General features: G+C 50.6%; 1 protein-coding gene across 1 annotated transcript; it reads left to right on the top strand.

Annotated features, from left to right (window-relative positions):
- Positions 1–60,665: 60,665 nt before the first annotated feature.
- Positions 60,666–141,046, top strand: TP63 (tumor protein p63). Its single transcript, XM_063306238.1, has 12 exons — positions 60,666–60,858; positions 81,511–81,765; positions 114,503–114,689; positions 115,891–116,006; positions 117,254–117,363; positions 117,905–118,041; positions 121,036–121,118; positions 122,291–122,436; positions 135,623–135,780; positions 137,896–138,040; positions 139,513–139,606; positions 140,328–141,046. Exons 1-12 carry the CDS (start codon positions 60,817–60,819, stop codon positions 140,622–140,624), a joined length of 1,770 nt encoding a protein of 589 aa, XP_063162308.1. The 5' UTR covers positions 60,666–60,816; the 3' UTR covers positions 140,625–141,046.
- Positions 141,047–141,570: the final 524 nt, after the last annotated feature.

Genomic DNA, 141,570 nt, shown 5'->3' with positions numbered 1-141,570 from the left:
TATTCAACGCTGCCACATTCGGCTAGTGCGCCTTGCAAAACGATTTGCTTGGTGCTGTGTGGCACTTGGCAGCAGCATCGCCTCGTGCCCAAAAGGCTTTCAACAGCAGCTGCGTTCCCACTTCCTGCTTTAGCAGGGCACGAAAGCACAACACGCAAACCTTGTGTTATGTTAACGTTCAACAGGGGTTGTTAAGGGCTCTGCAAAACATCCTTTGCATGGACTTTTCCACGCATGGACAAACCGACGTGTCCATATTTGGGGCGTTTTGTTCGGTGTAGAGAACTCAGTGGGGCTCCCCTGGTCCCTTGTGCAGATTTTGTGCCATCTGCAACACAGAACAACTGAAACAGTTTGGCAGAAGCTCCCAAAAGCCCAAGGGGTTCTTTGGCCTTGAGACAAAACATTTTTTCCCATTTCATGCCCAGTGTTAGTTTGATGTTGTGGTGTGACCCAGAAACTGGGTTAATTTAGTAACCAAGTTAAACATGTGAGCACAACTGATCTTTTGTCAGCAGAAATACATGGATCCAACAGGTAGGAATCTTCTGGGAAAAGGCACTCCTTCTCTTTGGAGGTGGTTGCAAAAGTCTTTCTGGAAAACATCGACCTTGGAGAGTTATTCAAAGCCAATGTGTTTGGGTGTCTGGCTGCCTCTGTTAGATCCTGTGAGCCCAGCTCATCAGCTCAGTTTTGATTTCTACTTAGAGCACAAAGACGGAAGATGGATCACTTCCGGAGCTGGGTTGTGCGAATGGAGCCCTAAAAGAAAATGCAAAGGTGTTCTAGCCAGGAGAGAAATAATGGCAAGTCAGTGAACAATTTCCAAAGGCAGAATTCTGAAAATAGGGACACCCCTCAGAATATGCAAGGGGTAACTAAACCAGTCAAGATTTCTTCTCTTTTTAGAACTAAAATACGGCAGCCGGAAGTAAGGGTTGGTCTTCTGGTTAGCTGTCTCTTCTTTTCTTTGACGTATATTATTTTTACATTTTACTTCGTTGTAAGCTACCCAGAGTTGTTGTGGGATCAGGCGGCCTTGAAATTGAAATATTTAATTAATTAAATCACTTCCTTTTCATTTTCCTCGATTGATATGGTGCATTTGCATGAACACAAATTATACTGTATATCCAATACCGTCTTTAGAAAGGAATGTATACTGTAACTATATGTACAATCTAAGAGTTATCCATGTAGGACACTAAGACTGATTCCTTGAAGGAATTGATGCTGCCTTGAATTGGACTGGCACAGAGTTCTAAGCCATAGCTTAACTTCTTGAAAGCAAAACCTTAGCCGGCTGGTCCTGCTTCAGAACCAAGAACCTTGGGAAAGACCGTCGCTCAAAGGTTTGTCACCACAGGCAAGGTCTTCTCAATATTCGGTGTTACTTCCAGCAGAAATTCAAAACATTAAATAGAAAAGAGTTTGTTGAGTCCAAGGAAATACCAGCTAATAGGCAATGTATGTGTGTGTGAGAAATGCAAGGGGACTTATTGCATTTAACAGCCCATGAAAGAGGCATAAAACTGGCCTGCAAGAGGTATGGACCATGAGATCGTTGCTCGGTGCCCAACCCCAGATGTCCAGGAAATGGAGTTCAGCAACCTCTGGAGTTCAGCAGCCTCTGGGGGCTACCCCAAAACACCAGTTAAATCCCAGAATCTGGAGCATTGCACCGACTTCATCGCAGCAGGCTCTGCAGTCAAGCTCCCTTGCAGTCGGAACCCCCCCCCCGGCCCCCAGCCTTCAAAGATGTAGGCTCCCCCTCTGGGCTGTGTGGGCTGGGAAACCTTTGCTTTCCCTTGGACAAGTGTGTGGCGGGTGTAGGTGTCTGCTAGAGGCTATGATGAGGAGAGAAATACTTTTGCAAGGTGAGGCTGGGTGTACTTGGGTGGGGCAAAGAGGAAGTCAGTGCGCGGGGGACTCCAGCGCATGTGTGTGTGTGTAGATGTGCACTGGAGAGAATGCTCTCCTCGTTTTAATTATACTCTGGTTGGTAACTCGCTTTGTTTTGTTGTGATGATTACTCACCGCCAGCATCTTCGTTCTTGGCTAAGCAAGGGAAGATTTCATCTGCCATCTTGCAGCCTTGATGATGCACCCGCCATTCCAAGCCGAGGGACAAGTGCCAGGAAGGGGCGTTGATGCTGCGGACAAGCAGCTGGAGCCGTAATGGCAAGATGCAAATGCTGAAAGCTGGGAGCAACTTGGCACCGAGAGGGAGGAATCTTTTATCTCGTGGAAATCAAGGGCCGTGTTGTTTTAAAGAAATACAGTTGGGGCTGTGCAAGAGGCTTGGAGAGATTTGGAGATCTAGACAGATTGGTTGGAGAGAAATTAAATTTGTTCCTCTGGGCCAGGAACGCTTAGTGAAAATGATTCCCCCCTCCAGCACTGGGGGAATATTAGATTAGTTACTCGTCAGGGAGGCCCACGGGGGAGGGTTCAAAACAGTCAAGATGGGACGTGTGAAAAAGGAAGTGGGGGCTCAGTCGCACAGTCCCGGCTGCCCCCTTGACATTTTGGACAGTCCGGCGGTGACCCCCTGCTTACACTCTTCGAACTCTGGAGGTGATGGTGCCTGTTAATGTTACACACACAGTCCTTAAGGGAGGGCTTAGTTGGGAAAAAGTGATCTCACAGACCTTCCTACCTTAACCGTGTTGGAAACATGCAAAATTATTCTGATTTGGGCATTTGTGGGATGTGTGGGAGGGATGGATTTCAAAATACAGAATGGGGAAATACTGATTTTGGCTGAATTTAGCTGAGATGTAGAATTGTTTTTCCCCTCTTTCCATCCCTTAAGTGAAACCTGAATTTCGCTGGGAGGTGTTTATCCAAATGGAACACAACGCTCACTTCAGCCCATCAGACATACAACTTTGGCTACTGTAGTCAAATTCAGCTTTCGTTTTGCGTTTTCAAATGGCAAACTTTAAAACTTGATTTTTTTCAGGGTTGGGCTTTGAAAATTTTGCCAAAGCTCACATTTGGTTACACTCATTTTCTTTGGGGTATGAACAAAAGTTAGGGTTGGTCAGAGCTGAATCAGCTCAACTCCTCTTTTTTCTTTTTTCACTTTATATCTTGCAGCGTAAAGAATCCTTCGCCTCCCAGTCTCTTACCTTTTGCAAACAATGCTTAAGACAACATAGACAGTGGTGACAGGTAATATAAACCACAGAAAGACACTAAAACGGTTAACTTAAGCCCTGCTTTAAACTAACTTTATTCAGAGGGAATGATTCATAAGATGCACATTACTGACTGACAAGATGCCCTTTGTCCATTTCCTTCCTTCCTTCCTTCCTTCCTTCCTTCCTTCCTTCCTTCCTTCCTTCCTTTTTTCTTTCTTTCTTTCTTTCCTTTTCTTTCTTTCCTCTCCTTCCTTCCTTCCTTTTTTCTTTCTTTCTTTCTTTCTTTCCCTTTCTTTCTTTCCTCTCCTTCCTTCCTTCCTTTTTTCTTTCTTTCTTTCTTTCTTTCTTTCTTTCCTTTTCTTTCTTTCCTCTCCTTCCTTCCTTCCTTCCTTCCTTCCTTCCTTCCTTCCTTTTTTCTTTCTTTCTTTCTTTCTTTCTTTCCTTTTCTTTCTTTCCTCTCCTTCCTTCCTTCCTTTTTTCTTTCTTTCTTTCTTTCTTTCTTTCTTTCTTTCTTTCTTTCTTTCTTTCCTCTCCTTCCTTCTTTTTCTTTCTTTCTTTCTTTCTTTCTTTCTTCCCCTTTCTTTCTTTCCTCTCCTTCCTTCCTTCCTTTTTTCTTTCTTTCTTTCTTTCTTTCCTTTCTTTCCTCTCCTTCCTTCCTTCCTTCCTTCCTTCCTTTTTTCTTTCTTTCTTTCTTTCTTTCTTTCCTTTTCTTTCTTTCCTCTCCTTCCTTCCTTCCTTTTTTCTTTCTTTCTTTCTTTCCCTTTCTTTCTTTCTTTCCTCTCCTTCCTTCCTTCCTTCCTTTTTTCTTTCTTTCTTTCTTTCCTTTTCTTTCTTTCCTCTCCTTCCTTCTTTTTCTTTCTTTCTTTCTTTCTCTTTCTTTCTTTCTTTCTTTCCTTTTCTTTCTTTCCTCTCCTTCCTTCCTTCCTTTTTTCTCTTTCTTTCTTTCTTTCTTTCTTTCTTTCTTTCTTTCTTTCTTTCTTTCCTTTCTTTCCTCTCCTTCCTTCCTTCCTTCCTTCCTTCCCTCCCTCCCTCCCTCCCTCTTTCTTTTTCTCTCTCTCTCTCTCTTTCCTCTCCTTCTTTCCTTCCTGCTTCCAGGACAACTGACCAACTTGGACTAAAGACATCCAAGTAACCGCTCTGTCCTACCTCTAACAGCAGTTGCAAGAGATTGCTAAATAGCAGAAGCCAGCGAGGCACCCACACTTCATTGCTTTAATATGTCCCTACTTTTATGGGACATATAACTATCCACAATGCAAAATAACATGCCTATTCCAGCACATCGCGCCCTACAAACAAAAAATGCCCCATGGGCCTCTAGGATGGTCATACACATGGCGACACTTGGAACCCTGTTTTCGTATGTTTCTTGATTGTTTTCTTCATTTGCCTAAAGCCACCCCAGGATGAAATGTAAGGAAGATGCACAAATATCCTGGAAAACATTGCAGACATCTCTAACTGGAGCGTATTTATTGGCCTCTTGAGTGAAGGAATTCCAGTCTTGGGGATTAGTTATAAGAATTCCCTTGCACAAAACACGAACAACAACGATGACAACAACAGCCATGCTTTTAACCATTTGAGTGCAACGATTCTGGTCGCCAATCTCCGCACTAGCTTCTGAGAGCCGTCTGCAGGGGAGATGTTAATCAAGTCAAGTCAAGACGAGAGCCACAAGTGCACAAGGGAAGCCCCCACCCCTTTGATATTCACTGCGATGTGCATAAAATGGGAAAGGGAAGGGGGGCTTCGATCGTGCAGCTGTGCCTGCCATCTTGACTTTTTTTTAAACTTCCCCTGTGATTTCAGTGGGAACATCGGTGGAAAGAGAATTCTGTTGGGAACAGTCTTACTTTCGATGAGGGCCTGTTATCATCAGTTTTATATCTGTGGTTTGATTCATAGGTCAGTTTGTGTGTTTGGGCATTATTTGGAGGGTCTTGGTTGAGTGATGGAATAATTAATGCTTGTCAGTTGTAAAAGTCTTACACACTGGGTGTGCTTGGATGACACACCTTTCCACCCCAGCTAAAGGCTAGCAGCTGCATTCACACAATACCCTGAGCTAGGTTAAGATTCTGGGGGCTGAGCCTATTGTGTGAACTCAGACCACTTGGTTCATTTATGGTTCAGCGCCTTCTGCAATCCCAGAAAATGGCTTCGTTCAGTAATCAAGCCTGAGGGAGGAACACAAATGGCTGCATTTTGTTCTCCTGCTGAAAAATGGCTGGAAATAGCATCGCCGTTTCTCGAGGATTTACTGCTGAAAGCGAGTGGCCTCCAGAAGAGATTGGGATACCCCAATTTAGCATGGAGTCGACTTATAGTGGTGTCTCCGGGGGGGTCCAAAAAGTCAAGATGGTGGCCACAGTCATGCCACCAACCCCCCCCCGCCCCATTTTACTTTGCACTGGTGACTTTGATGGACCTTTGGAGACTTTTTTTTCAGTGCTAAGTTTGGCAATGATTTCTTAGCAGGGTGGAATGGGATTTGCTCAGAAGTGCAAAAACTGGAAACAGCAGGGTTTGATTATCCCTGGCTGAGGCACAGAGTCAACTCAGAATATTCCCCTGCTTGATCGTGCCTTGGCGGGACCCTTGCTGCCTTCAGAACTAGAACTGAGGGTGCCGGAGGGAAGGGAGAGGCTGAGGAACCCAGAGCATTAAGCTCCACCTCTCTCTAAGAGACCCCGCCCCTTATTTGCTTTAAGCTCCACCCCTCATGTCACCCTCAAGACATCATGTCCACTCTACCACCTTGCCACTTCTTCCATGGTCTTTTAACCAGAGCGTCTCCACCTCAGCAACTTTAAGGTGTGTGGACTTCAACTCCCAGAATTCCCCAGCCAGCATGCTTGGGAAGTTGAAGTCCAGGCATGCTGGCTGGGGAATTCTGGGAATTGAAGTCCACACACCTTAAAGTTGCTGAGGTGGAGACGCTATGGTTTAAACCAAACTGAATATGCTTTCCTTGAAGAACTGCTGGGGGCTTGAAACACCCAGGGCTGAATCAACGTATTTTGGGCTGGATTTCCTTTTTCTCACACTACTTCGACCTTCTTTAGGTTTGTTTGTTTCTCCCATAAGGCGTCTCCATAGTACCTTTTGAGGGAGGACAGGCACCCTGCTTTAGACCTGCCACCAAGCAAGGAGAAAAAGAGACAATAGGTAGGAACCATTCTTATTTTTAAAATACAGCACTTGAGTTTGCTCTCTCCATGAGTCATGGAGGCTTCCAGATTTGGGTGGAGAAGTCCAGCCTTTGAGATGAAGCCAAAAGCTGCAAGTCTTAACCTGCTTCCCTACGGGACAGAGTCAGGTTTGCTAGCCAGGAACTCACCTTAGCAGGTGAGGGTCAACCTGGGCACAGGGGCTGGGGGGGGGGGAGGGTGTTAAAGAAACTCCAGATGTGGCTGTGACCGGCTGATCGAAGCCCCGCCCTCTTTTACACGCATTGCAAGTGGAGGAGTCATAAAAAGGGGGAAAGGCTTTGCTGGTGCAATCACGGCTTTTTAATCTTCCCATGGGTGTTCCTTCCTGAAGGGGAACAGGAAAGTGAATCCTTTTTCATCCCCCTCCTCCGCCCCCAGTTCTGGAGGCTGACGTGGTGAGCCAGTTCTCTGATATGCCTTTATTTATTCATTTATTTATCAAATTTCTAATGCCGCCCATCTCAAATGCAGGACTCTGGGCGGCTAACCATTAAAAACAGAATTTAAAAAAAAATAAACTAAAACTATAAATAACATAAAAGAGCAGCCAGGCTATTTTAGAACTGTATCACTGCTCCCACAGCTGCGTTTTTACAAAACACATGCCTTCTTTACTGAATTAACCTTTTTTTTTTTTTTGCATTCCCAAAGCTCGCTGGGCCATAATTCAGCAAACAGGCTGAGTTCACACAACACACTAAGCCTAAAATACCGAATTTTGGTTAATCCTAAGCAAGCTTAACAAGTTGTCCCGAAGCAATGATTAGTTCAACACCTCACCTGGTTAAATCTGTTGGGTAAGCACAAAATATGTATGTCCCATCTCAAAATGATCACAGAATTTTAGCAGCTGCTGTCAGAATTTGTCCCAAAGACTGCAAAAAAGTGGCTAGGAAGTTGCCTGTAGCCCTGAAGCTTAAATTCAAGTTGTCCATCCTTCACACAATATGCTAGACCAGGTTAAAATGGGATTGGGTAGTTTGCGGTTTAGCTTTTTAGGTGACCAGGTCATCACATTAAGCCACAATATGGCATTTTGGGTTGACATAACATGTTAAGTGAAAATAGAAATGGTGGCTTGTTCATCAGTTTTGAGTCCTTTAAATGTACATTCTGCTCATTTCAACAGGATTCATTTATTCCTTTGTCTGATTTAGACCTCACCTTTCCACTCTGACAAGACAGCAAATAACATGTAAAACAAAGTTGGAATACAAAAAGTGAAGACCATAGATGAAAACTGGTGATCAACATCATCTCCCAGTTCAAATCATCTCCGCCAGACAAAAGAGAGGTAAACTTTAGGAGTGCTGGGTGAGGAATGGATGGTGTCGAATCCTGAGGGAGTGGGCTCCCTAATCTGGGAGCAATGGTCTTTCCCTCACACCAGAGGAGTGGCCCTCTTACTCTGGGGACATCTTCAGAATGGCTTTCCTGCCAATGTTAATAGCCAGCTGGGTATAACAAGAGGGGCTCTCCTTGAGCTTGTCCAAGCTCAACAATTCAACACCAGCACCTGAGATTGTGCCTGGCAACCTACTAAATTCTTCTAGAACAAGTATCAAATGTTCCCAGGTGTTGCACTGTGAGTGGGACCACCCTTTAGAAGCCGGTGGAAGTTCCAGTCAGTGCAAAATGCAATGTGCAGACAGCTGATCCATGCATGGTATGGGGTTCATACAATGCCTCTCCATCCATCCATCCATCCATCCATCCATTCAGGGACTGCTAGGATTCCAGAAAAAACCTTTTTCTTCCTCCACGTCAGAGAGATGATTAATTTCACTCTGGTAAGCTGCAGAATCTTACCCTTAGTTGCCCCAGGGACAAACTTCATCTGACAACGGCAGATTTAATGCATCCGTGCTGTGAATTATTTCTTTGGAATCCATCTAAAGTCGGTCACTGAGGTCACGGTGTGCAAAGCCTTCCGCTCTCTCTCCTCCACTCACATCCCGGTGTCGAGCGACTCACACCGACTGCCTAATCTCTGCCTTTCTTTGCTTAAGACGTTTTCTAAGACAGATAAAGGCTTGGTTTGTCATCCCTGGAGTCTTAAATCCTGACATTCTCTAAAGGCAGGTGCTGAAATAAGTCCCAGGGTGGAGTCGCTAACTTTAATTTTATTTTATCAGCAGTTACTACTGCAAGGAGCAGTTGCTCACCGTTTTGGATCAGGCCTTTGAAGCAACATGGCGCTGGTCGGGATCAGCTGGGAATGTTTGCAATGCAAAGTCAAGATCAAAAGAGAGTTGAAGGCTGTGGATTCTGGGGTGCAGGGCAGGTTTAAAAAACCATGAAAGTGCCATCACAAGGATAGTAGCCCTGCATGAAACCGGGCTAGAAAATGACACAAAAACACGTAGAGCCGCAGGAGTCTAGGGGCAAAGGTGTCAGATTGGATCAGGGTCCAAGTCTTCACTTGAGCACAATGTTCACATGATAACTCTGGGGTGCCTCTCAGGCCAACCGCTTCACAGGCTTATTTTGGGGTGACACCCCTCAATTCAGGTCACCTTCTCCATGAAAAAAAGAGGGGGGCACTGATCACACAACTTGATTTTTTTGACCACCCTGGCAGATGTCCCTGTGTCCTTGGTAAATTTAGGCAGTCATCCCATATCCATCCACTTACCCAGCAGGAAGGAAGCCTCTTAAATGTGCTGGGGACTTATTTCTGATTAGACACAGGGCTGCAGAGATAAAGGGTACCTCTTTCTCCTGGTGTTGGGGAGAAATTCTTGCAGAGTTTGGCCCAAATCCATATTTTTCCCCACTGAACACAGTAATGCTGTTTACAGCTCAAACAATGCAAATGAAGACATGTGTATTAAAGTGGGAAAATGTAGAAAAGAGTAGACATTGCAAAAAAAGAAATCTGACATAAATCTGTATGTAATAAGAAACCACACAGAGAGATGTCGATCTTAGGGACCATTGCGATGAAAACATACAAACTGGGGGATGTGCATACAAAAAGTGACTGTGATCTTTGTGTGGTATTAAAAGCAAGCCATCTGGAACAGAAATGGTTGAAGCGAACGTCCCATTAGAAAAATGGGAAACTGAGTCAAACAGAAACTGAGAGATCACCCATCTCTAGAAGCCCAACGGAACTCAGAAAAAAATATTCTAATTTGCCACACCCTATAAATAAAAGTGAAGATTAATGCTTGTAACGCAGTGAATTGGACTAATGATTGTTGATCTCAAATCTTTTCAAGTAGTTTATTTCCTCCTTGATCTTTTATTGTCCTTTTCTGATTTAGAGGAAAATCTTGCTAACACAAAGATACATTATATTTTATTTTTCAAAAAAGAATAAAGAAGTCAAGTCTCCTTCAAGTCATACCTAGGAGCTCAATCTTCAGTTTTTCCTGAATTTTTAGGTGGATGCCTCTGCCTGAGGATGCATTTTTGTAGAGAGGGTGGGAGAAGAAAATGAAAGCGACAGAAATTCAGATTCCCAGCATGAGTTTTATTGTTCTCCCAGTGCTGGGAAAGGGCTGTTCACCGTCCAAACACAAGCCTTAGCCTGCAAAGCTGCGAGGGATAAACCCAGCGGTGAATCAGAAATGATCGCTCTTCTTCTGCCTTCCTCGCACTTTGGAATGGCCTGCAGGACACAGTTAGAGACGGGGAAACTTGGTTCACTGGTTCACCCTTCCTGCTCCTTGATTATAATGGGCTCGGCCTTTTCCAGATTATGTTCTGAGAAATCTTCAGAGCTCTTCTGGATCATCTCTCCAAATCTCCTAAACATGGGGCCCTTTCCAAATGCTTCTGGGCGCACCTTCCAGGAACTGGCTTCCTTCTTCTAACCCTGACCCTAACCCTCCTTCTCCTTGGATGGGGAGAAAGGGAGATTATGCATCAAAAACACCCTCCTTGTGAAGTCCTCACCCCACTGCTTTCCTTGACAAGCCCTGGAAGACAACCCAACGCCCACCCTCTTCCAAGACCCTCTACTTCTTGGGACTTGCAGCCACACATCTGCAGGCACCACCTTGCGAGGCCTCTTCTGGAGGTTTATTTGGAAGAAATGTGTGGTTCCCATAAGACACTTACCTAGATCATATGAAGACATACCATCCACATAGGCTAAGCATGTTTTTTTTTTGCCATAAAACCCAACCCACATCTGGTGGTGTCTCCAGATGTGTGGCTGCAAGTCCCAAGAAGTAGAGGGTCTTGGAAGAGGGTGGGCATTGGGTTGTCTTCCAGGGCTTGTCAAGGAAAGCAGTGGGGTAAGGACTTCACAAGGAGGGTGTTTTTGATGTATAACCCTTTGGTTAATTTAAGCTTCAAATATATTGTGCAAACCTGGAACTGGAGCCAATTCAGAAACCTGGGTAAGTGTGTTGTGTGAACGCAACCAATCCACAATCCAGTTCTGAAACATGGCCAATCCAACCCTGATTTACAGGCCACAGTCTATAGCATCATCCACTCCTCCATCTGAAATGATTCTTCCTTCCAAGTCCAGACCCAGTTCCTGAGAAAGTAATTCCACCCTGGTAAAACCTGTCAGAACAGGAGAAAGAGATTACAACACACCAGACATCATCTGAGTGGAGAAAAAGAGAAAAACCTAAATCAGCAATTCTGAGTAACAGCTGGAGAGGGGGAGACACAGAGTCAACCAAATTTCTAAGATGGCTTAGAAATGGAATGGTCCTCCGCTCTCCAAGTCTTCTACAAGTATTTCCATCCACTTAGGAAAGAAACATGGGCCAGTCATGTTTTGGCTTGAAATCTGATAGGGAGGGAGGGTGGATGGGAAGGAACACAAAGGCCTGGACTTCCAGTAATTTGGAGGTCAACCTTAGACGCATCTCCTTAACTTGATGGGCCTTTCTTTGTGTTTGGCAGTAGATTTAATTTATCTTACCATGGAGACCTCCCTCTCCTGAAAGTTCTTGATTTCCCTCTCCCCACCCGCACCTCGTGCAATGGGATGGCATGCTATCAGGCCAGATATCGGCCTGAAGGAATTAACATTATGGGAGTGGGGAGAAGAGATTGAATTAAGCAATCAGGTTAAGTGTCTATGCAACAAAGTTCACCCAGTGAAGTAGATACGGAGTCTGGTAGCGCCTTCCTTTTAGAGCATGCTAAGGCAGCACTTTCCACGTGGAGATAATCTATCAATGTGGTCATTAAGAGCTGACACTGACTTGATGGCACATCATCCATAATCCATCAATGAATCAAAGCAACACTCCCAAAAATGTACGCTGTAATAACGTTGGTTAGTCCTGAAGGTGCTACCAGACTTCGTGTCCACTTAAGAAGAAGAGGGCACCATTAAATAAGAAGCAGTTCAAAACTTGAACAAAATCGAGTTTTTCCTGAGTTACAAAAAATAATCTCTTGGAAATAAAGAGGGGAGGAGGAGGAGGAGGAGGAGGAGGAGGAGGAGGAGGAGGAGGAGGAGATAGAAGAAGAGGAGGAGGAGGAAGGGGAAGGGGAAGGGGGGAAGAAGAAGTAGTTATTGTAGCTGCCCGCTCCCATAAACTCTGGGTGGCTGACAAATACAAATACAAATTTCTCTCTGTCTTCTGAAAAAAAAGGCAGAGTTTTCATCTTTCAAACTTCCCTCTAACCAGGGATTTCTTAAACCATGGCTACAGCTCCTGGGAATGCTGAACTCCTCCTTGAGAAGAATTTGAAGAGAAGGAGAGAGAGAAAACTCAATGGTTGCAATTATCACCGCCGCCACCAGTAACAGTCCTATGGCACACACGCTGACTGGCCCTTCTTTCTACAGCTAGCATAATCTCAGCGCATGTAAAAATAACACCGGGTGATCTGGATTTCCCCTGCTTAGCTGAAGAGCAGGTGGTCAGCGGGAAATTCCAGTGCTCGCTCCTTGTCCACAGTTGCTGCGCCTCGGTCTCCAAACCAGGCCCTGCAGAGGCCGTCTCATTTGGGGACATGCCTGGAAACAGCAGATGTTTTTGTTGTTTTACGGATGGGGGGGGGGCGGTTCAGCAGAAAGCCTCTGGATACCTTCTTTGCACTCCTGTGGAACCCCAGCCTAATGGGCCTATCAAAGGAGGGAGGTGGACTCCCATTAGGACAATCAGCATGGAAAGCACAGCTTCAGGTGGGGAAGGAGCAACGATGCTATCGTGATGCAGAGGATATAAACTTTTGTTTTTTCTCTCTCTCTCCATTTCTTTGTCTGTGTTCAGACAACTGGCTTGGTTATTGAAATTCCTGTGCAGCCAGGGAACCTTTACAAACGTGGAGGTGGAGAAAAGATTCACACAGAGTTGAAAATAAAGCAAAGACCGTTCTAGGCTGCACCAACAGAAGTGAAGTGTCCAGGTCTTGAGACCCCATGGCTCTTCTTATCCTTCATTGGTCAGAGCACATCTAGAACATCGCACCACTTCTGGGCACCACATTTGAGGCAGATGCTGTCAGTGTGGATCATGCCCAGAGGAGAGCAACTAAGACAATAAGGGACCTAGACGGACATCTTATAAGAGGGAGGTGTTGGGTATGTTTAGCCTGGGAAGAGAAGACTATGGGGAACTTGATGGCTGTCTTCAAATACCTGGAGGGCCATCTTGGAGAAGATGGGGCAGAATTGTTCAGAGTTGTCCAGAAGACAGGAAAAAAGCTAGTTATTTGGTGGGGGGGGCATCATTCTCTCATTGTTTTTGCCCATTCTGTAAGATCTGACAGCGTGGGTCTGCTGTCCTTCAAGGGAGCCTTGAAGCCTTGGCTTTTTCCCCAGGCCTTGGACTAGGGCAGGACATGCAGCCAATATGGGAAAGATTTTGTATACAACCATCTTTTATTTCGTATGGTGTTATGTCATTGTTTTTTTAACTTTGTATGCCACCCAGAGTCAGCAAGGAGCTGGGCAGCCCTAGAAATCAACATTATTTGTAAACAAAGAAATAGTTGGTTTAAATTACAAAGAAGCCAATTTTGGCTGAACAGCAAGAAGAATTTCCTAACCGGAAGAGCTGATCTATAATGGAAAAGACTTCCTTGGCAGGTGGTGGACTCTGTGGGTGCTCCATTGCTGGAGGTTTTCAAGAAAAGATTGGACAACCTTTTTTCTGAGTTGATATGAGGACTCCTGCCTTGGGCAGGGGTTGGGCTACAAGACCTCCAAGGTCCCTTCCAACCCTATGATTCTGTGACTCTATGACTCTATGGATGTGAGGATCGTGGGTTCAGATATCCTGATAGCAAGAAATCTCTCTGGAAGCCGTTCAGCTCTCAGTAAAAATCTCTTTATTTTAAGATACAGTCCCCCGTATGGATAGGGGACTGTAGAGCAAAGACTCAAGCGAATAAGATTCCCCAGTTCCCTCCTTTTACTTGCCCTGTTCTCCTGCCTTTCTTTTGAAACTGATTATTTACAACTGCTTCTGGTTTTACAATGTAATTCCCAGCTGCATTCCTCAATGTCCGTTTTCTGATAAGGCGCCGGCCATAACAGCTTGGCCCAATCTCGCTGGGCCATTCAGTGACGTCTCTGTTTCCCAAGCAGTAATTAACTACCCCCTCCTTTACAACCCATGACAGAGGAGAAGACCCAGAAGTGATTTTACGGCTTCTGGGGCAAACCTCTGACAATGGATGGCCCTCTGTCAAGGAGGCTGCAGTGTTGGGTTCCTCCAAGGTGAATGCCAAGGTCTCTCCCAGCCACATTCAGTAAAAGGTGGAGTCAATTGTGGTGCACCCAAGAAGGTGATCTTGAGTAAGGAGCTCTGGTATCCGTGGTGGCATCGGGAAAGAGGTCTGGTGTCTTGGCAGAGATGCAACTGATGCCCTACTTGGAAGAGGTCTGCTGTGATAAGAAGGCAGACCAGTCACTGACTTGCCTTGGCCAACTCAATTTGATCCTCCACCTTCCCTTGCTCTTTGGCTCTGATCCTGCATCTCACCTCAACTTGGGGTCTCCTCCAGCAAAGCAATCAGAGGGGCCTTGTCCCCTTCCCTAGGGCTTATCCACTCAGAAGTGCAAAAGCCTACCCCTCTGGACCAGCAGATCTTACCTTGGGAACTGCAAAACTAGAAAGAAACTTTCCCACCTGGTCTCATCCCTCATAGGAAGAATGAAGGGGTGGGCTGATCATATTGAGAGGACAGAGCTGGAAATGTGGAGAATGGAGCCTCTGAGATGGAGGAGGCTGGGAGGACGTTTAGCCCAGTGGACCTAAGAAGACAAACCTCTTTCGCTGCCAAAGCTCTTCTAGCATCTTCCACACATGGGACCGAAGGACCAACATCCATCCTCAAAGCTGTAATGGTGATCCAGAGCAGGCCTGTCCATCATTCAGCTGCTCCCTCCAACCCACATTTTCACTGTCGGGCAAAACAAATCTGTGCTGCTTTGCTGATTGCCTTACTTCTTGTTTGCAAACCATCTTCCGCAGGTCCTCAGAGTGCTGCATTGCTTCTGAGCTCCCAGAAGGTCCATGGGAGGTGAGCCATTTCATGGTGGAGAGCCACAGAATTACGCTGAATAGGATCAGGGCTCCATCATTTGTCATGTTCCTCCCCACTACCCCCCAGTGTGTAAATCTTTGATGGAAGGAGGAAGGAATGAACAGCATAAAGCACCAGGCAGTCCAGGGACCAGGCAAGGCACAGCTGGTGCTCCTGTAACTGGGCTCCCATCCGCCGAGCCCATGAGAGCGTTGCTGCTGCATCTAAAACCAAGGACGGAGGGCCAGAGGAGTGCCAAGTGGCATGGGGAGGCAACTTGGAAGGGGTGTTGTATTCAGGAATAGGTTGTCCTATCCCTGCCTATTCTCAAGGAATCTGTAGCATTCTGGATGTACTTCTGCGTGCAGTAACAAATAACTGGCTCTCCAGGCAGGGAATTCCACAGGCAGGAACAGCAGAACCTTCACAAACTCAGGTGCAACAGTTGTGTTGTTGCAGACAAGAAATACAGTAAGTCATATTTATGCCGACGATCGGATAGGCTCTGCCATCTCGCGTGGTGCGTGAGGAGGGGTAGCCAGCCCTGAGGGTGGTTGGCACCCTGAAGATGCTCCTGTACGTTAAGAACTTTTAACCTTCTATGTTTCGGATTATATTTTTCATTTAAGAATATTGTTTTCTTGTATTTTCATGACTATTCTTGTTTTACTGTAAGCCGCCCAGAGTCACTCTTTGAGTGAGATGGGCAGTGACTAAATTTGAGATGCAAATAAATAAATAAAATGCCAAGCCAAGGATTTCCTCCCACCCTTTTGAGTCAACAGACTCTGGGCCGTTCTTTCCCCGGCTTGACATCTGTTCCATGTTTACAAATGTTTCTCTCTGGCCAGAGATTTTAAGCTGTTCTGCTCTGTACAGGTGGAGACCTGGAGTTCTAGCGTAACAGGCTCTGTCTGAAAACAGACCAGTGTCAGAGCAAATTTGGAGATGGCTGGTTTTGTGGATCTCTGTGTCCTGCTTCCGGGCTGTGTCTCACTTTAAGGAAATCTTCACCTTTTTCTTGGACTTCACCAGGCTTTCTGCTCTGCCAGCAGAATTTTGCTGATAAGGCGTTAAGAGCATCTGAAATCTTGGGCTAGACCAGAAGCAAGGCTTCTCCTAATATGCGGGGGCCGGGTTTGAACGACCGGATTAAAATGGGGTTGGGCAGTGGGCGGACCAGTCTGTTGTGGAAATCCAGACGTTTTCCTGGCATTCTGTGATCCAAGCCATTGCACTGAATCACAACATGGCTTACATCTTTGGGCCTCACACGCCATGTGAATGCAGCACCTGTTTTCTTAACTGGGTTTAAGATTTAGTCCTACTAGCAAATGGGTCTACTAATTCTGGCCTCAGACGGATAATGATTTTGCTGAAGCCTTCAAACAAGCAGGACAGCCTTTCGCAAGGCCTATTCTTGCTTCTAATCTGAGTAAAAGCCAAATGCAGGGGAGGATCTGGAAAGGCTGGGTCAGAAGGACCTTTGAAATCCAGTCAGGAGGTGAGAGAAGCATGTCCTTTGGGCTTCAAATCTGCATCATCTTCGCCTTGGATTTGGAAGCTAATTGATTAGTTGTCGTAAGCTGTTTCGTACAAGTGTTCCACTTTACCTGCTTAAGATTTGCACATCGAACACAGGTTCTGCTGGTTTTACACCACACGCTTAAGAGTCACTTGCCACACAGGTAGCTGCTGTTCTGCATTTGCAGAGCTCTTTGCATTTAAGAATGTGTTGCTAACCTCATTAGCTTCAGTTAAAATGCCATAGATTTATTTTTCGGCTCGGCGCCAGAATCTGCACATTGCGGGCGAGTGGGCTGAGGCCCGCGGTGGGTGTGACTAAAGTCAAAACTGGGTGGACCACCCTTCTCTGTCTCTGGCACGGCTTTCAGTTTCTTGTGGGCTGCGCTCACACAACATACTGATCCGGCTATTGAATTAGTCCCACGCTCTAGAACAGTGTTTCTCAATCCCAGCCACTTTAAGACGCATGCTGGCTGGGGAATTCTGGGAGTTGAAGTCCACGGACCCTAAAGTGGCTGAGGTTGAGAATCACTGATCTAGATGTTCACAAATATGCAGAACCAAGAACTAATCCGGTGATTTCTGGGGAGCGGCAAGAGGCCTAAAATGGGCATCGTGATGTTGCAATGGAAACCCTGGGATTTAAGTACTCACAACCAGCTTCGGAACACAAACAGAAAGGGGTGGGGTTTGCCCTGTGATGTCATGATGCAGGCTTTATTATTTTTTTGTGATCGTGGTTAGCAATGGACTCATCCCTGCAGGGGGCTTTGTGTGCGTTTATTTGTTCGGTCGCTTCCGATTCTTCGTGGCTTCACGGACCAGCCCACGCCAGAGCTTCCTGTCGGTCGTCAACACCCCCAGCTCCCCCAGGGACGAGTCCATCACCTCTAGAATGTCATCCATCCACCTTGCCCTTGGTCGGCCCCTCTTCTTTTTGCCCTCCACTCTCCCTAGCAGGGGGCTTTAGAACTAGGCTAAAGGCACAACCCCCCATATTTGTGCTTATAAACTGGCTGTGTCCAGAGAAGGACAACCCAGAGAACGAGGGATCTGGAAGGAAAAACGAGCAGCTGAAGGTGCTGGGTCTGTTTAGTCTGGTGAAAAGAAGACTGCAGGGAGACCCAAAAGCTGCCTTCATGGGTTTATAGAAGGTGAGGACAAGAAATAAGGGGGTCAAAGCACAGGAAAATAGATCTCACCTTCTCCCTCGAGGCACAAATGACCAGGCTCAAGTTATCCTCCTTCGGACGCATTATGCGAAGGCCCAGCTCCCTGGAGAAGGCTCGGATGCTGGGAAAGGCGGAAGGAAAGAGAAGAAGAGGAGGACCAGCAGAGGCAAGGTGGGGGGACTCAGTTACGATGGCGGGGGGGCACCATTGGGAGACCAGGCTGGACACACATCATCCTGAAGAAGGTCCACCTCTGTGGTTGCTAAGAGTCAAAACTGACTTGATAGAACGTAATCCATCAGTCAGTGCCAAGACCCAGCCCCCTTGAGAAGTCCATCATGCTGGGAAGGGTGGAAGGAAAGAGAAGAGGAGGACGGCCAGAGGCAAGGGGGATGGACTCAGTGACAGCAGCGATGGGGGCATTATTAGAAGACCTGAGGGACCAGGCTGGGGACAGACCCTCCTGGAGAAAATCTATCTATGTGGTCTCTAAGAGTCAACAGCAACTTGATGGCACATAATCAACCAATGTGGCAAGCTGACTAATTTCCACACTTTCAGGCTTATGACAGGACATTTAGGTGGCATGTGGGGAGAACCTAATCCGGATAGATAATGAACAGAAGATTCAGTCGCAGTTGCTTGTTTAAGCCCCAAAGCCAACTGGGTATTAGTTTCTCCCCTCTTTTTCCATTTTTACTGTCTGGTCCAATGTAATAAAATTTCTGTTTCAGAAATACTTCAGATTTGACTCTGAAAAGTTGCTTTGGAGTGCACAGGACACCAACCCAGGACCTGCTGGCAATACATTAAAGCCGTTACATCTTTTTCCAACTGCCTTCAATCCTGAAATTAGACACGGCTGCTTTAATGAGCCATCAGTAGGTGCTGGGCTTCTACTTCTGCATACAGGTCATCCTTGCTTAACAACTATTCGTTTAGTGACAGTTTGGACTTACAATGGTGCTGAAAAAAACAACTCATGACCGGTCCTCCCACTTACGACCATCACAGCATCCCTGCAGTCACGTGATCACAATTTGGGCACTTGGCAACTGGGTCACATTTATGACTGTTGGAGCGTCCCGTGGTCACGCGATCGCCATTTTCAACCTTCCTGGCTGGTTTCTGGCAAGCAAAATCAATGGCGAACCATGTGATTCGCTTAACAACGGCCTCAAAAAAGGTCATAAAATCAGGTCGGATTCACTTAATGACCGCTTCGCTTAGCGACTGAAACTCCGGTCCCAATTGTGGTCATTAAGTGAGGACTACCTGTACTCCAAAGCAACATTTGGAAAGCAAACCGGAAGCACTGGGGCCTGATCCCTGGCTTTCACGCCAGGTCTCCATTTCTTCTTCAGTGCCTTTGGAAGCAAGAGGGGGCGAGGCAGGCCACATTCCACTTTGCACCTGAGGTTACGCAAGAGGAACCCCAGCCTCTCGCAAAGAACAGATGGGGGCCTGGCGTGGCATCTTTCTTCAACACAGACAGTAGGACAGCCTGATCAGCGGCGTCTGCAAGGTATGGCCCAAGGAGCCAAGATGGCGGCCACAACGGTGCAGTTGAAGCCTTGCCCGTTTTTACGTGCACCACACGTCACAGGGTGTGCCTAAAACCAAAGTGGAGCTTCAGTCGCTACGTTGTGGCCACCATCTTTCTTGACCATATCCTGCAGACACCCCTGGTTGTCCCCAGCTTGGAGGCCCCAGGGGGGCTTAAGGGGCTGGCCTTGTGGCGACCCAGCTGCGTTCTCCTGCTCGCTCAGTTGTTGCCACTTCTGATCTCCTGCGGCCCAGGGCAGCCGCCTCATTTGCCCCAAAGATAGGACCGGCCTTGCCTGGATACGCACAAAACCTTGTTTTCTTTGGGGACAGATTGAGCAGATGCAGCAGCTTTGGCAGGTTTTTGTGGCTTATCATGCTGTGTGACCCCCATCTGTTGAGTTAGCTTGTGGTTCTATGTGTGGTGCAAAAGGAGGACACATTTTAATTCAACGAGGAGGTTTAAAGGTGATGGGCAAACACAAAGTCCTGCCCTCTCTTCTTCATCCTAACTTTCTGTATCTGATTGGCATGAGAACTGGGGGGGGGGGGGGACATTGTCCTGAACTTCTTTGAGGAGGGGTTGGGATTTGAAAACCCCAAATCTGGGGGTGGGAACAGATTTTCCTGGACACTCAGAAGGCTTCATCCAGGGCCATCCACTCTGGAGGTCAAAAAAGTCAAAATGTTGGTTGTGTCCAAGGGGTTGAAACCTTTCTCCTCTTTTACCTGCGTTATCCCTGTTTTTGTTGCTTGTTTTAATATTTATTGCTACATAACCAAACTAATTTGTTCCCACTGCTTCATAAGGGTTCTCCTTACCTATCGGCCTGGCCAAGGTATGATGCAAAGCCTGAAAATGGATCATTTCAGTCACCAAGTCAGCCAGCTTATGAATGGAGCCATTTGGGGACTGAGAAATCCGAAGGCAAGATGCGGCTTGAATCCCAACCCACGTAGTCAAGGATGCCCCTAAAATCCTACTTACGGAAAATGGGTTTTGGGTAAGTGCAGCGAGACTGTTATATGCCACGAAGCTGGAAAAATACCGAAATACCCACAATGGAGGAGTGGATTGTGAAGATGATGGAACTCACAGAGATGGCAACATTGATTTGTTTGATCGGGGATGAGACAACAAGTGCTTTTATTAAAGACTGGAAACCTTTTATGGACTTTTTGCTGAAAATGGGGGGAAAAATGAACTGGTGATTTATGGGTTTGTGGATTAAAAAGAGTGGAATACGGGAAGAAGGGAACTACGGTGCAGTTTTAACGAGGAAGGAGGTAAGTTTGCTTGCAACTGCTGTAAAGAAGGTTGGAAGTCAGTTCTTTATATATCTTTTCTTTTTTTCTATCTGTATCTCTTTTTACCCTTTTCGTATCTTTTTTCTTTTTCTTTTCTTCAATCTTATTCTGTTATTTCACGTTTTCTTTTACTTTTGTGAAAATCTTTAATAAAAAAATATTTTTTTGAAAAAGGATGCCCCTAAAATCCGTTCTCATGCTTGAAATTACCTTATCGTTACCACTCAGTGAAAACTGTGCCTTAGAAATCCCCTGTTCTGTTTCCGTTCTGAATCATGCACAGGAAATGGTGCACCGCTTTCCATTCCTTCATTCCTATTGCCTTAGACTGGTGTTTCTCAACCTAGGCAGCTTTCAGAGGTGTGGACTCCAACTCCCAGAATTCCCCAGCCAGCTGCCTAGGTTGAGAAATGCTGCTTTAGACAACAACTGGTTGGGCTGAATTCTAAAAACCCACTTCTGATAATCACCTTCAACTGGAAAGCTTTGCCAAAAAAATGTAAAACACCATTCAGTTCTGCTATGAATAAATATTCACAGTGACAGGGGATGGCAAAGGGTGGGAAGGGGTGAACAACAATTTTCCAGCGGATTCTTTTGAGTCCCCCACCCCCGGCTTAAAAACAGCAACAACGGGTGACTCACTGCATTTCAGACCCACCTACACACATTCCCCAGACTGTTTCTGGAGCCACCTGAATAGGGAAGCCCTCAGTTTAAAATCTGTTTGCCAACCCACCACGGGTCGCCCTCCAGCAGCAGACACAACCTTCTTGGCTTTGATGGGGAGATCTCCTGGCCAGAAAGCTGGAATTCCATCATCTCAGCTTCCCAGGCAGAGCCTTCATCCAAGACGGGGTTCACCAAAGGAAAGAAGGGCGTCCGGTGTCATGGCAGTGACTCTAGAATGGCTTGATGTAACCACTGGGAAATCTGATCCTCTCTGGATGCCTCTTGTTCTCCAGTTTCTCTTTCACAGGGGCAGAGAAAGCCCTAAATGTACTGAATTGCTCCGGATAAGAGAGCTTGCCAAGTTGCCAAATACAACCGAGTCACATCATGCTGCATTCACACATGCCCCCTTTTGTGAACATTGGGTCCTCAGTGCCAGTGGTGGATCCCGTTTTCTACGCTGATGGTAGAAATGCCATGCAAAGTTATTGTCAAGTGAAAATTGACACTGCCTTTCTGAGGAGGTAGGCAGGGCAGAAATGCCCAGTGGCACAGAGGGTCCAGCTCACCATCCTGCCTGCCAGTTGCAAATGCTGTGGTTCAAGTGGGCTCTACAGCTTCCATTCAGTTAAGGGCACCTCTGTGGGGCAGCATTGGCTTTGCTATGTGCCTCTGGGCAGGGCTGGACCAGAGGCTATCAAGACAGGAACAGAGATTCCAGGGAAGGAAAAGGCTCCCAAGCAGGAGATAAAGTTACCTAGGCTCGCAAGCTGCAGAGAAAAGAACGGACTGGGGGTACCACAATTCCTACTGGTTGAGAAACTATGGAGGGTAACCTCATGTAAGAGCTCCTAGAATCAGTTATATATCCACACAATTATCAGGCCATCTAGCCCATATTCAACTAGCTAGCAAATCAACTTGTCATTGGATACTTTGTCAAATGCATTGCTAAAGTCAAGCTATATTATGTTCACAGCATTCCCACAATCTATTACTCATTTTACTTAACCAAAAAATGAGATCAGATGCGTTTGGCAAGATTTGGTCTCTTGAAAAATCCCTTCCAACTTCTGCTAATTGCTGCACTGCTTCCCAGGTGCTTACAAATGGATTTTGTGATGATCTGCTTTACCAGTTTCTTGGGTATTGACGTCCAGCAGGTTTGTGGTTGGCCGGATCTTCCAGCTAGCAGATCTCCACTGAAGAAGATGAAGGCACCATAGACAACAACACACTTTGGTGGGCAACCTGGCCCTGAGTATTGAATTTAAAGAACTCCTAAGGCAGACTTTTGGTCGTCCCCTTCAGGTACGATCAGTGTCTGGTGGACTTCCAGCCAGTTAAGCCAGAGCTCAACCCCTGAGACTGCACAGCTCTAGAGTAGCCCAGTGCCCACAACTGTGGGCACCAGCAGTCTTGGGACTCAATCCTGGATGGAACCAGTGCCTGCCGGCTGCCAAGGTCTGAAAGGCAAGGATGGAACCACTTCAAAAGCAGTCCATCTTCCTCAGTAGAAGCCGGGAACTTGCCTCCCCCAGCCTGCCTGGTGCCTGGTCCCCAATTCCTGTGACCCTTTGCAGGGGCTGTTAGGAGCTGTAGTCCATCTATGGGGGGCAAAGCCTACTCAGACATTATTGCTAGACTTTTGGCTGGTAGAAAGCAAAACTGAATATTAGTTTTTTTTTTCCTGAATGTGGATTCCTCCAGGTCCTTCAGCAGAAAGCTGGGGTTTCCCCTCTGCCTCCCATTCCTGCCAGCTGTGAGAACATCCTGACACCAGCAGCCAGTTGGTTGCAGAAGTGCTTCAAAAGCCTCTCTACATGGGGGGGGGGGCAGCCCCTCTGCTCCGACCCTCTGGGGGAACACCCTGTCCCTTGGTGGTTACTTTGCTTTTTGGAGTTCCCCTTCTTGATAGCCAAGTCCCTTCGGGGGTGGGGGGAAGGTTGGAACTTGAGTCTCCCCATCTATCATGGGGCTGATTTCTACCTTACTCCCACATAAACACAGCGGTGGTGTTCACCCCACATTTCACTAGGTCCCCAGGTGCCGTCATGGCCACCATCTTGATTTTTGGACCCCCCCCCCTCTCCCACAGATGGCCCTACAGGACTTACTGAGTCTGCACAGAACCTTGAGCCACGAACGAGGTAAATAGGCTGGGTCTTTGCTCATACTGTGAAGCTTTAAATAGCTTTCCTCCTGCCTCTTGGGCATACGTGGCAAATACATTTTATGCCGGGGACGCTCAAGGGCCCTGCTAAGTTGCCAAGGAGGGGAGTAAGGCAAACGGAGGCCCTGGCTTCCATTCAGGGTCACCCTGGGTGCAAGCTCTGGCAAAGCGCCAGGCGCCGCTTTCCTGCAGAGTGCAATTTCCACGCAATGTAGATGCCAGGGCAGAGCGTTTTCCTCCTCATGGGAATCCATCTGAATTTAGCTCCTGATGAATCCCTCATTCATTCTCCAAAACCACAAAAACAGTTTAGGCTTACAGCCCGTCCTTTCGGGCAGAGACGAACGTACCGAAGGTGTTGTGATCAGGCTGCAGAGCAGGCCCTTCGAAAGCTGTTTCCTTCTGGATGTTTGATCGGATATATTTATAACTCCAGTTTATCATTGGAGAACTTGTTGATGTCTCTCGGCTGCCCCCCCCCCTTTTTTTTCCTCTCTCTCTTTTTTAAACGGAGTCTGAGATGCCCGGTAGACTGGTCCTTCTTCACACTTTTCTTCCTTTGGAATTATGTTAAAATAGCCAGAGATGCCAAGTATTTGTCAGGGGTGAAATTCAGATTTTGAAGCCTGGGAGTGAAAGATGGAACGGGATGCTTCTTGCCACTTTCATGCCCTGCACTGACAGCTGGATCTTTATGGGAGAGTGGCAGGCTGCTCCCCTTGGGCCAGTGGGCAGCAGGGGAGCTGAGCAGGCACAAAGCAGAGGCCTGGCTCTGTCCCCAACACACGGCCACAAATTCCTCACTGCTCCACTTGGTACCTGCTTCTGCCGGCTCCAGGAGATTCTGCAGAGCCTCAGCCAGGCACCTCGCTGCATGGCGTCAGCAGAGCCTGAGGCGAACCCTCCGACCCTGGACTGCCTAGGGAGCGCCAATCCAGGCGTCTGAACTGAGGACAGCCACCAGAGACAAGCTGTTGCCGGTGGCCATGGCTGCCCGGGACATCTGCCCCCCCCCCCCCGAGAGGGCCGGCTGGGCCACCGAACACCTCTCTGGAAGATGAACGGCGGAGGCTTCAGAAGCACCCGGAGAGCAAGTACCTGCGCTGATCTGGACAGAACGCAGAAACGGCTGGCACCGGTTGATTGTAAATCTTACCCGAGGGATTCCCCTAAGTTTTGATGCTCGCTTTTAAAACCACCGGACCTAACGGCAAATCACGCCAGAGGGCTGAAGAGGGACAAGAAGCCCGGAGCTTCCCCGCAGGCCCCGCGGATGAGCAACCCTGCCCCGGCCGACCGCCGGCCCGCCCGAGAGGCCAGGTCCGAGCTGCGAGCGGCTGGCACTCGGCGTCGAGGCAACCCGGCGGGGGGCACCGACGGGCGGGAGGTCCGGAGCCGCCCGTCCGAGCCGCGGGGCCGCCGGCTCCGGAGGTCGCCCAGCGCGGGGCAGCGGCGCGGCCGGGGAGCGCGGCCGGAGGATGCTCGCGGCTCGCTTTGCGACGCCGGGGGCTCCCCGCAGGACTCCCATTGGCCGGGCCCCGGGGAAGCTCCGCCCACCGGCGAGTGGAACAGATCAAGGCTCAAAAGTTGATCCCGCCGGGCCAGCTGACCCTTCCGCGGGCGGCCGGCCGGCTGCCCTTCGATGCCGGCGGAGGGGCTGCTCCAGACCGCGCCGGGGAGGGCGATGAGTCGGGACCCCGCGCGCTGCCCGGCCCTGCCATGCTGCCCCCCCGAGGCTTACCTCCAGAGGTGAGTGGCCCTGCCAGGGGCTCCCCTTCCGCGAGCGGGGCGCGCCCCTCCGCCCCCCGATGCCCCCCGAGAGGGGTGTCCGGGCAAGACCCGCGGGCGGGTCCTTCTCCCTCTTCCTTCGTCTGTGGCGAACGCGCTCCGCATTTGGCAAGTCGGGCATGCTCGAGATTCCCGGCTGTTGAAGGAGAAAGTTGCTGGAGGCTGGCTGCCGAGGCTAAGGAAGGCGCTCGCTTCCTTGGTTCCCTCCCTTGCCCCCCGGATCCTGACACCTGTTGTGTTCAGGCAACACCCCGAGCCAGGTGGCGTAAGGATCGAGCCGCGGCGTTCACACGACGTGCTAAACCGAGTAAGGATCAAACTTGGTTAGCGCCGCGGGGGAGGGGGTTGGTTGGCTGTGTATTGCAGTGTTTCTCAAGCTTGGCAACTTGAAGACGAGTGGACTTCAACTCCCAGAAGTCCACCCGTCTTCAAGTTGCCAAGCTTGAGAAACACTGGTGTATTGTGTGAACTGAACCTGTTAAGTTCATGATGGTCCAGAGGCTTTTGTGAACCCCAAATGGTTAATCCAGCATGTGGTATGAAGAGAATCTACTTGGAGCTCGGTTGCTCGACCCTGGAATAGTGCCCAGGACTGGGATACAGGGGGCTGTTCAGCACACACAGCCTTGGATCCAAGGGTTGTCTTCCTAGAACAGACTCACAAAAATCCATGCGGATTGTGTCTGCTCAGGTTTCAGCGCTGAGCAATGCCCACGGTTGAGGGCTAGCTTAGCTCCGTGGACTTCTGTGGGACTCCCAGGAGTATTATTAAGGTCAGGTCCAATCGACTGCCGGGTCACTTGTGGAGAGAAGCGATTCCTTGCCCATAGGTGATTGTGCCCACATCAGAACAAGCATGGAAGTCACTCCGTTGAGGTTCTGAATATCCAAAATCGATGTTCAGGATTCGGGGAGTGCCTGGTAAGATCAGGCCGATCAAGGATGCCTCATTGACAAGGCTGTGATGGTCCTCCTCCCTTGTTATTCAAAGGTACGTTGCTCTTGAATATGGAGGTTCTGCTTTGTTTTGTAGACCATGGGCTACAATCCGCAACTTCTTCGTCATTTTGCCTTTTTAATGTAAGCATTAAATTAAATCGTCATTTCAAACTGTCATTCACAACGTAGTCAAATTTGGGTGGTTGTTTTAATTATGTGAGCCTCCCGGAGTCACAGATGTGAGATGGGTGGCTATACAGATTGGATAGCAATAAATAAGTAAAATTGAATAGCAAATAAACAAACAAACAAACAAACAAATCTAAGACATGTGATGGCTGGATCCATGCCATATGATGAATCTTTTTATGGAATTAATCCACCTCTTAGGTTTCTACAATATACCAATTTCTAAGTTAACCCAATGGCCCAGAACTACACACTAACACAGTGTATTCCCCAAACCCAAACCAAGGTTAAGAGTCACCTGGTTTAGCCACCCCTTCCTTCTCTGAACTGGCGCAGGGTTTTGTGTGGAGGCATCCGGTGTGGGATGGAATGTTTCCTCGGCTCTATTCAAATAGTTCGCAAGGCTAAAACTTCAGGTCTCAACTTCTGAGAAGAAGTAAGGGTCTGGCTGGTGAAAAAGCCAAAAAGTGAAAAAGTCGCATGCCCAGCTTGGCACCGTTGAGATATGTTGGGAGTTGAATTCATTGTGGGTCCGCTCAGCTGGGCAACTGGAGCCCCAGTGCAAAGGGAGTGCCCACAGCTTTGCTGGCTGGGCCTTTCCCTGGTGATGGGGGGGACTCGGCATGTGATCCGGAGCAGATCTTTTGTTTTCAGCGTGATCCAGGCGTAAAGCTGGCCTTCGAGCGAGCCTCAAAGCAAGATGCCCATCTTCCCCTTGAAAGTGTCTGGGTTTCTTGGCGTGCTCCTTGCTGTTGTCATTTTTGGGGCCTCCTTGGGAGTTCCAAGGAATAAAATGAATTTTGGGGGTTCAGGCCTGCCTGGAGCATGGAGAAAATGAAGATGAAGGCCTTGGAGGCTGCATTTCCAGAACCTGCTTTCTGGATTTACACATTACGTTGAACTGTCGAGTAACCAAACAAGCCAAGTTTCGTTAACATCGCCACAAAGCAAACCGAGGTATCCATGTGAGAATTTTTGTCAAAGCCTGAAAGATGGCAGGGGCGGCCTGGCAATCTTTGGTGTGTGCCCTCCCCTGGCAGATCTTGATGCCTGTGAAAACAAAAGAAAAACAGCCGGCAAAGCGAACTAAGTCAACCTGACCTGGTTAAGGCCGTTGTGTGAATATTTAGGAACGCTGTTCTTCCCACCGGGAGTTGAAGCGTGGAGATTCTGGCTGTATGTTTTCACGGCAGCGCAAATACAGAGTGCACATTTTGGGATGACTGATCTGGGCTTCAGAATAGCTTCCCTGCTGATCACGGGGCCTGCTGCAAAACATCTAGATGTGACCCCTGGATGTGGTTTTCTTTTTCGGGCTGAGATCCCCACTAGTGATGAGGGCGTTTCTCTACTTGCATGTAACCCTGGTCTGAATCTGCCCTGGGCCACCTCTGTCTTCTGCCAAGCCCTCTCCGCATTGTCTTCCTCTCGTCCCCAGCCCAGGAACGAGAGAGGTTAATTGTACTGATGATAAAGTTGAGTTTTCCCACCTATTCCAACACCATCCAGGAGCAGAGTCAGGGTGTGCAAACTCTGATATGCTTTACCAGCCATTTCCTGGGAGGCGGAGTCAAGGGAATTCAGGGAAGAGGAGGATTGGCAACAAGGACCAAAACTCTCATGCCAATCGGTCCTTCTTGCATCTTCTGGAGACTTCCAGCCCCATTAAGCTGAAAGGGCAGAGCTCAGGCAGATTTCCTATCACCCAACAATGGCTGGAGGATGCTAGAAGATGCTAGAAGTCAAGAGTTGGGACATGGCCTTAGAGAGACTGGTAGAATCCGAATTTGGCCATCCAGGATGGACATCTAGAAAGGGAGCGGAGAAGGTCAGAAGGAACTTGGGAGGTAGACACGTCTTCTCAATGGTGGCTCCCCCACCATTTAATATCCTCCTCCTGGAAGTACAGAAGGTCCCAATCCTCCTTTCTTTTTGCAAGCAAGTGACCATGGGACCTTTTCAGCATGTTCTCAGCCATGTTCAGACATCCATCGTAGCTACCTTGTTATTATTTCTATCTGCCTTTACTTTATGGTATATTGGAATGGCTGTTCACTGCTCAGGGTCCCTATGGATTGGAGCAACCTCTACATTCTGTTAATCAACAAATTAAATAAATCAATTTGCTGGGCTGGGCGGTGTCTAGGTTGGAATCCAAAATCAATGGTGGGACTTTGCCCCAGGGGCAACTGCGGGGGCCAGACAAAAAGGTCAAGATGGTGGCTGCACCCAAGCCTTGCCTCGTTTTTGACACGCGCCTTGATGCCTCACATTGCTTAAAAGATCAGTAAATACAGGATCGCAGGCCTCGTGTGGGTATTTTAAGGCCGCCTGTGTTGCGGGTTAGCTAGGAAGGCCCCAAATCCTGCACTGGAGTCTCTGAAGCCCCCTTGGCTGTGGTGGTCCTTCTTCAGCCTGCTCACCTCTCTTTGCTGGGTGCCTTGTCATGTTCCCATTTTGCAAGCCTGTGCAAAATCCTGAAGGCTGACATCCAACGGGGAAAGGGCTGATGTCCAACAGGGAACGGGCTGACGTCCAACAGGGAACAGGCAGTGTGAAATTGCAGGCGGGCTCAGCAGCTCAGCTCCTTGGGCCAGCGGAATGTGGAACAGGGCCAAGAGAGGGGAGGCTGAAAGGCAGGGTCATTCTTGCAAGTCCCCAACATCGTCAAAGGCTGCCTCGGATTGCAAAGGCATTTGGCTCCCCTTGCAATCGGCAGCAGCAGCTTTCAGACCCCTGAAGGGAAGCTGAGAAGGGGCCGCCATGAGAAAGAAAAAAGAAAGGAAACAGAACCGTCGCACCCATTCCTGACCCGCTACAGCAGGATGCCAGCAAGTATCTGATGCCCCGGCTGGAAAGAAAGGAGAGGATGGCTGTGCCTGAATGGGATGACGATGCTTGTGTTGAGCAAGTCTGCGAGCCCCCAGTTGCCAGCAAGGCCACGCCGTGACTGACTTTCTGACGGATGTGAAAAACAGTCCGAATTAAAGTTGTCATGAGAAAAAGAAGGCTCAGTTGGTACCCGATGGTCATCAGAATGCAATCGGCGCCGATGCCTCAGAGACGAAGATGGTCCGAGCGAAGGGGCAGAATCTCTGGAAATCCAGAACGTGGAGATCTGGCCCGGTATTTGTTGGTCTGGCAGAAAAAGTAAACTTTCCTCAGTCAGACTCAGATCCCGGTGGCATTCAGTTTTTTTTATCAGAAGGTGGTGGTGGTTTGCCAGGATCTCCTTCTAGGGTGGTATTTTCTGTGAAATTAGATTAGATAAACCTTGAAAGAGTTTGATCTGTGTGTATGTATGCACCCATCTGTCTGTCTGTCTGTCTGTCTATCTATCTCCTTTGTATTAATCATCTCTCATCTATCGCTATCTCTATCCCCTATCTATCTATCTATCTATCTATCTATCTATCTATCTATCTATCTATCTATCTATCTAGTCTTTGGTTAAAACTAAAATATATAACAACTAATGCTAGACTTGCTCTAAGTTAAGCCAAACAACTGAACTCAATGTCCTTCCCTGGCCAAAGGTTGCCCTTTTGGCTCCGAGGTTGAAAGCTTCTTTCGTTTTGCAGAAAACAGGTAATTGGGATCCTGAGATTAGAATTAGATCTTAGCATCTGCAGCCCACAAGGACAGGGCTCAAGAACCATGTCAATAGCACAGACAGTCACACTGATTCAGCCACGATGATGCGACCCCATCGTTGTCATCCAGATTCTCGGCAGAGGCCCACCAGCATTTGCCATCCAAGCTCCCTTCCAGGGCTAAACCAAGCGGCTCAGGGGAATTTTGTGAGCACCCCAACAATTAAGGCGGGGCAGAAGTCCACTCTGTCTTCCTGCTACGTCAGTTTCCTCTCTCCGTTCCTTTTCCCCTTTCTCAAAAAACAAGCAAACAAACCTCTAGGTGGCTAAAACAAAATGTAGCATGCAAACAGATTTAGTGGAGTTTACAGGACATGTTTAGCAATACGTACCTGAAATGAAAATCCTACATCCTGAGATGGGTAATACTTTTATGATTTTTCTCCCAATGGATCAACACAGCTGCCATTGCTTTTTATATTCCTAAATAATAAGGAATTGCTATTAACCCATGACAAACTAGCAAAGAAATGATTGGATGTTTTGGAGAGCTGAAGTCCAACTGTTTAAACCAGAGCTTCTCCACCTTAGCAACTTTAGGATGTGTGGACTTCAACTCCCAGAATTCCCCAGTCAGCCATGCTATTGGATCAGTCCCGTGTTTTTCAAACTTGGCAAGTTTGAGATGTGTGGATTGCAACTCCCATGCTGGCTGGGGAATTCTGGGAGTTGAAGTCCACACTTCCTAAACTTGCCTAGGTTGAGAAACACTGGTTTAGACAGCAGAAATTGGGAAAAAGCTGTCCTTTCCTTTTCTATTGTCACACGAGTGAACAACTTTGGAATAATTTTTCTTGGCTCTAAAGGAGAAAAAAAAAATTTTTTTTAAACATTAGAAGGCTTTTCTAGACATGTGATTGCCAAATTGTTGGTTAGTTCTTAGCCCCTATAATCTCATTACTGTGTTGTTCTGATTTTTACAGTATTGATTTTTTTAAAAAATGCATTTTGAACTTTGAACCTTATTAAGTTATATGGGGCATTGTAAAGGGAGGGGCAATGTTTTCAGTAAGACGAGCATAGATTGTTTCCTTAAACAGGGGCAACAATGGGTTCAAGCATTGGATTAAGTCATAGTTCTGGTTACCATGGTTTGTTGAGTAAGCCACAAACAAACTATAAAGTGACTTGCCATGATTTATTGCCTAACTGAACTGTTTGAGATCAGATATTGTAAGTTGAAAGGAATACCAGGAAGGATCCAAATGCAAATTTTAACTCAAGCATGAAGCTAGCTTCAGACAATTGCCCAGAATAATCGACCTCTCAGGTTGTTGTACGGATAAAATAGCAGCGCAGGGAGCATGCACGTTGCCCTGTAGTGGAGGAGAAGGGAATGCTGCTGAACTGAGTCCCCCTTTTAGTGGGGGAGGTGGGTGGTGATAGAAATTTGAATAATAAATAAACAAACGGAACTTCTGGCGGGGAGATGCTGATTAAGAGCTTTACCTCTTGGCAGCATTATAATGAGGACTGGAAACTTCCCAGAAATGGATCTGGTTTTGCACACTCAGCTCCACCCCCACAACAGTCCATCACTGCACACGACACATTGAACCACATCAGTTCATATCCAAATAGTGGCCTTTGCAACTCTCAGCTTGAGCGACCTTTGACAGCTGTCTTCTGCTCGTTGTGGGAACCCAGCCAATCCGATCAGTCCAGTGCTTTTCAGACTTGGCAAGTTTAAGATGTGTGGACTTCAACGCCCAGAATTCCTCAGCCAGCAGGCTGGCTGAGGAATTCTGGGCATTGAAGTCCATGCATCCTGGCTGGGGAATTCTGGGCGTTGAAGTCCACACATCTTAAACTTGCCAAGTTTGAAAAACACTGGATTAGTTTATGATGTGGGGTATTGCACAAATCTAGAAAATAGGTTAATTCTGTTAACCGAGTTAGATGTGTAACAGGAACCCAGGCATGATCAAACTGACATGACTTGCAAAGCTGATTTCTCTCTTTCCCCACAACCCCCTAGGGCTGAAGTCACATCCAGACAGCTGGTTTAATATGCCATCCTTCAGTCTGCACCCCCAAGGTTGCCTAAGGGAAGGGGTCAAAAAAGTCAAGATGGTGCTGACAACCATGGGATTAAAGCCCCCTTGCTTTCTAAAATGCATGACGCATATCAAAAAAGTGGGGCTTTGGTCACGCAGTTCTGGCTGCCATCTTGACTTTTTTTACCTCTTTGCTGTGGACATTCTAGTATGGTAGCACAGGGACAGAAGATCAACCCCCTCTCTTCTGAAAAGTTTTCAGAAAACACCTGAAACCTGTTCTCAAGAAACATCTGGGGATGGAGCCAGGAGGAATTAGAGGTCCCTGGATGAGGCGGTGTTTTTAACAGTGATAATACGAGGGCTTTTACAATGGGAGCGTTATTGTTATGTCATAGTTGGATGATTGATGATTATTCTATTTTTTATTGTTTTTTTTGTATGTTGCTGCTGCATAGCAAAGGATTACGAATAAATAAATAAGCAAGCAAGCAAGCAAAGTGCCAGCATTCAATTGCTCTCTCCCCTTAGCCAATCCTGACCCTCCCTTGTGAATGAGGCCCATCTATCATGCTGCTGGCAAATTAAAGTACAGGTAGTCCTCACTTAACGACCACAATTGGGACCAGCATCAGTTGCTAAGCAAAGCAGTCATTAAGCAAATCCGACCCGATTTTACGACCTTTTTGCGGCAGTCGTTAAGTGGATCGTGCAGTTCCCCATTGATTTTGCTTGCTGGAAGCCGGCTGGGAAGGTCAAAAATTGTGATCACGTGAACATGGGATGCTGCGATGGTTGTAAATGTGAAGCGGTTGCTAGGCACCTGAATCATGATCATGTGACTGCAGGAATGTGGCAACAGTCATAAGTGTGAGGACCGGTTGGAAGTCGTTTTTCCAGCACCAACGTAAGTCTGAACCACTGGTAAACAAATGGTTGTTAAGCGAGGACTACCTGTACTGCAATTGATGGATTTCCCAGCTGGGGGGGTGGGGGAGGAATTGCTGGCCTGCTTTTTGCCATAATTGAAGTGCCAATTTCATTTTAGGTTTCGCCAACCTTTGTTTGCAGTTTTTAAAAAAAACTGTTCTGGGCATCGAGTTCTGTCCCTTGACTGGTGCAAAGAGTGAGGAAGCTGGCCTTGGTGGAGATACGCAGAAGCCCTTAACTAGGCAAAAGGGGGTGCAACATTTAGTCCGGAGCAGATTCACCGAAGGAGAAGGGAGCCCAGCCCAGTCAGACTCGCCAGATTCCCTTCTTAGAGCCCAGCCCAGCCACGGTGGGGCGGCCTTCCTCCGTGGTGGATCTTCCGGTCCGGTCACCTCGTGGGGCTGACCGCTGGCTCGCGGTTGGTGGGCAGAACTGTGTCCGGTTCGCAGTGCAGCCTCGTCCTGTGTGTCTGTTCACGTACGTCAAGATGTGCGTGGTGTGCGCGTATGTGTGGGTGTGCAGGCCTGGCCAGCCACAAAGCCAGAAGCGAGGCTGGAGCATCCACGCGCCCTTTCTCCTTTCTCCTCCGTCGAAGCCTCACCAACAGCTGGAAGGGGATAAATGTGCGCAGCCGGACGGTTCTGGAGCCCTGGGAAGGAAGGGGACGCCGGGGAGCTGGTCTCCGCGCAGGCCTGGCCGTCTCGAACGAGCGCTCCCAGGTCCCCGCCGGACCGGCCGACGCGACCACCGGTCCGCCTGTCCGTCACAAGCGGGCGGGGGCACGGAAGTCCCCCCCTGCCGCGCGACGCGCCCAGTCCCCGCTGGGCACCACGCACCACCGCAGGGCAGCAGCGCTCGGGTCGGGAGAAGGCTGGAAAAGCCCCTTCGGCTCCGGTTCGGAAGAGCCCGGCCCTGACCGGCCCCGCCGCGCTCGGGGGATGAGCGGGAGGCTGGGTCAGGGCGGCGCGTCCCTCAAGCGTGGCTCGCCACCCACCGGCCAGCCAAAGCCAGCCGGACATCTGGAAACGCCCCGAGGGTCGGCCACGGCGGCGGACTCCGTCTCTAGTTTCACGTTGGCCAGGAGCATCCTCGCTTTTTCCTGCTGGTTTTGGAATCAGGCTCCTTTCTTGAGGGTCCCTGGATCTTATGGATTTCTCTTGGCTATTTGGGATCCGGAGACCTTCCGTTTGGAGCCACCTGTAATTCCCCCGGGCCTGAAAAGCAGGGGAGCCGTTCAGCAGGAGGCGCCGCCCCGGGGGTGCAGCCCGGCCACGGGTGGTTCCCTTCCCTTCCCTTCCCACGGGTTCGGTGGGATTTGCTCCCCTCCGACGGGTGGAATGCGGGAGACAGAAAGCCAGCCTCCCTGGGAGGAACGTTAATCTCTGCTTTCCAAGGCAGCGCTTCTCCCGAAGGCCGGGAGCGACCGCAGCCAGTCCACAAACACACCTAGTCAACGATCAAAGCGCTGATGCTCAGAGGCATGTAATTATGTCCCCCTCCGTCCCAGATTAGGCAGGGGGAGGGATGTTTACAGATCAGCCACTCCCATTTCGGAAATGACAGCCAGACTCCATTGAAATTTCGAGATGTATGGTGGGGGATTAAGAGGGGCTTTGCAAAGTTGCACCTGCTGTCTTTCCCCCCCCCCTTTTCCTTTTGTCTTCCTTCCTCCCTTGCCAGCCAGGAAAAATTCTTGATGCACTCTTTTTTTGGTGTGTCTCTGTTTTATATTTGGGGGAGAGTGGTCATCTCCTGCACCTCCCCTCTGTTGAAGGTGATGGAGGTGTGGAGCCAACAGCCGTCCCCCAGGTCCTAGGCGTCTACGTGCTGCACGCTGATGGCTGCCATGGGCCTCCTCTGTGGGCCGGCAGAATGGTGGGAACAAGTAAGGGAGCCTGGCCGCGTAATGCTGGAAGCACATGACAAAACTGGGCAGAGTTCCGGGGAGACTCAGGCCCCAGATGGGTCTCTTCTCTACCCCCACCCCCGTCTCAAAACGGCTCTGGATAATGTGCAGATGTTCATGCACATGAACATCTCATCCCAAGCCTGTAAAGGGAGTTAGGGTGGAAAAAAGAGAGGGGCTGGGTCTGTGTGGTGCCTTCAAAGGGTTGGGGAATTAAAATGATTCTGGGATTATTCAATACACTGAAACATCAACTAATGGCTGGTTAGTACAATATGGGAAGTCACAAAAGAAGGGAGGGAGGGACGGAGGGAGGGAGGAAAAGAAAGGAGGGTGGACATAAAAGGGAGGGAGGGAGGGATTCTTATTTGAAATAATTTCTAAAGCAAATTCTCTATCATGAATTCAGCCAGAACTGCTAGAAAATATCAAAATTTTATGTAGTTTTGCATGTATTGTGTGCAAGACTGTGACTTTAACCTGGTTATTTAAACCCATTTTTCTGGGTTTGTATTATCTTTATTACTATTCGTAGCACAGCAGGAGCAGGAGCAGTAGTAATATACCAATATCTGTAAGAAATATAGTGGCTTACAATATAGAAACACAATTAAAACATCCATAGTTAGATAAAAACATACAAAAATATACAGGTTGTCGTTTATTCATTCAGTAGCTTCCGACTCTTCGTGACTTCATGGACCTGCCCACGCCAGAGCTTCCTGTTGGTCGTCAACACCCCCAGCTCCCCCAGGGACGAGTCTGTCACCTCTAGAATATCATCCATCCACCTTGCCCTTGGTCGGCCCCTCTTCCTTTTGCCCTCCACTCTCCCCAGCATCAGCATCTTCTCCGGGGTGTCCTGTCTTCTCATTATGTGGCCAAAGTACTTCAGTTTTGCCTTTAATATCATTCCCTCCAGTGAGCAGTCTGGCTTGATTTCCTGGAGGATGGACTGGTTTGATCTTCTTGCAGTCCAAGGCACTCTCAGGATTTTCCTCCAGCACCACAGTTCAAAAGCATCCATCTTCCTTCTCTCAGCCTTCCTTATGGTCCAGCTCTCGCAGCCATATGTTACTACGGGGAACACCATTGCTTTACCTATGCGGGCCTTTGTTGTCAGTGCGATGTCTCTGCTCTTAACTATTTTATCGAGATTTGTCATTGCTCTTCTCCCAAGGATTAAGCGTCTTCTGATTTCCTGACTGCAGTCAGCATCTGCAGTAATCTTCGCACCTAGAAATACAAAGTCTTTCACTGCTTCTACATTTTCTCCCTCTATTTGCCAGTTATCGATCAAGCTGGTTGCCATAATCTTGGTTTTTTTGAGGTTTAGCTGCAAGCCAGCTTTTGCACTTCCTTCTTTCACCGTCATCATAAGGCTCCTCAGTTCCTCTTCACTTTCAGCCATCAAAGTGGTATCATCTGCATATCCGAGATTGTTAATGTTTCTTCCAGCGATTTTAACTCCAGCCTTGGATTCCTCAAGCCCAGCATGTCGCATGATGTGTTCTGCATACAAGTTGAATAGGTAGGGTGAGAGGATACAGCCCTGCCGCACTCCTTTCCCAATCTTAAACCAGTCCATGATGGAAAAACAGCACCTTCCACCTTCATTGTCCCTCCCCTAACAGAACAGGGGCTCCACCAGCAGCTTCTCCTGGGAGAGGACCTCTTTGGATGGGTCTGTTGGCAGTCCTGAAGGTCCCTTGGTGGGTGCCAAGCTGTACAGGGCTTTGTGAATCAAAGCCAGCCCCTGGAATCGTGCCCAGAAGTCTTCTGGGAACCAGTGCGGAGCCTCATGTGCTCATGGGGACCCATGTGTGAGTCTCTCAAAGTGAGTCTCATGAGCTCATAGGGACTTGCACCAGTCAGCAACCATTTTGCACCGACCACAGCTTCTGGGTGGTCTTCAGAGGCAGCCCCATGGAGAGTGCATTGCAGAAGTCCAGCTAAGTGGTGATAAGACACAAGTCACTGGATCCATCAGCCACATTTGGGCAAAGATCTCCAGGCCATGGCCTCCACATGCCCATCCAACAGTAGCCATGAGTCCAGGAGGACCCTTCAACAGACAAAACTGGAGTTGGCAGAACCTCAATGAACCATCAGCAACTCAGTCTTGCTCGGGTTCCACCTCAACCCATTTGGTCCCATTCAGACTCCAACAATCTGTTCAATTATTTGCAAATCAACTCAGTGCTCATCCATTACACATGCCCAGCATCCTTTGCTGCGTTACTCCATTAAGCCATTTTCTGGATTTGCACAACATCTGCAGCCATACAAAGAGGGTCTGTGCAAGAAGCAAGGGCCCCCCAATGCAAAACCCAACAGAAACACCTCTCCAAGATTAAACCCTCACTTAGCTCAGCACGTTGGATGGAAGCATCTGGTACATCTGTACCTGACCTGGTGACATGTAAAGATAGCTGCCGGATGCAGTTCATCTAGAAAGAATGTCTTTCATTGTGTGTTAAAATTCAGTTGCCACCAACTTTTGGCCATGAGGGGAAGCCCAGGAAGGGGTCTGATGCAAGAAACACAGTGGACTTCCTCTCTCAAGGGGCAAATCTTCGTACGGGGACTTCTTCGAGAACAGCAATGCATCAGCGTTCAAACTCTGTATCCTTCAGACGTTCTGGCTGGACCATCCAAAGGCAACCAGGGAAGGCTCTCTACTGCTGAAGACGCTGAGATGTGCCGGCCTTCCACCAGGTCAAGAGCCTGGAAAGTTTGGCATGAAGCCAGTTGCCCCTGTGTATGTGCTCACAGCGGGGGATGGGGGGGAAAGCTTTGCTCTGAATACACCCTCCCCCAGTTTTGTGTATGTGTGTGCATGCACGCGGTGTGTTTGGAGCATTAGCGTGTTTGACCACAAAACATTTTGCGGAGCCTAATGGAACTTTCCCTTGTCCTTCTCCATCTGTTCCTTCTCCCTTTCTCCTCCTTCTCCTTCTCTTTCTCCTTCTCCATCTGTTCCTCCTCCTCCTCCTCCTCCTCCTCCTGGATATGGGCTTTATTTCAGGGAGGTTCTTCTCCACAGTAGGCTCTTAAGCTTTCTGTCTGAGCGAGGCATATCTCCGTCTTCCAAAGGATTATGCTGGAGCGGATCCCTCTATTGTCCCCTGAGTTCTTTCTTCTCTCACCCCCCCGTGCCCCCCCGCCCCCGTTCCTCAGCTCCCAAAGGCAGGAGCAAGCAGCCTCCTCGTCCCCGCCTTTCATGTGGTCTTAGCACAGCGGAGCAAGGAACTGCACCCCACCTGATTCCCACCCTGCAGGAAGCTGGAGGGACGGGGGAGGAACAAGGGCTGCACAACTCCCCACTTCAGATGGCACTGGAAGGCGGGGCAGAAAACGTGGCAGGGGGAGTTCTCAGTGCAGCCACTCCCTTGCCGTCGGTGGTCCCTGGCTGAGAATGATGGGACTTGCAGTTAGCCTCTTGGGGGCACTCCCCCCCCACTGGAAAGGCGCTGTTGGAGCACTTTCGGGTGCCTCTTGGTGATGCTTTTGAGCAGATTGGACGGCCGGAGGGGCAAAGGGGCTTCCACCAGTGGCATTCGCTGCGGGGGATGAAGGTTATGGTTTCCCAACTTGAAGGTGCCGAAATGAACCCAACTCCATGGAGAGGCTGGAGGCGGGATTAGGAACCAGAGGCCCTTGTCCCACAAGTCACAGAACTGGGCCATGGTGAGGTCAGAAGCATGGAACGGATTTCACATGCCTGAGAGTCTTGGGTGTGGCACCAGCGGTCCTTCTCAGTAGTATTCATATGTGGCAAAGCTTGAGAAATGCAGAAGAGGAGGAACAGAATCAAATTACCAAATGGTTAGACAATAACCAACTTCACACCACCACTTAACCTGGTTATTGAATTAAGTCGTTCTCTGGGGTTCCATCTTAAACTTGCCAAGGTTGAGAAACACTGCCTTAAACCCTAAACTCACCAAACTCCTTAGATCTGTACCACCTCCCAAGCCTCTGCAAAACGAATCAAGCCAAACTAACCAAGCTGGCTTAAACTAGCCAAGTTTGTGCAGTTGTGCAAATGCAGCCACAAGCTTTGCAGCTAATCCAGGTCAGCGGCTGGGTAGAAAGGTTACCAGCTGCTCTCCTACCTTAGAGGGCCAAGGTAGAGTAACTGAGGGGGGGGGGACTCTGGGAAGAAGCAGGAACAGCAGGAACCAGCCAGTTTTGCACAATGCCGTCATCGCCCAGGGCTGGTCCCACCACAGAATCTGAGGTAGCTTTTGCATGTTTCCAGCAGAAGCAAAATTAGCTCCAAAGTCTTCCGAGGCCACCATGAAGAGCGAACCTGCAATCTTCCAGGGTGTGACCAAAGGCTTTACAGATGGTCCTCGCTTAGCGACCACAATTGGGACCAGAATTCCGGTTGCTGAGCAAAGTGGTCATTAAGTGAATCTGACCTGATTTTATGACTGTTTTTGCAGTGGTTGTTAAGCAAATCACCGTGGACGTTGAGCAAACCACGTGGTCTTTAAGCGAATCACGCAGTTCCCCGTTGATTCTGCTTGCCAGAAGCCAGCCAGGAAGGTCGAAAATGGCAATCGCCTGACCACGGGATGCTGCGATGGCCATAAATGTGAACCGGTTGCCAAGCGCCCCAATCATGATCACGTGACTGCCGGGACGCAGTGACGGTCATAAGCGCGAGGTCAAAAATTCTGGGAGTTGAAGTCTGCACATCTTAAAGTTGCCAAGGCTGAGAAACACTGGCCTGCTTAGTAGGGCAGTGCAACTACTGGGAGTTCAACTGTCATGGTTAAGCCTCTGTGTAACTAATTGATTTCCGATGGTTTTCAACTCTGAGCAGAAACTCCCTGGCTGGGTCCGGACAGCAGCGAACCCTAAACTGGGTAGCCATGTTTTGGCCCAGGATGCTGTGAGAACCCTTGTAGTTTGTCCTGTCCTGGTCCAGTAGGTTGTGCAAGCTAAGGACAGTGGCGTGTGTGAGGAAAGCACATTTCTTCATGCACAAACACACCCTCTCGGCAGGGGCTTCCACAGTGGGGGGTGGGATTTCAAATGGGACAGTGGGCACAGCTACACAGTCAAAGCCTTGCCCCACTTGTATGTGTGCTGTGGGACTTCAGTCACACTACTGCAGCCACCATCTTGAATTTTTTGATCCTCACCTCCCCCCACAGAGGAACCTTCTTTAGATGTGGAAAATACAGGTAGTCCTCCTTTAGCGACTGCCCCGTTTAGCGACCATTTGAAGTTATAACGGTGATGAAAAAGTAACTTTGTGACCCATCTTCAGATTTACAACCTTCTCAGGTCTGTAGAGCAAAGGAAAGCCGGTCAGACTGTAAGCACCGTTGTGGTTTCACTTAGAGACCGCTTCGCTTAACGACTGAGTTGCCTGTCCCAATTGTGATTGCTAAACGAGGACTACCGCTATCCTTATTTAGTCATTCATTCACTTCAGTTAAGGGCTGGGAGTGAAACCCTATTCCCAGTGTAAAGTCTGGATAATTGGCATCCCCTCTCCCCCTTCCTTGTACCCCCCTTGTCTCCCCATCTGGACCATGTGGCTGCAGTCCTTCCAAATTCAAGACACCAGCCCTCAATGCAGCAGTTGTCGGCTTCTGGCATGGGGTTTCTTCACAGCCCCATATTCCTTCTCTCCTCTTCACTGCATGAGGTCATCTAGACGGGCTATCACTCTTGCTTCCGGTCTGGTGTGTAAACCTGGGGAACGTCTTGGAGCCCTGATGTACCTGTTTCCCCACAGAGCACGATGCTCTGTGCTCTCAGCAGCCTGTAATGCCCAGAACCTCAAGAACTAATGGAGAGGACCAAAAATAAATAAATCCTTTGGGTGAGTTTAATTAAACTTCTGGTGATTGGTCTCAGCCAGTGTACTGCAGCTGAGCTTGACCCCGCTTGACCTCCGCCAACTGAAACGGTCTGGTCTAATTCCCCCACACAGAAGCATCTTACCAGTGCATGTCCAAAACTTCAAAAGAGAGTGCAGAATCCACCAGGCAGGCACCTGCAATATCCAGCAAGGGGAGAGGGGATAGCAACGCTGCCCAACTTTTCCTGCAAACAGTTGCACATCTCCATGAAACTCATATGCCAGAAGCAAAGCAAAGTAGCAGTAGTTACTTTCCCACCCCTCTGCTTTTTAAATCCAGCATACAGGTAGTCCTCACTTAATGACCACAATTGAGACAGGAATTTCAGTTGCTAAGTGAAGCAGTCATTAAGCGAATCTGACCCAATTTCATGACCTTTTTTGCAGCGGTTGTTAAGCGAATCACCACCTGCATTAAGCGAACCACATAGTCATTAAGCAAATCACTGCCCATTGATTTTGCTTGCCAGAAACTGGCCAGGAAGGTTGAAAATGGTGATCACATAACCAGGGGATACTGCGATGGTCATAAATATGAACCGATTGCCATGCACCAAAATCATGATCATGTGACTGGGGGGAATGCTGCTATGTTTGTAAGTGTGAGTACTGGTTGTAAGTTTTTTTAGCACCGTTGCAAGTCTGAACCATCACTAAATGAATGGTTGTTAAGTGAGGACTACCTGCATTTCTTTTGGAAACTCAAATTTCCAGCACAGAACAGAATTTAGGTATTCTTCTAAATGGCAAATTACACCATGTATTTTTCCACCTACCCATGATTTAATGATTTCACTGTGGAATACCTGTCCAGACAGGCTGAAAACTGATCATCCTGTACTGAGGTTCTTGCCAGAATTAAAATGATTTCTGAAGACCACGATGTTTCTGGGCAATATTCTTTTGGGCTCGGATTGGACAGGATTAACCTCTGAGGTTCCTATTGCTAAGTTTTAAATTTGCTATCAGAAATGCTGGCTGCTGCCCTTACAAACAGACCTGCTTCTGTTGGGTTTTGGGTGTCACATGAATGCAGCGACTGTGTTTTGTTATCCTGGGTTGAGGATTTAGCATGTTATGTGAAGCGCACTGTTGTTTCCCTGCCTGGAAAGTATAAATGCTCAGGAAGCAGAATCACTATTACATTGGGTAACTTTAGAGCATCTTATTTCAGTCTGGCTGACTCCACAGGGTTGTTGTGATCGTAGAATGGACAAGGGGAGGATTTTTGGTGCTGCCTTGAAATGATAATAATGATAAATGATCCAGTCTAAACTTCTGGCTGACTGAGTGATCAGCCATAACAGTAATATCAAACACCAACATCTGCCTATCCCAGGTCCTTGGGAAGGACTGGATAGGTGGGCAAAAATGCCAAATCCAGTCTAAACATCTGGCGGACTGTGCGACCAACCGTAACAATAACAGCCGCCCACTGCAGTGGACTCTGGTGGCTTGCAAAATGTAATACTAGATTAAAACGGTTATCTGGTGAGGATGAGAATCATTTATTTATTTAATTTATCTATCACATTTCTTCACTGCCCATCTCAACGAACGATTCTGGGCAGCTGGATGGGAGACCATGAGGAAATCCCAGGGTTGTAGACTGGGAAACCGAAGCAGCAGAACAGAAGACGGCCATAACAGACGGCTTTGTAGTTGTTGCCAAGAAAACTCCCAGTCACAAGGAGCTGGCCTTCACTTGGGAAATCTTTCTTTTTTGGCCATGCCTGGCCAACCTTGGCTGATGTTGGCTAAGCTAAGAAAGGTCAGTCCTGGTTAATCCTTGGATGGGAGACCACTAGGTGGTGACCCAGAGTGGGAAGTTGGAAAAGCAGCAAATGGCGGCCGTCCTGTGGGCTGGAAAACTGCACGGAGTCATCCAGGGCAAAGCTTTGCAGCGAATGAAGAGGTATTGTACTCCTCGGCCAACGAGGCGGAGGCAGCGTGAAGTGGCCAGGGGAATTCCAAGCCACCGCAGACCGGCTGGGCCTCCCGATCAAACCTCCCTTCTGCTTCGACCCCAGGAACATTCTTCGTCCTTTTGCAGCTGCGAATCTTGTTCCTCGCCCGGCCAACAACTCTCTGCCACGCAAAATAGGCAGCGAGGGGGAATTCCAGCAGCCGGGCCTCGCCAAGTGCCTGGAGCCGTGAGCAAGAGGCGGCAACCCCCTTCCCCTGAGAGGAAAGGGCTGAAAACACACGGCCATGGCGGGCGGGGGGGGGGGGCTGGCACACGCTGGGGCTGAAGGAGGGCCCTCTTCCACGGCCCTGCCACGCCCCGGGCATCGACGGGGCAAGCAGCCCCCAGCTGAAGCTCCAGCAACTGGGGAAGCACCACCAGGTGAAGTTTTGTCTGCTGCAAAGCCTTTCAGGGCAAAAGGAATCTGGGCAGGGGACGGGGGAGACCCCTCGGCCTGTCCACACTGGCAGGGGGACCCGGCCAATGGCCATTCCCCTCCTGCTTGGGGAGCTTTGGAGAGCTGGGAATTTCCTGGGAAATTAAAAGGAGTTGTGCCTCCAGAATAAGATTTCCATAATTCTATCTGCCTCGCTGAGGTCCCCAAATGCACCTGTCGGTCGTTCTTGATGCAGCGATGGAGAGAAAAAGGGATTCATTTTGGCTTCCTGAATTCCTGCCACTCCGTGGCGTTGATGGTGAAGCCAGAGGGCGACCCCAAAGCCTGCCATTTTGCTCCTGACCTTTGGCTGTTTCTTGCCCAGGCGGGGGCAGAAGAGAAGGGCCAGGGCGATTTTCCCCGTGGGCGGTTCAGGGATACCCTGCAGTTAAACTGGCAAGGATTTCTCTCAGCAACTCCGTGGCTGCATTCACACAACACACTGAAGTCGGTTAGGTTAATCAGTCCGTTTTCAAGGTTCATGCTGGTGTGAGAGAAGATGCGAGTTGTTGTTGAACCATTAAAAAAAATAACTGGGATTAAACCTAGCCAAGCTTACCAGGGTGGGCAAAAGCATTTGCCGGTCGTTGAGGGAGCTGGCTAACTGTGCTGCGCAAACCCACTGTTACCCCCGCAAAGCCTTTGCACGCTTTGGAAGAAAAGCTGCCACTTTGCCCCTGAAACAGATTGGTCGCCCCTTTTCCCTGGGCATAGCAGGTGCCTGGCTGGAGGCGGGACAGACCTTTGCTCCCCCATCTGGCATCCCTTCCCTCTGCTGACCACACAGACGCAGGGCCACCGGATCCAGCTTGCAAAACCCATGATGGCCACTGGGGGCAGCCAAGAGAGCCTGTTTTCTGTGTCCCATGGCGCCACCTAGTGGGCATCTGGATCTTTCGCAGCCGTGAGTGCTACTCTTGGTTCAAATAGGCCTGGAGGGCGCCAGGTTGGGGAAAGCCGCTCCACCTCTCCCAGCTGGGCTATTCCGAAACAGAAAGGAAGCGCTCGCATTTAGGAAGAAGACGCGTCTGGGCTCGCAAGCCTGGAGATGGCCCGGGCTGCAAGCATGCCAGGGCCCATTAGGCGGTAGCAGAGAGACCCGGAAAACCCCCCTCTCTGCGGCCCTCTAGGGCTGGGCTGCAAAAAATCCCCCCCTTTCCTTTTGCACCAAAGGGGCCAGACGCAACGCAGGGGGCAACCGGGATCCGAGCGGGCCGTCCCCCTCTGTCCTTCGCAGCCGGGGAATTGGGGGTGGGCGGTCTTAACATGCAAGTATTTAGCCCGATTAGCATATGCAAATGAGCTGTTTAGGAAGGCGGAGCTCCTGAGCCGTCCCGCCCGCGTAAAGGCAGCTGGGGACGTTTATTGCCATTATGCACCCCCAAACTCTTAATCCTTGTTCGTTTTCGCTTTGACCGCTGCAGATAAGAAGGCCCCCAAAATTGCCTTAGCAATTACATGTTGCCCAGCCTTTGCCTGCGGGTGCACGGCTTTCTGGACATTGGCAGACCTTCTTTTAAACTCGGAGCAAACGGCTAGTTTCCTCTGAACCAATCAAGGGAGGAGCCTCCCTCGGTAGGTGTTATGGGCGGTGGGGGACCCTCGCCCCGGTTCCTTGCAGATAGACAATGATTGCTTTCTCCCCATTGGGCTTGGATTTTGCTGCTGGGGGAGGGGGGCGGAAGAATGAATGGATGCAAGTTTGGATCTTGGATTTGGGGTTTCCCCCCCTCCCCCCCTCCCCCCCCTTACCCGGGGCTGTTTGCGCAAAGCCACACACACTGGTAGGTAACCTGGTTAGATCAAGGCCTGGGTTCTGCGTTTGCAAAGCAACAGCCCCTTGTTGCACTGGGCCTCAGCGTTTTGCACAAATGCCAAAGGTGGGGACACTTCGTGGTTCAGCGCCTTCGCGCGCCCAGAAGACAGGTTAGTTCGGTAACCAGGGAAGGGTCTTGTGTGAACGCAGGTGATCGCGGAGGAAAAAAAATATTGCCAGGACTTGCAGCAGGTTAACCTCCGCACGGAGGTTCTGAGGTAGGGCCTTAAAATATGCTGAAAAAACAAACTTAAAAGCATAAGTTCGTTTTTTAAGCATATTTTAAATGCTTAAAACTTAAAAAACAAAGTTTTAAAAGCCCTTTGCTGAATATTGAATGTTATATGTGATGGAAATCAATCATTCCTAACTGCAATCATTGCTAACTGCATTGATGGATTGAACTGAATTCTACTGAATTCTGAACCGAATTCTACTTAGTCCTTAATGTAATCGTTTAGATGGCATGATGATCTGTTGTGTTGCCTTCGCACAGCCGCCTGGGCCAGATCAGGTCAGAAACAATCAGCTGCTGTGGACCCGGTTGGTTCCTTCCTGTCTTAGAGGAGAACCTGGTCAGCTTGGTCAGTTTATGGCAAATTCAGTGTGACTCCAGGAAATAGGTTAATCCAGAAACCAGATTACTGTCTTGGGCAGCGTTTCTCAACCTCAGTAACTTTAGGATGTGCGAAAGGTCTCTAGTGTTGAAAAATGGAGCAAGGGGATAAGGGTTTGGCCATCCTGTAGCTCTCCATACTTCTTCTTAGAGTTTAGTCGTGATTCCTGGCCCATTAAAGTGATAGAATACGTTCAGTTCTTTACAACTCACGGTTCTACCGGAAATTTATAACCTTTACGACATTTCTAAATCCCTAGTTCCTTTGTATTTTACTTTTTTATTTCCTTTTCTTGTTCTTTAATATATCTGTATATGTGTCCTTAAATGCTTAGTAAAAACACAAGAAAAATGGAGCAAGGAGGATATTTAAGTGGCACATTTGAAGGCAAAAAAACCCAGCGTGGGAGGAATTACTGTTTGCTCAGCAGTGGGCCTCCTTGGTCAAGAGCACTCTAGCTTGAGCTGGAAGTGGTTCTGTATCTTAGGTACCCTTTGAGCACCTACTCCAGACATTTCTACGATGGCTAATCCAGCCATCCCAGAAATGTTTGGATTATCTTTCTTCCTAACCACCAAAGGTATCATATAGATTCCAGCTCAATACAGGTAGTCCTCGACTTACAACCACAATTGGGACCAGAACTTCCATCGCTAAGTGACGTGGTCATTAAGTGAGGCATCATGTGACCGTGCCTAATTTTATGACCTTTTTTGCCATGGTAATTAAGTGAATCACGTTGTTAAGCAAATCAGGCTTCCCCCATTGACTTTGCTTGTCCAGAGCCAGCTGGGAAGGTTGCAAATGGTGATCACGTGACCCTGGGATGCTGCAACTGTCATCAATACATGCCGGTTGCCAAGTGCCCAAATTTTGATCATGTGACCGTGGGGAATGTGGTGACAGTCATAAGTGTGAGGACTGGTCACAGGTCACTTTTTTCAGCATTGTCGTGACTTTGAATGGTTGCTAAACAAATGGTCATAAGTCGAGGACTACCTGTATGCTGAGTGGTTTAATCCCCTGTTTGGATTCCTTTTTAAAACCCATATCGGTGTGCATTTGAAAATGATTGAACTGTTTTAATTTTTTCTTTAGCCTTGTCTTTGCCACCCACTTTGGGAATCGCTTGAGAACGGACATAGGGACCCCCCGGGGGAAAAAGCCTTAACTGGTTGGATGTCTCCTGCAGGTTTGTGGACCCACCGGGCCGTTTCTCTTGGGCGGAGAGCTTCTATCGCGCCAGCATGTCGCAAGGCTCCCAGACGCGGGAATACCTCCCGCCCGAGGTTTTCGAGCACCTGTGGGACATCTTGGAGCAGTAAGTGAGAAAAGGGGGCAACGGGTGGCCAAGGGCCTCCCTGTTTTAATCCAGTAGAAGAGAAGTCCTGCCTTTGAGAAAGGTGTTTATGGCTTCCTTTATTTTTTAGCCTGGGAACACTTTGGCCGTCACCCACGCACAAACCCAATCTGCCCTCTTTGCCACTCGTCAGGGCCGGGGGCCTGGCCTTTGCAGGGGCAGCCCCTGTTTTCTGGAACATCTCCCCCCAGAGTATCAATGAGTCCTGCCCAGCAGCTGTTTCAGGACCAGGCCGAGCCAGGCCAACCTGTTTGGGCTCCCTCTCAGCCCTTAGGTTAAATGAAAGGTGCCTTTAATGTAGCAGGTCTTTATGTTTGGCTTTGATTTGCTACATGTTTTAATTCATTGCTTTGGGCTTTTTATATAAAGAGTCTGCTAGGATTGGGGCATGCTCTAAATATTGTCTGACAACGTTGCCAACAAATGTGCAGGGTCTTCCTTCTGCCTCTCTGGTTGGCTCCATCTTGTCTCCAGTCCAGGACGCAGAGGGGCTTAAGGCATCCTTGGTCTTCTGGACGTTCAAGCAGATTTCCCCCTTTCTTCCCGCGCGAGGGACAGCCTCAAAGTTTGGGAAACCTGTTAGCTTTGCCACCCAGGAGGGACCGGGACTGGGCGGGAATGGGATCTGCAGCGCATGGCAAATGGCTTGCCAGTTTATTTTTCTGCACTCCAGGATGGGCGGGGAGGGCTCTGATTCTGCAGGAGGGAAAGGCCTGTCCTCTGCCAGGAAAGACACAAAGCTTGGATATCCCGCAAGGAATCCCCTCCCGTCCTCCCCGCCAGCCTCTTGGCTTGGCTCACATCAAACAATTAGATACCTTTTGCAAACGTGGACCTCCCACTGCAGGCCACTTGCAGACCCGTTGAACCCCAAAGCTTCTGTGAGCTCCCTGCTTTTGCTTCCTGTCCAGGCCTCCCTAGAAGTAACTGGACAAAGAGGCTTCTTCATTAGGACCAGCCAAAAGAAACCAAGTTTCTAGTCCTTACAGTTAAAGAAAAAAATCAGTCCCACCTTTGCCACCCCTTAAATTCTCATCTCAGCATGAAAAGTTCAGAAACTTGCAGACTCAGTGCCTAAAGGGTGGGGAACTTGCAGGTAACTTTGCCCCCAGCAAAGCTGAGATGGAATTAAGGAGAAATGAAGTCACAGTCGCCCTGAGCTTTCTCTGGGAGTCTCCAGGAAAAAAGTCCCTTCGATGCGTCCAACCTTCTCTCTGTTCCTACAGGCCTTTGTGTTCCGTTCAGCCAATCGACCTGAATTTCTTGGAGGAGACCACGGAGAATGGCCCCACCAACAAAATTGAGATCAGCATGGATTGCATTCGCATGCAGGATTCGGATATAGGCGACCCCATGTGGGTGAGTGGAATTGGGTGGGAATGGCAAGGGGGCGTCTAAGGGTTCAGGAAGGATCCGTCTGGGGGGTGAGGCCGTCTTGGTCCAGCATTTCTCTCCTGCAGTGGCCAGAGAGGTGCTTCTGGGTGCAAGAGACAGGGATCTTCTTCTCTCCCAACATTCAGAAGGAGCCTGGGAGCCCCGTTTCCAACCTACCCGTTTTATTCCAAGGCAGAAGCGAAAGCTTCTGCCTTGGAATAAAATGGGTGGGTCGGAAACGGAGCTCCCAGGCTCCTTCTGATTCTTTGCAAAACACTGCCCTAAAGCCACAGCCCTGGTTTCCCATACTCCCCACAAACTTCCCCCCTTTGTGAGACAGAACGCCCCATGCACATCCCGTGACATCACAGCAGGTCCCCCAATGGCAAAGACAGGAAGGGAATTACAGGTAGCCCTCGACTTACGACCACGATTGGGATGGGAAATGCCATCGTAAGTCATTGCAGTCATTAGTCAAGTCACCACGTGACCAGACCCGATTTTACAACCATTTTTAAGGCGGTCATTAGGCGAATCACGCTTCCCCCATGGGTGAGTCGGAAACGGTGCTTCCAGGCTCCTCCTGATTCTTTGCAAAACCATGAGGAACTCTTCTTCCAAAAGGACAATAAGGGGGATGAAATAATCGCAAAATAAAATTTGAACGCTGCACCCGTCTAGCCTCTCGATGCATCTGAGGAAGGGAATTGCAGCTTGCAAAGCTTCTGCGTTGGAATAAAACATGTGACTCCCAGATTACTGATTTTTAGCTCTCGCAGACTAACACGGCCCTCCTGTAGCGTCGCCCACTGTTCTTTCCCCCAAATTCGTCTGGGACTTGCTTCTTAAAACACAACAAGGGAATCCTGCCCGAACCATTCGGGTGAACATTTCTGAAACGTCCGTCCCCTGGTAGAACTCTGCGGGTTTCAAAAGCTTCTGATCTTTGGAAGGCAATGGAGGTGTTTATTTTTTTTTTTTTTTAAAAAGGATGCACATCTCTGCAGACGTTTGCAGAATGGAATACGAGTCCTTTCCTCCTCATTGCACCACTTGTTCAGCGGCTTGGGGGCGAGTGTGGCCTTCCGGGCGGCCCGTGGCCCTCCGTGCTCCTCGGTGGAGCATGGGACCCGGCCTCCCTGCCCACGCCTCCCGGGCGCATGGTGTTGCACGCCGTCCATGGCCCCTCTGGCGTGTGGCTCTAATCTGCTGTTGACTCAAGCTGTGCCGTGAGAGCTCTCGGCCGCCGTGTTCTTACACAACTATGCAGCCTTCGCAGCCGCCCCCCTCCTTTCGTTAATTCCCCGAAGTCCCTGGAGGTGGCCGGAATCCATTCCTTTGGGGACTTTGTGCAAACAGGGGAAAGTTTGCGTTTTCCCCTTTTTACGGATTGTCAAACAGCACTTGACAGGTGTCCGCCCAGCCTCCCCACGGGAGTCTGGTGTTTGCTTTGCTTTTCCTCGGAAGGGCGTGTGGCGCCCATGGCCCCAGGGAAGGCCTTTTGTGTCAGATCAGAAACGCAGCCAGCTCCCAGCCTGCTTCCTCCCCCCAGCCCCCCTGCGTAGCCGCAGGGCCCGGCGCCCGCCCAGCACCCGTCTCCAGCCGAGCCCCGCGATGGTCCTCCCTCCAGGGGAGACGGCCAGCGGGGGGAGGGGCAGCAGCATTCTGGCCAGGCGGGGAAGGCGTGTCGAGGGGGCTGTGGACGTGGGGGAACCGAGGCCGGGGGCTCACTCCTGGGGGGTTGCAGAACAGTCAAGGTGGGATCCGTGAGCAGGCAGGCAAAGCCCCGTCCCTCTTGAATTGTGCCTAGAGGTATCCCAGGGGGCTTGTGGTGGATCGGGCCGCCTCCTTGGCCATCCACACTTGGGCCGTTTGAGGGGTGCAGCCTGGATTTGTAGAGAGGCACCCCTGGTCTGCCCCAGGAGGTTTGGATGGCTTGCCTTGGCAGGGGAAAAGAGTCAGGCTGCCTGAGGGTGGCCCATGTGGGCGCTGCGTGGCCTCCTTCCAGAAGCATATGTAAGAGGGCAGAGTGAGTCAGCAGTTGGGGCAGTGGAGGACTGGCTAGGGATGGATCAGGCCCCTGCCTTCAAGGGCGAAGAGGGAAGTGGTCAGCCTTCCCCAACCTGATGCCCTCCAGATGCATGCGGCTTCAACTCCCAGCATTCCCTGCCCCGTGGCAGAAGGGGCGTTCTGGGAGTTGAGATCCATGCCTGTGGCTGCACCAGGTTGGGGATGGTTGACGTTGTGCAGCTGGGGCTGTTCTTAGACTCCCGGCCCTGTGGAATGGCATCGTCCTCTTCACTTCTGCTCTTTTCTTTCCACCCTGGTGTGGCTTCCTTCTGCCCACCGGGGCAGGCTGCGGGTCCTGCATTCAGCTCCTGGCTCTGCTTGGCTGTCCTTGAAAGGGAAGCGGCGTTGGATAAGGTTGGCACCTGGATGGGAGGTAACGAGGAAATCTCAGGCTGTGGGCAGGAGTAGGGATTTGAAGGCCATCAGCCCCGAAGACAGCCGGGCCAAAGCGCTTCTGTCCTGCTAAGGAAACTGGGTGGGTGCTTCCTGGCCCTCGCCGGGATCCCGGGGTTCAAAGGGAGCTCTGCTTTTTGCAAGGCGGGACGTGGATGCTTGTGGGTTGCACGTTGAAAGGGACCCTCCTGGGAAGCTGGCCTGCCTGAGTGTGCTGCAGCCCAGGACAAAACGCATCTCCCCCCCTCGCAAGACGCAGCCCCTTGGCTGGGTGTCTGGCCCCCTCCCCTCCCCTCCCCCCTCCCCTCCCGCTCATCTTCCCCGCCACCCTCAGGCAGCCTTTCCTGGTTCAACCAGTTTGACTAAATGCCTTTTTGTGGAAAGCCTCCATCGCCTTCTCTGCTCCCCTCCTAAATCAACTCCTGGTTTGATCAAATATGTCTTTTTTTTAAGCCGCAAAAGGAAGCGGGGGCTGAGTATCCGGGCCCCGGCCTGGCGGTGGAAACAGGGAGCCAGCGAGGGGGGATGTCACCCTGCGGGGCTGGGCCTCCCCCGGCAAAGCCCCTGCCCCCAGTCCTCGGCGTCCAGAGCTTGAAACCCAGCGTTACGGTCAGCTGTGGTGGCCCTAATGTGGCACCCTCTGATGCGTTGGGGCTCAACTGCCGGATCCGTTCGGAGGGCGCCACGTTGGCCAAGGCTGGGCTGCTGCAAGTCTGTGTCCCACTCCGCAGCAGGGTTTCCAGCAGACCCGTTGGGAGGTTGAGTGTCCGTCGGGGGGGGGGGCCTTCACAAAATGGCAGCCACGAAGGGGGCTTCCCTGTTCCTAAACTCCCTGCTTGCAGCCTGGCAGGTTGGTCGGTGGGGCCTCTTCCAGAATGCGTGACAGCTGTTTTGCCTCCTGGACACACTTTCAAGCAGAGGAATGAGTTGTAGCCACCCCCCCGCCGGTTTTATTTTTGAAGCGTGCCTCCAGGGCGCTGGTCCGGTCTGGGGGCAACCCTGGAATTAAACGTAGTGCTTGAGATGGGTTTTCAGCTTTACAGCATGCACAGTTCCCTTTTCCAGAGAGAAATTAACATTGTTGTTGGGGTTTTAAGTCAGGCGTGGCAGGAGGCCTGCCGGACACCACGGGAGGTGCCCATGGGAGCGTCCTGTTGGAATGCCAGGTGTTGAGCGTGGCGTCTGCATGGCATGCAGCAAGAGCCGTGTGGGGTCCCTGACAATTTCTCACTAAAGGTCACAGGGTAGCAGAAGGGGAAAGCAGCTGTTTTGGGGCCCTGAATTTTGCAACCCAGATTTGGTCCCTGGTTGGCCCCTGAGGTCCTCCTCCCTCCCGCCCCATTTCTGGAATCTGGAAACGCCACCCCAGCAGGCAGAAAGGTGGACCGAGAGGGCTGCCTGCTCAGTCCCCGGCACGTGTTCCTGCCTGGGAAGATGAAGCAAGCTCCTGGTGATTCTTTCGCGCTTGGCTCCATGTCTTCAAAGTGCGGCATAAACATTTAATTAAAAATGATCTCGATCTGAGCGCAAGATGCTCCCAGTGCTTTGGCCCCCAGGGGTTGGAAGGGGAGCAAAGAAGAAGGGTTGCGGCAACAGCTGTGCCGAAATTCTTCTTGCTTCCGAGAGCCCTTCCGTTCCCAGCTCTGGAGGGTTGGGGTGGAAGATGGTCCTTGGAATCCATCCTGGCCACTCCGGCTCCTTTGCAGAGCTGTTTTGCCCAGAGAGGCTTCCTTGCTCACCCGTGATGCCCGGTGCATGGTGGATGCCTGCATTTTGCCACCTGACTGGCAGCCTGAGTGGGCTCCATGCCTGGCACTTGGTTGTGCCGATCCACTTGGCTGCACTGAAGTGGCATTGATGCTCAGACCTGTTGAGTCCACACACAGAATGAAACCATCTGGATCAGTGTTTCTCAACCTTGGCCGCTTGAAGATGGGTGGACTTCAACTCCCAGAATTCCCCAGCCAGGACTGGCTGGGGAATTCTGGGAGTTGAAGTCCACCCATCTTCAAGCGGCCAAGGTTGAGAAACACTGATCTAGAAATCAAGATTTAATTTGGGGCAGAGCTGGGTTTCTGCTTTCCTGACTTCTCCCATGAGGCCCAGAGGCACTGGCAAAATGGATAATCATTTTGTGGGGTTCGCCTCTGCCCCACCTCTGGCTCAGAGGGTCTGGAGCTGAAAAGTTTGCGATGGATGGAGCTCCAAGTGAGCCGAGCCGCGGGCAGGAGAAGAAGCCACCCTTCGCTCTTTGGAGACGAGCCTCGGCTGCATCCTTTCCTTGTTTGAAGCATTTGCATTTGCAGCAAGGCAGGGTCCCCCATTGCACATTCGGCATCGCTCCTTAAGGAGCCTTCAGAGAAGTGAAGAGGGGGTGGAAATGCACAAGTTTGCAAAAGAAGCCCCCCCTCCTTTGGCAAAATAGTAGTGCCGCGGGGGCAGGGGCGGAGGAGGCAAGCGCAGCAGCGAGAGGAGAGAGTGGGACTTTCCTCATGCAAGGCCCTGATGCATTCCTGCTGGGAAAAGGCAGGGCAGGATTTGTATGGTGCAAGCGGCTGCTTCACAGCTGTTGCTCCACAGATGCTGCTCCTGCCTGGTCTTCCCCAACGGGGTGCCCCGCAGAGAGGTTGGCACTTCGTCTTCCGGAATTCCCAGGTTGGGGAAGGATGCTGGAGAATTTGGAGCAGAAAGCTGCTGGGTGTCTTCCCTTGACTGGCGCCTTCTGGGTATGTGTGTGTGTGTTTGTGTGTGTGTGTGTGTGTGAGAGAGAGAGAGAATGGGATCAAATAATCGGGGAGGGGTGAAATTCAGAGCCAGGAAATCAACCAAGCCCAGATACTAGCTGGTAAATACACTTAGTCCTCGACTTACGACCATTTGTTTAACGACGATCCGAAGTTACGATGGCCTCAGATGGGTGCTTGACAGCCTGTAAAGCATTTCCGAGCATCGCAAAACATTGTGACATGCTCACACACCCCCATGGTCACGTTTCAGGTTCTTGGCAACTGGCTGACATTTACAACCAATTGCAGCAACCAACGGTCACGTGGTTGCATTTTGCAACTGTTTCGCCATTTTCTGGCAAAAATATGCCCATTGGGGAAGCTGGATCCGCTTAACAACCACTGTAACAATGGTCGTAATATTGGGTCTGGTCACTTAGGACCACAATGACTTACAATGGAAATTTTATCCTAATTGTGGTCGTAAGTCGAGGACTACCTGTAATTCCCTTCCTGTCTTTGCCATTGGGGGACCTGCTGTGATGTCACGGGATCCGCATGGGGCGTTCTGACTCAAAGGGGGGAAGTTTGTGGCGGGTATGGAAAACCAGGGCTGTGGTTTTAGGGCAGTGTTTCTCCACCTTGGCTACTTTAAGAGGTGTGGACTTCAACTCCCAGAATTCCCCAGCCAGCATGCACACTGCTGGCTGGCTGGGGAATTTTGGGAATTGAAGTCCACGCCTCTTAAAGTGGCCAAGGTGGAGAAACACCGTTTTTGGGAATGGCGGTGGAGAGGAAATACCCTGCATTGGCCAAACGGATTGGATGGGCCATTTCTGGGCGCTGTGGCAGAGATGCCAAGCTTGTGTGAGCGGAGGCAGAAAGGAAGCTGAAAGCCGACGGTTAAGCCAGGATAGGAAAAGCCCAGGTTTGGCTTTTGCAACTTGGATTTGGTGCTGGAGGCCTTTCTCAGCACAAATGGCCTTCCTCGTCCCCAAACTTGCTTCAGGGCAAGGGGCCTGTCAGCTTTATTGCTGGGAGCCTCCTAGGCACTAAAAACATTGAATCCTCCACTACAAAGGAGGTCTGTGAAGCCCCTGGGTCAGGAAAACGCAGTGCCGGGGAGGAGAGGAAATGGTGCCCAGGAATAGCGCTTCCCCCTCAGGACAGGCTCTGAGTTCCCACGTCGCCTTAAGCGGAGGTTGGTTTAACTCTTGCCGACTGAGCGTGCCTCGCTGGTTTGGAGGTCCATCCTGTGCCAACAAGCCGCAGATCGTAGTTTGCAGATTGCAGAGGCTGGATTCACACCTAGATACCCCCCTCCCTGGGAGGGCAGAGGGCAAGGCATGATCTGTGCCAGGCCCTTCACGGTGCCCATTCCTGTTAAGGCAGCCAAGAAACTTGGGAAGTGCCACGACGTCTGGAAGTGGCATTAAACTGCCCAGTTGGGTATCGTCATGAAGGACCCCCCTGGTCTCTTATCGGCTTGGTATCAGCATTCAGCTGGATTGGGGGGGCGGGGGTCACCCCATTAAACGAAAGCAAGGGCGCCTGGCTCAGGTCTTCCATGAATGCCCAGGCGCTGGCGGGGGGGGGGGGCTGCAAGATCCAGCCGACGCAGCTCCGTGGCCAGAGCCAAGCCGAAGCTGATGGAAAGGGTCAGCCCTGGGCGGGGGACTAGGAAGTGGGGGACGCTGTTCTCTTGCAGGGGGAGGGAACGGGTGGCGTGAGCGCCTTAATCCTTAATAAGAATTACTTGTTTCTGGCAGCCATTTCAAGTTCCTGGGTGATTGGAGGGGTGGGTGGGTGAGTGGGAATGGAGGCTGCGAAGGACTTGTTTTTTCCCCCATTGGGCAACGTGATTGGGAAGGTGTGACTTGGGTTTTTCTCTCCCCCAAGGCTGCGATGCCCTTTCCCAGCTGGGCTCTGGATGCCGTGCCCCCTTCTGTGCAGGCAGGGCCGCCTCCTGGCCCCCGGCTGGGGTGGCCGGCCCATGGAAGGGGAACCGTGGAGGTTTTGCAGCAGAGCCCCCCGGCTCTTTACGTACGTATTTATCCGCTGGATTGGCAAGCCCCCCTCCATCGCCCAAGAGACCCTGGGCGACCCCTTGAGACAGGAACGCCTGTTAAAAGAAGCAAATGCAAAGCCTGATCCTATCTGGGGAGGAAAGCGGGTTAAAACCCCGAGGGATTAATATCCCGAATACCGCATGGGGTCACCAGTTGCCCTGCTCCAGGGCCAGCTGAAAAACAAAACAAAACAACACATTTTTAGGGCTCTCCTGAATGACAGCAGGCTCGGGCCTGTGCAGACTTAGGGGGGACAAGGGCCAAGCCTGGTTGTTGGGCCTTTCCCCATGTGCCGTGTATCCCCACCCAACCAACGGGTGCCTTCATCCCAGCCCGGCGTTTTCCAACTTAGCAACTTGAAGATGGGTGGACTTCAACTCCCAGAATTCACTTGCCGGCTGGGGAATTCTGGGAGTTGAAGTCCACCCATCTCCAAGTGGCTGAGATTGAGAAACACGGATCCAGAATAAGAATCGGTAAGGGAAAAATACAGGTGATTTGAAAATTTCAAGAATTTTCTGCTCCAGCTGCCCTAAGCGGGCTTGTTGGAGACTTCACATTTTTGACTCTGCCTTCAACGTCTCCCTGTCCCTTCCTGCCATTCCTCTGGTGCCATTTCCCATCAATTCCTTATTTTCTCCCTGTGGGCTGTGAAAAGAGTCAGATTTATGGGCTATCCTGTGTGCTGGCTTCATTCCACTCCTGTGCAAACCGCTTGGCTTTAACTCCCCTTTCAAAAGATCACCTTGCTTAACTCTTTGGTTTCACAAAAATACAGCAGGTCCCCCATTTAAGAACATGTTCCGTTCGTAAGTCTGTCCTTAAGTCAAATTGGTAAGCAAGTTGGAACTGTTATTTAGCATCAGTTAGTCAAATGTTTGTCTCTGTATATAGTCTATGTTTTACCTTTCTATGCATATAGAACACTTAAGAAGCACTTCCAGATACACTAAAATATCCTAAACATAATAATACACAAAGCAGTATGGTGTATTTAACCTGAAACATTGCACTTAACTCAAATTTTAATATAATAGTCTTTATGGCAGCCCGTTCCTAACTAGGAGTCGTCCGTAAAGTGGGACGTCCCTAAACCAGGGACCTGCTGTAACCCTAATTCCAGCCCTGCACAGTTGGGGACAGGAGCCGGACCGCTAGAGAAAGGGGTGAGGCTGGAAAAGGTGCTGCTTGGAGTAGCTTTTTGTGACTAACTGCTTTGTCTGAGAGGCTGGCTGAGTGTTAGAAGTTTCTAATGTTCTTAATATATCAATTGTGCACTTCCTGTTGGTAATCTGCAAGGCACGTAAAGTGAGAGGAAAAAAATTGGCAGAAAAAGCAGGCATTGTGTTTCCAGTTGCTTGGGTAAGAGCCATGTCCAGCATCCAGCTGCTACTCTTTTCTCTCCTTAAAAATACCCAGAATCATAAAAACAATTGTTTTGAAAAACCTCTGTTTTTTAAGATCGCTTCCTGGCTGGAGAGGTAGATGGCTGGCTGTGCTGTTACGTTTCCCGTCGTTCTCACTATCCGTCGTTATTTATGTTTCTTTTAAAGTGGTGGTTAATCCTGCCTTCTAGAGCTGAATTCTTGCCGGTGCAGAAATCAGAAGGAAAATATTATCTTGGAGCACATGTCAGGAGAATGCATAAAACAAGCGAGCCAAAAAGAACTCAGCAGGATTCTGGATGGAGCAAAAAGGAAATTCCCAGGGCTCTCAGTTGGGACTGCAAACTCTGGACGGCCACTAGGGGGCAGTGAAGAGATTGAGAACAGCTGAACTCTGGCGCCCTCTCCCGGTCGCCTGGAGTCTTGCAGTCCAGGTTGGCAAAGGCTGTGGTGCCATCATTAAGAAAAACCCGTTCCTGGTTCTGGCTAAGCTGAGTTTCATAGTCCCCGATCCAAAGTCCAGGAGGATGCCATCCGGGGAGACGCATGTCCTACTGAAAGGAATGGGGTGGCAGCGAAGTACAGGCTTTCTGAATGCTCTGCAGGCCCGTTTGGTTTGGCAGGTCTCCCCCCCCCCCCAACTCTTGGAGGAAGGGGGTGGCAGAAAGGGCCTCTGCCCACCTGTTGCAGCCTGGCTCTCTTGATGGGGGGCTTTTACTCTGTGGGGAGGCAACCGCTCAAGAGGAGAGGAGAAAGATGGGCAGCTTCTTGGCTGGACGGTATTTTCATCAGTCTCGGGGCAGCCTCCAAGACACCACTCAAGGCTTTTCATTCTTCCTTTAGAGACGGAGCCGGGAATCTCGACCCCGCAAAATTGCTTCGGGGGCCGAGATTTGGGCTCCGCTCTGCTGTTGGTCTGAGGTCTGGCCCCGCGGTGATGCCAGATTACCAGCCCCAAAGGTGCCGCATCCCGACTCTTTGTCACCTGCCGGTTTGAGGGCAAACTCTCTGCCGTGAACCCAGCGTGGGAAAGGTCCGTTTAGTGCCCCGGGTCCAGCTCTGCCCGGTGCAGTGGGTGTCCTTGGCTTGGCACATCCCCCCGCCACCCCCAAACGCTCCTGGGGTTTGCCCTGCTTTGAGCCGGCTGCCTCGCTGCAAGAAAAACGGGATCTTCAACCTTTGTAGTATTGAGGTTTTTTGGTGCTTCCATTTCTAATGGGCTTCAGGAGGCATTGGTCGGTATCCTGTGTTTTCAGGCATCCACCAGCAAAGCCGCACTGGTCATCCTTCCCCGCAACCTCTTGCTAGTTCGGCCTCTCTCTCTGTCTCCTGGCTGTATTTTTCCGGCTCTGCCCTCTGAAGAGGGTCACCTTCCCCCCAAGCAGGAGAGAAATGCTCCGCCATCAAGATGAGGCCGCCGGCATTCCTGGGTGATTCACCGGGGACCTTTTGACCAGCTGCTCCCTGCTGACCTTTCGCAGCTCCCCGGCTCAGCCTGGCCAAAGTGCTGCGGAGGGGCAGCTCTGGGGGAGGGCCGGCTTCCCGTCTGTCCCGGGACCTCAACTGGGGTCGCCTTCGGCTGGGGTGAGCCTCCAGAGGACTGCCTCCGCCCTGGGGATGCCGACTCTTGCCAGGCCTGCCCCTTGAGGACCCTGGCCCCTGCCCCGGCCAGGAGGGGTCAGCAGGGGGTTTGGGTGCTTGCAACTTTCCATCCCCCTGAAGGAAGGAAGGAGTCCTGGGTGGGGAGAGGGCCCGGCCTGGCTCGGCACTGGCAAGCGCCCATTTTGGGGAGGGTGCGCAGCTGTAGGGCAATAGGCCATGGACCCTGAGGGATGGGCCAGCTGGTTGGAGGGTGGGGCTGCAGACGCCCCCCTTCACTGAAATTTGGCCCATCCACAGTGAGCAAAGTGACCCCTCTTTGCATCTCCCAGAGCCTCTTGTTTGGGGTCTGTTGGCTCCTTGGGGGTCTGTCTTTCTCACAATCAAGTTCCAGTTGGTAAGGACTTCTTCTTCTCCTTCTCCTTCTTCTCCTTCTCCTCCTCCTCCTTCTCCTTCTCCTTCTCCTCCTCCTTCTCCTCCTCCTCCTCCTTCTCCTCCTTCCCCTTCCCCACCACCATTTCTCCTCCTCCTCCTCCTCCTCCTCCTCCACCACCACCACCATCACCACCACTTCTCACATTATCATTTCTTCCTAGTCTTTTCTTCCATCATTTTCTTCCTTTTCTTTTCCCCTCCTTTCCCATTATCTCCCTCCTCCTCCTCCTCCTCCTCTTCTTCCTCTGGGTTGTCAACCTCTACCCTTCTCTCTCTGCTACTTGTAGCTCTTTGTTGGGTCCAGACATCTCACTAGCGTAATGATGAACGTTGGTCCAGGCTGTGCAGAGAGGCTCATAGGATGGGGAGGCTCACGGGAGGCTGTGATTAGCCAAACTCTCCCAGGCACCCAGAACGTGCTCTCCGACCCCCTTTCCCCATGACCCTCAGTCCAGAAATTTGGGGAAGACAAGTCTTCGATGGATTCCGCTGTTCTTGCTCAAGATCAGCCAGCCAGCTGTACTGAAAAGGGCGCTTAGAGTCGGCTTGAGTCAACTAACGGCTTCGTCCAGAAACCCTTTGAGGCACCTTTTCTCCGCTTGGTGACTTCAAGGGCGGTTGGACTTCTCAACTCTCCAGCTGTTCATTGGGTTGATGTGGGCGGTTCCCTGCTCATTGGGAGGGTGCCAGGGAAGTTGCTGTGGGTGTTTTCCCCATATTGCAGTTGGGAAGCTGATGGTGACTAAGGGAGCAGTTGAGTTGGTCAAGGCCTTCGCAACTTTGCCACACCAGCTCTTACTGATGCCTGCAGGGAGGTGTGCCTTCAAGAGACACACACACTGTAGAAATGTCTGGTGTACTGGCGGAATCATGTAGGTCTCCTTGTCGTGGGCGTTGGTCTTGCGTTGAAGATCCAGTCCAGCACATCTTGAGGGCCCCATTTGGGGGTTGGCTGATGGGATGCTCTGACTAGAATTCCATGACCGAAAGCTAAACAGAGTTAGCCCTGGTTAGTATGTGGAAGGGAGACCACCAAGAGATCTCAGGGCTGTAGTCTAGACTGGGAAGTGGGACAGGCATCTCGGAAGGAGACAGTGACCAACTGTTTTGGTGGTGTGGCCAAGCAAGATGCATAGATGTGTTGGTAACATCAGCAGGAATCAATCTCGCCTTTGGGGAGGCTGCATCTTCCAGTGTTCAAGAATAGTTTGGCTCCTGAGTGATGCTGCAGTCTTGGAAACCAGGTGAAAGCGCTTCCCATCCAGCCAGTTGATGCCCGTGCATGAAACTGTAAACAGGTCTGTTTAAGCCGGCCAAGAGTGACCATCCAGAGGCCTCCAGGATGTTTGAAAGTAGCAGATCCCCCTTTTTCCCCTAGTGGTTGATTTTTGGAGGCACACTGCCTCTGACTCTGGTCCCTTAGCATAAGCATTATCAATAGCCTTGGCATTTCTCTCCCCCCCCCTCCCCGGAAAAAAAGGTGGGCAAGTTGGGTGCTTTTCCTCGGAGGAGCAAAATCCAGTTGCCTGCTGCCAAGGGGGTGAGCAAGCCCTGCTCTTTAGCCAAAGGCCCAGCAACGCTCGCTCTGCCCACCTGGGTTGGAGGGGCAGGCAGACCCCCGTGGCCGGTCTCCCCCCTCCCCAGCCCTCGAGCCCCTCTTTTGCGCCCTCTTCTCTGGCCGGTGGTGTGTGTGCGCGCATGTGCCTCCCCTCCTTCCCTTTCTCAAGATTGGCGATAAGGATTCCTTAACCACTTAATGAGCTGGGAGCGAGGCCTCTCCCACTGGGAGAGGAGTCCAGGTGCGCAAGAGTTTTGACAGGTAGAGCCAAGCAGGTCTGCCCTGCCCCCTCCTCGCCCGAAGACAGGTATATAAGGGAATCTGAAGTTAAGGCGAGAGGCACAGTCAGTCCCAAGAGCCTCCAGGTGGCATCACCCGTGGGTGGCTGGTTGGGTTGGGTTTTTTTTTTTTTCCTTGCAGGGTCTCTTTGGGGGTGGGGGGCCTGGTGGGAAGGAGTTCCACCGTGGAGCCTGAAGAGAGGACGGCGGCTCTGCTTGACCTCACTGCTAACATGTTGTACCTTGAGAATAATGCCCAGAGCCAGTACAATGAGGTAAGGCATCTCCCGTCTTCCCTCCGCCACCGAATTTCTCCTTTTCTCCACTTTCGTTGCCCTCTCTTTAAAGGCGGCCCAAGACTTCGCTCTTCCAAAGGCGCCCCCCATCCCACCCCCCTCGACATGGACCACATCGGCCGTGCTTTGTTCTTTGGCTTTAGTTGTTCTTGACACGATGGCTGTGATTTGTCATCTCCCTTGATTTCGGCCGGCGGAGTAGTGTTTGGCCAGGGAAGGGCAGAGGAAAAACACCCTCGGAGGAAACACCTCACAGCTTTGAGAAATGATGAGCTTTTGTCTGTGTTGACTGTAAACCATTGTAACTTTTTTGGTGTGGGGGGGCGTAATACGTGGCTATGGTGAAGGGGCAGATGGCAGAGGACTCTGCCGGCTTTAAAAAGCGCTGCCCAAAAGTCTTTGGATACAGGGTGAGTGAACGGACCGGGTTTTCCTGGACCCGCTTGCCTCTCTGCATCCCGACCAAGAAATACCTCTCTGAGTCTGTCAATAAACTGTGTGTCTAGTCTGGCCAAAGTGTGCGTGTGTGTGCATGTGTGCGTGTGTGCGTAGCATCACTTGGATTCCCAAGGTGCCAGTTTTGGTTGGGGTGCAAGAGAGCGGCTGTGTGTACAGAGGATAGGCTTAAGGCTTGGAGTAATGCAGCTTGCGGGGGGTGCCCCCTCTAGAAAAAGAGCTCCCTTTGGTGGGGGGTGGACCCCCCTCAGGGGGACACAGCAGCAAGACGAGATCCCAGAGCAGAGGGGCACCGTCAGTGCTGTAGGCGAAATCGAAGGGTTGCAACCCTGTGATTTGCGTGGGGGCTCACCCCAGCGTTCGGTCCCAACCCTGCAGTGAGCCCCACTTGGAAACAGGGCAAGGGGGTGTGCAGGACACTTGCTCGGGCTGCCTCGATGGAAGAGAAACGCTCCCTGCTGCTCAGTTTCACCTCTCGATAAATTTTCCAGGTTTTGTGCAGATTCCCCCGTCCGGGCATAAGTCCTGCTCGGACAGTTCTGCTGGGTTGCAGTGAAGGTTGGCATAATCCAGGAGATGGTGAATCCGAGGCTGGCCAGCCGGATGCCTCTTTTTCAGCAGTGATTTTCACGTTCCGTGTGACCCATCCGTAAAATGGAGGTGCCGTGGCACGGCCCTGTTCTGCCTTGGGGGGAGCAGGCTTTGCTGGGTGGGGGCGCAGCATCCGTCCCCGGGGCCCCGGGAATCCTGCCGTTGAGGGACCTTCTCTCCGGAGGGAGAACGGACGTCTCCTGGATCTTCCGCTGCGTTTTGTTCACTGATCCCTGCTCTCTGCTAAATGGGTCCCACCTCCACGGCTTGTGTGAAAGGAATCCCTCTGAAAGTGATCTAGCTGATCAACTTTCTGACTGGAGGCACCTTTGATATTCCTTGCTGGACGGTTTCACCTGCCTGGCTTGACAGCTCGCTCAGCAGCCTTCATTCACAGGCTTTAAAAGTTGTATGCATCACAACAGCCTTTCTTCGGAAAGCTTTAAGTTTACTTTGAACTCCGTGTGTTTCTCTCTGTGTGTGTTTGTGCGTGTGTGTGTTTTCTCTTCTCAGCCTATCTATAGCTTGTGAAAAATTGGGTCTCACAACTTCCCCTACATGGAGGATTTTTTTCCCCTAAAAAAAAAGCAGCCAATTTCGTTCATTTTTTTTTCCCCCCCTGTACTGTCCTATCCATAATTAAACAGGAAAAAGTTGCTCAGCAGATTTAAGTAAATTATATGGCGGGGAGAATTGTGGAGCTGTGTGCTATTTTTGCACGGATTTGGCACGAGCTCCTCTTTCTTTGCAATGTGGGGAAACATGAAAATCGTACTTCCAGACAGCTGGCACCACTGATGGGGCCCAGACGCCCAACAGGCAGGCCCCCTTAATGGCTCTGGCAGTTCTGATTCAACCTGTTTCCAGAATAAGAGAAGACCTGCAAAGACATTTCAAGTGTCCTGCTTTTGCAGGGCCACTGGGCCTGTTAGATGCTGGTGCCCCATTGGGGAGAAATCACCTGGAAGGCCGGAGAGCTCTTTATAACCTGCTAGAGGGAAAGGGACGGAAAGGTGGAAGGTTGCGGACCAAGAGAAGTGCAGGAACGTTGCAGGAGTGAAGGAGGATCCCTTGCAGAGTGGCAGAGAAAGCGGGGTGGAAGGCCCATGGGTCCCCCCATCCCTCCCCCGGTTTCTTTTTCGTAACTCCTTCCTCGGCTTGGCGGCTGCCACCTGGCTTCGTTGCGAGCACCACCCAGGATCTTGTGCAAACCCTGGGAAGCTTTTCCAGAACTTTCCTGGCCGGGCAAGCGGGAAGGCGCCTGGTCTTTTCCAGCTCCAATTTCATTTAAAGTTCCCAGCCTGAGCAATGCCCAGGAGCCGGCCTGGGGCCACCTGGGGCCTCCCTGACCCGGCTGGTGAAGGGCCGGTGTGCCGAGGTGCCGCGTGGGTGACGTCATGATGCTCCCCGCGAGACAAGAGGCCGGCCTGCTGCTCCTGCCGGGCAGACATGCTGCTCCTTCTCTGCCCTGACTCACTGGCGCACCGCGTCAGCTCCCCGATTGCAGCCAGGGAAGACGCTCACAAAGAACGGGGCGTGGGCCGTTGAACCCGGTAACCCCACCGAGACTTGGGGCGGTTGGGCAACATGGAGCCGGCTGGTGCTGAGCTTTGCTTTTCAGAGAAGGACGCCTTGGAAGCCTTGGCTCCCACCCCCACCCCTCCGCTTGCTATTGATTCTCACGCATTGAAACCCTGGCTAGAGCATCGTCTGTTTTGGGCAACTCGGCCCTGGTGGGCTTAGTGCGTGCCAGCTTCCTGAATGACTCGGCTCCCCACGGAATGTGTTTGAAGGTGTCTGATGGGGGCAAGAGGGGGGGTCTGTGCGAATCATGCTATCAAATAATAGCATTTGAGGATTAAGGAGAAGACAGGGTGCTTGCTCTGAACGAAGTTAAAGAGTTTTTAAAAAAGCACAGTGGCAGTCTGTCTGGATCAGTGTTTCTCAACCATGGCAACTTTAAGTTGGGAGGACTTCAACTCCCAGAATTCCACAGCTGGCTGGGGAATTCTGGGAGTTGAAGTCCTCCCATCTTAAAGTTGCCCAGGTTGAGAAACACTGGTCTGGATGTGCCCAGTGTTCTCTGGCCATGAATAAACAAAGCTTCCATTTTCAGAGGTGACCTCTGCATATTTGATGCATTCTGCTTCCTAAAACACTGCCTATCTTTGTGGTCGCTAAGGATCAATACCGACAGAGAATCGATCCCTTACTGGGAAAAAAAAAAGGCAAAGATGCCTTCAGTTCAGCTCAGCTCCTGGTGAGGTCATGTTCCTGCAGTTTTCTTGGCAACATTGTGGAAGTGGCTTCCTGTTGCCCTATTCCTTCCTTTCCAGTCTTCGGCCCTGGGGGTTTCCTGGTGGCCCCCCATCCATGGACTCACCCCTGCTTGGCTTCTGAAACCAGCCCCAGGCAGGGAGGGGCTGCCTCTTGGAATATGCAAAGGGAGGGCTTGCCTGCCTGCTTCCCCTTGGGGCATCTGGGTGCCCACTGGGCAAAGCCAAGAGCCAGGTCTCCCTGGCCCCGATCCAGACTCCCCAGCACTTGCATTGGGCGAGGAGGTGGGCCTCCTTGGCATGTGGCAGCATCTTCTCCATTGCCTGCCCTGCTGTCTAGAAATGGCCTAGACGCCGAACCATGTTAGCCTGTCTCCTTCTTTGTCCGTGGCTCTCTGGGCTGCTCTTCCCAATCTGGACCACTAATCCCACCCTTCTTAGCCCCCAAGGTCACGGTGGTTGTCCCAGCTGTTGGGAGCCGTGCTCCAGATGCTCCGGACCGCCAGTTCCTGCCCAGTTCTTCATGTCGGTCTTTCAAAAAGTGGGGACGTTTTTATTTTCCCTAACTTCCTCTCCTTTAAGGGAGGGATGACGAAATAAAGGGACACCGAAGGGAAAGAGGCGGATGATTCTTGGGGCTCGGCTGGTCTCAGGCAGCTAAACAAGGCCTGATTAGTCCTTGGATGGGAGACCCCAAGGAAATCCCGGAGCGGGAGGCTCGATTGGAAAGGCATCCCAGAACAAGACGGGGGGCCACCCCTCCTGCCCTGCTGCCAGGAAGACCTCATGGCCGTACCCCAAAAATTCACCAGGAGTGGAATTCAGTTTGAAGGGGCCTTTACCTTCCTGGGTGTGTGTGTGTGCGCATGTGTGTGTGTGAAGTGCAGTTTCTGCCACCCATACCCCTTGGTCAATGGCTCTTCTGCATTAATGGGAGTGGGGGGGCTGATACACGGGGAGAGGAAGAGGCTGCCTGGGGCTGCCCGATCCTGGCTTGGCTTGCTGGTTTCCCTGTTCTTTCTTCGGTTGGGTTGTTCAGGCATCTCTGTCCTCCTGGGTGCCTTCAAGGCGTTTCCAGCCCAAAGTGGGGAGGGGGGGGCTGTGTCCCCTGCAGAACGCCGCTTCCTGCAAAGGCAGGTTTGCGCCATGTTCTGTGCACAGTTTGAGTTGCATAGTTGGACCTTTGACGCTGGAAACATTAACAGCCGCACCTGGTCTGGAAACCGCTGGGCGCTTTCTCCACTCCCTTGATCCTGGGAATATTTTAGCCACCTGTCTCCCCGAGTTTTAGCCCTCCCCCCACATCCCGACAATGAGTTTTTTGGCACCGAAAATAAATCCTGCTCTTGCCTCAAGTCCTTTTCCAGCGAGGCTGGACTCCGCTCCCCATCTTCCACAGCAAGCATCCCCCATTGGGCCTGCTGGCTAGGAAGACGGAAAAGTTTTTGGGAGAAGCCTTTGTTAGGCTCTGGGGGGCTGCGCCAGGTATTAATGCTCGGAGGAGGAGGGTGGCAGGAAGGCCCTGGGGGGAACCGGGAGGCAAACAAGGAAGGTTCATAGCTGGATGTTTCGGGGGGGGGGAGCTGGGAGGGGGCTGTTATCTGTTCCTTGGTTCTGAAACACAAATTTGCCCACCGGAAATTGCAAGTCGCAGTTCCAAACGTGTCAGGGAGGGAGAGATTCCCGTCTGAGAAAGTCCCCCATTAGTGCTAAGTCTTTCGCTTGATTGATTGAGTGCCATCAAGTCATTTTTGATAGATTTTCTCCATGAGTGTGCACCCCTAACCTGTCCTCCTCCTCCTTGGAGCATTAATACCTGGCGCAGGTCACCCAACGGTGCCCCCATCGCCACCGTCACTGAGTCCCTCCCCCTTGTTCCTGGCGGTCCTCTTCTCCTCCTTCCTTCCACCCTTCCCAGCATCAGAGCCTTCTCCAGGGAGCTGGGTCTTTGTGTTGACTGATCATGTTCTATCAAATCAGTTCCACTCTTAGCAACCACAGAGATGGACCTTCTCCAGGACGATGTGTGTCCAGCCTGGTGTCCCAGTGGAGCCCCCATCGCTGCTGTAACTGAGTTGCTCCCCCTTGCTGCTGGTCCTCCTCCTCTTCTCTTTCCTTCCACCCTTCCCAGCATCAGAGCCTTCTCCAGGATGCTGGGTCTTCGCATAATGCGTCCGAAGTAGGATAACTTGAGCCTGGTCATCTGTGCCCTGAGCGAGAGCTCTGGGCTGATTTGTTCAATGATCCATCGGTTTGTGTTCTTGGCTGTCCGTGGACTTCTCAGGAGTCTTCTCCAACATCAGAGTTCAAAAGCATTGATGCTTTTCCTAATTTGCTTCTTCAAAGTCGAAATTCTCTTCTATAGAGGGTCACAGGGAACACCACAGCTCGCACAATTCTGACCTTTGTAGGTAGAGGCACATCCCGGCAGCTGAAGGTCTCCTCCAAGGCCTTCATGGCTGCTCTACCAAGTGTTAGTCTGCGGCGTATTTCTTGTCTGCTGGTTCCTTCGCTGTTGATGGGTGATCCTAAGAGGCAGAAGCTCTCCAGCGCTTCCATATCTGTTGTCCCCATTTTGGAACTGCCCCAAAGCATTCTGCTGCAATGCCAAGATAGAGGCTGCAGGATTGGGAAGACGCTAGTTAGATCCTGGCATCCGCAAGTCTGAATCACAAGCCACTGTGGAGGCCTCTGTTCTCATCCTGTGCTACTTTGCAGTGTTCCCCCAACCTGTGGGCTTCCAGATGTGTTCTTCCTACAATTCCCAGAATTCTCTGCTACCTGGCCAGGATTTGGGGGAGGTGTTGATTCAAGATGTCTGAAGGACACCAGCTTGGAGAAGCTTGCAAGATCACTAAATATGGCCCTGGAGGAATAGGAATTTGACCCATTTCTCCGTTCCACGTTACTCAGCCTGGGAGGCTTGCAAGAGGATTAGTGGCTGGGACCCAAATCAAAGATTCCATTGGGAAATGCAAACATATTGCAGATTTAAATGTGATTACACCTGTGGGTGTGAGCCGAGCTTGTTCTAAGGTTGAAAAGTTGGAGGATTTCTAGCGTAGGATGAAAAGGGCATGGGGAAAAACTCAGGTCAGTTTGAAATAAGTACGTGAGTGCGCAGGAGCAGCAGACATCTCATGCGGTGGGGTGAGATTCTCCCTCCCTTGTTCCATGAGATCTAGAAACCTAAAGAGATGGACTTGGCTGTTGTTTACATCTGGCTTGCAAAGGGAACCCCCTCCTGTGAGTCACCCTAGGAGAACTCTTGAAGAGACATTCAATGCCCATTGATTAAATGTGGTGAGTGGGGTTAAGGCACTGACCTGGGCGAGCAGATCTGAGATGTTGTTCTGGGGAATGCAGGTGAGCACATCACCTCCCAGCTCTGATGGCAGTTTTGAAGGGGCTGCTTGGCCCAGCTTCGGAGCGTTTAGCCTGGGGATCCTCAGCGTTTGTTCCACGCCATCGAGAAGGGCCTGCTTTAGGCCATTTGGGTGCATTAGGGCTTGTGTGAAACCAAACCGGTGATGCCACTGGTTGAGCTGTGCTGCATGCACCTGGTCCCTGCTCCCCGTGACGTGGAGAGGAGTTTGAGGTTCTCTAATAGCCCTGAGCTGGAAGTGGTGCTGGAGGGCAATGAAGACCTAGTTTTATTGGGGTACTCGGCAGAGGGGCCACACCTTTAAACATGCCCCCAAGCTGGCTGCGACGCCGGGGTCTTCTTACAGGCGTAAGCTCTGCTCCCCGCCCCCTGAGCCGTTGCAACTTCTGTTCACCTCTTCCTCTTTGGGTGACATCCCATCAGGCTTCGCTCTTTGCAGTGAAATGCAAGATGATGAAGGGACCATCCCATCATGCGGCTAAGCGCAGGAACAGAGGAACGGGCCTTTGGCATCGGGGTTGCACACCCCGCTCCTTTTCCACCTCTGATCTATGATGTGACTTTTCCTTTTGCAAAAAACCAAACAGGGATTCTTGTTCGGCATTACCCTGCAAGGTTTCTCTCCCTCTCTGAAGAAGCCTTGGGGAGATTGGGTGACATCTTCTGCTCTGTGGATTTGGACAAAAGATGTCTTTGCTTTGCTTTTTAAAAAAAAAAAAACATCCAGGAAAATAATCTTTTATGCATTCCAAGTGCTTAGTGTTGCATTCAAATCGGAGACAACGCGGTCGTCTTCTGGCTTCTGCACTGCTAATTAAGGTTGTCTTCAGACATACGTCTGGGTCGCAGAAAATAGGTGAATGGGAAGAGAGATGGCCCCTGTCCGGCCCTGACCTCTGTGCAGGTCTCTGAACTCGGCCTTTGCCTTCACAAACCCACGGCGGTTGTGGCACCCTCGAGAGAGCCCTCCTGTTTTTCTCACCGTTTCATTTCTGCCCGCGTAAACATGCGAATAAGCCCCTTTGTGGCTGGCGTGTTTCAAAAACCAGTGTTGTTTTGCTTGGACACAGCTTGTTTTTCTTGTCACCTCAAACCGGGGATGTGGTTGTGCATGGGATTCAGCTGCTTGAGCATTTTCATTTTAAAAAAACAGGGTGCTAGCCCTCATGGCTGGCTTATCCGGGACCGAAACAGCCTACAAGAAATCAATAGATAAAACTTGCAGGAATTGCAAAAACCAAACGGCGTAGCTTGACAAGATTTCCAATGTGGGGAGATGGAGTGTGGACATCCAGTTTTTCTCTTTTATCAGGGAGCTTTATAGGAATTGCAGGATTTTAGGATGACAGGAACACACATGACTGTCTGAAATAGTTTCAAGAGCTGATGTTGTCCAAAACAAAGGACATTTAGAAAACCACAATATTAGGGCCCTAAATTATTGGAGCTGTTGGGAAGGTGATTCCAGGAATTCAAACTTTTTGCACATTTAACATAGGTGGAATGTTTCCTTGATCCTTGCGTGAGAAGAGTGGTGCATTTGCTTTTTAAAATTTGGTTCACAGATGAGAAGACTTGCACTTTAAGGTTGTGATTTGGGACGGTTCCGTTTCCTGGTTCTTTTCAAGTGGATTCTCTTGGGTTTTAAGCAAGGGTATCTGCAGGATAAGGTCAAAAAAGTTGAAACGGTGGCTGCAGTGGTGTGATTGAAGCTTTGCCTGTTTTTCAGGCGTGTCACACGTTATGCATGCAAGAGGCTTCTGGTTTTCTGTCAGTGTGAAGAGGAGTAAGTGTGAAGGAGAATCTTCTCCAGGGTTTACTCCTGAATACAAGTAGTCCTCGCTTAACAATCACAATTGGGATCAGAATTTTGGTTGCTAAGTGAAACGGTCATTAAGTGAGTCCAACCTGATTTTATGACCTTTTTGTGGTGGTTGCTAAGCGAATCATGCAGTTCCCCATTGATTTTGCTTGCCAGAAGCTGGCCAGGAAGGTTGAAAATGGCAATCATGTGACCACAGGATGCTGTGTCAGTCATAAATGTGAACCAGTTGCCAAGTGCCCAAATCGTGATCATGTGACCACAGGATGCTGTGATGGTCATAAGCACGAGGACCGGTCATAAGTCATTTTTTCCGGCACTGTCATAAGTCCGAATCATCACTAAACAAATGGTTGTTAAGCGAGGACTACCTGTAGTTCTCTGCTGTGAATTAAGTGTCAGCCTTCTCAACTGGTGAAATGGTGTGTTGGTTGTGTGTGTCGTTCTCGGCTTGTGAACAAGTTCTGGGTCTTTTTTGCTGTCAAGCCAGAGCAGTGTTTCTCAGCATGGCTGGGGAATTCTGGGAGTTGAAGTCCACCCATCTGAAAGCAGCCAAGTTTGAAAAACACTGTGCTAAGGCAAAGGATGGCAGACTGAAAAAGCGTCAGGCGTTTCTCCTGGGGGTGGCTGCTGACGAGGGGGCTTGCTGAAAAGTGGGTCCGTCGCTGCCTGCTCCGCTGCAGAATCCGGGGCAGCTGACGCCAGGCTGGAAGGTCTGATCACCTGGAAAGCCCATCAGGGGCTTCTGGGAGACCCGCCTTCTCTCGGGGCCCAACCCGTGGTTATTCCAATGATCTCAGTCGTGGCTGGCCCTGGGAGACCCGCTCCTGGGACCCTTCGCCTGCTCCTGTTCTTAAAGGCAGCAAAAGGCCCATTTATTCCCGGATATTTTCTCACTTACTGTGCTCATTGCAGACCCGAGAAACGGGGAAGAGGGACCAAGTTTTCCTGGGAAGAAAGAGGGTGGGAATCAGGTGGTCAGAGACAGGGCCCAGGACCAAACCCTGTGGTTTTGGAGAGGTGAAGTGGGCTAGGAAAATCTCAGCAATTCAGCCCTGTGGATCGTTGCTTAAAAGTCTGTCCTGCTTGCCTGCATCATCGTCACCATCATCGTTGTTGTTGTTGTTGTTGTTGCTATCAGCACCCTGCCTGCCAGATAGTTCTGACTGGTGCTTCTGACTATCCGTCCTTCCTAAACTCGAGACAGTGAAAGATACCGTCTGCGTTGTTTCACGTAATGCAGTTTTTTGTCATTGGCGTGTTGAGACTCATTGCTTTTGAGGGCCCAAAATCATTTCCCATGTTAAAATACTTCCTGTTGCTTTGCTTTGCTTTTTCTCTCTTCCTCCTCCTCTTTCTCTTCCTCCTTATTATCATCGTTCTGTGACGGTAAGTTGAGCCGAGGGTCCAGGATAAAAACAGCAACAACAGCAGAAGTCCCCGGTGAACATCATGACAGACACCCATGAACTCTTAATAATTCATTACGTTTTTAGAAATTAGTTCCGTTATTTCACAGCCAGGCTCTCCTAATTTTCGCCATGCACATGTATAAATACCTTGTCAGTCATTATTAAAGACTTGTGGGTGTCCACAGAGGGGGCAAGCGATGACACATGACCAGTGGCATCATTTGAATGGTGATACGGTGACACCGCCGTAGTGTCTACCAGGGAGTCCGAAGCATTCTGCTTTTGGTTTCGGGAGCCTCGGGATCACTTCCTGGACTCCTGGATTGACAGACAGTGTATCTTTTGGTTGGCCTGGCTTGCAAACCCTTTGTGAGTTTGTGAAGAGAGTCTGCGTGATTTTGGGAAAATGCTGTTCGTTGCAGGGACGGAAGGATGAGCTAACAGATCTGCCTTTCTGCAATCTCGTAAAAAGCTATTAGTCATCACGGTGGAACTTTGTTAAAGGAAAAGGCAATTCTTTGTCATTTTTACGAGACTTTCCCTTCGCCCCTACTTTTTATGAGCTCAGCCTCCCTCAATTTACTGAAACTTGTGCACCTAATTTTTTTGTGGGTGCTGTCTGATTTGTGCATATATTCTCCTAATATTTGCATGAGCTTGTGTATTTGTTGAGCTTGTAAACTGCAGTGCAAGACTTAGTAGCTTGGCTGCCGTTGTAGGTCAGTCCATCTCTGTGTTCAGGAAGTCTTCACTTTGACTTAAAATTCATTTTTCTTCTTCTTCTTCTTCTTTTTGCTGTACCAGATAGATAATTTATCTCCTTTCTCTCTTCTTACCTTTGTGACCTGATTCTTGATGCCTTCAGATACAGGAAAAAACCAGGAAACGTTTGGCAAAATGTCTTAACTCGTGAACACTGTATGCTGGGAGGATCAGTTTAGGGCACAATTAGGGCAAGCTGCAGGTTGGCATGATAATCAGTTGCTGTTCTTTTGATGTTTTCAAGGGAAAGTAGAAAGTAAGCAGAAGAAGAGACTCAACTTGAGTTGAGTTGACGTCTCCATGTAGTTCTCTGGGCAGCAGTAGGGAAGTGGAGAGCTGTTGCCTTTTTTCTGGATTTCCTGGTGGTCTCCTATCCAAGAGTTAACCAGGTGCAATGCTGCCCAGCTTTTTAAGATCAGCTCAGCACAGATCAACTAGATGTTGCAACTGCTCTATGCCTTAAATAAATATTTATGGACAAAATGTTGTCTGTTAGGAGAAGTATCCACAGGGGGAGTCAGAACAGGCAAGGTCACAGCAGCGCAGAGTCCTTCCCCTTGCACATACGTGCAGCACTGATGCACGTTCAAGGGCCTTGGATTGTGCCACTGTGGCTACCTGCTTGCCTGTTTTGGTCTCCTTGTGGACCCTGCTGTCCATGGAGGGGTGTAAGGGTGGAGACAGTGACATCACATGCATGGTGATACCGTTGCATAAATTATGCAAATCACACACTTGATTTATTTGCATGATGGTGTCATTGTGGCTTGGATTTGCCCTTGTGGCTGTGAGTGGCATCAGAAAAGCCTTGTTGGGTTACTCTGGGCATCCAGCGCAATCCCTGGTTCTCATGGTGGCTTAGAGGAGTGAGGCCAAGGGACGGGAGCTTGTCTTATACCCCCACCAGATGCTTAAAGTGCAGGCCAGGTTGGGTGACCACCTAGAATGGAACACAGTTGTGGGAAAGAGGGTGCCCCGGAGCTGGCCGGAAGAGGACTTTCAGGAATCCATCCATCCATCCATCCACCCATGGATTTATATACTGCCCATGGTATGCAGAACTACATCAGAAGAATAAAATGCCAATGACTCCTTCCCAAACTAGGGAAAAGGAGTCCTTTCACCCTCAGGCCCCAGAGTTTTGTGGAATAATACAGGTAGTCCTCGACTTGCAACCACAATTGAGATCAGAACCTCCGTTGCTAAGCAAGGTGGTTGCTAAGTGAGTTGTGCCTGATTTTATGACCTTTTTGCCATGGTCATTAAGCGAATCACATGGTTGTTAAGCAAATCTGGCTCCCCCCTTTGACTTGGTTTGTTGGAAGCGGGCTGCAGAGGTCACAAATGGCAAGCACGTGACCTGGAACACTGCCATCGTCGTAAAGACATGCCAGTTGCCAAGTGCCTGGAGTTTGATCACGTGACTGCAGGGACGCCACAACAGTCGTAAGAGCGAGGACCGGTCGTAAGTCACTTTTTCCAGCGTCATAACTTTGACCAGTTGCTAAACAAATGATTGTAAGTCGAGGACTTCCTGTAAAGGACTTAAGCGTCTTAAGTGGCAGGGAGTTCCGAGCATGGGAGCTTCCACCAAGAAAGCCTGTCACCAGAGTCTCTTGCTTGGGGAAAAGATGTGGGGTGGGGGGACTGGGTAACCCCCAGCAGGCCCCCTTAAAGCACCGTGGCTCAACCTGGAGCCCTCCTGGCGCGTGAAATTCCAGATCCTGTCGCTGTTTGTGTGGCTTAAGTGCAGAACGGTACTTTTTCAGCAGCATGAACCCAGTTTTGCTCCCACGGAGAAAATGTGTCCTTATCCACCCTGGCCGCTCTGATTCATCGCGCGATGCGCAATTCCAATGTCGATTCATCAGTTCAGTCTTTGTCTTCGTAGCAGGCTGCCTGCTTGAAGAAAAACACTTCTGAATTGCTGCATGATTCACGTCTATTTTTCCCAACTCGGCTGGGGAAAAAATGGCGCAGGAGGGTTGGGACTCTGGTCTGTCAGATAGGTAGCGCTCCCAAACCCGAGCAAAACAGGTTGAGATTTTCCTTGGGGGGTGGGGGGAGAAGCAGTTGAAGCCCACCCATCTTAAAGTGGCCAAGTTTGAAAAACACTGATTTAGGTGATTGGGACTGTCTCATCCCCAACTTCACCCATTTGATTTCCGGCGAGAGAGTTAGATTGTCTGAAAGTAACACAGATTCTCGTGTGAAGGCGATGGATGGATGGATGGTGAACCTCAAGAATTTAGGAAGGAGAAGTTAGATCGTGCAATTCTCCCCAACCCAAACCCTTCCTGGATCACTCCAGCAGGCTCATTTTTTGGTTGCAAAATAGTTTCCATAGACATTTTGCTCTTCGCTTTCGTTTTCTCTCATCCGACTAAAGGCTTTCCTGAAACTGCTGCGTTGCGGGTAACTTTAAGCTTTTACGACTGGTTCCTCCCTTGGTTTGGTGTAACAGCGCATCCAGAAGATGCATTGATTTGACAGTTGCAGGGCTCCCCTCTGTCCTGCATTGAAAAGCTGCGCATTCATGCCATGTTTCATACTGCGCCAGTGTGCTTTCATCCTTAGAGAATTTTAACTTTTCCCTTCCAAATTTAAACTACCGTGAGCCGGTGGACTTGAATAGCTTGCCCAGGTTTTAAAGCACGTTGTGTAATGGCGCTCTGGCATTCTTGCTTGGATAAAAATTGCACAAAGAGACTCAAAAAAACAAAAAACCCTTTTCCACTTCTAACAATCATTTTTCGATATTTTTCTTGGTTCAGCACTTTCCACGTGTGCTGTTTGTTCACACATTTATTGCTAAGTTACCAGTACATGCAAGCAATATGGGGGGAGAGGATTTTAAAAATAATTTCAGAATTCCTCAATAAACACTTGGAAATATTTTAACCCAGTTTTCTGCTTAAAAAATCCAACGGTGTTAATGAAGGCAATCGAAGTTTGCTAAAATAACCCAGATCCTTGTATGAAGGATACGGCGTAGCATAAAGAATATAAATGAATCAGTAAATGTGATTTAAAAAATGGGTTAGTAAAATGCATAACAAAATTTTGCTTGGATACACTATTATTGAAGTAATGTAACTCTGGAGAATCCAAGTAGCTTTCTTTTTCCAATTAACCAAGTCTGTTGAAATTTATTTTAATTACCTAAAATGAGTAGTATTTTCCTATAAAGTTGGCATTAAATTTAGCCATATAAATGCAAGAGAGAGAAGGATAGATAGATAAAAAATTGCAATTAGCTCTAATGTTCACTGAAGTGGAATTTTGTTTATAGTTTTAGGCCTCTGGATTGATACTTGATTAATCAGCCTGCATGGATCAAGAGCCACAACCAGTTAAGGATTCTTGATCTTTTTGTATAATTTTATTTGTTTGTTTGTTTGTTTAATTTCCATAGCTGCCCATCTCAACGTGACTCTTAATATAATATATAATAATAATTTGCCCTGAAATTTCGTGCGGTGGTCAAGACACGTTTCCTCTGAGGGATATTAGCATCCTCTTTGGGAAATACTCAACTGGCGAGTTTCGTTCTTAAAACTTTAGGAATCCTTCAAGTTAAACCGGAAGAGGGAGGGGAAGGGGTGATGGTGCCAACCGAAAATGAAAGGGGCTGAGGTGCCTTGAGGACGTGCAAAGTGCCTTGACGTAAAGGTGGTTCCCGGAATAACCAGGGACTGCATTTCTGGCTTTTCCCCCATCTCAGTCTCTAAAAAGAACATCCTTTTGGGCAGCACGCTCCCAGTCTGGAATGTTTCTTCCGGGAGGTGCTAGTTTTCCATGTTGCACTTCTAAAAGATTTTACCTAGGTTTTTTTTGAAGGTTTGATTTCGGCTTGACTCCGGTGACTTTAGAGACACATCCGTGCTGGTTTCTTGGCAGGCGCGGATAGTGGCTTGCTACGGCTTCTTCCCACTCCCGGGTCAACGTTGCAGGCTCCCCTCCCTGGAGGAAGCAAGCCTGTTTCCCTTTCCTGAGATCGGCCCTGGTCAGGCAGGGGCTGCATGGGATTCCTGCAGGCCATTTGGCGGACCCTCCTCTGGGCTTTTTGTGAGAGCCCTAAACGGTGTCGGGGACCGATCTCCGAGGTCCTGCGGCTTAATTGCGTGTTGGAAAGAGAAATTGCCTCTCTGTTTTCCTGCCACGAATGCCTGTGTTTGTGCAAGAGATAGATGGGCATTTGTGCCGCTTCGCTGGAAGAAAGCCTTCTAAAGTTACGGGGCTGCTTTCTGATTGGGCTAATATTCTGGTGCTTAGCTTCTGGAGCGCGAATACGAGACCGATTGCTTTCCGTCTGTCAAAGGGCCTGCGCTGGCTATCACAAGGGAAGTCTACTGGAAATTGATGAAGGGGCACGGCCATTCGTAAAATCCCACGGGGCTGTAATATCTGCCGTGCCTCCTTTAAAGTGGTTGATACTTGCACGCTGTGAGCAGGGGAGGTACGCCGTGTGTGCACGCGCGTGTGTGTGTAAGAGTGTGTGTGCGCAGACGGCGTGGTAATCCAAGTGGCTACTTGCTGCAGCTTTCGGAATGCATCTAAAGGATGTTTTCGGTCTCTGGATGAAACGCCACACTTTTTGCACGCTGACGGTCCCATTTTGCACTCCTCTATAGCATTGGGACTCCGGGTTCAAAAAAGCCTCCAGGATTTCTTTCTTTTTCTTTTTTCGACCTTTGGAGGGAATGGTGGATTTTGAAGAAGCCTCATTCCAGGCTCAGAAATAAATCTGAAGCTCATAGGAAGCTGCTTCAGGTGGCAGTGTTTCTCAACTCGGCCACTTTAAGAAGGGTGGACTCGACTCCCAGAATTCCCCAGCCAGAGTTGAAGTCCACCCATCTTAAAGTGGCCAAGGCTGAGAAACACTGTCATATGGAGTCAGGCCAAGAGAGTCCACCAGGGTGTATCCCTCCTGAATGAACTTTTGGAAAACCACCTGCAGTTCTGCATCTTGCAGGAACTGGCAACAGGCTCCAAAAGTTTTCAAGAAGCAGGCTGTACTGCTCTGACTGTCTGCCTTGGCTTGCGTGTTATTTACACTACAGTTTGCCGAATAAGCCCCGGTCGGCTGGATTCACCTATTACGCAAAGCAAAACAAACATGCAACATTATGCATCAGTGCAGTGTGTGAACTCAGCCCTGGGTCGCGGTGTGGCAGGGCGGGTTGATGGCTTCCTTGCTGCCTGATGTATTTGGGGTTTTGCATTGGTCGGGTGGAAGACTAACCCGTGGCTTTCAATCCATGGCTTTTCCCAACCTGGGAGCCTTCTGGATGTGTGTGGGCTCCAACTCTGAGAAGGTTTAGCAGGGGCCATGATGGCTGAGGCATTCTGGGAGTTGAAGTCCACCTCTCTGGGGGTGCTCAGGGTAAGCCTGTATCCACAGGGCCCTGATGGTAGGGGGGGATATCTAGGGTTTCACCAGTAGAGTACTCGTTCTTGCAAGATGGCCTAGCTTTGGGAGGGGAAAACATCATGCAGGTGACCCAAAGGGCCATGGGCATCTGTGCGGCTCCCAACTCCTGAAGGCAAGGGGTGGGCTTGGGCAACAGACCCCTTCCTTCCCAGAGTGGAACTGAGGGTCTGGCCTTGAAGGACGAGGGGGCACTCTTCTTCAGGGAAGGCAGCTGGGTTGAAGGAGCGTTGGGCCGCCATTCCTAAAAGGTTTCTCCGAACCTTGGTAAAGGGAGGGGAACTCAGGCAGCCTTCTGGAGGGCAGCAGGCTTAGCAAGTGCGTGCCCAGGGGTGGGTGGGTTGGGTCGAGAAGCGGCGTCAGAGTTGGGAGCTACTCCAGTTTTGTAACTCATCCCCTTCCTGGAGCTTCTCCATCGGCGTCTGGCTGTGTAAGGACCATCCGCAGGCTCTTTCGTTGCGGAGGGAGAGGGAGCCAGCCCTGTTTTGATTTGAAGCCAGGGATGCCTGCCGAGTCAAATTCCAATGCAGATCCCCCCCCCCGCCAGGTTAGCTGCCCCCTCTAATTGCTCCCTTGTCAGGAGGCGCACGCCTCCCGGAGAGCTCTCTGCCGGTGACCCCGGGGCTCTGCTGGCGGAGGGGCGAGGGAGGCTAGGCTTCAGACAGACGCTGACCTCTGGTCACCAGCAGCTCTTCCAAGCATTTCTGGCCGGAGGGAGGCTCAGCCTCCCCTCCGCCGGTGTGTCTTCACCCACCCCCAATCACCTGGACCTCAGGCTGCACCTGTCGGGGGGGGGGCTTGGGGAGTGGGGAGCAGGGTTAGAAGATCAGAGGAGCAGCCAAGGAAGAAGCCTCCAGCTGCTCGTGTCAAGGAGAGGATTAATTGCTATTTAAATAGCAACGAGGAGGTGGTGTTCGGCCGCGGAATGCCTCGGATGCGTGCCGAGGAATGGCCCTCCGCCACCAGGACAGATGGCGTGTGGCGCGCATGGAATGCCATGTCTGCAGTTTGTTTTCCTCTGCGATTCTTTAAGGTGCCCCAACGGCCCTTTGGAGCGCCACTTGCTCGAGGAAGTGGGCGAGCTTCCTAGAAAAGATCAAGGTGGCTCGTCGCTCAGGCGGAGTTGGGAAGATGTTTGCCTGGAAAATCTGAAAAAAGAGATGCAATGCGCACCGTTTCCGGGCTGTGTGTCTGGCTGCCCAGCCAAAGATGTTGACCAAGCTGCCTTGACGTGTGGGGCCTACTGATACCGGTTGGGAGGGTTCTGGGAGGGGTTGTGTTAGATGAAAACAGCAAGGGTCCTTCCTTTGTGCCCTGGACATATCCACTCAGCAGCCTGGAAATATTTGCCACCACTTTCTTCCCTCCAGCTGCTAGCCCTGCCTGGCCCTGCTTAATCAAACTTAAATCAGCCCAAGTTGGCTCAGTGGGGCCATTCAGGAGTTGCTGGAATTCCCCCCCTGGGACCCAAGGCTGGGTCCTTGGGTTGGTGGGTGGGCCAGAAGTTTGGAAAGGGACCTCCTGCTTTGACTATTCTTTTTTGTTTTGTAAGTTTGATTCTGGCAATGGGATGAACCTGTCCTCTCTCTTCCCTTTTGTGATGGTCCTCTACCGCTCGTGGCTTGAGGCCAGTGGCTGATAGGGGCAGTGACAGTGGGGGGGTTCCCGAGGTGGGACTTGATGTCAGGTCTCTCCCTATTTGGGACTGAGTCAAGCTCCTGTAGGAGCATGGTCCCAAAATTGGCCAAAGCAATAGAAATCAGCATTTGGATGCTAGAATCTTGCCGTTCTTTCTCATGGATCTCCCCATCTTGAGACCTGGCCGCCTGCTCACACAGCACCCTTTGCAGGATTCTGACCAGCTGGACTTCTGGGCCTCTATGAGCCTTGGGGTGACTGTAACCCTGTGGGAACTCCCCAGTGGGACTCTTTCTTGGGGAAGGAGTTAGAGAGCTGGGCTCGGTTGGCCGGGCTTTGTGAAAGGAGCGTGTTTTCCTCTGCAGCCCTTTCAGAGTTGGGCCCCTTGTGGGGGTGGCCCCGGAGGAAGAGGTGGCTTTGCTCGGAGGTCACCATGCCTGGTCTGGAGAGATCTAAGAGGCAACTCCTGCTCACAGAATCTGAGAGACAGAAGGGGCTGTTGAGGTCATCTGGTCCAAATTAAATCTTTCTGGAAAGACAGTTGTCCACTCCAGCCTTTGCTTGGATACATCCGGCAAAGGGGAGCTTACCTCCTCTCTGGGCTGTTGTTCTTCCTTTGTTCTCCTCCTTTGAGTCAAGCTCCACTCTTTCTGCTTCAGAAACGTGGTTGGGTGCTCTGTTGGCCAAAAGGTGAAAGGGCCTTGCTTGGCACTTGCTTAGCTTCTCAGTCCAAGCAGGACTGGCCATCTGTTGCCACCCACTGTGAATCTTCTGGTCAGGAAATTTTCTGCAGCCTTCAGCTGGAATCTGTTCCTCTAATTTAAGATGGTTATTCCATGTCAAGCTCTCTGAGATGATGGAGGTGGGCCTGGGCCGCCTCCTGCCTGCCGTTGTTTCAGTCGGTGCTAACATCTCCCTTGAATCAGGGAGCTGGAAGGGGCCGCTGAGGTCCTCCAAGGCCACCCCCTTCTTGGTGCAAGGATCCCAGTTCAGGCATTGTGAGCAGCATCCAGTAAGGCTGGACCTCCCTGCATAACGGGCTCCTCTGCTGAACCGTTCTGCTGCTAGGCAGGCACGTGTACCCATTTTTCGCTCTGGCTCCGTTTCTTCTTTCCTCTCAGCTTGGTTGGTTTATTACTTATACATTTATTACGTCCATTTATAGAGCTGCCCACCTCACAGTTGCGACTCTGGGTGGCACAGATGGGGTTCAGACCAAGCCAAACCTGAAGATAAGAATAACCTAACTCCAGTATTTTTTTTTTTCACAAACTCCCTTGGCCTCCAGGTGCCACACCTGAGAGAGCACCCACGTCTTCAAGGACTTTTGAAAAGTTTGCAGGTCAGGACCTCACAACTCTCAGTGAGGATGGGGTTCCATTTGTAATTACGGACCTTCAGACCGTTTGGTCCTGTTTTGGAGGCCCTCTTCACTGACCTCAAGACAGACATTACCTCTGGATACTTTTTGGTACTTATAAGAGTTTATAGTTGCAACCAAAATGCCTTCGTCTCCATTTGATAGCCAAAATTTGGAAGTTCTGCTTGTTCTTGTTCTTTGCTCACCTTAAACGTGTCTGTTGGATTTAGGGATGCAAAATGGGGCATAAAGCAATTACAGCTCTGCCCTATTGCAAGAATTTTAAGATTCATTCAGTGGGCCTCCATATCAGATGGGAACATCAGGGCAAAAATGTATTGAGAAGAAAGATCTCTGCTTCATCAGGGTTTCAAAGCCTCGACTGAGGTTTCAAACAGTGGCCTTTTGGAGATGTTAGGTAAATGTCTTTGGATGTTAGTGAGGCCGGGACAAATGTGGAGGGGGACTGAAAAAAAAAGCAAGTTTTTCAGCACACTTGATACTTTCTGTCCAGCTTGTACTTGAAACCGGGGATTTTTTCTCGCGCATTGTGAAATAACATACCAAAGCTGAGAAAACTGTTATTGCTGGTCCCCCTGTTGTGAGCGGCCACTGTTCTTATCTTGCCTTTGAGCTTTGTACAAAAGTGGCAATCCTGTTATACTCCTTGAGTTCTATTGTGCATTTCGTGGGATCTGAGGTACATGTGCATACTTGCACTCTGATGTCACAGAAGGCTTTCGCTTCACCTCCACGGAAATAAAGACGAGCGTGGCAGACAACTCGGTTTTCTGCTGGGAAAGGGGGGATGCAGGGACCCCGTGCATTTAGCCCAGAGCTGAAATGACATTTGAATGCAAGCTTTGGAATCCATGAGTAGGGGGCAGCCTTCATTTCCAGATGTTCTCCAGATGTTTGTAGGGGACATGTCAGAAGGCCAACTGAAGGAAGAAATCAGTGTAGTTCTGTAGTGGATGACCTTGGAGTAACATTCAGTTCTTCTTCTCGGAATACAGTGGCAGATCAGGCATGAACATGCATGTAATGGAGAACTGATTTAATTTAGTGCCCTTGCATCCCACATTTTTGCAAGCCTGGGGAATTCAGGGCACCTTACGGTGGGGACAGGCTGACGTCCCAGGCCGCGATGGGATGGGAACTTGCTGAGTGCCAGCAAGGTGGCTCCATCCAGTGGCCTCTGCTCAGGTGGGGCTCAAATTCAGCAAGATGGCCCATGGAGGCCTGGGGTTGTGTTGCGACACTTCATCAGCTGACTTGCCCATTGGACCGTCTCCGTCATGCACTGGGAAATGTAGGGTTCCCTGAGGAGACTGGGTGGAAACAGAGGTCAAGACACTCTCTTTGCAGAGATAAATGAGAAGCTGACCTTGCATGTCCCAGGTGGTTCTTGGCCTAAAAGTGGCATCCACGTCCTGGTAACTGACCAGCCACTGTGTTCCATCGACTAACCTCTGCCCCCTCTATTCTCTTGTTTTAGCCACAGTACACCAACCTGGGGCTTCTAAACAGCATGGACCAGCAGATCCAAAATGGCTCTTCCTCGACCAGCCCGTACAACACAGAGCATGCCCAGAACAGCGTCACGGCGCCTTCGCCCTACGCCCAGCCCAGTTCCACTTTTGATGCGCTCTCCCCCTCTCCTGCCATCCCCTCCAACACAGATTATCCCGGGCCTCACAGCTTCGATGTCTCATTTCAACAGTCCAGCACTGCAAAATCGGCCACGTGGACGGTAAGTCAGCTTCCGGAGGAGCGCTGGGCCTGGCTCGGGTCGCTGGGAGCTGAGCATGAGGATGGCGATGCCAGCTAGGTTTTGCAACGAGGAGGTTCTCTTGCAAAGGGAACTGGTTAAAAGAGAGAGGCTGTATATCGCTCCCGATCGTGTTTTCTCATGGGATTGCATAAGGCGACGTCGGTGGTAGTTGGAGACCGTTGGGAATGCAGGGCAGGGCTTAAAGGATGATGTGTCAGCACCCCGTCAGGCTGTATTCCTAGAAGCTTGGTCTACCATTATCCCAAAGAGGTGGTAATTTTCCAAAGTCATATTCCTGTAGGTCTTGTGAAAATTGCAGGTCCTTTGGGCACCTCTGAAAAGCTACGGCCGTGTTTATTTCAAATCTCCTTGTTGCTTCTGTAATTGGTAGATTCTGTGCTGCTGCTGTTGCTGTGGGGACCACGCCTGCATGGGACAACCCAGATCCTCCCCACAAATTTGCCGCTGAATTGTAGTTTTTAGCCTGATGGTAGGAGAAGTCCTGGAAAGACACGGGGGTGGAATCACGCTTGTTTTTTCTCCTGATCCCATCTGATTTTGGGAATGTTGGTTGCTGCTCTGGGCCAAAGCTCTGAAAATTACTGCTTTGAAGGGAAGTTGGGGCTTCAGAAACAGGCCTCTATATCTAGAGATAGAGGAGTGAGCAAGGAAAAGGGGTTTCTCAGGACTTTCCTTAAAAGTGTCCCCGCCAACTGGAAGCCAGTTTCTATTTCAGACTGCTGTGTCCCTTCTTCCCCTCAATTCAGGCTGAAAACATGGTGTATGGTTGGTTTAAACCAGTGTTTCTCAACCTTGGCAACGTTAAGCTGTGTGGACTTCAACTCCCAGAATTCTCCAGCCGGCCATGCCGGCTGGGGAATTCTGGGAGTTGAAGTCCACACAGCTTAACGTTGCCAAGGTTGAGAAACACTGGTTTAAATTCTTCTTCCTGAGCTTGAGATGCTGTTGACCCAGAACAACGTGTGGTGGAATCCAAGCAGAACATGATGGCTGCATCTTTCTGGAATTTAAGTAGACGTGTTTGTCTGAATCTGGAAGACAGAGGTGAAGCCTGACCTCATTGCTCAAGGGCTGTATCATGTATGAAAGCTTTCAGCCCCATCCAGATCTGTTGGCCTGCATCCTTAATCTCCTGAATGTTGTTTGACTCCATGACTTGTCCAAGTGGTGGAACCTCAACTTTTGATGCAAGTGAAGTTCTTGGAAGACTTCCATGAAACCTGATGGCCGCCTCTGTTGCTTTCAGCAGCCTCCCTCTGTGCTGTCACCCAGGGTTGTCTCACTTGGCCCAGAGTCAGAAGATATTAAGATCTCATCACTGGACTGCTTAAGTAGACCGTTTCTTCTTTTCACTTTACCTCTTGATGTGACTTCAGGGCTCTTCAACAAACAGTTGTCATTCCCCTTTCTCCGTAATGACAGGTTAGGAACCAACCCGACTGGAAGTATCTCTTAGGTTACCATGACCTACTAAAAGTTTAATTGCACAGTGCTCCACCCAAAGAATCCCACAGTTGGAAGGTCTGCTCTCAATTTCTATTGGCTCCTCCAAAAGACACTTGCATTGCAGCAAGGGATTTTGCTTTCACTTGAGGTTTCTCTCTTTAACTTGTTTCTTTCCCCTTGTGGGTTGGCAAGCATGTTGGGAACTCAAATGCTCTGGCCTTTTTTCGAGAGGCAGCGGAGCCACCAAGGAAAGTGAAGCTCCCTTGCTCCTTGAGTCACACAACATCTAGATCCTGGTGTTGGAGCTGAGTGGGAAGGATTGCTATCTCTTAGCAAGAGAGAGAGAGAGAGGGATGGAAAGGACACCCCTTCACATGGAAGAAAATTCAGGTGTTCTTGGTTTACCATCTCCTACCTGGGTAGATATTGTGGGGCAGCAGTTTCCAGAATTCCCAACGCACCTGGTGCATCACAGGTTGGAAAGGCAGAAGCAGATAGACCATGTGGGATGAAGTCATTCCAGATAGAAGAATGGGTTCTTCCAAATTATTTCTTTCTAGATTACAGGGAACAGTAAGGAGTAGGAACAGTGCAGGAATTTTTAGTATCTGAATGCCTGAATGGGAACTTTGGCCAAGAGATTTCGTTGAATCTTTACAAGAGTGACGGTTAATCACCCTATTCCTATCGCCTTCCAACACAGCTTCTCATATTCAGTGCTTGGCTGCTATAAACTTGATTGCAGACCTTCTCCAGTATTCGTTTTGTCCTTCTTGGTGGGTGAGGGGAACTTACGCCAACCCAAAGCCTGTAATGGCAGTGGATGCCTCTCTGCGCTGCGTTATTTTCCAAAGGGTGGGCATTTTGGCTTGCAACTGGTCCCTAACCCTGCGGGGCTGAGTAGTTGGTGTTTCTGCCGTTGGTTTCTGGAGTAAACAACCCAGGATCTTAACGTTCGTGATGAAGATATATGGAAACCTAGGGCGCCTTTTGCAATCTCAAGACCTGAGAAGGGGTGGACCTTGTAGGAGGAAAGTTGTATTAGTTTGTGACAGCAAAAAGATCAGGAGTCTGGTAGCACCTTGTCCGGCTAACAAGTCTTATTCAAAGGCATTATGCCTTTGAATAAAACTTGTTAGCCGGACAAGGTGCTACCAGACCCCTTTTGAGAAGGGTATGTGAAAATAATGCAGATGAAAAGGAAATGACAGGGACCTGGGGCTTCGTTTTGTTTTATATTTTATCTTATTTATGTTTATATTTTATTGAGAATTGGGGGCACGTGCGCTGGCATCAGAAAAGCTACCCGTTTGTTGACACTATCTTTCACCGAACAATTTACTTTCCAATAATCTAAAATAATTCTCCCACTCTCTGCCTGTGGGGTTTGTCAGAAGTGGTGCAAATCGTGCTTTGCTCGTTTGATGCAACCCCTCACTATATTTTTTGTCTGTATGGATGCAGGGGAGGGGGGTGATCATGAATCTCAGGCTTCTTCATGTAAAGCAGCCCACACGCACTTTCTGGGGGAGAGAAGCAGAACATGGAAGCGGTGACCAAATTGATGTCACATCCAGAGCCATCCATGAGGGCGGTCAGAAACAGCCAAGTGACGGACACGGCCGGGCAGTTCTACTCGTGCGTCCCATGCGCAACGCATGAAAAAAGAGGCGGGGCTTTGATTGCACCGTTGAATTGCCGTCTTGACATTTTTTGACGCTCCCACGGGGTGACCGAAGGCCACTGTTCAAATGCAGGATGCAAATGGCTCGAAGAACACAATGCAAAAAAAACAACCCCTTAAAACATCAACAAGAGAAGCAAAGAATTCTGCGGTTGCTCAGCCATAAATAGATTAAGGGTGTGTTAGTCACAAGCCATTTGTGTGAGGTCTCTTGCAGCAAAGCTGCAACCGGCCCCAAACGAGATGGCATCATCTCCTGGTGAGATCTTCGGGCTTGCTGGATTCCCACATAAAATCTCTCCCTTCTGCGTCTTCCTCTGTTTCTCTTGCAAGGCCCTAAGAAGCCTTGCACCTACACTCCGTTTGCTGGGTGTTTTCATTCTGCAAGAGGAAGGAATGATAGGCCAGGCGCCCACCTACTCACCCAGGGGTATCCTGGGAACATGGTTTGGCAACTGCTGCTCCCTGGAAGAACCAGTTGCAGGAAACATGTGGAAAGAAGGGGAAAACCTTTCCCAATTTTTTCCTCTTGCCCTCCCTGCCCCTGAGAAAAAGTGCTGTGTTTGCTCCTAAGTCTACCGTTCTGTACCCCAAACCGGTGTCAAACTAGTAAGAATTACAGTCAGAACCTGTGTAGGAGTAGGGTTGCCCATTTTTCGGTGGCTGGGGCCCCCCAAACAGACATTTTAAATACGGTGGCAGTCTTTGCTCATCCATTTCAGTGCGAACGTTCAGCAACTTCTTGAGATGGCAGTGCAAGACTTTGCAATCGTGCAAGATTTGAGCTGATTCTAGTTTTTAAAAATGAAGGTGGGGGGAGGTCACTGAATACCATGGGAGTAATTTTGCTGGTCTCTGTTATAACTCTTGGCACTAATTGTGAAGGCGAGACCATTTTAGGAGGAGCAGAATTTGCTGTTCCCATTCAGGGTTCCTCTGGGCTGTTTCCTTCTTCTAAAAGAACAGGGAATAATTAAGCTGCTTTTTTTTAGATTTTTTTACCCCGCCTTTATTATTTTGCAGAGGTTTTGTGAAAAGACATCCCTCCCATCTACCCCCCCAAACTTTCTGGAAGAGCAGCCTTGCCTGCTGTTCACAAAATTAACACCCTTCTGAAAAATTGGGCTTTGTCTCCTAAGGTTTTACAAGATTTATCTCCTGCCTTAAGTGGTAAGGCTGTCCTTTTTTTCTTAAGAGATATTTGTCTCCTCTTCCCACTTCCTCCCCAGACACGCATTCTCATACACACACACACACACACACACACACACCCCAAGGAACTCTTAAATCTCGTGGCAGCTCGTCGGATGAGAACCAGTTTCAAAAGGGGACCAGTTCTCTCCTGATGGTTAGATTAGGTGAAATTAAGTTCCCACGGTCCTGAGCAGTGCGGAAATCCAGCTCTCAGGGATTGCAGGGAGGGGGGATCCGGGGGGGGTTCTCGAGGCACCCCATTTTGTTCAGCGCATGGGTCAAGCCCTGCGTTAGGACTCCTGACTGACCAACAGCAGCAGCAGGTTTGAAATCTAGTGACCGTGGACCATTCCCCCTTTTTCTAAGGGGTCCCACTTACGAGTTCTCTTTGGAGAGTTGTCCAAAAAACCCAGAGAAGAGGATGGGGAGTTTGGGTGCCCGAAGACCCACCTTCTCCTCTCCCGTCGCACCCAAAGGTCTGTTCCCCTTTTTTGGGTGTTCTGCATTAGAGATGGAACATTTTGTGATTGGAATCTTGAATTTCATCAGGTTAGGAAGACAACAAAGGGAACCCAGATCTTCTTGCATAAGGTCTGGCATGATTCTGGCACTTCTAATTTCGCTGGGGAGGGGCCCGGAGGAGGCGTTGGTGGGCTTTGGCGTTATTCTACCGTGGTGACTTGAAAAGGCTAGGTGGGGATTCTGCTTGGGGATGGGGGTGCATTAGTGAAAAAAAAGCTTTGCCTGCTTGTGTTACTGAAAACACGGCTAACCTAAGGTGCTGCCCCCCCACCCCCAGAAGGAAATACACATCTTTGCAGGGAGCTACCACCACACCCCACCCACCACCCCCATTGGGGCTCTGAAATAAAACTGCCCCATTGGAGCATGGAGGGAGACTGGACCTCCTCGGATCTGGTATCCTGCGTTCCCCCTTGTGACAGATGTTGACTCTGAAGGTTGGGGATGTTATTCAACCAGCATGTTTTTCATGGCGGTGGCTCTCTGAATTTTCTGCTGGCGCAATGACAGTGCCGACCCATCGGGTCTTGTTTTTGTTTTTTTAATTGCAAACTGACACAGCGTGCAAAGGCGTCAGAATTGTGGTTCAGGAGACACGAGAGAAGGTGCAGTGACTCAGGTGTGCCGGGACGTGTGAAGGCATAGGTGGATCTCCAGAGTAAATGGGCTGTTGGGTGGGGGGTCCGTTTGGGGGCCTGGCTCAAGAGATCCTGCTGCCCACTCGCTTGCCATTGGGGCCATGTTTCTGTGGTATCAAAGGTGGCCAGATGTCATGGTCCGTGGGGATGACCTTGGGAGACAGGAGGGAGAGCCGCAGACTGGACGACCGGTGCGTAAAAGGTGTCTCAGCCTGGAGAAGGGAAGGGGGCACGGGGAGCGTCCCAGAAGGGACCCTCCCTGGTTTTACGGAACATAAAAGGAGATGAGGGGAGAAATGCCTTCAGTTTTGCAAGCTTCTCTTAATGTCACCTGACGATAAAGACGGTGCTAGTTCTCCTGGTGGTGCTTCCTGTCTGGGCCACCTCACAGGGCTAACCCCAGCTTCACGTTGGGAGGAAGCCAGGCTTGACCAGGAAGCGCGAGGCCAGGGTGTCGGTGGAAGGCCGTCAGCGAGACCTTCCTTGTCAAACAGCTGAGCAAAGTGGATTTTGCACCGGCCTCTGAAACTGACCTCCCAGCTGTTGTTGGATCACAGTAACCTCCTAAAGAGTCCGACCTTTGGGAGTTGAGCGAGAGAAGCTGTTTTCGGAAGACGCCCTCTGGGGTTCTCTGCGCCTCCCCATCGAAATCCTTGGGGTCTTTTGAAGTCTGCTGGATCTGGCCCCATCGTACCCTCTTTCTGCTGCTGGGAGGTCATTCCAGCCTTTAAGAGTTAGCTGGGGAGAAGCTCAGCCAAAGCTGCCCCCCCCTCCTGATTTTGGGGAGGAAGATGTGGGGAAAGGGACGCTTTTGTGCTCCGAAGCCAATCAGTCTCCTGCCTCAGTGTTGAAAAAGAGTGGTGGTTCTGGGGGGTCATGATGTTGTCAGCTCTGTGTTGTGTCACTTGGCTCACTTTCTCGAGCCGTCTCAGTCTTAAGGTCTAAGAAACGATGGTTTAGCATGATGACGTACGATCCCAGCCTTTGTCTCTAGAAGGCTGTGTTGTTTTTTGGACAGAAATGTTCAGGCTTAGCTTTGATGCTCACAGCTTAGTCGGTCGCTTTTGTAAAAGCTGTGTAAATGTGTGTGTTGTGCCACAAGGCGCTTAATTTATCTTTCACTTTTCCAGACTCAAGGCCTCTACAAAACGCCTTACAAAAGAGCCAGACTGGGGTAAATAAGTGTAAAAGCATTTAACATACATGCACAACTACGCATGGAGCCAAAAAATGATAGGAACATAAGCGCGTCATCTCTGGACTAGCAAAGAGAAAGTGTAGCTCAGAACTAATTGCAAAGTGTTCGCATTTCCAAGCAAATTGGAATGAAAGATTTTTAATTGTCCATTTAAAAAGGGGGTCAAATGCATTCCATGAGAAATGGGTGGTAGTGCCGAGGACCAGACAACATGGCCTTGCTTGGCATCATGGCCTTCCTTGGAGCTGATGCAGATTTGCAGAAACACCCCCCCCCCAAAAAAAAACTGCTCTCCATTTGAAAGGGAGGGAGGGACAAAGCAAGCAGCTTGACCTCTTGCCTGTAACTTGACTCCAGCTGAACAGAAAACAGCACCTGATGAGAATGTCCAGGCTGCTGAGGGGGAGCTGCAAAGCCATCAAGCCAAATTTCCCCTTAGAGGACCCAAAGTTAGGAGCTGGGAAGAGAGGAAAGGCAAGAGTTCCTGCCAAGGGGGAATTGAAACTCCCACACTTCAACAAAAAGAGAGAACTTGAAAGAACAAAAAGAAACTTGGCTTTCAGTAACCTCATTACCTGAGCTGGGGATAAAGTAAATGCTTCGTCTCTGCGATGCTTGGTGTGGTGGACCTTCTGCGCTGAAGGAGATGACTAGACCCAGCAGTTCAGCCTCTCCCATTACAGGGCCTCGGCATGGTACTCACAAGTCCTTTGCCATCCTCTCTACATTGCCTCTCTTGCTGGTTCTGAGATGAGACCGACAAATGCTTTAACGTTTTTGCTGCATTTTCGATTTTTTTTTCTTGTTCAAAACAGCCTTGTTTTGATGGAGAAGAAGCAGAAGTTAACTAGGGAACTTCCCAGATAGAAAAGATATTTATTTGTTAGATTTGCATCTCACCTTTCATGAAGGAATTCAAGGCAGCATCCATAAAACCCCCTCCCCCTGTTTTCCCCACCACCACAGCCCTGTAAGGTAGGCTGAACTGGGAGAGAGGGACAGCCCCCTCCCCAATTCCCTTTAAAATGATGGCATTTCATTGGAAAGTATTCATCCTTTCAGTCAGAATGTCTTTGGAGCTGGCAGGGCAAAATTCTACTTCTTAAAACTGGCACTGATGAAGCTTTATTATTTATTTAATTCTTTAGAACCACAGCAGCGATTTCTATGCATTAGTCCCAGTGCTGTGTCCAAGGTACAGGTAGTCCTCACTTAATGACCATTCATTTAGTGACAGTTTGGACTTAACGATGGTGCTGAAAAACCGACTTGTGACTGGTCCTCCCACTTATGACCATCGCAGGATCCCCATGGTCACATGATCATGATTCGGGCGTTTGGCAACTAGTTTGCATTTATGACCATCGCAGCATCCCATGGTCACGTGATCACCATTTTCAACTTCCCAGCTGCCTTCCAGCAAGCAAAATCAATGGGGAACGGCATGGTTCACTTAATGACCACATGGTTTGTTTAACGACCACAGTGATCCACTTAATGGTCACCGCAAAAAGGTCGTAAAATTGGGCCGGATTCACTTAATGACCACTTCGCTTAGCAACTGAAATTTCGGTCCCAATTGTGGTCATTAAGCAAGGACTATATTCAGTCTGGTTGCAGCATTGTTTAGACATTTTTTTTCACACACAGTTTCTCAGATGAGTCCCGTTTTGCGGGGTGCGGGTGTTCAAAACGTGGAGCAGTGATGAGTTGCCTTATGGCGTGGCACCACTGAACAGCCACCCGTTGTGGCCAGAAGAAACCATGATTTAGCACGATGAGCGAATCCAGATGGGGTCGTCTAATGGGGTTACAGCTGCCTGGAGCAGTAGGCAGAAGTAACCAAGGTGGCTTTTTGATTGAGCGCATGGGTTTCTCCGAAGCATCTGCAGGGCCAGGCGCCACAGATGCAGAAGATACGACCACAGTAGGGACCGGAAAATTGGTTGTGAAGCTGTGTGGTCGTTAAGTGAGTCACCACGTGACTGGACCCAATTTTATGACCATTTTTATGACAACCGTTAAGCAAATCACTGCGTTCGTTAAGCGAATCCAGCTTCCCCAATGGACATTTTTTGCCGGAAACCAGCAAAAAAGATTACAAATCACGATCGCAGGACAGGATGCTGCAACTGGTCGTAAATGTGAGCTGGCTGCCAAGTGCCCGAATTGTGATCGTGTGACCGTGGGGGAGGTACGATGATTTGTCACGGTTGTGTGAGTATAGCTCGTAAAGCACTTTTTCGTCGTAACTTCGGACCGTCGTTAAATGGACGGTCGTTAAGCGAGGACTGCCTGTACGCTTCCTGCCGGAGGATTCCACCAGGGCCCAGCACATCTGCCCTGGCAACGGCTCTTCCGGGATAAGGCGCCTTCCGCTTGGAGCAGCTGCTGGCAGATGGTTTTCTGCCGTGGGCTTGTCGCAACAAATCTTCGGCCGTTACTTCCCTCGACCTCTTTCGAGGCCTGCTGGGCGGCTCCGCCAGTTCCGCGTCTTGTGGCAACGAGTTGCCTTAACCGACAGCCTCGCTGAGCAAAGGACTGTCTTTTCGCTTCCCTCCGTCTTCCGCTGATCGGCCTCCTTGGATCCCCTGGGGCTTTAGGGTTGCCAGGGAGGAAAGGCGGATCCCGGGCGGCTGGGACGCAGGCGAGCCGTTCTCGTGCGCGCTGGGATCCTGCCTCTCCTGCAGGAACAGGTGGCTGGGAGGAAGCGCACCGCTTGCAGCTTCCGTTGAGTTCCTCCTCGGATTTTACGGGACCTTGTCTTCACAAGGAGATTTATCTCGCCGTTCTGCGGTTGTGGGTTGGTTTGTTTGTTTATTTCATTTCATTTCATTTGTTTTGTTTTCCATCCCGCCTTTATTACTTTATAAATAAGACAGTGAACATACCTAATACTCCTTCCTCCTCCTATTTTCCCCACAACAACCCTGTGAGGTGGGTTGGAGTAGGTTTACCCAAAAGCCACGTGGTGGTGGTGGTGGTGGTGGTGGTGATGACGACGATCTTTCCTCTCCTCCCCTCCTCGTCTCCTCCTCCTCTCCTTCACCACCATTCTTCCCCCTCCATTTCTTCTCCTCTTTCTCCAATATTGCCACCTCTAATTCTTCATCCTTTTCCTTATCACGTTTTGATCTCAGCTCATGCGGCTGAAATGAAACCTCTATATAAATTCGGAGACTGAGCCTGAACTGGGACCTCCGCACAGGACTGGGGGAACCTCCGACCGTCATCGCCAAATCCTCATTCCAGTTTCCAAAGAAACGACATTGTGGCCGTGGATGGAGAAGAGACACTTGTAAGCCTGGCAGGCCTCCTTTTAAATGGGAAGAGCTTGTCTGTGTTCAAGGGACTGAAATTTGAACTCGTCCTGTGGAATAAGCATTTCAGTGAAATCCTTCGAGCCTGGAATTCCCCCACGTCTCCTGTACAAATAGAAGTGGAAGTTTGGTTCAGCTTAATTGTCTGACTGCCATACCAAGTCTTCCAAAGTGACAGTGCCTGAGATTTTGGGAGGGGGAGGGCGTCTGTGTAAGTTAAACCAGCTCCCAGGTGTAATATAATAAAATTCTGCAGCTCACAATGGCAGTGCTGAAGAGTTTTGCTCCGTCTACATTTTATAGCAAGCTAATTTTTTCCCCTCTCTTTCTGGGCCAATGCAGGAGTCAGGATGCAGCATCCCTTCCAATGGGATCCTGGGTTTGCAATGCATTATTTTGTTTAAATAGGACCTGGGGGTCAGTGGGTGATGTTACTAAGAGTGCATGCTTGGGTTTATTAATTTATTTTCTGAGATTTATCTCTCATGGGTCAGCTCAAGGGATCTTACGGGGAGCACTTAACCCTCAAGGAAGAGGCGTACAATTTAAGTGAGAAATACTCTAGGTACCATTTAATCCCCACATCTAAAACTGGGGCAGCAGGGCTGTGTGAAAGGACGCAAGCAAAGCAGTGGTTGACCACGCAGGCTTTCTCCAAGCTGGCGTGCTCCAGATAGATGGGGATTCAAACGTTAAGCATCGTAAAGGTTACCACTCCCGAAACATATCTGAAAGGCTCCAGGGTGGGGAAGGCAGCCCTGGGGGATCTCAAGAGGATGACAAACGGTGTCATTTCCCTGCCATGACATCTTAGTCATCCTGTTCCGAAAGGTATGTGAAGGAGACCAAATTTATTCCACTTGGCCACTGACTCACCTGCTCTTTTATGAGCTAATGTCTGTCTCCCGCATGTTTCTGGAGGGGGACCAGGACACTCCTTCCCCTTTGCTACACAAGATCCCATCTTGATGGATCGGTGTTCAGCTGGTGATCTGTATCTCCTCCCAAGGGAAATGGCTCCCAGTGCCCTTGGGAAGTGGCTCCATCTCCTGACATCAGCAGCCAAGAAGCGCCAAGAGCACCGTGCATCAGAAAGGGAGCATAGGAGACCTGGCTGACCTCCTTGGGAGCCCTGTGGAGGGCCGTGGGTTTCATCTGCTCAAGCTTCAACTTCAGGCTAGGAGCTTTCTAACTGATAGCTTAAATTGTGGACTCACTGTTGCAGGGGCTGACCTTGTCTGGATGAGAAGCTAACCAGGCTGGGGTCTGGTTTATTCTTAGATGGGAGAGCACCAGGGATTCCTGGGAGTTTAAGCTAGAGTGGGAAGTTGGAGAAACATCCAGAAGGCAGAAAAGGCAAAGACTTCCAGATTACTGCCAGGAGAAACGACATGGGCCTATCATGAAGGCACCACAGGTTGTGTTCATCACAAAAGAGACTTGCTAAAATGTCAACTCGGAAGGGACGTCTAAAAAGCAATCTTTCAACTGCAATGTTTGGAGATGTTCTGGGGTGGGTTTCCATCTGCGGAGATGATTTCAGGACTCTCTTCCAACTCTAGCTGGATTCACAAGACCCACCAAACCTGGGTCAGCGAAACACAGTGGCTGGGTGTCCCATAATGAGCTTGGTATGTGGCAACGGTAGTTCAGCAGAGCCCCAGGGCTGCCTGTTGGAAAAGGATGCACGTGGCTGTAAATTAAGGGCCAGCGTGTGTGTTTCGCAGGACTTTTGGGGTGTGGGTGTGTGAGTGAGATGGGCTAACTTTTTAAAAGAGTGCAAAATTGTGTTTATTCCTAGCCGTGAAATGTAATGCTTGGTTCTGCCTTGGGTTTAACTGTATCTTCCTTCACCACTTTAAAAATGAACTCTAGCCATGAGACAGGCAATTCAGAGATTTTAGTTGTCACAGTTTTGTTAACGGTGAAAGGACAGGTGGGCTGTTTTTGAAGAAAGTAAGACTCCAGAATGTGTGAAATATTTAGGGCAGCGTTCCTCAAACTTGGCCACTTTAAGAGGGGTGGACTTCAACTCCCAGAATTCCCCAGCCAGCATGGGTGGCTGGGGAATTCTGGGAGTTGAAGTCCACCCCTCTTAAAGTGGCCAAGTTTGAGGAACACTGATTTAGGGGCCCATGAAAACAAAACTGTTTGGGGAACCTGGTGTTGGCCTGATAATGCCTCAGGTGAGCTTCTTTTTCATACCCTTATTTTTTATTCATCCTCCCAGCAATTCAAGTGTCCTGTCCCCGCCCCGGTCTTCTCCAGGGCCCTTCAAGGCAGACTGGGCAGAAGGAACAAGAGAGCAACCAAGGTTCCCCACTGCATCCCTCTGCAGTTGTCCCTTTCCCATTTTTACCCGTCTGAAACAGATGCCCTTTCTTTCTCTGCCTCTCCAACACGTCAAGGGTTCATCAAGAGTTAAAAAAAAAAGGCAGAAGAGATTTAATTTTTAAAAAATCCTCTGCGTTTGGGCTGCAGGCGATGTAGGTGAAACGGTGTGTTTTGGAGATGAATGTTCCTGCAGGAGGCAAGACGGAGCTTGCAGGGAACATCTGCAACCAATCTGTCCTGTACGGGACGTGTTTGTGTGTCAGAGCCTGCTCAAACATGTTGCGGGGTGGCAGGAACAGGAAGAAATGGCTAAGCGGGGAAGAAAGCGGGCTGAACCCTGGCTGAAGAGCCGTGATTTCGGGTCAGCGGCTTTCAAGGAACTAATTCCTCGGGTTGCTTTCAAAATATTTACACTGTAAAAGGGAAAAAAAGAAATAGAAATCAGGAAGGCGTTTGGGGGAAGGAACCCTGTTCTCCTTTAGCCGGTGGGAAAAGTTAATGGGCCGGATACCCAGCAATGTGTCTGTTCCAGTCGCTGGCGAAGATTTTCAGCAGATCGGTGCATCGGGATGGGCTGGATCTCCCGATGGATCCCAATGGATGGATGCAGCTCCATTGGGAAGAGACCAGGGTGTGTCCCCACATCTTTGCTTGCTGGGCTCATCCAGGGCTGTGTTACCTCCATGCTCCGTTTGCAGCCAAGTTTGAGTGACTGCCTGGGACTGCTTTCTCCTTTCCTCCAGTTAAGCCTTGTGCTGATGTTTCCCTGTCTTCAATCTCAATTATTCCAGCTTAGAACCCTGTGTTGCCTTCCTGGCTGATGGTGGCTTTCCGGAGGGCCTGCCAAGAGTGGGCAGAGGTCCCCAATTTGCCCAGTTCTGCAAAGCAGCTCCGTTGGCTTGTCCTTCAAGAGACAGGGTGTTTTGCGTAGGTGTCTGGCGCAGGCCGCAGTGACATGTGCTGTGAAGTTAGCAAATGAATGGCACTGCTTACCCTCCATTGTCTTACTAAAGACTCTGGAGGGGGTGGCGCTGTTGGCATAAACCGGGCATTCTCATTCTGTCCCTTCCCATGTACCGGAGACGGCTTCCGGACACCTTGCAAAGCCGAGCTGGTGGACTCCGCAAGTGAACTGGCCCAGATCCTGTTCCACAGAAACAAAGGCGAGGACTGCAGCACTTCCTTGGAGCTGTGGAGCAGGCCATGGTCCCAGCATGGCACTCCTGCTTGGTCTTGCCCCTGGCATCCCCACCCCCTGCCCCAAGAGGGAACAGTGCCATGCCACAGTGGCTTCTCCCCTGCCCATCCTTCCACTTACAGTGGAGGGGTGGGGACAATGCCAGGGTCCACCTGGAAGGGGCTCCAGCTGACTGTGAGTTTCTTTGTGACGCTAAATATCCGTGGGAAAGCAGGGTCACCATGGCGAGCTGGTCAAGTTCTCCCGATAGCTCTCAATCTGCACTGGAGTTTTTGAACCATTTGAAACCCACCCACCCCTTTTGGAGATGGGGAAGGGGTGCTCATTCCCAGAACTTGCAGAGGGCTGCATTTTGATGTTGTTGCCTGGAGCAGTCTGGTTTCCTGCCTCTCAAGAAACCTGGCTGATGGGATTTTGAACAGAAATTGGGCTTCTCTTTGTCTCACTTGGAAGAATCCTCTTTTGGGTGGAGGGCGACGTCTTGAGCAAGCAACTGGGCTGAATTCACTAGAATTGCAGGCTTACTTCTTCTGCTCTCCTCCTCCTCTTTGGTGCAATGCGTTTATGTACAGTATAGATATGTCGCATTTCTATATGCTGTATATAAGAGGGATTTCTCAAACTCCTGTCCCAGATGACCCCACCTGTTTGGAATCTGCGCTCCAAGCTTCTCCCTTTGATTGTCAGCCGATACGTTTAAATAGCCCTGCTTCTCCTTGCAGGCGTCTTTCGCTGACCGCTTGGCGGATGGGGCGAGCTGGTGTTGTGTATGCTCATTCAAGGGCTCAATAAATCTGCATTTAAAGGTTCAGAATGCAGGAAGTGCAACTGTCTGGGGAAAGGTCTCCATAGGCTCTGAGTGTCTACCACCAATGGGACTGTGGAAGTTTATAGCTTGACAACCACAAGGTCCGGACCCTCCCTTCAGGTGCCTGGCTGCCCTTGGAACCACCGCGATGGGCTCAGGGTCCCATGGCCCAGTACAGCAAGGCTGTGCTAAGTTTGTGGTTGAAACGTATTGGTTGTGTAATTTGCTCAACCTCCATCCATGGATGTTGGGCCTTTAATGCAATGTCTCTCAACCATAGCAGCTTGTGTGGATTTCAGCTTCCAGAAGTTGGGAGTTAGTCCACACATCTTCTGGGAGCTGAAGTCCACACATCTTAAAGTTGCTAAGGCTGCAAAAACACTTTAATGGCTTTGGAAGTACCAGGAAGAAATCTCAAAGGTTGCTGTATATGTGTACAGTAAGCAGCCCTACTGTGGAGAATCACCATCCCAGACACTGTAAACTCAGCAAGGTGTCTTACCGGGTCTTCTGCTTGAGATGATGGAAGTTGTAATCCGCTGCAGTTTGGATGGGTCCAGCTTGAGCATCCTTTGTTGATAGGAGCCTCCTGGCCCTGGGAGGGAGATCATTCAGGAAGCAGGTCCAGAGGTAACACTCCAACGAAGACTTGCAGGAGATCAACCAAGAATCTTGGTTGGATTGTTGGAAGCTCTGGTTGACTCATCGTGCTAACCTTTAAGGCAGTATAGAGTGTTATGTGCAACAATCCTTGTTTAACCATACAAGGAGTGGTCAAGAAGTAGCCTGCCCATTTGTGAGGACACTGTTGTTGTTACTGTTTTTACAAAATTAAGGATGGAAATGAGAGTGGATGGCCTCTGGGTAGCAAGTCATTCCAGATAGACAGACAGACGTCGATTGAAGGGGTGGTTAAAGGGAAGCTTACGAGAGCCCCAGAAACAACCCAAAAGGTTGAAAATGGCATTTTCCCCCAGGGTTTCTTAGCACATTGAGTGCATGTACAGTAGTGGCCATGAACCTGGTTAAGGGTGGTATGTAAAGACAGCCATCGGCTAAGAGCAGCTCCCATGTGGGTTTGGACATGAGCTTGTTCAACAAATCATAATTAAACCAAATCATGATTGTTACAGATTGTGGCTTAGCACATGTTAAATCACCTGTTATTGGCCAAAGGACATTGGGTGTATCTCTGTAGAAAGAGCCTTCTTATGTGGGTGAGAATTCAGAATGGGAGGAGAAGAGAGGCACGGACCTTCTCAGAAGTGACAGGAAGGAAATCTCAAAATGTTGTGATGCTTTCGTGTTCAGCTCCCAGAACACCCAGCCAGCATGGTCGAACCCTGGCTGGGTTATTCTGGAGTCCAACATCTGGAACAGCTGCACCTTTCTTCTTCCTCACTCTGTGGCAGTTAGAGGAGTATGGGTCCAACTTTTTTGATGTAGGCTCTGTAGAAGCAGCTAGGCCAGCTTCATGGCTTTCGTCAGCACGCCCCAAAAAATCAGCCCTCCAAGTCACCTTGGGGGAGCACCATTTCTGGGACATCAGAGATGCTCCTTGTGGTGTTGCAATCAAGATTGGAATCACGGCCTTGGCATCCAGCAACGGTTGGCTGAAGAATTCCATTAGCCACAGCCCTTAATTAGCGTGCATGCACGGTCCCCGGTTGGCTGGCATGCTGTTGGGCCCAGGAGTGTCCAGAGGGGAGGGGCTGAGCACTTGAATGGTTGGGAATCGTAAGCCAGGGACAAGTCCACGAGCCAAGACAGAGAATTTTGTAGAGATTCTGCCCAAAGGGCCCCTGGGTGGGTCTGTTTAAGACAACAGAAGGATTTTCCCCCAGTGATGAACTTCTGGGCTTCAGGATGCGAGAAGGAGCTGGTAGCTGCATCTCTCAGGCTGGGCTGAAAGACACACATTGTGAATGAAAAACATATGCTGGAAAGGGAAGCTGACACAGAGACAGGCTGTTCCAGGTTGTGATTAAGAGCTTAACTGGAGAAGAACTTAATGCTTTAGATATCAGAATTAAATTCTTGCTGACTCCAAACAAGTAAAAAATGTGCAACACTTTCTGATGGAGGGGTAATAAGCAGGGAAGAGTGGATTGTCTGCAGTCTTATCCAGAGTTCTCACTTGAGGCACAGATGACCAGGCTCAAATTATTATATTTTGGACACATGATGCAAAGACCCAGCTCTCTGGAGAAGGGTCTGTTGCTAGGAAAGGCAGAAGGAAAGAGAAGAAGAGGAGGACCAGCAGCAAGGGGGAGGGACTCAACTGGAAGACCTGAAGGACCAGGTTGGGGACAAATCATCTGGAGAAGGTCAATCTGTGTGGTCTCTTAAGAGCCAACACTGACTTGATGGCACCTAATCAGTCAATTTGTCCTCCCAAATTCCCTTAGGCTCCACTATATTTTTATTAGGAATTGTTCTTACATAATAATAAGAGAAAAGCAAAGTCTTTATGATCTTTCCTTTTGAGAAATAACTTCCCCTTGTTCCATAATACTCATACTTTGCTTCTTTAAGGAGGGGTGATAAAGGTGGAGGTGCATCCCCTCTGGAAGGAGTCATCTCTTGATCCAGCTTTATTTGAGGAGTACTTCTCAGGAAAGGTTGGGGCAAAGTTAATCCAGCATGGAGGGCCCTCTGCCCATCACTCTTTCACATCTACATGAAGCCACCGGGGGAGGTCATCCACCAGTTTGGGGTGAAGAACTATCAGCATGCTGAAGATTCTCAACAGTACGTTGCCACCCCAGACTCAACCGCAGGTGCTACTGAAGTCCTCACCTGGTCTCTGGTGGCTGGAAGGGTCTGGATGGGTGGATGGATGGATACAAGCAGAGATCTCCTCCTGGAGGGATAGGGCAAGGTGGCTTCAGTGTTGGTCTAGAGAGGATAATGTTTCCCCTGAAGGAACTGGTCAACAGCTTGGGGTCTTCTTGGGCAGTAGGTGGAAGCTGTTCAGCTTCTACAGCTGAGCTGAAGTTGCGTAAGAGTTTCTCTTAGTCAAGGGTTATTTGGGGTGGACAATCCTGGTTAGCTTGAAAGGTGGGTCCGGACACTTTCAGGAGCGTTTGTCCCGTAGCGCACCTCCTTGGGACTAAGATTGGTCTTAATTGCTGGGAATCTTGTTTCTGGGGAAAGAAAGATACAACATGTACGGGTGGCTGGATCAGCGGAGGGCCTGGTTTGTATCATGATGGACATTAATGGTCAGCAAATGCTGCTCATAGAACACAGTCTTACTCTCTGCAATAAAACGGAGACCAGCGGATGGATCCCATGGGCATCTTCCCATCACCTGTTTTGATCAGTACATTTCTCAGCCTTGGTTTCCAAGTTTGTGTTCAGGAATAAAATTCAGTATCAGGTCATGTGATCTCCGTGCAACTTGGTGGAACACGGTTAATTGGTGGGGTATCTGAAGAGGCCTTGGGCGAGTCTCAGGGGAAACGGCGTTCTAAATAAAACCTTGCATGTTCGGCTTTTATAGAACCGTGGCAGGAACCCCCCTTGTCTGGTCTTTGGGAGCACCTTTGCTGCTCCCCTGGGGCGAGTCGGTGTCATTGAGGGTGAGAGCCCGGCTGAGCCGTCGGGGGCTTCCGCCCGGGACAGACAATTGCTGATTAAGCGGGTCTGGTTTGTTGTCTGCACCGTGCTTGCAAAAAGATGGCTTGTCTACCCCTTCCCTCTCTGAAAAGCCATTGTTTTGTTTTTCCAGGTCTTGGAAGGAAGAGGTGTGGCTCTCTGGTTTGTGATGTGTGTGTGTGAGATTTACGGCTCTTTGTGCAGCAATCCAATTTGAAGATTAAAGTAATCATGGGTGTGTGAACCAACCGATCCTTTGGCAAAAGCTGCGTTTGGAACTGGGGCTTTCCATCCCCGGGTGCCGGGGAGGAAGTAGAGTCAGGCCCATTGGGGGGCCAAGGCCCAGCTCGCCCTTGCGGCAGAGAAAGACTTGGAATATCAGTTGCAGAGGCCCCTCTTCCCAAAGTGGATTCTCTTCTCGCACGAGGAAGGCGGAGTCTCTGCAGGAATGCTGGGACAGGTTTTCCCTTGAGATTCGGGAGGATTACAGGTATTCCTCGACTTACGACCGTTCAGTGACTGTTCAAAGTTACGACGGTGCTGAACGAATGGTAGTTATGACCGGTCCTCGGAGTTCCGGCTGTCCCAGTGCCCCTTGCGGTCACGACATTCCCTGCTGGCTTCTCACAAGCAAAGTCAGTGGGGAAGCCAGCAGGGAAGGTCGTGAGTTGCTGGGGTCAGCCTCCCCCACCCATGGAGACTGGGACTTGCAACTCCCTGCTGGCTTCCCTCCTGACTTTGGCTGTGGGAAGCCAGCAGGAAGTTGCCTCGCCTCACAACCAGGGCATTTGATTAATGATGGCAACCGGCACTGCGGAGGTTGCTGTCGCTAAGCGATGAGGTCGCACTTTGTGACTGCATCGCTTAGCGAGAGAAACCCTGGTCCCAATTGCTGTCGTAAATCAAGGACTACCTGTGCCATGGGCCAGCGCTTGAATCCTGTGCGCCTTTGTGACCGCTGCCTGTTGGTGACGCAGCCAGTGCGCTGCGAGAGAAGCTGGTTGTCGTGAGTACTGATGGTGAGCAGGAGGGGGCCCCTATTCAGGGGGGAAAACGCATGCGCAGTACTGAGGAGTTAAGCAGCCATTCAAAGAGACACAGATCAGACCCACCTTGACTTTTGGGGTTTATCTGTCTGGGTTTTTTCCACGCTTCTTCAGTTTGTTAGGATTCTGTCTAATGTAGCAGCAATAAAGCACTAGAGACCTACTCCTCGTCTCGGCGTGGTTCCTGGCTGTTAGGACACTGGTTCAGACGTTCCCAGTTGCTCAAAGGCCGTCTGCAGGGGCAAGCGCGCTTTCAGCCAAGCTTCCAGCGTAAGATTCATACCATATCCATTTGGGCAGGATCTGCTTTCAGTGCAGAAGGCCCAACTTCAGTTGGGAGCCCCTTGAGGTTGGGCGTGGGAAAATTCCCACCTGAAAATCCAGCGTTGGTTAATATTAGCCCCCCTTTGACCTGGTCCAAGGCAGGGGTCCCTGTTCTGCAGATGGGCTCCCCACTGGACCCAGACAGAGCTGTGGGAAGTTGGGAGTTCAGCTTTATTTATTTTTTGTTTACCTTCCTCCATCTGAATGCTGCCTGGCTCCAGCCAGCTCTTCTGTTTCATTGGGGAAGATGCGTCAGTGCCGGGGCATGGTTAGCACCCAGGATATCGTCAAGGGAGCCAGGCTTGGTCCCAGGCTTCACCAGATCAGAAACGAACTTTGGAAGATAAGTAAATATAATCTGAGGGTGCCTGGTGTCGGGGAATTACCTCTTTTGCAATTATGCGATATCCTGTTTAAAATGCATTGATGTATTAATCTTCTGGTGCCCACCACAGGGCAACTGTTTCAGATCAAAGGTATGATTTGATCTCAGCTGATGGTATCTTGCATCTGGATGCCGCTTTGGCGTTACTGGCTTTTTCTAAAGAACGGATTTAAATATATTAAAAATAATAACAGTGGCCCGAAACCACTGGAGCAGATCCACTCTGGACTGTACCCACCAGTGTTTGCAAACAATGTGGTTGGGTTTACATGTGCACCAAGCCATGGTTTGGTTCTGGAGTAATACCCAGCGGGGGTTATATGGTGCACTAAGCTAGAAATCATGGTCAATTGTGAGTGGCTACATTGGCACAAGGCAGAAAGCCCAGTGGAAGCAGAGAGACTTCTGGCTTGTCAGAATGTGTGATCCTGGCCTGGGCAAAACCAGGTTTCCTGCTTCTGATCCAGGGGCAGCTCCCTCCGTGGGCAACCCTCTTCCAGCTCCCTTATCTTGGGGATGTTGCTTTATTGATGCTGCAAGTGGGAAGGAAGTTTGGAAACACCTCTGGGCCTTATGGGGCAAAATCTGGGGTGGGGGAGCATATGCCTCCTGGGGCTGCTCAGGAACCCAGCCGGCGGGTGGCAAGTAGAAGAGATGCCTTGGCACAGGGCCCCAGGTGCTGCTGCTTAAAACACCCGGAACAGACGAACAAAACCAAAGAAGAAAACTCGGTGCTAGAAATCCCGCAGGTCTGCTCCCTGCATGCACGCACACACACACACGTCCCTCCCTCCACCCTGGGAGTTTGATTTATGCAATGAAAGCAGGGGCTCAGGTTTGCTGGTGTATGAGCCAGGCAGATGAATTGGGCCGGGGGGGGAGGGCGGGGGGGGGCATGAAGCTACTTGCAAACTATGTACCAAGACAAGACCAGAGGCGCTGAGCGCTTGGAAGCTGCGAAAGGCTGGGTTGGGACTTGCCTTCCCATCTTAGCCTGCAGGGTGGTGAGGAAATGGGGGACGCTCGCTTGCTCGCTCTGAAGCCGAGTTCGACGTGGCCCATCCTCTGGGCTGGCGGGGGGGGGCAGGGGGCGGGGAGGAAGGGTTAATAACTTTGAAGTCAACCGAAAATTTACGGGCTGGAAGAGGAAGACCTGCGGGCAAGTGTGCGCGAAGGCACACTAGCTAATGATCGGGTTGCAGGTGGTTTTCCTAGTTCTCCTTGCACGCCCGGGCTGGGTTCACACGTTGGGCTAGGCCACGGCTTCTTAACAGTGGTTTGCTGACCGAGCCACAATTCCTGGCTGGGTTGGCCCCAAAGGCCGAAGCAAAGGGGTCTCTCGGGGCTCAGCATGGGAGGAGGGCTGGACTCGGTTGTCAGGAGTGCCACTTGCACCTGTTTGCCAGCTGAGTTGGCACGCCCGGGTGAGCCCAGCCCTCCCCAACCCAGATGGGCTGCAGGGTGAAGGTTAGCTCTCTGGACGGGCTACTGAGCTACAAAGTGACCCTCTGAGCCTTGGGGTGTGACCCCAGATTGCGTGGCTCTCCCAAAGGTCTCACGTGGCTCCTTTGCCCGTTCTGGGAAAACCCCACACCTGGAGGAGAGCGGGCAGTGGCAGGCGGCGAAGGAGCGGCTCTTCCGGTCATCCAGATGGAGACATGTCCCTGCCTTTCCTGGGAAGGGAATGCAGGACGTTGCAACACAGCGTGGCTCAGAGCCGAAAGCCGCCAGCTGCAGCGGCCCTTCTCACCTGGAGAGGCTCACTGTCACGAAATGCGGTGACCTCGGAGAGGGTCACTCTGCTTAGCTGAGGTGCCTTTTTGGATTCTTCCTTTTGGACCCTGTCTTGGAAATGGTTTGGAAATCGGGGTGGGGGCCCCTCTGGGTCTTGGGGATCAAGGTTTTTGCTCTGGAATTTAATTATGCAATAGCACTTCTACCTGTGCAGTGGATTGGAGGATGGCCTTGGCTCTTGTTTCCTGTTTGTGGACCAAATTAAACCCTTATGGTATAATTCCCTGGAGCTGTTTACTTGGCCGTAAATCTCCTTGGAGTTGCTGGAACGCACTGTCTTGCAGCTTGCAAGGGGCAACAGGCATAATTATTTCTCCCAGAATGATACTAATTTTTCTTTTTGGCGGTGTTTCTCAACCTTGGCCGCTTTAAGACGTGTGGACTTCAACTCCCAGAATTCCCCAGCCAGCAAAGCAAAGAATTCCGCATTTTGCAGTGGCGACAATGGAAGGAAATTTTTGATGCTACAATCTTCCCAGCCACTAGGTCAGTGCTTCTCAACCTCGGCAACTTTAAGATAGCTGGCTGGGGAATTCTGGGAGTTGAAGTCCACACGTCTTAAAGCGGCCAAGGTTGAGAAACACTGCTTTTTTCGTATCCTTCCTTGCGCTTAAAAGCCCCTGTGAGTCGGGTAGGGGAACTGCCTACATTTTGTGGTGAGTGTGGTTGCATGGTGGTTGCTGCCACATGAAGCAGGGAGTTCTCCTTCACTGCAAGCCTTCAGACAGAGGCTGTGAGAGATGCTCTAATGGATCTGCACCCTGAGCAGCGGATTGGACTAGGTGACCGCTAGGGTCCCTTCCAGTTCGTCGTCGTGGTGGCTGGATTGGGGAGGGGGACATAAGTTCGAACCAATTTGTTCAGGAAAAAATGCTGAACTTTTAGGAAGGGAGAGGGAAACTGATGCCTGATTTGAGCAAAGCAAGATTACCCACAGGACCCCCATGATTCAAAGAAAGAGTAAAAAAAAAAAAAAGCCCCCCCCCCAAAAAAAACAAATTGTATCTGGAGCTGTCCTGAAGTGGTCCAAAGTGGTTGGAAGTGACACCGCCTGCCAATAGCAGCAGTCTGTTAAGAATGGCTTAAAATACACTATTTACCCTATTACGGTTAAAGACCGTTTCTTCCTTATATGCTAAAGCTGTCAGACAGCTTGCATGGAGGGTATTAAAAAAAATGGAAAGAAGGAGAAAGGAGCGAAAAATGTAGAGCTCTGATCAGGCCTGAAAAGTGAGGTCTTTCCTTCAGTAGCAAATCATGGCTGGGAAATGTGGGGGATGGAATTCCTGGAGCAGGGAGTTCCGCAGCCTTGTTGCAAATACCAAGTTTTTTTCCGATGCTCCATCAGTCTTTAGTGCACAGAAGGTCTCCTTCAGGTGCTCCCAGAAGTTGAGTAAGAGAATAGAGGTGGAGCTGGTTAGATTTCCTGCTTGTGAGTGTGAATTAACTAAGTCAGTGTTTCTCAACCTCAGCAACTTTAAGACGCGTGGACTTCAACTCCCAGAATTCCCCAGCCAGCTATCTTAAAGTTGCCGAGGTTGAGAAGCACTGACCTAGTGGCTGGGAAGATTGTAGCATCGAAAATTTCCTTCCATTGTTGCCACTGCAAAATGCTGAATTCTAACTGCAATTATCTAATTAGTGTACAAGCCTAGTTAGATTCACAAGGATGGGGTCATTTTTGCATGCTCCAACTTCCCCGCCCCCAATGCCTTGCAATCAGGTGTGAATGTACCATGATTTATTTCTATATAGGGCACTGGATATAAAAGAGATAAAGAAGTCCTGTGCAAGCAAACACACACACACAGATCGCTTATATATTATTACAGAGGGAGAGAACAAAATTCTACCTGAATCACCTTTTGGAAAACAGTCATTGAGCTGAAATATAGTTATTTTTCAGTACTGGTGCCTCTCCAAATTTTTCAGTGTTCTCCTGTTTTTAAAAAAAATCAGATGGGTTTATGACAGGAAGTCTGTGTAAATTGCATACGTTGGGGAAAATAATGTTCAACCGTGCACGGCATTCGGAAACGTTTCCAGGGAATATACTAAAGCAGTGTTTCATGGGGAGAATTAGTGTGGAAAAGAACATGGATGGTTCAAGAATGATCCATAACTGGTGCAGAATGGGATAAAATGGACTTTAGGTGGGCAAAGGACGAAATGGAGACAGGGAAAAGTAACAGCTTTTTGTTGCTAACTGTCCCCACCCCCACCCCCATATATCCTCCATGGTGTGGAAGAACTGGGGGGGAGGTTATCTGGAATAAGGAATATCCCGCTGCATTTATGCAACATCTTTAACCTGGTTAATGAATTGCCCTACATTCTGGGTTTGCAACACACACTGGCTGCAAGAAGAACCAAGTTCGCCATGTGGTACATCCGGAAACCCAAATCTGGGGGAGCTGGGTTGTGCGGACACGTCCTTGCAGCTTGCACAAAGCTGTCAGGTGGGCTGCAGCCTTTCAAAGACCCCCTCCTGGGAGAAGCTTGCATGCCTTTGTGGCGTGCAGAGTGGCGGTGCTGGGAACGGGGCGGGCTGCAGAGTTTGGGCCCAGAAGGGAGCGAAGGGGCATCAGATCCAAGGGCGGTTCCTCTCTGTGGCTGGGCCAGTCTCGTTCCCCGTTTGCACTTGACTCACAGTCCTCGAGTAGGACTCGGCACCCCGAGGATGCTGGGCACGGCCCTGGGCGTGGAGCTTTGCGGAAGATTAAATAAGGGCCTGGCGAATGCCGTCTGTGGTCAGCTCTCAGCATAATGCCTCGAAGAACAGAGCTGCTCGCAGACTGGAAACAGATGAGGGAATAAATATTTCCATCCTGCCCTGTTGGTGACCTTCTGTGGTGTGCTTGGGCTCTGCCAGTTTTAAGGCTCAAAATAATAATCTCGTTACGGTTGGGCTTCGACCGCTTGGGTTGGACGCCTGCACACTCAAGCACTCCCTCCTCGCTAAATTCCCTCTTGGCGGCTGCATCCGCACATCACACCAAACCTGGGTAATGCATCAGCCCATTTTTTAGTTTTGCACAGATGGACTGAAATGCGGAGGGAAGTGTGCTGGTGTTGGCGCAGCGCACTATTCCCCGCACGGCCACTTAGCTGAGCGCAAACCAAGGGTGGGTGAAGTCCTGTCTGAAGATCTGGGTGGGGGTGGGGGGTGGAGGATGGGGGGCTTCTTGGCCGTCCTGTGCGCAGAGGAGACCCACTAAGCCTCTTGATCTTTTGCTTCTAATTTATACTTCTCTTGGATTCTACTCGGAGTAAAGAACAGTGTTAACACGGCCCAGCAGCAGCTCTGAGCTACCCAAGTGGGCCAAAAGAGGCTTCCAGGCAGATGTAATTGGGGTGTGTGTGTGTGCAGTAGAACGCAAAGGAACCGATGCCTGCTGGTAAATTGCTGCCTCAGAGTGCTGTTTTGCCATCCCCCTCACTGGCCCTCTTCCTACAGCCGCCCCCTTGCCTGAGTCCCTCACCTGCCCGCGGAGAAGCTGTGTGCCCTGCTTGCACCCTGCTCTCGCCCCGGACACCTCTCCCGTCTCGGGCTTCAGCCCCAGCCCCAGCCCCCCCACCTGCGGTGGCTCGGATGCAGGGGCCCCCAGGCCTGATGTCAGCATCTCAGCTGGGCGCGGCCGGGGGAGGAATGCGCCGCGCCCAGCCCTCGCCAGGTAATTAATCCCTGCAACTGACAGGTGGCAACAGGCGGCATTGGGGGTGGGCCTGCGCGGAAGCTGCAGGGAGGGTGGCGTGGGGAAGGGGGCTGAGGCTTTGGGAAGGCGGCTCCTGAGCTGACCCAGAGGGGGCCTGGGCTGCAGACTCGCCTGGGGCCCCCGAGGTTGGGCTGAGGGCAGATTCAGAAGCCCCTTTTCTAACTAGCACACACTATTAGCTGGGAGAGTTAATAAGAAATTGCAAAAAGCAGGAGTCCTGGAGCCCCTTTTCCAACATGCCGGTTTTGAATAATCTTTGTGGGTGGGAAAAGGGGCTCCTGGATTCCTGATTTTTGGCTATGGTAGATTAACACAGCTCTCCTCCTGCAGTGTCTGTAAAACAGTGTTTCTCAGCCTTGGCAACTTGATTGGCTGGCTGGGGAATTCTGGGAGTTGAAGTCCACCCGTCTTCAAGTTACCAAGGTTGAGGAACCTTGGTCTATAAGGTCGGGGAAGTTTCCATTCAGCTACCGCCCCTTTCTGATATTCCAAGCAGGGCTGTGCCTTCATTTTATGGGATAAATGTATATCCAAATTCATTTCAGGGGGCACATCCAAGCAGATGCCCAACTTTGTGCCGGTGTTTTTAGTCTGGTTCTTAGGTTCGGGGGGCCAGGAGGTAGCTTAGCATCAGGCAAACCCAACCTGCTTGGTTATTCAAGATAGTATTCAACCTGGAATGTGGGCTAATTCAGTAACTGAGTTAAATGTTGGATGGGGGGTGCAAGAGCTGCCCTTCAGCAGACGCCTGGTCTTGGTGTCCTTCCTACTGTGAAGATACGACACCCATGGAAAAACAGGTGAGGAGGGAGAAGGAAAAAAGCAAACTGGGGCAACCGTCCTTCAGGAGGAATAGTCCTGGCTGGAAACCCTGCAGAGGGAAGAGAGGCCCAAAGATGCTTGTCTCTTCATCAGAAATGATGGGATGGCTGGCGGACTGCTCCCCAAGGCATAAAGCTGTTGGGCAGCAGAAGGGAGAAGCCATGTGCTGACCGTTGCATGCCCACCTCAGGCTGAGGAAGATGTACCTGCTCCCTGCCCCCCCCCCCCCCCGGCTTTGAAAGGAGACTCTTGGGGCAGAAGGCTGGCCGGGGGTCTGGGCAATTCTTTGGGGGCAGATGTGATTCAGAGGGGCCCTCCAGAGCTGGGCCATTAGGCCCTTTCTGATGCCAGGGAGGGGGCATGGGAAGAAACTGGGGGTGCCACTTGCTGTCCTCTTGCGGAGGGGGGCTCTTTCCCAGGATGAGAACTCTCCCACCGGGATTTGTGGCTTCTTCCCCAGGGCGGGAGGTGCTGCTGCAATTTGCACCGAGGATGTCCGGCTTCCCTTGGACAGATATTGGGGAGGGGTACTTTGTGGTTTCAGAGTTGCTTGGAACGGGGTGGCCTTACCAGCCTAACAAAGGACGTCATTGTGCAAAACCACTCAAAATCCCTTGGCAAGGTCTGCCCGGTTGGAGAGCAGGCAGACTTGGCCCTAAAATTGCCACACGTGTGAGTTTTCCAAACTTTTGTCAACAGGCCATGTGGAGAAGGGGGTGGGGGGAGGAAGGAAGGAAGGAAGGGGTGGCTTGCTAACACAGCAGACAGGTGTGAGACATGGGCGGTGGGCCTGTGACAGGAGCATTGCGTGGCTGTGGGACTCGCTGGGGTGCCAAGAGAGTGTGACGTGGCCTGTCCCCCCCCAGCAGCTGGGGCAGGCAAGGCAGCAGAGGTGGCACGTGGGTGTCTCTTGGAAAAGGTACTTAGCCACACAGGTGGTGAGTGAGGCACCAGCCTGGAAAAAGCTGCATTTGTGTGTGCGTAGCGAGGTACATATCCAGCCTTGATGGTCCTGGGAAAAAGTTAAGCCGTGTTGGTTCTGGTCCATAGTGAGATGGCAATTCCCAAGAAACCTGAAGGGAGGCAGGAAACGCATCTTTTAGGGCGAAGGTGTTTTGTTAAAAGGCAGGAGCTCTAATAAAAGGTGTTCGTCGGAAACGATGCTACCTGCCTCCTCCAGACTTCTTTTACAGGTTGTGTAAGACGTTGCACCGCTCGCCAGCCAGTCAGGGTGGGCTCGTGCAACACACTTAGCTGCAAAAAACCCAGCAACTTCAGACCACGCTGAGACTCTCCAAGCTTAGCTCAGTCCTTTCTGCAGCATCCAACGGAGCGAGGTCTTGCTCTTCCCCTGCTTGCAAACTGTCGGGAGCTCTAGCAAGCCAGTCCAGCTGCGTTCCATGTGGAGAGAGGAAACCACCCTGCAATTTAGTCATCCCATCTTGCGGGACGACACGTTCCAGCTGTAGCTACGGTAACCATCTGAGCGATAACGGGATGGTCTTTCTGCAACGGCCAAAGGCTTGGGAGAAGTTTCTCGGAGCAGCGAATGGCAAGATCCCATCCTGTTGCATCAGGCAGAGCTAATTTCTTAATCCCTGGCTTGCTTCGCGGTGGAGATGGTGCCTGCGCCTTCGTGGGGTGCGGGATTTTGCATCGGGCGAAAGACCCCTGTGGCATCCGTTGCTAGAGGGGCTCCATGCTTGGTCCCTTTGCAGTTCTGGGTGCAGAATCCCTTAGAGTTGGGAGAAACCCTGCCCTGCCTCCGAGCCTTTGGGCATTATCCCCACAGAGATAAGATCAAGAGATAAGTATCCAGAAGCTTCAGTTGGTCCAAAATGCGGCCCTCATGGTTTTGTGCAAGTCCAGATTTGCACGCATGTCGCTCTCTTGTGGGAGCTGCATCGGTTGCCGATTTGCTTCTGGGTCCATTTCGAGGGGCTGGCTATCCCCATGAAAGCCCTACATGGGGTGGGGCCAGGCTGTCCTTTTCCCAGTCACATCTTTATTTCTGTAAGCCGCCCGGAGTTACCATGCGTGAGTTGGGTGGCCATATAAATCTCTTTAACAAATGAATAAGATAAATAATAAATGCGGGTTTCCTGACAATCCTCACGGTTCGTGAGCACCGGGTGCTGCACTGAAAGGGGCGGGATTCTTCCCGGATGGGGCGTTTCTCCGCCTTGCGCGCCAGGCGTGCCCCGCCTCCTCGGGAAGACCAGCCGCAGCAGGACGGCCTTGCTTCCAGGGGCCCGTTCCTGGGTGGATGTGGTGGGTGCAGCTTTCCTGCTTGACGCATCCCAGACTGCAGAGGCCTCTTATTGCAAAAGTCTTGCAACAGCAGGGTCAGGGTGGAAATACTTGCCAAGGGCTCGAAAAGATTGCAGAGGCCTCTGATAGACGCTGGAGTTTACCCTGTTTCCAAACTCCTGTGGTGAAAGGGGACAGGGCAGGTTGGGGGCATCCTTCTGCTGTCCATTTCTCTCCATTTTTGCACCCCTTGCCCAAGGAGCTCTGGAGCTGCTTTCCCCTCTTCGTCTGGCTTGCCAATACAGGTAGTCCTCAACTTATGACCATTTGTTTAGCAACCATTCAAAGTTATGGTGGCACTGGAAAAAGCGACTTATGGCCAGTCCTCGCACTTATAACCGTTGCAGCGTCCCTGCGGTCTTGTGATCAAAATTCAGGCGCTTGGCAACCAGCATGTATTTACAATGGTTGCAGCTTCCCAGGATCACGTGATTTGCAACCTTCCCAGCCAGCTTCTGACAAGTCAGTGGGGAAAGCTCGATTTGCTTAATGACCACATGATTCATTTAACAGCTGTGGCAGAAAGTTTGTAAAATCAGGCGTGGTTCACTTAATGACCACCTCACTTAGCAATGGAGGTTCTGGACCCAATTGTGGTTGTAAGTCAAGGACTTCCTGTATTGGTTTTCCTTTTTCTCTGCAATGGATCTATTTCCCATCCGTGGGAGAGGTTTCTTGAAAGCTTCCGATCCTGTAAGGAGATTGGTGCTGGATCAGGCCAAAGACCTCTCCTGCCTAGCAGGGGTGTCTCCAGGCTGTGGTCAAAAAAGTCAAGATGGCAACTGCAGTGGTGGTGTGATGGAAGCTCCACCTGTTTGTTATGTGCAGGGCCCATTTTTGGACTTTACCCTGCGGACGCCCTGGAACGAGATGTAGAGGGCTGGATGGGAGATGTTTCCATCCTTTTCTGCAGGGGTGTGATCCCACCCGGGTCCACCTCTGGGCAGCATCCTTGGAGGAGGGTGCAGAGATGCAGGAAGGGGTCCAGGGCGGTGCAAGGAGGACGGTCAAAGGAGCAGACACGAGGTCCTGGGACGGTTCAGCCCGGAGGAGAGATGGTTTAGGAGAGCAATCTTCAAATATCTGAAGATGGTTGAGACGTCTCCTCCCTCCTTCCGGAGTGAAGGGCGTGGAGGGAGGGAGTCAGTCCCAGGAAGGTGGGACTCCCGTTGGGTGTCAGGCAAAGCGGAGCAAAGACTCAGGGAGGGGGAGGGCTCCCTTGGCTGGACGCATTCAAGCATCTCTTGGCGCTGCTTCAATTTGGGCAGGGGGGTGAACCGGATGACCTTAGTGGGGTCTTCCAACTGTACGATTCCAGATATACTCGGAACATTTTTCCCTGGCCGGTTTTCTTCACCTGCGTAGAGAACATTTGTACACGTGCCCCCCACCCACCCAACAAATGAAATGAATAAACGGTTTTTCTTGAGTCAGCTCCTGGCCCTTCTTTTCCCCTTGTGACCTGCCCTGGCTGGCCGCAGCCCTGAGATTTTATTCAACCGGAGAATCAACCGGAAACCTTCTGCATGGGTGGCTCCAGGTCCTGGTCGGTCGGTCGGTCTGTCTGGAGTCCGGACAGACCCTCTTCGAACGGCCCCAGGATAGCTCACCTTCCCAGTTCAGCGCCTTTAGAATCAGACCCGCCTCTAAACCCGGGAAAGGAATTGTAAATCTTCTATTTTGACTCATCTCTACAATATTGGGGCAAAGCTGTTGCACAAACTGGAAGTATTGTCAGGGTGCGTATGTGTTTACATGAGTGTGCAAATCTGTTAACGCCGAACTATAAAAGTGTGCCTTCATAGAAGATAAAATACATGTTGGAATTGGGAATGTTGGAATGTTGGGAAAGAAATGGGTTGCCTTTCTGTCATGCACAAGGGACTGTTTTCACCCAGGATTCGCTGATGGCTAGCCAAGTTGGTTAGGTTAGTTGGGCAGTCGGAAAACGAGATGCCTTGGGGAACCCAGTTCCAGCTGGGGAAGCCCAGAAAATCAGTGTTCATCTCTTGCTGTCCCCGACTTTCAAAAACTCACTTTTCTCCCTTATTTTGGTCATTTAACTTTTACCATACCAACGGTACCCCTTAAGGCAGCGTTTCTCAACCTTAGCAGCTTTAAGATGCTGGCTGGGGAATTCTGGGAGTTGAAGTCCAGACATCTTAAAGTTGCTAAGGTTGAGAAACACTGCCTTAAGGCAGAGCCTTTCACATTCATGTGAAAAATAGGGAAATTGAATTGTCTCTTTAAAATAAATTGCTATTTGATTTTAGATATTTTTATTAGAATATGCATTTTGCTCTTGAATTTTCCTCTGTAAAGCAAAGTTATAAACTATTAATTCTTTTTATCCTTATGAATCTCTTTCAGACTTGCCCCTTCTTCAGGGTTGTCCTTCCTTTTTTCCAAGAAAATATAGTCAACATAACCATAGATTAACCCAACTCTCCAAGTGAAAAGGGCACAGGGAAATTATAAAGTATTCTCTAGGAGCACAGTTCTGACCAATCTTTCAACCCAGCATCAGCCTTTGCTTTTTAATTTTTTTTTTTAACCACAGGCTACCTAGTCATGTTCCTTTCACATCAAACAGTGGGGTGTCAAATGCTTTTTTTATTTTTTAAAGATGAAATGAGCATTGCCCCTTTCTGCCAACTCAAACGTCACCCCTGGGTGTTGTGGGCCATGTCCGTATTCATTCTTATAAATTGGCTTTTTTAAGGAGGACTCTCCGAGAACCCACGTCTTCAGAAAGCACCTTTTGAAAACAGCTTCCTCTTCACTCGGAGTGTCGCAATCGTCTTTGTTTTTCCCGTTCTCTTTTTTCTTATCCCCCCCCACTTTTTCTGAATCGCCTCGCCTGGCACGCTCCTGTTTCCGCAGGCTGTGTAAATCCTTTGTGTGCATAAATCCTTAGCCTGCAGGCACGACACACAAGAGGAGATTGCACAATCCAACATTGTCACACTCAAAAGAGGGTTTAAGGCTGGAGGGGGGGGAGACGCGGCCCTTTGGCGGCCACGCCCTCAGACTTTGGGAAGGGAAGGTGCTGGGGGGGGGGGATTTTTCACAGAGAGTTAGGCAAGGGGTGCTTAATTGGGGTGGCTGTCATTTTATTCTGTAATTTCGAGGACTGCCCTCAACTTCTCCACTGTCAGAACCCCTGGAACAGGGCTGTGTTTCCCCTGCGCCCACAGCCGTCCCTGACCCCTCTCCGTGCCCCTTTCCTACCCGCCCCCGACTCTTGCCAAGGGACGTTACCTGGACAGGGTGCCCGGGGCCAGTCTTGCTGGGGTGACGTGTGCGTTCCTGCAGCCCCTTTGTTCCTGCGGCTGGTGGGGGACCAGGCGTCCTTGAGCAAACAGACGCGGCGTTCTCTGAAAGGCCCAGCTGGCGGAATGGCAGCACGTGCCAGCCAGTTCGAGGGTGCGGGGCCAGGGGCTTTCCAAGGGCTTGGCATCATCCGGAGAGGGTGGGTGCAGGCCCTGTTTGTGAAAGGCAGGACTCCCTGTCTTTATGGCCAGGGCTGAAACTTACACAAGCGCAGAAAACCTTTGATCCTCAAAATACTGAGATAATGTGCTTTTGGGGTGTCTTCTCCTTTTCCTCCTCCCTTTTCTCCTTCCTCCTCTTCCACCATGCCATCCTTCTCCTCCATCTCCTCCTCCTCCTCTAGCACCCCCACCCCCACCCCCACCCCCTCTCCTTCCATTGGAAGATGGATTTAGAATTGTCTAGCAACTTTTGCGACTTCTCTGGGGAATGACTTACTCCTTCCTGGTTTAAGCTAAGAACTCACACCAGGGTAGTGATACAGCCCTCCTCCCTGCCGTTTCTCCCCTCCACCCCTCTTGCAGTTGCGTGTTCACTAGACTGTCGGTTCCGCTTGGCTGTTAAGCGTGAAGCTTTCCAACTTCTGTGCCTGAGAGGATGGCAGGAAACGGCATCCTCAGATTTCCAGTCCGTGATGGTTGCAAACACTGCTCCAGGCTGCACAAGGAGAAGAATGGTGTCTTTATCTTCTATTTTATTTGATTTCGGTGTATACCTTTTAACAGTGTTTTATTGTGAACTGCCCAGCGATCTTCGGCTATGGGGCGATTGAAATGTTTTTTTAAAAATCCATAAAAACAGAAGCGTTTGCAAAGCCCTGCCCTGGAGCGAGACCTCTGCTTGTACACTGTGTTTGCAACAGGAACAAATGCCTTGGGATCCTGGGTGTGGATCCAAAATTCTGCATTGTGTGAACGGGCTTTGGGGGTGCACAAGCAGCTCCCAGGCCAGCCTTGAAACACCACCCTGTTCGTGGCCCTCGGGTGGCTGATCCCCCCCCCATTTTATCCTCTTTTTGCACAGTATTCCACTGAACTGAAGAAGCTGTACTGCCAGATCGCCAAGACCTGCCCCATTCAGATCAAGGTGATGACCCCCCCACCCCAAGGGGCCGTCATCCGGGCCATGCCAGTCTACAAGAAAGCAGAGCATGTCACCGAGGTGGTCAAGCGCTGCCCCAATCACGAACTCAGCCGGGAATTCAACGAGGGTGAGTACTCGGCCCTGGGATTCGGCTGTGGGAATTTGGGGATGGGAAGGGTTGGGTTTCTGCACCATGAACTCCTCTGACACCTCTGGCAACCTTTTGGGGATCTCAGTTTTTTTTTCCTTTAAATATTTTGCACAGGTGCATCTAAGCAGTGTCAAAAGCAGTGTTTCTCAACCATGGCAACTGGAAGACGGGTGGACTTCAACTCCCAGAATTCCCCAGCCAGCGCAGCTTCCCTTGGACACTTAGGAATATTTAGGCATCAAATATGCAGGGGTCACCTTTGAAAATGGAAGCTTCGTTTATTCACTGGGCCAGAGAACACTGGGCATATCCAGACAAGTGTTTCTCAACCTTGGCAACTTGAAGACGGGTGGACTTCAACTCCCAGAATTCCCCAGCCAACACATGGTGGCTGGGGAATTCTGGGAGTTGAAGTCCACCCGTCTTCAAGTTGCCAAGGCTGAGAAACAGTGGTCTAAAGGTTCAGCTTCCCTTGGACACTTAGGAATATTTAGGCATTCAACCCATTTTGGAAAGTTTTTATGGATTCTCTTTGCAGAAAAGCCCCTGCATCATTCCTCTTTTGAAAATAAATGGCCTTAGCAATGGCTGAAACTCCCAGTGTTCTTGTTAAGCCGAAGCACAGGATGTTGAGGACAGATTAACTTGTTCTTGGATCAGTCTTGCAGTTAATTATTGATTGGTAATGGTTTTTATTCTAAAGTACTGTGACTAGATGAAGGGGCTGGCTCGAATTCCCAATAGAGTCATTTCCAGAGGAGAGACATCTGCGATAATCTTTTGCAGCAAAAACGAACTTGTGCATTGGAGCACCTTTGGGACAAACACATTTGTTCCTGCAAAAACCTTACACACAGATAAACATGTCAGGTGTTTTAAGGTGGTGCAAGCCACTGCATTGGTTTAAGACAGTGTTTCTCAAACTTGGCCACTTTAAGACATGTGGACTTCAACTCCCAGAATTCCCCAGCCAGCTTTGCTGACAGGGAGTTTTAAAGCTTTGGGAAGTTCATCAAAAGCAGCATGCCCTGGTCCAGCTTTTCTTGAATCCTGGCTGGTGTCCAGTCCCGGTTCACTCAAGGCTGGAGAAGAGCTTTGCGAAAAGGGAATTTCTTCGAGTCCTTTTTTTTAGGACGTGGATATTGAATTGTTGACTGATCTCCATATGCTTTTGCAGGCCAGATCGCTCCTCCTAGTCACCTCATCCGAGTTGAAGGAAACAGCCACGCTCAGTACGTGGAAGATCCCATCACTGGGAGGCAGAGCGTCCTTGTTCCTTACGAACCACCACAGGTGAGCTGGGAGGGCAGGTGGGGGCCTTGGTGAATGTTGCTGCCAGTTCTTTTCAGAGGCCCCCCAGTAACCCCCTCCGTGCATCCGAGAAGCAGGCTTGTTGCAAAGCAAAAGCCACAGATGCCCTCTAAAGTGCGGGGTGCAGCAGGGGGTCACCCAGGGGTCTGCCCTGAAGTGTCCTGTGCTCACAAACTGATTTTGAACAGAACTGTCATTAGATATGTGTGTGTGATACAGCTGCTAAAGAAAAAAGGTACCATGCCTTGTTTTAAGTGTCTGAAACACGTCTTAGCAGGAGCATTTTGAGCATTTGGCACAAAGCAGAGCGTTTTCCAAATAAACAAACTGTAAAGAGAGAATACTAGAATCTGTGTACGTTTATATACATATCAGCATTTTAATTTTCTTAAAGAGGCCTACTCAGCGAGAAGCTTCTTCTGAAATGATCTGAAAGGGTTTGCTCACTGTAGTACAGCGGGTCCCCCGTTTAAGGACGACTCCTCGTTAAGAACGGGCTGCCAGAAAGACTATGATATTAAAAATTCGAGTTAAGTGCAATGTTTTGGGTTAAATACACCGTACTGCTTTGTGTATTATTACGCTTAAGATGTTTTAGTGTATTCAGAAGTGTTTCTTAAGTGTTTTGTATGCATAGAAAGGTAAAATATATACAGTATACGGCAAACATTTGGCTACCTGCTGCTAAATAACTGTTCCAACTCACATACAAATTCAACTTAAGGGCAGACTTAGGAACGGAATGCGTTCTTAAACCGGGGACCTGCTGTATTGCAGTGCCATAAGTCAGACTGATAAAGATTTTTAAAGATTTCCAGGGATAAGTTTGAAGGTTTGAGGCAGATTTCTGCCCCCCTGTGTGGTCGTAAAGTCTACTTCCCACTTGGAAAGAAGCTTATTTCAGTTTGCAAGCGTCTTGCAGAAATTCCAAACTCCCATCGCTGCCACTGCCGAGTTAAAAGATTAGGAAGCAGCCGAACTGTACGGTTGCAGATTCACCATGAGTCAATATTGGGCTAGCTAGAACAAGGACCTGGTTTGGTGCAAGGCAGCTGAGGATGGGAGAACTCCAGGAGCCTGCTGAAAGCGGGATGGGGGGTGGGAGGGAGAGGTAAACCACCTTCTTTTAGTCTTGTATCAGCATTCACAGCACCCAGCAATTACAGGACCTACAGCTGAGATTCTTAGGTAACGCAGAGTTCAGCCAAAACAGTCCCTTCTCTCTCCAGGTTGGCACGGAATTCACAACCGTCCTGTACAATTTCATGTGCAACAGCAGCTGCGTCGGGGGCATGAACAGGCGTCCCATCCTCATCATCGTCACCCTTGAAGCCAGAGAGTAAGTACCAGTGGTAGGAGGTCCTTCTAACATGTGGGAAGATCTGGAAACGGACTGCAAACAGCACCCTAAATTCAGCCTTTATCTGCACACTGCTTCCTCTTGGGCTGAGTTACCAGACAGCTGTCAAATCCTGGCATCCACATGAGCCTCGTGTTGAGCATCGTGCGCTCCACATCAGGATTTCTGGTCCATAAAGCAATTGCCTTTCATCGTGCTGGCATGTACGACATCCTTCCCACTGGCTGGATTCACACAACGTGGTAAACCCGGGTTAACAAAGCACAGCTTTTATACTGTATAAAGGCATCCCCTGGTTGAATTAATCTAAATATGGCTTGGTTCATGCAGCATACAGACTGGCTTTCGTACCATGCACTAACTTGAAGACTCCCAAGCTGTGTCAATCCCTGCTTTGAAGGTGGCTTGGCAAGATGACCTGTATTGGTGCCTTCTCTAACCTATGAGCGCGGTATCTCTACAGCCTGGTCTCTTGCCGCAAGGAAGGGGCTCATGGGTTTCCGTTTTCTCCACTCCGCAGTGGGCAAGTCCTTGGCCGCCGATGCTTCGAGGCTCGGATCTGCGCCTGCCCAGGCCGGGACCGCAAAGCCGACGAAGACAGTATTCGGAAACAACAGGTCTCTGAAGGAACAAAGAATGGTGATGGAACGAAGCGCCGTAAGTACACTGCAAATGTGTCTTCAGTAACCTTTACAGCAGTGTTTTTCAAACTTGGCCGCTTGAAGATGTGTGGACTTCAACTCCCAGAATTCCCCAGCCAGCAAAGCTGGCTGGGGAATTCTGGGAGTTGAAGTCCACACATCTTCAAGCGGCCAAGTTTGAAAAACACTGCTTTAGGGGAATGTCAGCTTTTGACTTGCACTGATTGCTTAAGCAGACTTTACCAACACGGACTGGCCCATCTCACCATCCCCGAGTTTTGTGGCTGGTTCACACGGCCTGCCTGGCCAGGTCAGGTTGGTCCCTGACAGCTGCATTTGTGCAGCCTGCTGAGCTCCGTGAAGTTTTTGGCAGCTGAGCATTGGGCAAACCTCACCTGCTGGAGTCATTGGCGGTCCAGCGTCTTTTGAAGAAAGGGAAAACGAAGCGATTCCATAACCAGGTTAAGCAGGTGTGTGAATGCGGCTTGGGTGTCGGCACTGCAGCCTGATGGAGACACAAGGTCCACACCCACTCAGGCCTGTAGGATTGTGCACACTGAAGTGGAACAAGAAACAACAACCAGAAGTTAAACGCTGGATGACAGAATCAATCAGGGGAATGTAAACAATTCCATATTCCTGTTCATAATAGAGCCAACTTCCTTGTCAGAAGGAAAAAAAAACAAACCTGCAGTTTGAAATGGGTTTTAAAAATGGCTGTGATGACAATTGGGGCTGGCAATGTTAATGGAGCCTCCATGGTCAGGGCAGTCTACCTCTTATTACCAGTGGCTGGGTATTTGCCATGTGTCTCTGTTTCCTGGAAGCTTCTGGCTGGCGAAAGGAGAGGCAGGCCTTCTCAGGGTTAAGAAATGTGCTTCAAGGTGGAGGAAATACGGGTTTCCTGATCTGGTGGCAGCCAACATTGGCAATCGGGGAGAAGCCTTGCTTTCACTTTGCCAGGAACAAACCCCCTGGTTGAGCTCTGTCGATCAGGGCAGAAGGCAGCTGAGCCGTTTGTGTGTCTGCAGCCCGAATGTTTCCCAACTGGGCACAAGCCCCAGTGAAACCTTTTCCCAGTCCCCCAACCTGGGGAGGTTTCCAGAGAGTTGTGGCTGCGACTCCCAGCGTTGACTCTGGAGATTGACGGCGTGGCCCATGCCCAGCCTTTGCACACCCTTTTTACTTCTCCAGCTGCCTTGATCCCGTTGGCGGGGCTGTGCTGGTGGCCAGAGGGCAGCCCCCATCAGTGGCTCCTTCATCCCAACCCATCTTTTCCTGGGCTTGCCCTGCAGCTGCGAAGGGTCACCGGGCAATCTCAGGAAAAGAGGCCCCAGGCTTAAGGGTTGGTGATCTTTCCATCACAAAGGGCAGGTCCTGGCTACACAGTGGTGACAACTTGTGGTGGTCTGATGAAAATTTGTACTTTGTCAAGAATGGCAGGGCAGCTGAGAAGTGTCCCCTTTCCTTTCCTTTCCTTTCCTTTCCTTTCCTTTCCTTTCCTTTCCTTTCCTTTCCTTTCCTTTCCTTTCCTTCCCCTCCCTGTTCCCTTCCCTACCCTCTTTCCTTCCCCTCCCTGTTCCCTTTCCTTCCCCTCCCTCTTTCCTTTCCTTTCCTTCCCCTCCCTGTTCCCTTCCCTTCCCCTCCCTCTTTCCTTCCCCTCCCTCTTTCCTTTCCTTTCCTTTCCTTTCCTTTCCTTTCCTTTCCTTTCCTTCTCCTCCCTGTTCCCTTCCCTACCCTCTTTCCTTCCCCTCCCTGTTCCCTTCCCTTCCCCTCCCTGTTCCCTTTCCTTCCCCTCCCTCTTTCCTTTCCTTCCCTTCCCCTCCCTGTTCCCTTTCCTTCCCCTCCCTCTTTCCTTTCCTTTCCTTCCCCTCCCTCTTCCCTTCCCTTCCCCTCCCTCTTCCCTTCCCCTCCCTTTCCTTCCCTCCCCTTCCCTTCCCTTTCCTTCCCCTCCCTGTTCCCTTCCCTACCCTCTTTCCTTCCCCTCCCTCTTTCCTTCCCCTCCCTCTCCTCTCCTCTCCTTTCATTGTTTTATTTCATTTCACCTCACTTTACATTTATATTTTACTTCATTTCATTTCGCGTTGACTTTCCGTTTTAATTTTTTTTTATAGCCAGCCCAAATCAAAAGATTCTTGGCAGGTTATAGCATGTTAATATTATAAAAGCAATGATACAGAGGAATAAAAGTATTTTAGAAAAAAACAGGAACAAGTAATCAAGCCACCTCCAAGATGGAGGGCAGCAAAACTTGATTCCGGTTGAAGGCCTGGTCGAACAGATTATGTCATTAAAGATTCTTCAACCATGGGGGCGGGGGAGGGACCTTTACAGATCAAGGTCTGTAAAGGGGAAGGATTTCAAGAATGTGGGCCTGTGGGGTCTTGACCTTGGGCTCCTCACTTCGGAGAGGGGTCATTCTTCACAGTTCTTCCAAGATGTTCTCACCAATGGGCAGCAAAGCGATGCTCGAAGTAACAGAGTTAGATAATCAACTGTTTACACATTTGGAAGTTGCCCACCACCTGCAGTTGGTAGCACTTCTTGCAGGGTTTATTCATGTCTTGAAGTGGTACCCTGACAATGTGAAAATGGGTGTTGAGCAGGACACCCCACCACTCTAAAGAAGGTCAAGAAACACAGATCAAGTGCTTTGGGCCCTTCAGGCTTGGCATCAGTGCAGCAGCGTTGTGGACTTTGGGCCAGACCACCAATCTGCTAGACTGGGTGGGCTGTCCCCTTGTCTCCAGATGTCTTCTCCGGGGGCTTGCTCCAGCTGGAATCTACTGTTACAGAGAAGCCTGGAGCATCTTGAATCCTTGGGGAAGAATAACCTCCATCTGGGACAAGATGAGTTCCTCTTTCCTGGTTGCCTTTCAGTTGGCCAAGACCCCAGGCTTTCTCTCGGTTCAGACACGGACTCAGAATTGGAACAGATTCCCTGAATTGAGATGTAAGCTGACCAAGTGGGGCTGTTGTGACATTCCATCCATTTTTTCCTTGTTGGCAGCTTTCCGGCAGAGCACACATGGCATTCAGATGACCTCCGTCAAGAAAAGGCGCACCCCAGATGATGAGCTGTTGTATCTCCCAGTAAGTAGGGCCAGGGTCTGTGCAAAAATGTGGGGATGCTCCCTTCCTTCTCGTTGGGAGAAGGACACCTTGACTTCTGATGAGGTTCGACCACCTTCAGAAGGAGTGAGAACTTCTCCTGTGCTTCTGAGCCAGTTTGTGCCCAGAATTCAGGAAGGTTGAAGCAAGGGTGCCTTCCATGCTTGGGGTCTCCAGAACGTGGCATGCCTCTTTCCTGGCTAGAGAATTTGAAGGGAAGGAGGAAGGAAGATTAGTGGGAACCACCGGTCCTAGCTGTTTAGTCAGATTGTGAGCCTGCTGTCTTCTGAGCTTTTGGACACATCTGGCTAAAGTTGTCTGCTCTCAGGAGCTAATCAGAGCCAGGTCTGGTTAGCATTTGGATGGAAGATGAGATCTTAGGGCTGTAAGTATGTTGGGGAAGTCTAAAGAACATCCTTGAAGAAAGCAGTGGAGGACCATTTCCATAGGACCACCAGAGAGACAACATAGATGTGGACATGAGGTCACCAGGAGTTGAGCTCAAATTGAAGGAGAGTTCGCCTACACAGGTAGTCCTCCACTTACGACCACAATCGGGACCGGAATGTCTGTGGTATGTCATTGTGGTCGTAAGTCGACTCACCACATGACCAGACCCGATTTTACAACCATTTTTACAACAATCGTTAGGCGAATTATGGATCATTAAGTGAATCACTGTGGTCGTTAAGTGAATCCAGCTTCCCCAAGGGACGTTTTTTTGCCAGAAACCAGCAAAAAAGGTTGCAAATCGTGATCACGTGACTGGGATGCTGCAACCAGCTGTAAATGCGAGCCGGTTGCCAAGCACCCAGGTTGCAATCATGTGACCATGCGGGTGGTAGAAACGTTGTAAGTGCGAGTACAGGTCGTAGAGCACTTTTTCCAAGGCTGTTGTAACTTTGCACCGTCATTAAATGAACAGTTGTAAGTTGAGGACTACCCGTATCTTTCTTCCACTTCTGTCAGACTTCAGTTCCTAGAATCGTTGCCAGCCCCCCTTAGGCCCCTTGAAGTCTGGAGGACGCCACGGTAGGGAAGCATAGTCGGTGGTCAGGAAGACGGTGGTGTGCCCTGAACGTGGGCCTCTGGTGACCGACCTCTCTGGCGTCCCCGAGCTGCTCGCTCATACGCCTGCTCTCTTCCTGGCTCAGGTGCGGGGCCGGGAGACCTACGAGATGCTGCTGAAGATCAAGGAGTCGCTGGAGCTGATGCAGTTCCTCCCCCAGCACACGATTGAGTCGTACCGTCAGCAGCAGCAGCAGCAGCAGCAGCACCAACAACACCTGCTGCAGAAGCAGTGAGTCCCGCAGCTGCGGCCCTCGGGCTGCGCCTCCCCTGCACGAGAACCTCCCTGTCCTTCCCGGCGGTGGCTTGAAGCCGGGTTGACGGACGGCGTGTGCTGGCCGTTGGCGATGCGTTTTCCTTTCCTGGAAGAGAGATGCTGGGGGGGGCCGCCCCGCTTGCTTGCTTGCTTGCATGTGGCTTGAGACCCCTCGAGGCCATGGGCACGCATGCGGGTAGGGGAGTGGCCGGGAACGGGCAGCTTGTCCGCCGGTGGGTCTTCACCCCCAGCCTGAAGAAACAGGGTACTTTTGGGGCTTGTCCGGCTGATTCACGCTTCCGTCTTTTCGGTCAGATCCGCTCCCCGTGCCTGTCTTAGCTTCAGGGCTCTGGGAAGAATCGGGATCCTTCCACGGGGCCCAGCAAGGGCTTTCCCACAGAGCCGTGTTTTGCTGAGCTGTTCCCTTCTGGCGACCCGTCGGTTCCCCTGAGGCAGCCCGAACCCTCGTCTTTGCCATCTGTGCTGTGTGGAGCAGGTGCAAGCATCCGCAGCTGATGTTGTGTCTCTGGTTTAGACGTGGGAGGGACCTTGGGAGACAGGAGGGAGAGCCGCAGACTGGACGACCGGTGCGTAAAAGGTGTCTCGGCCTGGAGAAGGGAAGGGGGCACGGGGAGCGTCCCAGAAGGGACCCTCCCTGGTTTTACGGAACATAAAAGGAGATGAGGGGAGAAATGCCTTCAGTTTTGCAAGCTTCTCTTAATGTCACCTGACAATAAAGACGGTCCTAGTACAGATAGTCCTCACTTAACTACCACAATTGGGACCGGAATTTCGGTTGCTAAGCGCAGTGGTCAGTAAGCGAATCCAACCCGATTTCACGATCTTATTGTGGCAATCATTAAGCGAATCACCATGGGTGTTAAGCAAACTGTGAGTTCGTTAAGTGAATCATACGATTCCCCGTTGATTTTGATTGCCAGAAGCCGGCCAGGAAGGTTTGAAAAAGGCAGTCCCATGACCACAGGATGCTGCAACGGTCATAAATGCGAACTGGTCGCCAAGCACCCAAATTGTGATCACGTGACCACAGGAATGTTGTCGTAAGTGCGAGGACTGGCCGTAAGTCAGTTTTTTCAGCACCGTCGTAAGTCTGAAGTGTCACTTAACAAATGGTTGTTAAGCAAGGACTACCTGTACTCCTGGTTGTGCTACTTGTCTGGACTACCTCGCAGGGCTAACATTAGCAGTCTGGTGAGTTCGTGGTTTGTTTGCTGCTGCTGTGTCGCAAGGAGGCCCTTGTCACTGGAAAGAGGGAAAAGGTTTTGCTGTTTGAGCCCCTCCGACCCTTGGGAACTTCGGAGGGGAGGCGTCGGGGGTCGTGGCCCACCCGCTCCTGCTTTGCAGACGGGGCTCTTTGGGGAGGGCGGTGCAGGAACAGCTGGGTCAGCAGAGCAGCGTGGAAGGTAGCCAAAGGTGTTTCCTGCTGGGGCAGCTGAGACAGTGGCAAGGGGATAATCAGCGTTTTCAGGGAGGCAGAGCCGATCCTTTTAAGTGCTAAAAGGAGACAAGCAAACAAACAAAAAAATCCAAAGCAGCAGCCCAGCCAGGGGGAGCCTCGGAAGAGCAGAAAGGCTCGGGGAGCAGGCCTGCCTGCAGCATGCCAGGTGGCGGGGGTCTTCCGCTGCGTCTGAATAAGGCTTCAAATGAGGGAGGGGCTTCTCGGCAGGGTCTGGGCAGAGGCAGTGATGGGAGGGGCCAGAGCGGGACTGACTGTTTTCTATCTAACTACTTTATAAGAGCAGACCCTGCAAACAGGCCCATTTCCACACCCAGAACAGCAAAGGAGGGAGGGAGGGAGGGAGGGAAGAGAGTTAAGGAGCATTTGGGGAGCGAACCTCGGCTTCGCAAAGCCGGTTCCCACTGGTGGGCCCTGGGCTGGTTCTCACAATCCATGTTAGGTCTCCTGTAATCCCAGCCTGGTGGTTCCCTCTTTGCTTAACATTTTTGGTTCCTTTCCACGGAAATGAAACCTCCTTTATTAGCACCGGCCAGGCAATCCGGATTGAGGGATGTTCCTTTGCTTCATTTGCACTGATCAGCTCCAAATGGGGCCGGTTGGGGTCTGGCTTGCTGTTCTCTTTCCTCCCCTTGCTGGCCAGGAGGAGGAGGAGGAGACGTAAAAAGCGTCGTAGGATTTAGAGAGAGGATAACAGAAGGAGGGATATAGTAAGTAGAATAACAAATAAAGATGTTATGGAGCAGGGTTTCTCAACCTTGGCCACCTTAAGATGTGTGGACTTCAACTCCCAGAGTTCCCCAGCCAGCAAGTGGAATTCTGGTGGAATTCTGGGAGTGGAATTCTGGGAGTTGAAGTCCACGCATCTTAAAGTGGCCAAGGTTGAGAAACACTGTTACAGAGAGAGTAAGAGATCCATTTCATATCAGTGACAAGATTAGGGAAGGCTACCTAGACTGAGTTTTGCAGGGTCTCACATGCAGATCTTGAGCTGTGGGCAAGTAACTTCAGCATCCGTGGATACGTGTGAGCACCGCAGCCACCTAGAACTGGTGTCTTGACCAGGAAACCTCAGTGTAACGGACTTCAGGTCCAGAGGACAGAATGTGCGCCCAGACACCGCTTCAAAAGAATAGAGTCCATGATATCTGAAGTAGCCCAGATGGGTCGGGTAAATCAGCCTTATTGTCTTCATGTTAATGACGCAAATTGAGGCAAATGATGTACATTCAAACTTAATAAGCATTCAGATGCAACAGAGATCCCCTGATCTGGTAAATGGACGATTTGGGATTGAATGAAAGTAGCGGAAAGCTGGAAGGCATGTGCTAGGTCTTTGTACAGGAATGGTAGCGAAAGATTGAACAGAGGACTGGTTTCAAATGCTTGGAGCACTGGTGTCCAAGAAAAGGAAATCATAAATTCTGGGAAAACGTTTAAAAATGGATAGACTGCAGATGGTGCAAATGCTAAAACAGGGGTGTCGTTTGCCAATGGAGTGGCTGTGCAACTTGAAGGCGTTTGTGAAGGCTGCATCTGTGCCTGGTTAGAAATAATGAATACTAAATAAAAGAATAAGGAATGTTCTTATTCTACATTCTGCAGAGGCCTTTGCTTGTTCAGTGAGCCTGGGAAGGTGTTTTGCACAATTCAGAATGAAAAGCTGCACGAGGGGACAGTTAGCAAAATTTAAAACATTCAGCACAGCTTCATGCAAGCAGGGAATATGCAGACTGGTTTGTTGATCTTCCCTGAGAAAGGCATGAAAACGAGAAAAAATTTAGTACGTTTGTTGCTTTAGAGAAAGCATTCGATAAAGTGAACAGGCTTGAATTATGGAATGTTTTGCACAAATAGGGAGTTGAAGGTTGGCTGCAAAATGTGTTAAGAGCTACATATACATTAGGTATACCGTATGCAACGAAGGGTATGGATTTGAAAATGAATGTGTTGAAGGCCTGGGTAGTTGGGTTTGACAGGGGACATGAATGATGGCATTGATACATTAATGGTGAAAAACTAGAGGAAGTAGATGAATTTGTGTCCTGTGCTGTATGCGCAGAGCCTGATTCACCTTTGGGCCACCTGGACATTTCTTGCTTATCAGCTAAGAGAAGACCCTCCTCACCGGTTGATCCAGAGGCTGTGAGTAAAAGGGGCCACGCAAAGGTCTCAGCCCCACAAACCTGGGAGATAAACTGGATTCTAACTTTTTTCCCTATCTATAAATAAATCCATAAATCTTGTTAAAGAAAAGTATGGGACAGTATGGCTTTCTGTTGTAATGGGCTGCCAAGAGCTGGATGTGGACCTTGATAAAATGGGAAATCGATGGAGAAATTCAAGCTCTGTAAAAGCTGGTAAAAAGGTAGAGAGTTAGATGTGGCCTTTTGAGTGGAATGAATGTCTGTCAGAAGCAAAACAGCTGCAATAGAAGAGGGTATAAGTTGAGTGAGGTGGGAACGTGTGGTGCGGCAAAACAGGAAAAGAGATTTGAGAGTGAATGGGGGCTGAAGGGACGTGGATGGAACACGAAAGGGTGTGATTGCTGCAAAAGAGGTACCTTGGGATGGTTTGGTCTTCTGGAGAGAAGGAATGCAGGTTGAATCGCAAAACCAGTATTTGCAAGAAAAGTGGAGGCGTTGAGAGGGAGGGCAAGATGAAAAAAGTTGCCTGTGGTGGACAGAGTTGATGAAATCCTCAAAAAGGCAAAGATGGGAAGTTTAAAGTATGAAAGGCAATGTATGAATTGGGGGGTGGGCGGGAGGGAGGTTCCCCATTGATTCTGCTTGCCAGAAGCTGGCCAGGAAGGTCGAAAATGGCCATCACGTGACCACGGGACGCTGCAACGGTCATAAACACGAATGGGTTGCCAAGCACCCAAATCGTGATCACGTGACCATGGGGGACACTGCAACGGTCATAGGTGTGAGGACTGGTCATAATGGTTTTTTCAGCATCGTCGTAAGACTGAACCATCACTAAACGAATGGTCATTAAAAAGGACTACCTGTAATGATGTTACAGGGTATGTACGTGGTATGCGGATCACTGTTCTGTCCTCCAGCCTGATTCTCTCCTGATGTGCTGGTGCAAAGGCTTGAGAATGCCCTCGACATCATGGAAAGGGCTGCATTGGCAAGTGGTGTCTCAGCACGTGTAAAATGTGCCAAGTTGGGGGAGGCTTCCTGGGCCCACTTCCCATAGGGCTGCCAGATCTGGGCTGCAGGACTCCAAACTGCCACCAGATGGTGGCCGAAAAGTCCAGGAAGCTCTCTGCTGCCCCCTTGTGGTCATCCGGGTTGCTCTGAAGCCTAAGTATTGCTCCCTTCATTCCCTGGGACTTCCTTCTCCATGGAGACGTGTAGCCAGGGCCAGAGCTCCAGGCGGGTAACCAGCATTGCAGATGGTTTGCTGTTGCTTGTGGCATCTGTGTGGCCAACTGGCATGGAGTGGCATCCTGTGAGTGCTGTGCAGACAGTGTTCTTCTGCATGCAAGGCCTGGGCATGGGGAGGGGAGGCGTTTGGAAGATGCTCCCCTGAGTCTGCGGAGTTTGATGCTCGCTTTGGGGTGAAAAAACCAAGCTCTTCGTAGAAGCATTTCTGGCACTGACAGGCCTAAAGTGCCGGCAATGCTTATGGGTGAGTTTGGGTCCATTTCTCTCCTGGCTTTCCTCGTCTGACTCTTTCCGCGTCCGAGCCCTTCCTGATCACCGGGAGCCCAGAGCAAATTATTTTCTCATATTTTTGCACAGACCCTGGTCCTCTTCCTCAGCAGGAATGCCTTTCGGGCCACTGGGGAGCTTCTTTTGGCTGGGCAGGGTTGGGGCGCCCCCATCTTTCCCAGGGAGCAGGGCCCCATCAGCTGCCGAGGGCCGCACGGGCTTCCCTTTCCCGTGTTTCAGGCCATCCGAGGTGGCTTTGGTGGGGCGTCTGGGCCAGAATGGAAGCAAGAGGCTGCCGACAACCTCCTTTCCTTGCATTCTTGGAAAGCTTGTTACACACTTAGGGATTCCTCCTCCTCTTTTTCCCCAACCCAGCAAGCCTAAAGGGCCTGGCACTGAGTTGCCATGGCTGAGGGGGGCCTTGATTGATTGCCCGTCTGGCCCCTTGCCCAGGATTGAAATGGGGTTGCGTTGAAACCCGGGTGGCGTTCAAGAATCACAGGCTCAGGGGCCAGCTTGAACTAGGGGCGTATTTGGAAATCTTTTAATTTCCGAAAGGGGCCCAAAACTTACGTCAGCCCTTCCCTGCTTACTGAGGGAGGGATAATCCTGGCATTGGGGCCCTTCCAGTCCTGGATCCTGTCCTGAACCCAAATACCCTTTTTTTGGTATTGTGGAACTGAGCCTGGATAAGATTGCTAGATTGTTCCTGCTCGCGCAAGCCTGTGTTAGGACTCCAGAGTCAGCTCAGGGTGCCAAATAATGTCCCCATTCCAAACTGCCTACAGGTTAGAGCAGAGGTGTCCACCAGGCATGGTCCAAAAAGTCAAGATGGTGGCCACGACGGTGCAGTCAAAGCTCCACCTGCTTTTTATGTGCATCAGACGTGGGATTCCCATAAAAAACAGGCAGAGCTTCGATTGCACCGCTCGGGCCACCATCTTGACTTTTTGGGCCCTACGCCACAGATACCTGGAGGAGGAGATATTGCCTCCTTCCTCACCAACAGGGACTTGGAACGTAACTTAATCCCCCTGCATTGGCTCAGACTTCCAGGAGAGATTTCTGTCAGCATCCCCGGAAACTCCTCCCCCCTCCTCTAAACTCTCATATTTGGCTGATCCCCAAAAAACTGAGCAGGATGAGGTGGGTTAGTGCTTGGTTGGGAGCCCACGCTAGGAGACCATACAGTGGAGTGAGAAGTGGGGAAAGATCCCAGCAGAAAGCAGCAGCGCCCCATGTCTGCATGGTGACCACACGGTCACCGAGAATTGGGTTAGATCAGTTTCTTATCCAAAGCCGGTAGAACTCGGAGAGGTTTAGTTGACTTCTTTCTTTCCGAAGAGTGAGACGGAGGTGTCTTTGGGCTTCTGGATGTGATGGAAATGGGCTTTCAGCATTTGCTGGCGCTAATTCAGCTTCCCCCAACTGCAACAGGAAAGGTGGCCTTTTAGCCATTCCTGCCTTTGCAAGCCACGATTTCGGGAATGGCTTGGAAGGAGAGCCGCACTCCCGCCTGTTCCCGGGGATCAGGGAGCGATTTCTCCTCTTCCCTGCTTCGTTTTCACTCCTGTCTCTTCTCTGATTCCTTCTTTACAGCCTCCTCTCCGCCTGCTTCAGGAGCAAAGGCTCAGACACCAGGAGGGAGCTCCCCCAAAGAAGCGAAGCCGCTTTCAGACATTCCTGCCCCCCCGACTCTGCGGTTCATTCCTAAACCAACCTGCTTTTTGAGGGGGGGGGATTTTTTTTGTCCAACTCTTTGATCATTCAGGGGGACAAAAAAAAAAGTTTGGGGTGTAGCAAAGCGAAGTGGCGGATTGAGTCTGGGCAGGCGGCCAGCGGCGCCTTCAAGGAGTCCCAAGGCTTGTTTTGCTGCTCCGTCGGTAGTTTCGGTGACAGGAGAATCCGGATCAGCCCCGTCGTCATCCCACGGCGCAAACTCCTTTTCCCGGATGCGTGAAGACTCCAACACGCTTCCTCTGAGCAGGACTCGGTTCTCCGGACTCCTGAACACGGGGCTTAAGGAACACCGTCTGTTTGAGAACTTGGATTGTAAATCTGTACATGAGTGCGATACTGGTCAGAGACTAGTAATGTATGTAATACTGAGGTACCGTTTCTGCTGGCAGACAAATTGAAGCATGCGAGAGAGAGGTGAATTTCTTCCCTAGAGTCCTTGATTCACAGCTCTTCTGCCCTGTTGGCCGGAGGGGTTTTGCAGACCCATCTTGCCTCTGGTTGCCGGCAGCGGCTGACCTCCAGCCCTTAGCAGCCCGTCCAAGGAGGCGAGATGGTGGCAGCGGATCAGAGGTGTCCACAGCTTTTGGTATACGTGGTGCTGCGGGGAATGATTGAGAAATTGCTTTTGATGTGCTGCCGTGGCCTCCCCCCACCACCACCATGTGCTGCCTCACCTAGAACACCTTTTGGGACAGCGTTAAGGATCGCGGGATGTTTCTGATTGCTGAGGCGTTGGTTGTGAAACAAAATAAAGGCGTTTGGCTCCCTAAATCCAGAGAGAAGTCTGGGTTGCGTGCACTTTTGCGGAGTTGAACCCGAAGGGTCAGAATTCGTTTTCTTCCGGGCCAGAGCCACATCATAGAAAGGGTGGCACGGGGTCTCCCCCCAGTTGTACCTGACCAACTCGCCCTGGCAGTGCCTTCCTTCTGGCTCATCACCACAGTGCTTCGTCTCATCCCCAGCCTCGGATGGAAACAGGCTTTAGTCATCCTCGCCTTACTGACGTTAGTCCTGCCTTCCTCTTCTGACACCATCCAGTGGTACCCCAAGGTGGGGAGAACCTGCTAGGCTTTGCCACCTATTAGCTTGGAGGAGAGGCAAGGGCCTGGCAGGGACTGGGCACAGAGACAGGAGATGGATCAACCGTGGACATTTCAGACTTCTCTGCTGGTCTGGAAGGGCGGCACTGCAGTTTGCCCTGGGTAAAGCCCTATAGAAAAGGTTAAGCTATCCACCCCAGGTGGCATCCTGGTCCTTACTGGAGGACCTTATTCCTGATGATCTGGGTTCTGAAACAAGCTGCCAACTCCAGAATGGGCAGAGAGCTTTGTACCTCGGGTGGGGAAGGCCGTAGTTCTCAGGAGAGAGAAGGGAGTTCTGCCCTGCTCCACGCTGGATGTGGCCTTCAGTAATCAGGAGAACCCCTTGGAGCTAAGGAACATTGTTGTAGAGCTACCAAAGCATTAAGGCTGTGCCTGCTTCGCAAATGGTTCAGAAGGGAGCTTTGTAGCCCAAGTGCAACACCTCTTTTTAAAACAGCCACACCTCTTAGACTTCCACGCAAGCCCGAAAAAAGGGCACAGTGGCTTTAATGAGCTGTCTCATTCAAACAGCTGCCTCTTTGATGGGACGCATGTGCTTTGGGGCTGACTGGAAACTGCTGCTTTAAAGGGGTGAGGCACTTCTGATGCATCTCTTCCAAATCATTTTCAACCCTAAAAATGTATCATAGAAGTCAGAGAGATGCGTCTGGATTCTGGCCTGTGCAGCAAGATGGGTTGTGAAGAGCAAGGCCCCATTTGGAGATACTATCCTCTGTATGTTTAATTCAGTCTTGGGGAAAGGGGGACAGATCTATGAGTGACCTTTTTGTTTTCCATCCTTGGCCGGTATTACTTCTCAGCCCCATCAGTCCAATTGGTACAGGTAGTCCTCACTTAACAACCATTCGGTTAGTGATGGTTTAGACTTAGAACGATGCTGAAAAAACTGACTTACGACTGGTCCTCGCACTTACAACCGTTGCAGTGTCCCTGTGGTCACATGACCATGATTTGGGTGCTTGGCAACTGGTTCGTATTTATAACCTTTGCAACATCCCAAGGTCACATGATCACCATTTTCGATCTTCCCAGATGGTTTCTGGCAGCAAAATCAATGGGGAACCATGTGATTTGCTTAACGACCATGTGGTTTGCTTAACACCCACAGCTATTAGCTTAACGATTGGTGCAAAAATGGTCGTAAAATCGGGTCAGATTTGCTTAATGACCGCTTTGCTTAGCAACTGAAATTCTGGTCCCAATTGTGGTTGTTAAGCGAGGACTACCTGTAATTACCCCGATTGGTTCTTCTGGCTGGTTAGCAGGTAAATAGTAAGAGAACACAAACAATTTTCTGAGGAGGAGCAGGAAACCAGCACCAGCGACCCATTTCCTGGTGTGGAGTTGGATGGGATTTGATGAGCAAAGTCCTGCCTAGCTTTTCTTTCTGTCTTTTGCTTCCTGCAGTTCTGGTTTGCAATGAAATCCTTTGATAAGCATGTTGAGAAACCGTCAAGGATGACCCACAAAGCGCATTGGAATGGTTGTGCGCCACTCCGGCCCAGCCAGGGTTGGTCCAGTGTATCAGGGTTGTGCGAAGAGCGCAAGGTTCGGTTTGGGGAAGCGACCCAGAAGCAGGGCCCTTTTCCCCGGATCACAGACGGTCTGATCCAGTGCAGAAGCCACAGACCTGGAACTTTTCTTGCTCCGGGGTAGAAGGCGGAAGAGCCACCTCGGCAGGCAAACTAGGCCTCGAGGTGGGGAGGGGTCGGGCTGTGCCAGTGCTAGATGGGATCCCAGGGCTCCCTCTCCTGGCCGCGTTGAGCGGATCTCAAGAGGTTCAACGTCGCCATGAACAGCAGCACCCGGGAGTCAGTGGGGTGCAGCAGTGAAGGGGCTGGCCTAGAGCAGGGGACCGGTGGTCCAGCCCCCCCCCCCCCCCCGGCATAGAAGCTTCCTGGCGACCTTGAGCCCTGAGACCCCCTGTCCCCCAACCCAGCTACCTCACCAGGTGGTTGTCCTGGGGAAAAAAAAGGACCCGTGCCTCCCTTGGAGGTGAGCACATATGAAATTAAAACGTTAATACGGGGAGACTGGCATAAATCTGGCCCAGTAAATACAGATGATGCACGCTGTGCTAAATAGAAAAAGCCGGAGAAGAGGGGTTCATGCGGTCAGCCAACGTGAATCAGCTGATGCTGAGCCTCAGACGGGGGAGTCTGGCCCTGGGAACGAGTCGAGAAGGAAGGGATTTGCGGCAATGGGCTTGGGCTGGGCCTGATCTCAGGGCTCCCTGAGATTTAGAGCGGGGGCTGCTGAGAGGCAGCATTTTCTGTGCTTCTCCCCCCTTCCAGGGCACAGGTTTGCTACCCACAGCCCCAAAATACGGATTTGGGCTGAAATCCACCCCACTCCGTGTTGCTTTGCTCGGAGAACGATCAAAGGGCCTTCCTTGGCCCCGGATCGAGTCCTTGTCCGAATCGGGGGCGTTCCTTCCCGCGTTGGCCTTGCAAGGAGCAATCTGCGCGGAGCTTGCAGGGCGCTGGTCTGGATTGCGAGCCGCTCCGTGGCTTTGTCTTTCCTGGAATTCACCAGCCATCCCTTGGCTACCAAGGCGCCGCCAGGTGCGCTGCAGGAACGGCCGTTAATTGGGGCAACCAGGAACAGACTTGGGCAGAAGAATCCCTTCCTTCTCTTGTCTTCCTTTCTCGATGTGTGGTGCCAGTTTTTCAATAAACTCTTACATCTTGGCTTTGTTCTCTGTGCCTCTTCCTTCTCCTCCCCCTCTTGCCCGAGAATTCTTCCTTCTGTCCTCAGGAGCACCTTCGTTTCCCACTGCAGACCCCCTTGTGCCTTTGAATCGCCCACCCCCAATTTTGCCCCTTTTCCTGAGTTGGCTCAAGCCGGTCGCTTGAATGCGTGTGAACTGCCTGAGCCCGGCTGGGTTAGGAGAGCTTGGCAGGAAGGCCACGGGGCCTCCTGCATCGCTCAGGGTGGCAAAAACATCCTGGTGGCTCTGCAAAGGCCTGCATTGGCTGCGTTCACACACTGCACCGGACCTACTTAGGGAATTTACCCACGTCTTGGCATTGCATAATATGGGGAGGCTAATGCTGACTGAACAGACTGTGTTCCTGCATCATGACGAGCCACAGGTCATGCCGCCACAGCTCAGAGGAATCAAGCTTGGCCTACAATGTGCCCGTAGCCACTTAGGCTTTATCCAACCTGGTGAAGGATTTTGTGTGTGAATGTAGCCAGTGGAAGTCCTGAAGCGTTCATGGCTTCCCCTTTTCGTCCAGTGACTCAGCAGCCTGAGTGCAGGGCTCCTTCACAAGGTCCCACCAGAACATTGTTTTTGCTGGAGACTTGGAGACGGAGCTGGCTCCTGATCTTCCTCAAGACGTCTAGATGTCCCAGGTCTTTCCCTATCTTTTCCATTTCCCTCTGGTGGTTTTGGAAACTCCCAGTGGGAAAATCCTTGCCAGGCCCTCCCCACTCTTGGCCATGGGCCTTGGAAGGGCTGGAGATGGGCAGAGCGCTTGGCTGCTGCTTATCTAGGAAGTGGTGGTGGTACATCAAGTGCAGAAAGCTAAGCAAGGTCAGGGCCAGTTAGCACTTGAAGGGAGACAGACAGAAGTTGCAGCCAGGTAGACCTCGCTTAAATAGAAGGAAAACCTTCTTAATCATAAAAACTGTCCAGCAGGGAAATGGTCTGCCTACAAAGGCTGTGGGTTCTCCATCATCTCGGGAGGCTTTCAGGAAGAGCCACCTCCCGAGGATGGTTTCCTGGGTTTTCCTGCACATTGCGAAGGGTTGGGCAAGATGATCTTTGGGGTCCCTTCCATTGTGTAATTCTAGGATTCCATGGCACCCCAAAATCTCAGGGCTGTGGGCTTGACTGCCAAGTTTATGAACCACCATCCCCAAAGAAGGCCCATGGGAGGTAATTCAGAGATCATCATGGTGGTGTGTGGATTGTGAAGATGGTCTCCATGAAGCCCACGCAACCCTTAAAACATAGAAACCAGGGTCAGAATATGGATCTTGGGTGCCTGGCTTGTGGTGGGCAAGAGCCAGAGAATAGCCTTCTCCCCCTTTTTCCTCCTGGGCACTCTGGGTGGGTGGCACCTCAGCTCTCACAAGCCCTAGCTGTCCAGGCGAACGACATGCAGAGTTCAGAGGTCACTGGTCAGGCGAAGTGGAACGTTGGTTGCAACCATGCAGAGCATCCGTTGAAGCGGGTCCGGCTGCTTGAAGAAAGCCAAGAGGTGCTGCAAAACGCTTCTTCTGGCTTCATTTTGGAGGGTGTCCATCGCTGGGTTTTGTGCTGTGCTCCTCTGCCTCGCTGTGACCTTCTGCTCTCAGGCCGGGGTGTGTGGGGGGGTGCATGTCAGCGGGAAGGGGAAAGGTGCACTTGGCAACAGCTGGGGGTTGCCTTCGAAAAACCTGTGGGAAAAGGACCCCTCGTCCTGGGCCAGGGGGTGAGGTTGCAGCAAGGCCTCCACCTGCAGCTGGAGAAGGGGCTCCCCCCACCCCCCAGAGGGCTGGTGGAAGATGGGCTCAGCAGGAGGCGCCTTCGCTCAAACTGGGATCCACCACCTGCTTGGATGCCCCCGTGGAAGGCCTCTGAGATTCCTGGTGGAGGTGGGGTTCCAGTCCTGGTTGCCAGCCGCCAGGGCCACCTCTCTCCCGGGAGGAGCGAAACAGCAGCGCTGAACATTGCAAGCGGTTGCGTTGGCCACAATGCAGAAGGACCCTGGGATCCCCTCAGGGACCCCCTCACTTGGAGATCCACCTCTGTCAGGAACACGTTAGGGCCGTGGCGGGGTCTCACAGCACACTGGCTACCCAGCTCTATTCTAGCCAGCATATTGTATGAACCAGACAAAGTGGGAAAGGGCGAAGCGGGTGGCTATTGCAACCCAATAAACTATACACCTGTGGGCCAAGCTTGGCTAGGGTTAACATCTTGGCTTGGCATCTTGTGTAAGCCCTGGTGGTTCGGTTAGTTTATCCAGTTTAGTTGGGCAAAACTAGGCTAGTTCAGTGACTAAGTTACGTGTGTGTGGATCCCATGTTCCCTGGTCCACTGGGGCCTCCTGGATCAAGCCTGGATTAAGCCTAGTCTTGACTCACCTTCCTACCCTGGTCCAGAAACTGTGGCACCATCAGTGCCAATTCATCTGTGTTTTCCTTTCTGGCATATCCTTGACTTCTCTGCCATCTGTTTCCAGAAACTCCGTCCAGGCTCAGCCTTCCTATGGGTCGAGTTCTCCTCCGCTTGGGAAGATCAGCGGCATGAACAAGCTGCCCTCAGTCAGTCAACTCATCAACCCTCAGCAGCGCAACACCTTGACACCCACCAGCATTCCTGACAGCATGGGAGCCAACAGTAAGGCGTATTTTCCTCCCCATATTTTCTTCCTCCTTCTAGTCTGCAAATCAACAGTTAGGGATGGAGGCCCAGTTTTTTCAAATATTCCACCCACTGCAATGGGGTTGCATGGATTACACTTTTCCAGTCTTAGTACTGCCCACGTGGAGAACTTCAAATCCTGGGATTCTCACACTTCCCAGTTGGGAGAAACAGGAGGAGGGGGTGCCAGGTAGATTCTTAAATAGAGCCGTTCCTTACGTGTGGGGTGGAAGATCGCATCCCCATTTTTTTTTTTTTTTTTGACAGATTGGTGGTTTGGGGGAGACAAATTAAGCCTTAAAATTGCTCTGTGAAGCATTTGGTGCGTGCACCTATTTTGAATTGGTAATCCTTCCACAAAGAGTTTTTTTTTCACTCTTCTTGAGATCTGGATCCAGTTACAAAATAATGTACAGTTCTGTTATTTTTCAGAGTGTGTTTTGGATCCTCTTGATATTTTGCACTGCGTGTGTGTGGGTGGCTCATGTGTATGTGTATCCTATGCAAAGCCACAGAAGGTATTTCTGGAAGCTAAGGAGCCACACAAATTCGGACATAGTCTTCTGTGACATTAGACTTGCAGTGTTTCTCAACCTCGGGAACTTTTAAGACGTGTGGACTTCAACTCCCAGAATTCCCCGGCCAGCTACTGCCTGGGGAATTCTGGGAGTTGAAGTCCACACGACTTAAAAGTTCCCGAGGTTGAGAAACACTGCATTAGAGCATTGTTATGTCAAATCCAACTGAAAACAAATGACATTCTTTCCAACGAGAAGAGTGGAAATGCAGATGCTGCAACGCACGTGTGAGGAATTCAAGGGAGAGTTTGTACTTTTTAAAAGCACGATTTGTTCTCGTTCCTTTAGTCCAGCCTGCCTGGTTATGCGGGTCTTATTGGTCTTAACTGTCTTTCTGCTTTCTGTGGATTTTGCAAGCTGCCCAGAACCTTCTGAAGTGGGTGGTGGCTAGATCAGATTGAGTAAGTTAAACTGAGCGAGGGTGGCTGAACTCACGTGCAACTAAAGGCTTCAGACTTCCGGTAAAATTTGTGAGCTGGAAAAGTGCTACCGGACTCCTAGGTTTTGGCTGCTGTAGACCTCCGACGAAGGTATCTCAGAAGGTCTGAACAAACTTAGTGGGTTCTTAAAACATTTCTGTTGTTCGTTGATAAGGTACTTGCAACGAGTCTCACGGGTAATACGCTTCACCAGCTCCCGCTCACCCCAGGTTACACCCTGCCCCCAGACCCCTCTTGATTTATGCAAAAACATTAGGAACTCCGATTCCAAAAGGACAGTAAGGAGAACAAAATGTAAGAACAATTCAAATCCTGCGCCAGCCCAGCCCCTCCATTGCAGCCGGGGAATTCACGAAAGCTTCTGCTTGGAATAAAATTGGCAAGCTGGAAACGATGTCCCCACACTCCTTTTGTGATTGTATATATTTTTATTTGTTTTAACGTTGTGAGCTGCCCAGAGTCATGTACTCAGATGGGCAGCTAGATACACGTAGTCCTCGCTTAACAACCGTTTGTTTAGTGATGGTTCGGACTTAACAACAGTGCTGAAAAAACCAACTTACAACTGGTCCTCACACTTACAGCGGTCACAGGGTCCCCCCAGGCACATGATCACAATTTGGGCGCTTGGCAACTGGTTTGCATTTATGACTGTCGCAGCGTCCTGTGGTCACATGACTGCCATTTTCGACCTCCCCGGGCGTTTCTGGCAAGCTAAATCAGCAAGGAACCGTGTGATTCGCTTAACAACCACATGGTTCGCTTAACAGCTTTGTTGATTTGCTTAACAGCTGCTGCAAAAAAGGTCATTAAATTGGGTTAGATTTGCTTAATGACCATTTTGCTTAGCAACCGAAATTCCAGTCCCAATTGTGGTCATTAAGCGAGGACTACCTGTAAACCACCCCGAGTCGTTGCAACATGAGACGGCTGGTGAAGAAATATGATAAATAAACGAAATCAATGAAATAAATAAAAGATAATCTTTTTCCTGTCATCCTGGCGGTCAACCAAAGTGAAAAAGGCATTCCTGCATCTCCTTGATGTGCCGTTTCTTCCCTTCTCCCATCCAGTTCCAATGATGGGAGGCCACATGACGATGGCGGGCGACATGAACGGGCTCAGCCCCACCCAGACGCTGCCCCCCGCACTGTCCATGCCGTCGACATCCCACTGCACCCCGCCCCCGCCCTACCCCACAGACTGCAGCATCGTCAGGTGAGTGAGCAGGCAGGAGAGCCCCCAGCCACAGGCTGGTCTGGCATGGGGGGGTGTCCATCTGTCCTGAGCAGCCTGAATTTGGCGCTGTGTCCTTCGTGGAAGCACCTGCTCCCGCTGGCTTGGCAACCTGCCCGTTTCCGTGGCCTTTCCCCCGCTGCTCTCGCAGGGCCGACCTCTCAGCGTGCGCACACTCCAGCCGGGGGTGGAGGGATGCAGGAGGGCTGCAAGAGAAGGGGGGGACCTGCTCACCTGGTTTCGGCCCAGGTGTCCTCAGGGGTGGCCAAAAAGTCACAGTGGTGGGATCCAAGCTTGGCCTGTATTTTAGGAGTATTGCGACGTGCCATCTTGACTTTTTTGACCACGTCCTGTGGACCCCCCTGGGCCTAGCAGTGACTTTGAACTCTGTCTTGGGTTTGGGCCTGAGCTCTGCCCTGCCTGCCTTGTTCCAAGGGGAAAAGGGATTTGCTTTGCTGAGCTGGGCTACTGAACTAGGATTGACTGCTGTAATTCTCTGTCTGTGGAGCTGCCCTTGGAGACAGCACCTGAGCCGCAAACGGTGTCAGAAGTGGTGCCCGTGTCTCAGAAGCGCCCGGTCTCGGTTGCAGATAGGCTTCAACGTCCTGTCGAAGGAGCTAGCTCTCGTCCTTTGGCCTCACTCAGGGTTGGGACTTGGGAGACCGTCTCGTCCTGCAAGACTCCAGACACGGACCTCCTTCTTGCGCTCGGCCTCGCTCTGTGGGCCTCCTCCAGAGAAGGGGGACGTGCCCACTTGCTGAGGGCGGGGGCTGCCGGGGCAGGAGCACGGGCTCTGGACAGCCCCCGGGCCAGGGCCAGGAGTTTGCCTCCTCCTCTGCGTGGTGGGGGTCTCTCTTTGCCTCATGCCCTTGCGCCTCTTCTTGGAAAAGGCGGTGGTCCTGCTTTCGCTGTTCCGGTTTCTGCATCCGGCCTTCGGTTTGGCTTGCTTCTCTGGAGGGCAGGTGGTGGCCTCGCTTCTGGGCTGCTTGGAGCTGGGGGGAAGCAGCTGCCGGGCTCCAGCAGGGGGACTCGGCCGGGCAGCGGGCCCAAGGGAAGCCCCTGCCAACTTTGAGCAGCATCGATTCGTTCTTCAGACCACCTTTCTCCATGGAGATGCCCCCTCCATGGCTCTGTGGAGACCACCTCCAACACGCGCCATCTCTGGAGAGGGGCAGGGGAGGCAGCAGACCGGGGGATGCCTCTGCCCCCTCCCTTGCTGGGTCTCCCCCAGTTTCCCTGCTGCCGACCGATGAGGTCCCCAGGAAGCGCGCCCCCCCTGCCCCTCCCCACCTCTGCTTTTACCTAGCAGAGTGCCTGGTGCGGATCTTGCCACATTTGGGCTCTGCAGTCTGGGTGACCTCCTCATCTCAATTTCTCCTTCTCCCTTTCTCTCCTCCTGCTCCTCCTCCTCCTCCTCCTCTTCCTCTCTTTCTCCATCCTCCGTCCCCCTGCAGTTTCTTAGCGAGGCTGGGCTGCTCCTCCTGCGTGGATTATTTCACGGCGCAAGGGCTGACCAACATCTATCAGATTGAACACTACTCCATGGATGTAAGTAACCGACTCTCCCTTTCGCTTCCTGGGCTGGGGGACCCCTGGATCTCCGAGATGGGGCGGCCGGCGTCGGTCGCAAGGCCCTGCCGGCGTGGCAGATGCCCTCGAGAGGGGAGGCGTTTGGAGGGCAAAGCCTGCTCACGACCATTCATGGAGGCCCCTCCCTCCGCCTCCGGAGCCAGTGTGAGCAGTTGGAAGAAGTGGGCCTGGGCCCCAGGCAGTGGCGCTCAGTGGGCCATCCCGGGCAAGGCGGCCACTTGGTCCCCTTCCCGGCTGTGGCAGAGCACCGAGCTTGCCCTCAGAGCAGAGGAGAGGAGAGGAAAGGCCCCCTTAGAGTCAGGACAAAATGTCAGCCCTGCCATGGAGCTTCCTGCTCGGAGCCCTCGGAAGTGCCCGGTGCTGTTTGCTGACAGCGACAGAGACAGAGGGTGGCCGGCCTGCAGCCCTTCCTGAGCCCCCCTCCCCTTTTTTTGCCTCTGCAACTTTCCCCTTGAAACTGCTTGCTTGGCTGGGACTCTGCTGCTCTGGGGCGTCTCTGGGGGCCCGCCTATCAGCCCGCCGGTCTCTGCGCTCCCTCCCTGGCTCTGGCTGAGATCCTTTGGCTTGCGGCGGTCAGTCCATGGAAGGAAAGCCCCAGCGGCCACCAGGAAGAGCAGCGTGCGTCGACCCCCCCACCTTCCTCCACGCGCTAAATCCCCCCCTTCCTTTTGCCTCCCAGGATCTGGTGAGCCTCAAGATCCCGGAGCAGTTCCGCCACGCCATCTGGAAGGGCATCCTGGACCACCGGCAGCTGCACGACTTCTCCTCCCCTCCCCACCTCCTGCGCACCCCCAGCGGCGCCTCCACTGTCAGTGTGGGGTCCAGCGAGGCCCGCGGAGAGCGCGTCATTGACGCCGTGCGCTTCACGCTCCGCCAGACCATCTCCTTCCCGCCCCGGGACGAGTGGAACGACTTCAACTTCGACTTGGATGCCCGCCGCAACAAGCAGCAGCGCATCAAAGAAGAAGGGGAGTGAAGCCCTCCCTGCTCTGCCCCCCCCACCCCACCCCACCGACCGATTCTGTTGTGGCCCCAAAGTGGCGGGGGGGACAGAGGGGAAGCAGGGCGGTGCGGCTCGAGCGAGGGAGATCTCTGCCCTCCAGGGTTTGCGGCTTCTCTGCCAGGGCTGAAAGGTGTGTTCTCTCGTGTAAATCACAGCTGGTGTGTGTTTGTGTGTGTGTGAGTGAGTGGGAGGGCCGCGTGGCTTTTATGGTTGCGGCCAGTAAGGAAGGCACCCCCAAAAATGAATAGTCTCCTGTCTGGCAGTTACGCCTTTCCACATTTCCGGCACTTAACTGCTCTTCTGCTGAGCTGAGCGCATGTTTTGTGGGAGATGTGTACCTTCTAGGTTTGGGTTGTTTTTGCCGTTTTCACGCACAACACATAGTTGTGGCCTGATCTCTCAGAAAATTTCTATGGATATGTTGCTGAATTGATCGGTTCCCAGTTCCTTTGGAAGCCTCGCTTCTGCCTAAAGTAACCTTTGATTGGTTTTGAGCGTTACAGAATCTGAGGATAAGGACCAAGGGGTGTGGTGTGCGTTGCACCCGGTAGGTGATTTAGCATATCCCTGGTACCTTTGCTTGCAGCCCCATGGGTAGGATAGTCCCTTACCTGCATTAAGGAGGCTACTGCCTAAACTTGCTGGGAGCCGGGGAGCCGAAAAGCAAGCGGCATGAATGCAAAATGCGCATCCAATTTTGTTCAGTTCCTGCCATGCCTACTTATTTCTGCTTTGCACCCAAAAAACAGGGTCTTCTGTGGGTTGTTTTTTTTTTTTGTTTTGTTTTGTTTTTGTCACCCTAGTCACATACCTGTAGGGGATGTGATATTGGATTACTGTTCGAGAGCTGGAATGGAAATTCCACTCGGGAAAATCCTAAGTAGCATAGACCAGGTCGGATGGTACTTTTCACAGTGGC

This window comes from Candoia aspera, chromosome 6 (assembly GCF_035149785.1).
Source record: "Candoia aspera isolate rCanAsp1 chromosome 6, rCanAsp1.hap2, whole genome shotgun sequence".
NCBI classification, from domain to species: Eukaryota; Metazoa; Chordata; class Lepidosauria; order Squamata; family Boidae; genus Candoia; species Candoia aspera.
This window is presented reverse-complemented; position numbering and strand designations above follow the sequence as displayed.

Coding starts and splice junctions, on each gene's coding strand:
- TP63 (XM_063306238.1), top strand. CDS start 60,817: ATGTTGTACCTTGAGAATAATGCCCAGAGCCAGTACAATGAG. Junction 60,859..81,510: donor CCCAGAGCCAGTACAATGAG/GTAAGGCATCTC, acceptor CTCTTGTTTTAG/CCACAGTACACCAACCTGGG. Junction 139,607..140,327: donor TTGAACACTACTCCATGGAT/GTAAGTAACCGA, acceptor TTTGCCTCCCAG/GATCTGGTGAGCCTCAAGAT.